At 40.8% G+C, this 136082-nt stretch overlaps 3 protein-coding genes across 3 annotated transcripts; 1 reads left to right on the forward strand and 2 right to left on the reverse strand.

The window, feature by feature from the left end:
- Positions 1-19829: 19829 nt before the first annotated feature.
- DYNC1LI1 (dynein cytoplasmic 1 light intermediate chain 1) lies at positions 19830-65925 on the reverse strand. Its single transcript, XM_061195230.1, has 13 exons — positions 65685-65925; positions 65418-65491; positions 41871-41987; positions 40903-41133; positions 32043-32212; positions 29662-29755; positions 27014-27149; positions 26315-26426; positions 24522-24581; positions 24351-24395; positions 23567-23687; positions 22469-22624; positions 19830-20624 (listed from the first exon to the last, which is right to left on the reverse strand). Exons 1-13 carry the CDS (start codon positions 65828-65830, stop codon positions 20512-20514), a joined length of 1575 nt encoding a protein of 524 aa, XP_061051213.1. The 5' UTR covers positions 65831-65925; the 3' UTR covers positions 19830-20511.
- Positions 65926-113859: 47934 nt separating this feature from the next.
- On the reverse strand, positions 113860-114117 carry LOC133094596 (small ribosomal subunit protein eS27-like). The gene has a single exon (XM_061195231.1). It carries the CDS (start codon positions 114109-114111, stop codon positions 113860-113862), a length of 252 nt encoding a protein of 83 aa, XP_061051214.1. The 5' UTR covers positions 114112-114117.
- Positions 114118-119470: 5353 nt separating this feature from the next.
- On the forward strand, positions 119471-120032 carry LOC133094597 (small ribosomal subunit protein eS10-like). Its single transcript, XM_061195232.1, is given in 1 exon segment — positions 119471-120032. A coding segment is annotated over 1 exon segment (387 nt). The 5' UTR covers positions 119471-119487; the 3' UTR covers positions 119875-120032.
- The last annotated feature ends 16050 nt before the right edge of the window (positions 120033-136082 follow it).

Raw genomic sequence — 136082 nt, forward strand, 5'->3', positions numbered from 1 at the left:
GTGTCAGTAAACTGGCTTTGCTGTGTGCTGGGCAAGAGGACCCAAGTTCGGTTCAGAAACAAGACCAAGATGCTGAGTATCACATCCAAGGTCAAACACCCAGGGATAAGTAGAATGTAGGCCTAGGCAGTCTGACTCATGGCCTTGCTGCTAACCACTAAGCCAGCAACCTCAGCCTGTAACCCATCTCTCCATTAGGGCCTTGAAACCGTGTTAAAGGGAGGGGTTACTGCTGCCCTCTGCTTCCACATTTATCTTCTGTTATCCACAGCCCCAAACCTCCCTTTCTTCTCCCAGTAACAAAACAAAAGCTCCAATTCAAATGAATAGAGACAAATAGATACTATTCTGCTGGAGAGGGTGGGGGTGGGGGGCAGTGAGATAATCTACTGTCAGCCAAAACTATCCTTCTGTCTTTGATTAAACACATTCTTAACGTCTTGCTGAGGTCAAGCAGCCACCAATCCTGGCCAATAAAGCCACTGTGCTTTCACAAGGGCTACAGGAATTCACTGCCTTGTTATTCTCCAAGTCACCATCATCCCAAATTAGACACTACCTGTGTCTGAAATTTACTTTGAAATTCATGAAAAAAAAAAAAGATGAGTTAATGAATACAGAGATGGATGAAAGGAGAGATTTGTGATAAAGCAACTGTGATAACATGTTAATGGTGTAGTACATGGGTGTCCACTGCACAATTATTTCAACTTCTGTGTTTGGATATTTTCAAAATAAAATATTAAGGGAAAGTTACAAAGAGGAAGGACACTTAGAGGAGAAAAAATGGACAACTCTCAACGCTCTTGGTTTGTTTACGGTGCACTTGGGCAAGTCTAAAAAGGTTCTCTGCTTCTCTTTGAACTTAGAATAGAATGTAGCCTGTGATTCACAAACTTCAGGGTGCCGGAGAATCATCTCGGAAGTTAAAAATAAAGCTCCTTGGAGATCCAGCCCCAAAGTGTCTGGATTTGGGTGGGTCTTGGGAATATAATTTTGTAAGAAGCTCTCCAGATACTACCGGTGAGAAATCCATCCACATGTGGAGGAAGAACACTGTTTCATAACATGATGGGAATGAAAGCTATTAGGTAGGAGACAGCAGACGTGCCATAACCTCCTTTGCTCTGATTGATTTGGGGGTGCCTAGCATTTAGACACTAATATCCCTGCCAGTTTAAAAAAATGTGCATTGCTTATTGTTTCTTAATAAATTAAAAGACCAACTGAAGATTTTAGGTCTTCATGAACAAACACTTGTATAGTTGGCCCTCTGTATCCATGGGTTCTGCATCTGCAGACTCAACCAACCACAGATAGAAAATATTTTTTTTAAATTCCAGAAAGTTCCATAAAGCAAAACTTGAATTTGCTGTATGTCAGCAACTACTTACATAGCATTTACATTTTATTAGGTATTATAAGTAACCTAGAGATGATTTAAAATGTATGGGAGGATGTGCATATGTTATATACAAATACATGTTTTTATATAAAGGACTAGAGCATCTGAGGATCTTGGTATCCAGGGAGGGTCCTGGAACCAGTTCCCTCCTGGACACCATAGGATGACTGTACTAGGGAGTCCTTTGGATGGGGGCAGCCACACAGAAAACTTTCGCTTCATTAATGAATAAACAACACTGAATAGTTAAATGCTGGGACTTGCTACATTGAAATGAGAAATCTTATTTATGGAGAAAAAGATACACTAAATAGAAGAAAGGAAGATTCATTTAAGTTTTGGAGAGCATTCAGTTTTCTCCTTTAATATAGTTAATATTTTTTAAATGAAGGAAAGAAAACATTCACAAAAAGAGATAGTTTGGGAAAATATAATTTGAGGAGATTTTCAACATTAAAAAAATAATTTGGTGCTACCTTTTCAGTTGAAATTTTAAGTTTTCAGCAGCTCCTACTGAAAAAACTTCATGGCTCTCTTATCTATGTTAGCACAGTTAGGCAGTAATGTGGATACAAATTTGGACCACAGACACTGTCCTACAGTGAGGCCACAGAAACATACATAACAGACCACCTCACAAAACAAAGTGTATGTGCCATAAAAGAGATACAAAGTAAATATTTTGGGAATTCAGAATAGAGGGAAATGATTTTCAGCTAAAAGGATCAGCCTGGTAGAGCTTCAAGCTGGGGGTTAAAGAATACTGAGCTTTGGACATGCAGAAAGTGGACAGAGGGCACTGTAGGCAGAGGGGCAAGGGGACGGGACAAAGGGTTGTCAAGGAGGATAAACTGAGGGTCAGATTTTGGAGGGCCCTAGAAATCAGGCTAAGGAACTACGGCTTTCCTTTACTGTTGAACAATGAGGAACCACCGAAGTAGGGAAGTGAAATGACCAGAGCTTTTGCTTGAGGATATTTTTCTAGCAGCCTTGTGTAGACTGGGCTGGTTACAAAGAGCCAGGTAGGGGCTGCCGTAAAAGTTCTGGAAGCAGGAAAGAGAGGCTCAAATTCAGACAGTGGTCATGGAAAGAGAGCAGAAGGGATGGCTTGAAAAGACCCTGTGGGAGGGAAAACCAGTGCGATTTGGCGATTGATTTGTTTGAAGAAAAAGAGAGGAACTGGAACAGGTGCTAAACTTTCAAGCCAGGTAACATAGATTGACAGAGACAAGGAACATAGGAGGAATTAACTCCTGTCAGGATCAAAGTATAAACTTCAAAAAGTGAAAAACATGACGGTCCTCCAAGTATGTCAGCATGCTTCAAAGACTTATTTAACTTACTAGCAATCAAAAGAATGATATGAAAGATCGTGGGATGTGTGTATATGTCTGTGAGTGTGTCTACGTATGAAAAAAAGCTGGAATAAGATTACTAGGTTAGATCCGAAACTGGCTAATGTTTAGCCATTAGCTAAATGGCTAATTTGTAATAATCACAAATTATTGCCTTTGTGATTAAGTCTAGCAGAGAAATCATTTTCACTTCTATCAGAAAACAGGGAAGTAAGTCAGAGAAAGACAAACATCATATCATATCATTTATAGGTAGAATCTAAAAATTGATACAAATGAACTAATTTATAAAACAGAAACAGACTCACAGACATAGAAAACAAACTTATGGTTACCAAAGGGGAAAGGTGGGGGGAGGGATAAATTAGGAGATTGGGATTAACATAGACACACTCATATATATATAAAATAATCAACAAGGGCCTACTGGATAACACAGGGAACTCTACTCAACACTCTGTAATAATCTATATGGGAAAAGAATAGACATATGTCTATGTATAACTGAATCAAGTCGCTGAGACTTGAGACTTACACAACACTGTGAATCAACAATACTCCAATATAAAATAAAAATTAAATTTAAATTAAAAAGAAAAAAAAAAGAAACACCTGCTATATTCCCCTCAGGCCTTGGTGACCCAAGCTGGTGTCCCATCCCTGATGGGACAAGCCTGATCAGGCTTGGGTCCCAAGGCTGGACTATCCTGGCATTCAGGGAGTTAGGAAGGATGTGCCATCAAATGAGCCCTCTAGTGCCTGGTCCCCTCTGGATGGGACCACAATCTCCAGATTCAGGCGGGCCCTCTTACAGCTAAACCAAGCCCAGTGCATGCAAAGAAGGGTGGACCCTCTGGGCTGGAAGAGTTTTGAAAAGTCACCTAGTCTCCACGTCTCCTGGTGGTGGGCTTCCCACCTCCAGCTTCCTTCCTTAGAATCGCCCCACCTCCAGACAAAAGCACCCTCAGCGTAGCGGTTTTCTAGGGGTTGGGGTTTGTCTGGGGAAAGGTGAAAAGTAAAGGGGAAGAAGTAATGAGACACAAGTCCTTGGGCCTTTGTTCTGGCACATTCCACTCTAACTGACAACCCAGGAACACCACTTTCGCTAAGGCTCTGGTTGCCTGAGTAACCAGACCTGGGCATGAAGAAATCCTGCCACCTTGTGGCTATTTCCCATAACAACAACTTTAAAACCTCTACTTACGGGCACTTCCATCTTCACAAGGCCTGAGGGGCTGTATATGACACCTGCCCTCAAGAAATATCCTGGGGGAGGTCATCAAAAAACAATTCAAGGGACATCCCTTGTGGTCCAGTGGCTAAGACTCCAAGCCCCCAATGCAGGGGACCCGAGTTCAGGCCCTGGTCAGTGAACTAGACCCCACATGCCACAACTAAGAGTTCGCATGCCGTAACTAAAAGATTCTGCATCCTGAAACTAAAAAAAAAATCCCACATACTGCAACTAAAGATCCCGCACCGGCAACAAAGATCCCACGTGTTGCAACTAAGACCCGGCACAGCCAAATAAATAAATAAATATATATATTTTTTTAAAAAAAGAAAAGAAAAAAATAATTCAAAACAGGGCAGACTTTCAAGAAGCCAATTTCAAGAGGTAAATTTTACTCACACTGTTTAAAAAAAGAAAGCCACACAAAAAGATGCTCAACATCGTTAATTAGAGAAACGCAAATCAAAAATACAACGAGGTATCACCTCGCACCAGTCAGAATGGCCAACCATGAAAAAGTCTACAAACGATAAGTGCAGGAGAGGGCGTGGAGAAAAGGGAACCCTCCTATACTGTTTGGTGGGAATGTAAATTGGTAATGGCCACTATGGAGAACCCTATGGAGGTTCCTTAAAAAACTGAAAATAGAGCTACCATATGATCCAGCAATCCCACTCCTGGGCATATATCAGGAGAAACCATAATTCGAAAAGATACACACACCCCAATGTTCACTGCAGCACTAGTTACAATAGCCAAGACATGGAAGCAACCACAATGTCCATCAACAGATGAATGGATAAAGAAGATGTGGTACATATACACAATGGAATATTACTCAGCCATAAAAAAGAATTAAATAATGCCATTTGCAGCAACACAGATGGACCTAGAGATTATCATACTAAGGGAAGTAAGTCAGAGAAAGACAAATATCATGGTATCACTTATAGGTGGAATCTAAAAACTGATACAAATGAACTAATTTACAAAACAGAAAGAGACTCACAGACTTAGAAAACAAACTTATGGTTGCCAAAGGAGAAAGATAGGGGTGGAGAGATAAATTAACAATTGGGATTAACATGGACACACTAATATATATAAAATAGATCAGGGGTCCCCAACCCCTGGGACACGGACCCGTGCTGGTCCCGGCCTGTTAGGAACTGGGCCGCACAGCAGGAGGTGAGTGGCGGGCGAGCGATTGAAGCTTCATCTGCCGCTCCCCATCGCTCACATTACCACCTGAACCGTACCCCCGCCCACCCCGTGGGTCATTGGCGGTGGGGGGAGGTCAGTGGAAAAACTGTGTTCCATGAAACTGGTCCCTGGTTCCAAAACGGTTGGGGACCACTGAAATAGATAATCAACAAGGGCCTACTGGATAGCACAGGAAATTCAACACTCTGTAATAACCTATATGGGGAAAAGAATCTGAAAAAATTGATATATGTCTCACTGATCAAGTTGCTGTATACCTGAAACTAACACAATGTAAATCAACTATACTTCAATCTTTAAAATTAAAATAAATAAAGACAAACAATTATTTGTAGCTTATATATCTTCTATAATTAACATCTAACGTTATAGACTCTGGGTACAATTCAATCATAAATAGTAAGTAAAATTATCTTTCCCTAGACCACTGATGACCCTTCAGAGGGTGTGGGGGACAATGCTGTAGTTTAGGGGTTTGTAAGCTTTTTTCTGTAAAGGGCCAGATGGTAAATGTCTCAGGCCATGAGGGCAATGCAGTCTCTGTCGTAAGTACTCAATTCTGTTGTTGTACAGTGAAAGCAGCCATAAATGATACATAAGTAAATGCTATATTGCAACCATATCCCCATAGAACTTTATAAAAACAGGCACTGGGCCGGACTGGCCCACAAGCCATAGTCTGACAATCCCACTCTAGTTCAGTAGTTCCCACCTCAGATTCTCAGCAGAATCACCAGGAATGCCTGTTGAATCACAGATTTCTAGGGCTCCACCCCGACAGTTTCTGACCCAGGAGATCTCGAGCGGAACTTGGGAGTTTGTATGTATATCAAGTTCCAACATGTTGCTAGTCCAGGACCACCTTTTGAAAAGCACTGCTCTAGTCTGATATATGGCATTGAAAGGGCACTTGGTAATCCTTCGGCCTTATTTTCAGGTTTTGGATCTCTTGTCTAAACAAAGCCAAGGTGAAGAACTCAGACCAGGACACACCAAGGTTTCCGTGCCAGAAGTAAGTTCAAGTGGAGTTCTTCGTACCTAGTTTCAAATATGGATCTGGAGGAGATAAAACATTTGGGAAACTCATCAAACTGACAGAACTGTACAAATGTTCAAGGCAAGGGAGTTCCCTGCTGGCCTAGTGGTTAGGATTCCGGGCTCTCATTGCCATGGCCTGGGTTCAATCCCTGGTCAGGGAACTGAGATCCCACAAGCTGCGCGGCCAGAAAAAAAAAAAAAAAAAAAAAATTCAAGGGAAGAACCTACAGAGAGAAGAAGGATTTAGGCTAGGACTTTGGCAGGAGTGGGAGAGAAGGTGAACAGGAGTCACAGAAATAAAGGCATGTTTAGAGAGCAGGAGAACACAGAAGTAGTGTCATAGAGGCAAAGAAAAAGGTCTCAAGTTCTCCTCGTCAACGTTTCCAAAAACTTCAGTGTTTGGTGCTGTGTTTTGCCAGGCAAGCAAAGAAAAGTTTGGATCAGAAATCTCCTAGGGATGATAGTTTATCAACAAGACTAGAGGATAAGCAAATAACTTCAATCTCCACATTTTATGTATACCAGCAGAGGGCTGCGATGGCAAAGGAATGCTAGTGATGCCTTTCGTTCTAGGCTTTCTGCACTCCTGTGCGCGGAGTTAATTCCTCAGAGGTATTTGGGGGGAAAAGACTCTAGATAACTTAGCCTCCTTCCCCAATATCAGTTGGGTATTTTAGTTCAGGACAGTCTGATTGCTTGCGTGGGAGATGTGATGGAGCAAGGTGGAATCTTCTGACTGCTTTGGGAAAAGAGGGTGGGGTCCAGTTTGGGATTTAGATTACAGGGTGTCTCTGTCATTACAAGGCCACTCAACACAGGGTGCCTCATACTGAGCATCATTAAAGATTCCAGAAAACAATCTGTTTTCCCCTCATCATCGATTAAGTATTAGTTTTTGAAAATGTGAAGCATTAACAAAAGTTCCAGAAGTAAAAACATACAAAAAGGTACACTTAGGTGTTCAGTCTATCTGTTCTGTCTCATTTTGCTCAATCACCCTCTGCAGGTAACATTTTGTTTGCTTCTGGTTATCTTCCCTGTGTTTCTTTAGTGGAAAGAGACATATACTGTCCTGAAGTTGCTGCATGTCAGTTCATAGAAATCAGCTTCGTTTTTTGGTTTTGTTTTTTTTGAGTAATTACATTGAGTGGCCATACCTCAGTTTATTCACCCAATTTCCTATGAATAGGCATTTAGATTGTTTCCAGTATTTTGCAATTACAAATAATGTCACAATGAATAACTGTGTGAATATTATTTTTGTATTGTCAGATATGTATCTTTGGAGTAAATTCCTAGGTAGGTGATTATTAAGTTCGTGTAGTTGTGTTAAATACTGCGAATTGCCCTTGCGAGAGGTTATACTGTTTTGCACTCCCAGGAATAGTGAACACACCTGTTTCTCCAACATCTCCAAAACTCCCACAAAGTGTATTATCAAGCTTTGAATTTTCTTCATTCAAATGGGGAGAAATATTTTGGTGTAATTTTAATTTGCATTTCTCCCTGAGGAAAACTGAACATACCTACATATGTTCAAGGGCTATTTTTGTTTTACTTGTCTGTTCATATTTTTTGCCTATTTATTTATATTCTATAAGGATTTTAGTTCCCCCACCTCTATTTTAAGAGTTCTTCAAATATTAGGTATATCAGCTCTTTATCTGTGATATAACTACTATCTCTCAAACTTTCTGCTTGCCTTTTGACTCTGCTTATGGTGCTTTTTGCCATCATGCTTTTTTTTCCCAATTATTTTTAGGTAGGTGAACATAAAATTTTTTCTTTCATTGCATGTGGATTGAGTTAAAGTTAGAAAGCCTTTCCCCACTCAGAAACAAAATAATTTTATGTCTTCGTTTAGTAATTCTATGGTTTCATATTTTATATTTAGGTCTGATAACATTTGGAGTTGATTCCTGTGACTGATGTCAGGTATGGATCTAATTTTATCTTTACAAATAGCTAGCAGTTGGTATAATACCATTTTATACATATATGTATAAATATATACACATGTATAAATATATATGTGTGTATATATATAACTATTTTCTTATGGAAACAAGCATACAAGGCAGTAGGCGTTTCAGAAGTGGTCTAATTACGCTAATATATTTAGAGCAGATAGCTAAACATACTTGAATAATCATGGGACTAGTATTTAAGGAATTTATGTAAATTAAAACTCCTTCCCCAGCCGGCGGCTATGAAAATTTAATTTGTGCAACAATTCAGTTTAGAAAGCACCCCCACAGCCTCAATCTCATTTACCCCATTTGTAACTCTACACCTAAGCAGGTTGTCCTTGACACTACGCAGATGATGGAACTACGGCTACAGAACAATAAATGACTTACAGAGTCAAGGGATTAATAAATGGAGTAATCCAGCTCTTCTGCCTCTTTCCACGGTCTTCCACAGCGTCCTGGCACCGCAGTTCTTGCATATGAAGATGCTCGTGGCTTTACAAAGCCCATTTAAGGAGGAGGTGGTGGCTAAGACGCTCATATCTTGCAAGGTAGGGTTGGACTAAGACTATTTTACTTGAAAGTTAATGTTCTTGAAATATTAAGCATCTACTGCAGTTAAAGAGCAGCAAAAGCTTTGGGAGTACAGCAAAAGATGTGGCCATCCCCAGCAATTCCACTCCTGGGTGCATACCCGAAAAAAATAAAAACACTAATTCGGAAAGATACACACACCCAAATGTTCATAGCAGCATTATTTACAATTGCCAGATATGGAAGCAACCTAAGAATCCATCAACAGATGAATGGATAAAGGTGATGTGGTAGGGCTTCCCTGGTGGCGCAGTGGTTGAGAGTCCGCCTGCCAATGCAGGGGACACGGGTTTGAGCCCTGGTCCGGGAGGATCCCACATGCCACAGAGCAGCTGAGCCCGTGCGCCACAACTGCTGAGCCTGTGCTCTAGAGCCTGTGAGTCACAACTGCTGAGCCCGCGAGTCACAACTGCTGAGCCTGCGTGCCGCAACTGCTGAGGCCCACGCACCTAGAGCCCGTGCTCTGCAACGGGAGAGGCCACTGCAGTGAGAGGCCCGCGCACTGCAATGAAGAGTAGCCCCCGCTCATCACAACTGGAGAGGGCCCGCACGCAGCAACGAAGACCCAACACAGCCAAAAATAAATAAATAAAATAAATAAATTTATTAAAAAAAAAAAAAGAAGATGTGGTACATATATACAATGGACTACTACTCAGCCATTAAAAAGAACGAAATTTTGCCCTTTGCAGCAATATGGATGGACTTGGAGGGCATTATGCTAAGTGAAATAAGTCAGACAGAGAAAGACAAATACTAGGGGATTAACCAGCGGGAATTCTAGGAGAGTGGACCAGGGCAGCACACAGACACAGGGAGACAGGAACACAAGGTGCAGGTGGCTGCTCCAGGCTCAGATATGACATCATTTATATGTGGAATCTAAAAAATACAACAAACTAGTGAATATAACAAAAATAGAAGCAGACTCATAGATATAGAGAACAAACTAATGGTTACAGGGGTTGGGGAGTGGGAGGGACAAACTACTGGGTGTAAGATAAGCTCAAGGATATACTGTACAACATGGGGAATAAAGCCAATATTTTGTAATCACTGTTAATGGAAAGTAATCTTTAAAAATTGTGTAAAAAACTTTTTTTAATTAAAAAAAAAAGATTTGGTTATCACCTATCATTTTAATAGTTGTTTCCCATCTGAGTAGACCAGAGTGCACATGCACAAAAAACAGAATAATAGGAGACTAACCCAGGTAACTATTGGCAAAGTTGTAGCATTAAAGACAGAACACACTTTAATAGAAAATGTTTAGAAAAGTCACATCCTACAGGACATCAACCAAAATTTCTGAACCAAAGCCTTGTTTTAAATTCTAAGCAACACAGAACAAAATCAAATGACTGATTTGGCTACTGGGTTATAATGGCAGTTCTGAGTGTGCTCAGAGGACCCCTAGAGGTCTTGAGAACTTTGCTGGGATTCCATAAAGTCAAAACTATTTTCATACTACTACTAAGAGGTCATCTGCCTTTTTCACTGTGTGAACATTTGTTTGCACCGCAGGTGGAGTAAAACTGCTAGCACTCTAGCACAAGGTAAGGCAGTGGCACCAAACTGAACTTGTAGTCATCGTATTCTTCACCACTCTACCACTCTGTGGGAAAATATAAAGCCAAGTTCACTTAAGAATTCCCTTGATGAAGTAAAAATTAATTTCACTAAGTTGCAACCATTTAGTACCAGTTCTTCTAAAATTTTGTGTGAGGAAATGGAAGGACACATGTACCACTTCTGCTGCTTACAGAAGTGTTTTTGTGCTATTGAGTGGTAAGCTGAACTGGCCACTTCTTCCACCAGGCTTACTTGAAAGAACTACTTACAGCCCAACTGGTTTTTCAGATGTATTTGGCAGATATTTTCTCAGAAATGAACGAAGTGAGCCTGTCAGTACAAGGAGTAAAACTGACAGTATCTGTTACACTGATAAAATTTGAACTTTCAAAAAATCAGAATCTTGGAAAATTTGTATCCATCACTCAGCCTGACAGTTTCCCACCACTTAATCTTTTCTAATGAGATCTGATAATAACTAAAAATATGTGATTTGGGGAGACATTTTATAATGGAACATGTCAATATTTGGAAGAACCCTGTAGTTCAGTGAACTGATATTTTCTAAATCCAATGAATTATGTTACAAAATCACATAGGGGTAAAAATCCACTCAAAGGGCAAGAAAGACCAATGGATTCCACGCTGCAATTAACCTTTAAAAAACTAACACTTGTCAAGCTTTAGTATCAGAAAAGAAAATTCACAATTATCTGGAAAAGCTATTAAAATACTCCTACTTTTTCCACCTATGTATTTGTGAGGCTGGATTTTCTTCCTGGAATTCAAATAGCACATCAGATCAGACGGAATACAGAGCAGATGAGAGAACCCAGTTGTCTTCCATTAAGCCAGACATCAGAGTTTGTAAAAATGTAAAACAACAGTACCCTTCTATATACTTTTAGTTTTGTAAAGTTGTTTTCTATAAACAGTTACTTTAACATGTAATGGAATTACTATTGTTATTTATAAATGAGTATTTTAAAAATTTGTTTTTATTTATTATATGGCAAATACAGATAAGTGACCACGTTAACAATAATTCTTTGGGGTTCTTAATAAGTACAAATATAAAGGAGTCTTGGGAATTCCCTGGTGGTCCAGTGGTTGGGACTCAGCACTTTCACTGCTGAGGCCCCAGGTTCAATCCCTGGTTGGGGAACTAAGACCCTCCCAAGCCTCGCGCAGGGGGTAGGGGAAGGAGTCTTGTGACCGAAAGTTTTAAGAATCACCCATATTTGAATTTTATAAAAAAATCTTAACCCAACATAAGACAGAAAAGAATTGTCACCAACTAATTCTAAAAAGATTTTGGTGATACAATGAGATCAAGGTACTACTCTGCCCCAAACGTGTGTGTGTGTGTGTGTGTGTGTGTGTGTGTATTACTCTCCCTCCCTCCCTCTCTCTCTCTATAGTCATATTTTGAGAAACTGGAAGCATCATTATTTTATGATTATTTCTCAAAGTATAACTCTATCCATATATTCTCTAATTATCTGATTGAGAAATACCCTTTTAAAAATCCTTGAATTTCATATACCTCTTCACATTAATTACTTCATGTATTTTTTATTGTATGTATGGACTACAATTTTTCCTATAATTCTCTGAAGTGATCATGATCACAGGATAACTCTTACACATATAGTGAGAAGTCCCTGACATCATTGTCTACAATCCCATTTCAGCATGGGGAACCACTATTTGATAAAGACATTAATAAGGTGCTACATGAAATTCCTGTATTCTGGCATTTTACCAGTTTAAAAAGCAAGTACTTTCTCTAAAACGAAAGCCCATATACGAAAATTGTAATAGATATTACCATTTGGGCTATTGGTAAGTTCCACAACAGGCCTTATAAATTGATATCTGATAGTTTTAAAGAAGCAAAACTAACAAGTATTACACCAATCTTACACAAACCGTTTGTTTGTTTTAATACTTATTTGGCTGAGCCGGGGGTTAGCTGCGGCATGTGGGATCTAGTTCAGTGACCAGGGATCGAACCCGTGCATTAGGAGAGCAGAGTCTTAGCCACTGGACCACCAGGGAAGTCCCACAAACTCTTTACAAAGACTAAAAAGAGGGAATACTTTCCAACTTGATTTATGATGTCAACATAATCTTGCATTAGGAGAGCAGAGTCTTAGCCACTGGACCACCAGGGAAGTCCCACAAACTCTTTACAAAGACTACAAAGAGGGAATACTTTCCAACTTGATTTATGATGTCAACATAATCTTGGTATCAAACACTGACAAAACCATGAAAATTACAGGCCAATTTTTCTCAGGAGCATGATGTAAAATCCTAATAAAATATTAGCAAACCAAATCCAGCAATATAATAAAACAAATACATCAAGTTAAATTTATTTCAGGGATACAAAGTTGGCTTAATATTTCTAAAAGGTAATGTAACTGATACCATTAACAGAAAAATTATCTCAATAAATAAAAAAAAATTTTATAAAATTCAACACCCATTCATGATAAAACTTATAAAGTAACTAGGAAAGAAGAGAACTTTCTGATAAGAGTATCTACAAAAAGCATGCAGCAAAGATACTCAATAGTGAAATATTTAAAGCTTTCATTCTGAGATGGGGAACAAGATAAAGATGCTTCCTCTCATCGGTTCTATAGAATCCTATACTGGAGCATAGGCGTCACAAAGCAAGATAATATTAGAAAAGACTAAAACTCGTTATTTGCAGATGACATAATTATATGTAGAAAAATATAAAATAAATTACAGATGGTGCACCTTTCAATAGCTCAGCTGGGAGAGCAGAGGACTGTAGACAGGACACATGTAAAATAAACTATGGATGAACATTAACAAATGAATCTGAGTAAGGCTGCTGGATGAGATCAATATAAAAAAGTGTATTTCTACATACCAGCAACAAAGAAAATAACATTTTAAAAGGATGCCATTTAAAACAGCATCAAAAAGGGAGTTCCTTGGCGGTCCAGTGGTTAGAACCCTGAGCTTTCACTGCCGAGAGCCTGGGTTTAATCCCTGGTCAGGGAACCAAGATCCCGAAAGCCACACGGCATGGCCAAAAAATAAATAAAAAATAAAATAGCCTAAAAAAATTAGCTGGAAAAAAATCTACCAAAAGAAGGTGCAAGATGATACACTGAAACCTACAAACACTGCGAGGAGAGACTGAAGGCCTATATAAATGGAAGGATATTCCTGTGCATAGCTTGGAAGATACTGTAAATATGATAATTATCCCCAAATTGATCCATAAATTCAATCTCAATCAAAATGCCACTTCTTTGGTGTGGCAACTGACCACCTGATTCTAAAGTTTATATGGAAATGCAAAGGGTCAAGAATAGCAAAAACAATCTTAAGGAAAAACAATAGGGGAGGGCTTAGGCTGCCAGATAAAGGCTTTTTTTTTTAAACTACAGAAATTGAGACTGTAGTACTGGTACAGGATAGAGAAACTGGCAAATGGAAAAGAACAAAAAGTCCAGAAACAGATGCATGCATAAGTGGACAAATTATGACCCAGGTGACACTGCAGTTCAGAAGGATGATACCCCCCACCAGAATTAATTGAACACCACACTAAAAAAAAAAAAAACCTTTATCCCCTACTTCATACCATGCACAGAAATCAATCCTAGATGAATTGATGAATTGTAGAAAAGTAAAACAATAAAGCTTCTAGAAAAAAAAAACTTAGACTATCTTCATGACCTTGAGGGCAAGCAAAGACTTCTTCAAAACAGGTAAAAAAAAAATCCATAACCATAAAGAAAACCTGGCAAGTGGAACATTAAAATCAATTTCTATTCATCAAAAGATAGCAATAAGAGAGTGAAAAGGCCAAACCACAGAATGAGAGAAGATATTTGCAATACGTATCTGACAAGGACTAGTATTCTGAATACGTAAAGAATGAGTTAGTAAGAAAGTCAAATATCTCCCTATTTTTCTGAGGGGGAAAAAAAAAAGAAGATAAGACTCTTAAGATTCTTAAACAGGTACTTTACAAAAGAGGATATCCAAATGGCCGATAAACATGAAACATGCTTAATTTCATTAGTTATTAAGGAAATACAATTAAAACCACAATGAGATCCTATTGTATAAATAAAAAACCTGCCAGAATGATAGACAATAGCAAGTGTATGCAAAGATGTAGAGCAACTGGAACTCATATATTGCTGGTAGTAATGCGAATTCCTTTAAAAAAAAGACTTTAAAAAAAGTCACCCTTTTGAAGTGACGTCAAGTTTTTAGTATATTCACAAGACTGTGCACTGTATAATTCCAGAACATTTTCATCATCCTCAAAAGAAACCCTATACCTATTAGCAGTCACTCCTCATTGCCCTCTCCTCTTGCAACCACTAATTTACTTTATGTCTCAAAGCATTTGCCTATTCTGGACATTCCATATAAATGGAATCATACATTTCTGACTTTTTTGACTGGCTTCTTTCACTTAACATGCTTTCAAAGTACATCCATGTTGTATGTATCAATACTTCATTCCTTTTTCTTTTTGGCCACACCGTGTGGCTTGCAGGATCCTAGTTCCCTTGGCAGTGAAGCACAGAGTCCTAACCACTAGACCACCAGGGAACTCCCATTCCTTTTTATAGCTGAAAAATATTCCATTGTATGGATACGTCACATTCTGTTTACCCATTTGTCTGCTGATGCATGTTTTGTTTGTTTCCACCTTTTAGCTATTATACATAATGCTGCTATAAACATATGTATACAAGTTTCTGTGAAGACATACGTTCTCATTTCTGTTGGGTATATATCCAGGAGTGGAAATGCTAGGTCATGTGGTAACTATATGTTTAACCATACTGTTTTCCAAAGTGGCTGCACCATTTTACATTCCCACCAGCAATGTACAGGAGTTCTAATTTCTTCACATCTTCACCAACACTTTTTTATTTCCGCTGTGAAGTGGTATCTCACTGTGGCTTTGACTTGCATTTCGCCAATTACTAATGATATCAAGCAACTTTTCATGTGCTTGTCATTTGTATATCTTCTCTGAAGAAATATCTATTCAAATACTTTGTCCATTTCAACATTGGGCTGTCTTCCTATTGAGTTTTAAGAGTTTTTATATATTCTGAATACTATACTCTTATCAGATATATAATTTGCAAATATTTTCTCCCAGGAATGGGACCTCTTATAACTTTGGAAAAACTGTTTGGCTAAACATTTAACACCTGCTAATGCTGAATATACACATAGCCTATGAATCCAGCAATCCATGTCTACATATACACCCAACAGAGAGGAGAACATGTTTTCCACAAGACACATTCAAGACTGTTCATAACAACACAATTCATAACAGCAATTGGCAAACTGAAACCACCCAAACATCTTGTGGTAGGTTGACTATTGGCCCCCCAAGGATGTCCACATCCTAATCCCTGGAACCTGTGAATGCTACCTTACTTGGCAAAGGGACTCTGCAGGTGTGACTAGGATTTTGAGAGGGGGAAATTAGACTTTGGGATTCTGGTCCACCAAGTAAGGAGTTTGGAAGTCCATCCTAACAAGTAAAAAGCTGAACAAACTGAAAAATCAACAATTCTTCTTAGATCTGTCAGAGAAGTGAGGTCACAGGGCCAACTGCAGTCCTCCATATTGGAGAGGCAGGCAGGTGGACACAGAGAACCACAACTTACTGAAGCAGAAACTTCCAAGCAGAAACCTCTAAGGGAGACAGTGCTGGGGTAAGAAAGCTGGAGCTGTAACTGACAAATTGCTGGAGGCTCAGAGTGGACAAGTCTGTAAGTTAAAAACCCCCAGTTAGAAGGGGATCCCCACTGTTGTGTGAGTTTTACCTCCTGGAGCCCTACCAGGGTCTCAAAGGGAAAATCAGAGAAAAATCCCCTGGTGCTTCCGGTATGAGAAGGAAGAAAGTAACCGTTTTGAAATAAGTCAGAGTATTTTCTTCTTAACAAGGCCTGCCCTCAAGAAGAGCCATTTTATCAGAGCTTCCCTAATTGGGGTTTATCAGAGCCTAAACAACATGGTAGAAGGGAAATACCCAACTCCAGCTCCCTCTAGCCATCCTGTCCCACCTATGGTGTAAGGGGGCAGGGGGGGATGGAGAAGCACTTATGAAGTTCACAGCCCAGGGACACAGGTTCACTGAGACCTAATCATAGGACTACAGAATGCCTCCCCTGCCCCACACCTCACCACCACAGTGCTAAAAGGTCTATTCACTGGAGTTCCTTTTACCTAGTACATCATGTCCAGCTATCAACAGAAAATTACAAGGCATAAGTAAAAGGCAAAAAAACAGTTTGAAGAGACAGAGCAAGCATCAGATCCAGACACAGCAGAGATGTTGGGATTATCAGACCATGAATTTAAAACAACTCTGATTAATATGTTAAGGGCTTTAACAGAAAAAGTAGACAACACACCAAAACAGATGGCTAATGTAAGCAGAGAGATGGAAATTCTAAGAAAGCTTTTTTTTTTTTTTTTTAAGAAATTCATGTTCTTATTGATTGCTGTGTTGGATCTTCGTTTCTGTGCGAGGGCTTTCTCTAGTTGCAGCGAGCGGGGGCCACTCTTCATCGCGTTGCGCGGGCCTCTCACTATCGCGGCCTCTCTTGTTGCGGAGCACAGGCTCCAGACGCGCAGGCTCAGTAATTGTGGCTCACGGGCCCAGCTGCTCCGTGGCATGTGGGATCTCCCCAGACCAGGGCTCGAACCCGTGTCCCCTGCATTGGCAGGCAGATTCTCAACCACTGCGCCACCAGGGAAGCCCAAGAATTCTTTTTTAAAGGTAGAGATTTAAAAAAAAACTAACAAATGATGAATGCTTTCCATGGGCTCATTAGCTGATTAGACAGGGCTAAGGAAAGCATCTCTGAGCTGGAGGACCTGTCAAAAGAAACTTCCAAAACTAAGAAGCAAAGAGAAAAAAGACTGGGGAAGAAAAAGAGGGAACAGAATACCCAACAACTCTGAGATAACTACAAAAGATGTAACATATACATGAAAATGCCAAGACAGAAAATGACAGAAAAAGTATGTGAAGCAATGATGACCCAGAATTTCCCCCAAGTTAATGTCAGATACTAAACCACAGATCCAGGAAGTTCAGAGAACACTAAGAAGGATAACCACCCCCCCAAAAAAACTACACCTAGGCATATCATATTCAAACTGCATAAAATCAAAGACTTAAAAAATCTTAAAAGAAGCCAAAGGGAAAAAACACCTATGGAGGAGCAAAGGTAAGAATAACATCCAATTTCTTTACAGAAACCATGCAAGCAAGAAGAGTGACGTGCTGAGGGAGCTTATACTGGATTACTCACATGGGCCAAAGTTTAATCCCATGGATCCTGATACGTGGGAAGCAGCAGGGTCAGAGTGAGAAGCAATGTGATGGAAGCAGAGAGTAGAAGATGCTATGCTGTTGGCTTTGAAGATGGAGAGAGGGCCAGGAACCAAGGAATTCAGGCAGCCTCTAGAAGCTGGAAAGGAAGGAAACAGATGCTCCCTGGAGCCTCCAAAAGAAACCAGCCCTGCTGACACTTTAATTTAACCTAGTACAGCTGATTTTGGACTTCTGACCTCAAGAATGGTATGATAAAAAATCTGTATTAAGCCACTAAAATTCGGTAAATTGTTACAGCAGCAATAGCAAACTAATATACACCCATCAATAGCATACTGCAAAAATTACAGTGTATTTGCACAATGAAATACTATGGTGCAATGAGAATGGGTAACAACTGCTATAGGCAACAAAATGGAGGAACCACAGAATACTAAGAAGCCTGACACAAAAGAATATAAATGTAAGATTCCATTTATATAAAGCTTAAAAATAAGTAAAACTTATCTACAGCTTTGGAAGAAAGGGCAGTAGTTACTTGGTGGGTGGGAGGACTGACAAGAGGCACAAGGGAAGCACCTGGGGTGCAAATAACGCTGTCTTTCTTGATCCTGGTGCTGGTTATATGTGGTCACTTTGTGATATTTCAAACCATACACCTGTAACTTGTACACTTTTCTGTACTGTACACTTCAATAAGAAGTGCTTAAAAAACAAACAAAAAAGATTAAGTAGTTTAAAAACAAACTTCCTTGCAAAAATAGGGACAAAAATAGGTTTAAACGCAGTAAACACAAGATTTTTGATTAGTTAAAATTGAATCCCATATAAAGTGAACAATTACAATTACTTCAGGTAACAATGTAATTCTGAGGATTTTCCAGTACATCTCCAATGTCACACAGAAAAAAAACATGAGTTGGTCTAGACATGCAAACACAGCAGACATACCAAAGTATACCATAATGCACAGTCTGCAACTATTTTCATTAGTTTCACTTACTTCATCAAGTACTACTAGTTTAGAAAAACTGGTCTTTACAACACCAGGATTGCAAAACCCCTTCTGGACTGAAGATTTTATCAATGGCATTTTTCATCTCATATTTTATTAAACAAAATGTTTTTGCAAATTAATTTTTCCATGCCCACAAACATCCTAAGTTTTTCCCACATTGAAACAAATTATAACCCTCTCATATATTTTTAGTATTTACATTCAACCATTAGGAGCCAAATACTATGATAAAACCAAACAGATTTTAAAGTTCTAATGAAAGAATTATGTTTGATAGTAGAGGTACTGTCCTCAAGTATTTTGTTGAAAAAAAAATCTTTGGAATATATATTTTAAAGTTATAACAAAGACCAATGTAAAGGGTAGTAACCATCGTCCCCCAATTATCTGAAATTACACAACAGGTCAAATGTACGTGCGTTCTTTAGTTGAACTTCAGTAGGAAAATCAAACTGTTCTCACGAAGGTTCCAAAACAAGCACTGAAATCTGAGTATTGAAAAGGTGGAACTATTACCAGGTGATGTCACCTGTAAGGGAGTAGCTATGTTTCAGTGCACTTGCCAAACTTTTAAAACAGCTTCTGTCCATTAAATAATGATAAAAGGCTCTATTTTTTCTACTAGGAATGCTGATGTAAGATTCTGTAGCTCAAGACATGTTGATGGGGAAGATGTACTGATCAAGGTAAATTCCTTTGACAAGGCAGTGAATCTCATGTACTCCTCTCTTAGAAAGAAGATCAGAAAGCTTAATAATCCTATTAAGTCAAACACTTTAAAATACTAACAAATCTTATTCATTATATGATAAATACAAATTTAAATATAAGAGAATGCAACAAGTTATTTGAACCTGAATGCAGAGAATAAATACTTTATTAACTGATTACAGTTGAAAGTCACAAACAAAAAAGGGGTATATTAAGGCAGAGCCATATATATATATATCAATATATATATAGATATATAGATATATATAGATATATATATATATGTAGATATATATATATAGACAAATCCAAAGACTGTTACCTCTTTACATTTTAACAACCTCTGCATTTTTCTTTTACACATTTAGGCAGTGTGCTTTCTTTTCTTCTCAGTTAAAGAAACAAATCTTGACCAATATTTCTAAATCATATTTTGATGACAACTTACAGGATCATGGATTGAGACAATGACTAGTGTATCAAATGCTATCTGATCGTTTTCTCAGCATATTCCATGTGTGGTGGTATATTTACGTTGGTGTGGAAAATCTGACAACTGATCATCTTCTTTTCCAGCAAAACTAACACATAATTTTTTTAAATGATTTTTTAATAGTCTTAACTAAAATAAGCTTGGACTTCCTTCCAAGTAAGTCGAATGCCCAAAGCATATTATTTTCTGCCCTTCTCAACCCTCCTATATGTTTTAAGTAGCCTTTAGAATATGATCGCATGGCTGTATTTCAGATCTATAAATTTGAGTTTTTCAAAATCCAAAATTACTTCCTTATGCAAAGTGGCAATGCAAATAGCAATCCTACATAGTGTAGAATAATTTTTCTTCTGTATACTTCCCTTTTATAAAATGGGCAACCACATACACAAAAAAGACATGAATTTAGTCCATCTGAAAAAGCACTCCAGCTCCCTAATTCCACTTTTGAAGGAGAAGGCAGAGACAAGTTTACATTATCCCAGAAAACTGAATAAATGGCTTTATTTGGTATCTTCAAGAAGCTTCTCCTTCCGTAGGAGATGTGGGTGCTGTAGGAGAAGCTGTAACTGGTTTTCGTGCAATTCTGTCTAGTTCCGCGTGAACATCTGACAGGACAGGCTTCTGGCCTATTTAAAGGAAAAGAAACCAAGATTTAGACATAAGTCAAAATATCCTTAACACCAATGTGTCCTCATTTAACAACTGCCAACGGTTTCATTAACTTTATCTAAAACACAGTTATATAAACATCCTTAATTCAAAAATAAATTCCCTTTTTTTTTTTTTTTTTTTCCTTTTTTGGCCTCACCACGCAACATGCAGGATCTTATTAGTTCCCTGACCAGGGAGCGAACCTGCACCCTCTGCAGTGGAAGCACAGAGTCTTAACCACTGGACCGCCAGGGAAGCCCCTAAATTCCCTCATTTTAAATTGTGGGGTCTGTTATCAAATAGAAGTAAAACTAGCACCTACGATTTAATCTCATAAAGGTATACTTTTTTAAAGGCATAGAACAATAAGAACAGTAAAAGAGAAAAATAGCAACAAAATTTCAGAATCTGGAAAGATGAGTGAGTGGTAATTAAATCAGCAGTACTGAGAAAGGTAATCTTCTACACTGAGAATGCGAGAAGCCAGAAAATAATTCAATTTATACCCAGAAACCTGTAAAATGTTCAAAAATGGTAGCTGCAGGTACTTGCGAAAAAGGTGGCAAGAAGGTGTGATTAAAAAAGGAGAATGGGTTAAAAAGTCTGCTTGAAGAGCAATTATAAAAACAACAAAAGGAAAAGACTTCATCAAAATTTAAAACTTTTGTGCTTCATAGGACACTCAAGAAAGTGAAGGGATAACCAACACAAGCGGAGAAAACATTTGCAAATTCTATATCTGATAAAGGTCTAGTAAAGAGAATATATAAAAAACACTTAGAACTCAACAATAAGAGAAATAACCCAATTTTAAAATGGGCAAAGGATTTGAATAGACATTTCACCAAAGAAGATATACAAATGGTTATTAAACACATGAAAAGATTCTCAACATAATTAGCTATCAGGGAAATGCAAATCAAAACCACAATGAGATACAACTTCACAGCCAAAATGATGGCTCTAACCAAAAAGATGGACAAGTGGTGATCATTTTGTAATGTATAAAAGTATCAAATCACTATGTTGTACACCTGAAACTAATATAATATTGTAAATCAATTATATTTCAATTAAAACACACACACACACACACACACAAATAGAGAGACATTTTGGACTTGGTTAAGCAAAACCAAAAAAAACAAAACAACTAAAACACAAAGATGAACAATAACTGTTGGAAGGGATGGAGAAAAACTGGGGCCCTCATAAACTGCTGGTGGGAATGTAGAATGGTATAGCATTTTGGAAAACACTTTGGCGGTTCTTTAAAAATTTAAACATAGAGTTACCACATGACCCAGCAATTCCACTCCTAGATATATACCCAAGAGAAATGAAAACATATGTCCATCAGCTGATAAATGGATAAATAAAATATGTATGCATATCCATACAATGGAATTTTTTCAGCAGTAAAAAAACCCAAAATATTGATACATACGCTACAACATGGATGAACCTTGGAAACATTATTTTAAAGAAGGCATATACTATGTGACTCCATTTATATGAAATCTCCAGATAGGCAAATACAACGAGACAGAAAACATTGTTTGCTGCCTAGGAGGACTGCAGGGGAGGGAAGGATAACTGCTAATAGGCTGGACGTTAGGGAAGGATAACTGCTAATAGGTTGGATGTTTCTTTTTAGGGAGAAGAAAATGTTCTAAAATTAGATTATGGTAATGGTTTACGTAAGTCTGTAAATATACTAAAACTTTGAATTGTACACTTTAAATGAGCAAAGTTCATGGTATGTAAACTATATCTCAATAAAGCTGTCTTAAAAAAAAAAAGCTCCAGGTAACTATACCTGACTTTTTGGCAGATGGTGGTAAACCACTGCTTCCACCTCCAGCCCCACCTCCAGGGCTACCACCACCAACACCAGAGCCTCCTGGGGAACCAGTCTTTTTACTCAGCAAACTATTGAAGAAATTTGCCAGGACACCTTCACTTGTAGCTCCAGCTATAAAAAAAAAAAAGATAAGATAAAAAACTTGTACTCAAAGCATTCAACTTTTCTATAAATTATTATTGTAGAATTATATACAGAAAATGTTCCAAATTCAAGTTTAATCTTTTGAGGCTGGGTAACTTCTCTAATCTACTCATATATAAAACAAAATATGAGTGTTAAGAGCGTAAGATAATTATTAAAAAATTAGAGTGTTATTTTTAAAAGGCCAAAGGCATTTAAAACAGATTGTTAGATGCAAATATATCTCTCTTTTGAAAGGCATTCTTCAAAAATATAACTGTTGAGAAATATTTGCTTCAAGTATTACAAAAAGTTACCCAATGCTATATGAAAACCAATAGAAGTTCTAAGATATTAATGGGCAAAGGATAGCAATAAACAATTCACAGAAGAAAAATACAAACAGAAAGGAAATACTAGGGGGAAAAGCTCTTATTAGTTAGCACTTAGAGAATGCTGATTAGGTTGTGGGCAAACTGCAACACTCAATGTTGATGACATGTAAATTGAAGAATCCATTTGAGAAACGTCACCAAAAGGCATAAAAAGGTACAAACTCTCACCTACTAATCCCACTTATGGCAATTATTCCTATAGAAATAACTATAATGCATATAGTTTTTTCCTTTTTGTTAACTGCAGATAACCCATTATAGGAAAAACATGTATTTCTTCAATGACCTACCATAGCAGAATGATTAAATATAACACAAAGCTTTCATAAAGCTCACAGCACAGAGATGATATGTTAAGACTACACCATAAAATGGTTCACAGTCTGATTAACTATGAGATTGTATTGACAGACACAAAGATTAGAAGCTATTGAATAAAAATGAAAATAGCTAAAGCAAAAGGTGGAATGACTCTAGGTAGATTTCTATTGTTAAATGTATTGTGTTGCTTTCTCTAAGAAAGAGAGAAATGTACCTTTCATGTTTGGATCAATTTTTTTTGACCCAGCAGGGATGGGTGACACACTGGCAACATTGGACGACACAGATCTGTTTGGTGTTCGAGGGGAGCCTCCTGGGACTCTTGGCGAGGCATCCTAAGTAAAAATAGGAAAGCCATAATTACAGAACCCTGAAACTTTCAACTTCACAGAAGTTATCACAAAAAGAAACTACTTTGCAACTGTCCCCCATATCTTCTACTGGTCCCTTTACGCTGCAAGCCCTGGGCAGAAGTGTTTAGCAATTGTGTCCTCATTATTAGAATACCAGAGACCCACTGCATTTTAGAATACTAACTTTCCCTTCAATGGAAAAAGAAGAACATATTGAATATGAGGTGTGGTTACGAGTATAAGCTTGGGAGTCAGATCTGGACTCCAATCTGGACTTGCATCCCATCCCACCAGCTGTATAATCTCAGGCAAGCCATGATGTCCTCCAAAGCCTCCATTTCCCCACCAGCAAAATGGGGGACCTGCCTCATCTGGCTGTTGTGAGGATTTATAAAATAGCACATATAAATGGTTTGGCACAGTTAACTCATGTGGGACAAATGTTGCAAAATAGATATTTATGATTTCAATATTCTAAACGGGAGTGAAGTTTTATCTTTTAAAATCTCACAAATTCCAGAAGAATCCTTAATTCAAGTTTATATCAAAGCATACCCATTTAAGACAGGTATATAATTAAGAAAAAAAGAACTAAAACAATATGCACTGCATTTTAATAATTTTGTCAAAATCTGTAATACTGACCACAGGCCTTCCAGCTGCAGTTGGTGGTTGCTTTGCTAAAAGGGACTGAAAAACACACAAAAACTCTAGGTTAGATATTCAGGCATGTATTGCTGTATTCTTAAAGAAAATATGTACAAGAATAGTTTAACCATTAATCATACTAAGTCTGTTTCTGATGTAATTTCATACCTGTAGCTTCATAAGAAACACTTGGTCATCTTCTGCCACAATTTCCTTCTCATGCACAAACTGAAATGAGTAACGCATAAATGAGCAAGTCTCATATATTATGTTAATGTCATTCATAACTTACTCTCTAGATTAATTTTTTTAAAAAACACCAAGAATATGAACATTAACTAAACCATATTTACATGGGTGAGCTGCCCTCCCCAACGCCCTACAGCAGAGTTGTCTGATACCAACTGCAATAATATAAATGTCCTATATTTGTGCTGTGCAATACGTTAGCCTGTGGCTACTGAGCAACTGAAATGTGGCTACTGTAACTGAGAAACTGAATTTTTAATTTTATTTAGTTGTACTTAATTTATATTTAAAAGCTGTATGTGACTAGTAGCTACTGTATTGGACAGCACAACCTGAGAGCCATAGGCATATCAGTCATGCTTATAAAATCTGCTAAGCAACAGTCAGGTGTTTTAAAAGGGCCAATAATATCCCAGCTGAGTGAAAATCAACTTGTCCCTGGTTTCCCTGAAATAAAAACATAATGTCTCTTCTACTTGCTGAATAATTAGAAAAAAAGGAGTTGCAAATGTCTCCTGCTCCTCCTATTTCTGTACAAGGCACGCCATAGTGTATTTTCCACCCAGTAGCCAGAGCAATCCTTTGAAAGGTTAGGTCAGATTATATCACTCCTCTGCTTAAACTCGTCCCCGCACCCCCTGTCACTTTCCATCCCACTCAGCATGAAATCCAAAGTCCTGACTGCGGCCTAATGATGAGGTCTTTCTCTCCTACCACTCTGGCCCTCTGGGGCTCTTTTCCAGCCTCTCTGGCCCCCTCACACACTCCTGCCTCAGGGCATGTGCACTTCCTGTTCCCTGAGCCTTCAACATTCTCCCCTCTCATCAGAGACATGCCCTCATCATTCCTAAAACTGCAGCCCTCCCCACTTCGGTCCTCTCACTCACCCTTCCCACACTCGGCTTCATTTCCATAGCACTGATCACCACTTGAGAGGTGGCATATATACTGATTCACTACTGCATCACCCTCCTATTCAGCACCTAGTGCCTGAACAGTGGCTCAATAAATATTTGCGAAATGAATAAAAGACAACTTAAAGCACAATTTTGCTGGTAAAAGAGAGAATGGGAAAAATTGGGGGTTTTTTTTGATGTGTGCATTTCTTTTAACAGACATCCAAACCAAGTAACACACCAACTGATTTTTCATTTGACGTTACTTTTCTTATTTCTAACTGCTCAATGTAAATATTTGGGTTTTTAATTAAGAACATTATATGTTAAATCAAAATTACTTTTTCCGGAAACATGTTCAAATTAAAAGTCAGTGAGAAGTACTACATGCAAACACTCATTTTTATACAACTTTTCGTAAGTATCTATACTATCTAACCATAAAACACCATATACTGCTTAGCAAAATCAAGATATATAAAAGAAGAATACCTTCTGAAATGAGATTTAACAGTTATAAGAATGACATGTAACAGTAAAGACTAAAATTAAATCTAGGAACGTGGCAGTCCCTGGACAGCTGTGGGCTAGTATGAATAACTAATGACCATGAAGATGCAAGATCTGCCTAGACCGACAGAAGCCAATACAATTATTCTAACAAGGTGTTCTTGACTTTTGGTTGAGCTCTAGGTTGTAAAGTTCACAACTTGATAGCAAAGGACTCCCTTACCTTTCTACCTACAATCTTAAAATTATGGACTTCCCCCTCAGTTTAAAAGCCTAAATATTGAGACTATATACTAAAACTGTTACCTTTCGGACAGGTGGTTTAGTTATGATGTCTTCAAAATTATCTTCTGCTTTTAACATTTGAAAATTTTCATGTAATATTCCTATCTTCTTATCATTATCCCACCCTGCTGGACTGGAAAGAAATGCACATGACAAATTCTCAAGCATTTATATAGTCATTCTTTCATTCAATCCATGATCATATTAAGGGGAATATTTTTATGAAGTTAAATTTGACCAATTATGGAAAATTGATCAGTTTTATTATAATGCTCAAGTTTACTAATTTCCAATTAAAATTATTATCAAACTTCCTGATTTTAAAACTGTCATTACAGGTTTTTTGGGGAGAAGGTGGTAATTATTTTTACCTCCCAATTTATTCAGATAACTTTTCAAAGCATGTCTAGATTATACATTGGGTCCTTTATGTATCATAACCAATTAGAGAGTAGATACACTGATATATGCACCCAATAGATAGTTTAGTTATAATAGCAAGCCTTTCAAAAGGGTTCAGGCCAGCAGTAAAACTAAAAGGCAAAGATAAATAAATCAAGGCAGGTTATAAACAAAACAATCTAAGAACAGATTCTCACCTACTCATCATGGAAAAGTCTACTGGTCTCACTTCAAATGAGAATGAGATGATGATGATGGCGCACCATCGAATTGGAGCAACAACACATGATAAAACGATACATTTAAGAGTATACTTACATAAATACTGCATCTTTTTCCACAACAATAGCAGGAATCTTATAGGGAAATCCATAGAGTTTCTGAACAATGTATTTATATACTAAATCTATATTTTTGTTTTCTTTTACTGAAGTGTAAATAAGTGCTGCACCATCTGAATGAACACCGTTAAAGAAACTTTTGGACAAACTCCATCAACAGGTACCATAAAATTTTGGGTTCTCAGCTTAGCATTTATGCATATTAGTTTCAAAAGTAATTTCCAAAGGCATAATTACATGGTAATCAAGACTTTCAAAACTATAAAATACTTATATACAGTCTAAAAGGCAAATAAAACTATCTCTACATAATTGATTTAACTTAGGAGGGCAAAAATCTCATTAGCCAAGAAAGTAAAGGTAAATTTAATAACTGACACCACTACTACCTCTACACTGAAAGCATATGAAGAGGCAATTTGTTTTTAACCTTCCTAAACTCCACAAAGGAGGGATATTATTTATCAAAAACTGTTTTGCCTTTTTAACAAAAAAGGCTTGCACTAGTGTCTCTTACAGTTTTTACTAGTCTAGGAATTAGGACTTTGGGGAGAAAGCTCAGGAGATCCACTGAACAGAGAAGATGAACCATCAAGAACCATCAGGAAGCTTTCAGGAACGATCCAAGGCAAAAGTAGACTTCATGACCAAAACGCTAGCACTAGCCGTTGGGTCTCAAGAGAGATGGTGACTCAGGCCAAGAGGAAATGCTGAGAATGGTCTAACTTCTGAACTAGGATACTCGTATTTTCTAGGACACGAACCAAGGCTTATGAACCTTAAAATGGTATTGCTAAATACTACTTGTCATAATACTTAATTTGGTAGAGACAAACATCATAATCTTAAGTAAATGCTTAATTGTGTGAACTTTTCATGAATGATCTTTCTCACGAGAGCCAATTTATAATTTGGAAGATTTACACAGCTGGAAAATTTGCAATGCAATTAAAATTTTTTAATTTTTAAAATAAAGATGATTTTGAATTGTTGTCCTCACTGACACACACACACACACCTCTCACTATCTTTTTTTTTTTTTTTTTTTTAATTTATTTTTGGCTGTGTTGGGTCTTCGTTGTTGCATACGGGCTTTCTCTAGTTGCGGTGAGCCGGGGGTTACTCTTCGTTGCAGTGCACAGGCTTCTCATTGCAGTGGCCTCTCTTGTTGCAGAACACGGGCTCTAGGCTCATGGGTTTCAGTAGTTGTGGCTCATGGGCTCTAGAATGCAGGCTCAGTAGTTGTGGCACAGGGGCTTAGTTGCTCCACGGCATGTGGGATCTTCCCGGACCAGGGCTCAAACCCGTGTCCCCTGCATTGGCAGGCGGATTCTTAACCACTGCACCACCAGGGCAGCCCCCCCTCTCACTATCTTGAAGTGATTTCTTGTTTTGTATTCTTTTAAAATCAACCAGCTCTACTAAAGGTCTGTAATTATTGTAGTGGGCAGTCTCCTTCCTGATTACATCTCTATATGTACATTTCCAAGTGTAGCTTTAAATAAATGTTTAAAGAGACTGTTTGTTCTCAAATTTTCTAATCTGCAAAGATAACAAAAAGGCTATCAACACCTACTTCAATTACTTCTACTTTTTGTTTTCTTTTGCAGACAAATGCCCTTTAATTCAATCCAACTAACCATTATGTGACATGAGAAGAGAAAGTGCCATGGAGGACAAAGTACTGAAGGAAAAAAGGAAAAGGGAAACTCCCAGTGTCAAGTGATCTTATTCATTATTCAACGAGGCTCTTGCCAAGTGGTCCTTAAATTAAACGTCCATTAATGACGATGAAAAACTACAGATACTATAAACATGTGTACATTACTTATTCCTGTCTACTCCTACTATCTATCATTTCTTCACTTTTCAGACCCAAAAGCTTTGATTGGGGAATGCAACTGCAAAACATCTGATCCAAGGGGGCAAGTGAGAACACCTCTCTTCGGTGCTCCCAAGCTGTTTGAAGTTTTCAACAGGAAATTCTCTTAAAAGCACTCACTCATTTTATCCTTTGTTTAGTTGTAAATGTTATTCACTGGCTCATATAATCCTTGCAACCTAGACTACACAAGATTCCTTATGCTAGGTTTTCTAACCTTGTGATCATCAGAATTACCCAGAAAGCTTTTTTAAAATTCAGCATAGATTCTCCAGCCTCCCCTTGGAATGTTCCAGTTCAGTAAGTCTTAGATGGGCACAGCCAGATTTAAAAACCATTGCATTAGACTATAGTGGAGATAACATACTAAACAAATTAAAAACAAGAACACACAAACCCAAATATTGATCTTTCCCTACCACCCACCCCCAAGAAATGAATACCAGTTTTCAGCAGGAATGTTTTCAATGCCAACTCATTAGAATTTTCTACATAAGTCTGATCATTATTTTTCTTAATCACAGTACTTTAAAAACAGCAAATCAAAGTTACACATTTCAATATTTGCTTTTATATCTCAAAATACCTGGATATAAATGATTTGGGAATTGAAATTTCCAACCAGAGGCAGGAGGAAAAAAGTTTATGGAATTTCTGAAGTCATCAATTTATTCCTTTACTTAAGCAAACAAACAAGCAAACAGCTAAGGAACACTGCACCAATCAATGTATTAAAAGGATACACTGTAAACAAAACTTCCGGATATGAGACTGAATAAAATCGAAATGCTCATCTCTGTAGTCATGTTCTTTCTCCAACACACTAATGGCATCACACTAATGAGTTAAAATAATTTAAAAAACAATATTAACTTTAAATAATAATATAATGATTTAAACAGTTCAATGTTGGGTGAGGGAATATCACAAAACTACCACTCTGATACAGTGACTGATCAGTAGAACCTAGAATATTAATTACTCCTATATGTCTAGAGACTTTTAGTTGGAGTCTTAAGACTAATGAATACTTTTATTTCTTTAAAAAGCATTGATTTCTATGATATATTGAATGTGATGAGAACACCAAAGAGAAAATTTTAGTACATAAAGGAATGAAGAATAACAGGACAAGCTTATAATGGGCGGTCATACTTGTTAACTCAACGACTTATGTCCTAGAACAAAGTTTTTAAGATCTAAAATCTATTCTAGTTCTATAAAACACTCTGTATATCCAGGGAGTCTGCACCTCTCACTATTTCCCCTTTGTTCCTCTGCTTATTTGATAGTTCTTAATTGACCTTTATTTCTTTTCTGGTGCTTTTATTCACTCTCACTTCAATTGCACCAACAGCAAAAAAGGGGAATTACAGGCTATTTCTGAAATGTCACCTGTACAATCAATGAAACAATTCTGAATTCTGCTTGCCAAAAAAAAAATGTTAGGAAAAAAATTAATGTTCAAACATCATGATATCCAAATAACTTCATCAAAACTTTTGTGAATTGAAGGTTATGAAATCTAAAAATAAACAATGACCATCATACCTAATATTAGTTTGGGGTCAAATTTGATGTCATTTTTTTTGATATGTAATTTTTTGTTATGCATATATACAACATAGAACAGTCTCCTTATATAAACATGATATAGCATACTATCCATGTTATAAAACACTGAGAGTAATTATTTCATATTATTAAAGATACTTACACAATTATTATACTGTTGACTTATGACATTTTTGGTGAAGCATGATAGTTCAGTAAAAACATTTTTAACTGAAATATGAGGATCTGGCAAGAAACCTAGCTGAGTCTCAATTTCAAGCGTCTTTAAACTGAGCTGAACCACCATCTTCATCTATCCTGAGACACACATTCCCCCATCCCCCCACACACTTTAAAAGCTCTTAAATCGAAGCAGAACTGATGGTGTCTTAGATTCTGTGAAATACTGTAGATGATCTCTCTTGGCTTGAAAATTTTATGAATCTATGACTCATTTGATACTGATTTGGGTCCCTTTAAAGCTTGACATTTTTTCTTTGGAAAATAAAGAGCTTTTTATAAGGCAAGTTGTGGTGTAAAAACAGGATAATATCTGCCAATAAACAGCTCTTTGCCAAACAAAATAAAACCCAAACAAACCGCAGACAAAAGGATTCTATTGTAAGAGTTTAAGCACAGTTTTATGCAAAAGATATAAGTAACAATTAACTACACCTGAATCACCATTTGAAAAGCAGACAATAGACTTTGACTTAATTATTTTAAATGCTACCCCCACATTCCTTTGTTATTGATAATTTTTGTAGTGTTTAAAGTAAAACTTAAGCTATATTTAAATTTTTTTATCATTTTTATTCCAAAGGTGAATAAATTCCACACCCTCCTTCATTTAGATGTGCAAATTTTACATTACAAAAAACATAATAATTTTAGATCTCTAAAGCATTTACATGTTCTGTAATTATCTTAACTATTCCATGGCTTACACAGTAAAGACATACTACTTAGGACCAAATGGGGAGAAGATGAACTATAAATTATTTTTTAAAAGGAAATTTGATTGTATTATAAAGTGTATACAGTGACAGAACTAAATTAACAGAATTTTTATAATAGTAATCCTACCAGAATCTCTTAAATAAATAAAAGGCCTTTGATAACTGCATATCAACTTTACATAATGAGTATTGATACATCTTTAAAATTAAGTCTATCTTATTTTGAGTACATTTCCTAATATCAAGATATTAGTATATAAAACTTACTGTGGAAAAATATTTTATTTTATAAAGTTGATAGTTATCATCTTACCTGTAACTATCTCTACTAAACTGACTATACAATTTGAAGTCTAACTGGAGTAAGGAAAATGAAATTTGATCACAAATTTTAGAATATCTGAAGTAACATTTTCTTTCAAAGAAAACTATGATTAAGTTCACAAAACAAACATGTGAATATCAGTCAATATTTTAAACTATCATATCTACTTATTAAGAAAAGTTACCTAGGAAAACTAATGTGTCAACTCCAAAAGGAGCCTAGAAAATAAAACAGTTGTTCATCCTTAGTTAGTATCAGTAGTAGAATCTGTAGGAAGCAAACTAACCTTTGTGCAAACTACTAGTACTGGAATGCCCAAGTTCTGTGTAAGTGTATCCGCACCCAGAGGTAAAACCACACTGTCGTCTTTATCTTCCTGTGATGCGGTATTTCTTCTCTGAGGAGAAGCTGGGAAATCTTCTCCTGGCTCTACATATTCTTGAAAGTCTCTAATCACTGAAAATCAAAGTAAATAATTTAATACATAGTTTAGAAATGGCTTTTTATTTCAGCAGGTAGCTTTTCTGCTGTCTAAATACATATTTTACTAGAGTTCACACTTAGTCTTGTGTAAGAAACAAAAAGGTTTTGAGAAACCCAATTCAAAGACAGTACAGGAACACTGGACCCACATTAATTATCAGGAGGCAGAATAAAACACTGAGGGGCTCCAAAGGGTGGGGTTCAATGCAGGCCTGGTTCAATCTGTGCAAATTACTGTGGGCAAGTCACAATTGAGCTTTGTCCCTCTACCCTCTCTAATTCACAAACAGCACTGAAAGGATAAAAGAAAAAATAAATATGGGGGGGGGAAGGTTTCCACAATCTAAAAGACAGTTCCAGATGGCTTTCTAATATTAACTTTCTTTCTCTAAACCCTTTATTCAGGTCTCCTCCTCTTTACCTAGGTGCAATCTTGAGCCATGTTTATTCTATAACCCCCATAAAAACTAGGGAGATATTACCAATACTAATAAGTTTTTAGAACTCGTTTGCAAAATTGTCAAAACCTTCACTTAAAAAAAGTTAATGCGGGAGAGGAACCAAGATGGCGGAGTAGAAGGATGTGCTCTCACTCCCTCTTGCAATAACACCAGAATCACAACTAGCTGCTGGACAATCATCGACAGGAAGACACTGGAACTCACCAAAAAAGATACCCCACATCCAAAGACAAAGGAGAAGCCACAATGAGATGGTAGGAGGGGCGCAATCACAGTAAAACCAAATCCCATAACTGCTGGGTGGGTGACTCACAGACTGGAGAACACTTATACCACAGAAGTCCACCCACTGGAGTGAAGGTTCTGAGCCCCACGTCAGGCTTCCCAACCTGGGGGTCCGGCAACGGGAGGAGGAATTCATAGAGAATCAGACTTTGAAGCCTAGTGGGAATTGATTGCAGGACTTCAACAGGACTGGGGGAAACAGAGACCCCACTCTTGGAGGACACACACAAAGTAGTGGGCGCATCGTGACCCAGGGGAAGGAGCAGTGACCCCAAGGGAGACTGAACCAGACCTACCTGCTAGTGTTGGAGGGTCCCCTGCAGAGGCGGGGGGTGGCTGTGGCTCACCGTGGGGACAAGGACACTGGCAGCAGAAGTTCTGGGAAGTACTCCTTGTCGTGAGCCCTCCCAGAGTCTGTCATTAGCCCCACTAAAGAGCCCAGGTAGGCTCCAGTGTTGGGTTGCCTCGGGCCAAACAACCAACAGGGAGGGAACCCAGCCCCACCCATCAACAGTCAAGTGGATTAAAGTTTTACTGAGCTCTGCCCACCAGAGCAACAGTCAGCTCTACCCACCACCAGTCCCTCCCATCAAGCCTCTTAGATAGCCTCATCCACCAGAGGGCAGACAGCAGAAGCAAGAAGAACTACAATCCTGCAGCCTGTGGAACAAAAACCACATTCACAGAAAGAGAGACAAGATGAAAAGGCAGAGGGCTATGTACCAGATGAAGGAACAAGATAAAACCCCAGAAAAACAACTAAATGAAGTGGAGATAGGCAACCTTCCAGAAAAAGAATTCAGAATAATGATAGTGAAGATGACCCAGGACCTCGGAAAAAGAATGGAGGCAAAAATCGAGAAGATGCAAGAAATGTTTAACAAAGACCTAGAAGAATTAAAGAACAGAGATTAACAATACAATAACTGAAATGAAAACTACACTAGAAGGAATCAATAGCAGAATAACTGAGGCAGAAGAACGGATAAGTGACCTGGAAGACAGAATGGTGGAATTCACTGCTGAGGAACAGAATAAAGAAAAAAGAATGAAAAGAAATGAAGACAGCCTAAGAGACCTCTGGGACAACATTAAACGCAACAACATTCGCATTATAGAGGTCCCAAAGGAGAAGAGAGAGAGAAAGGACCTGAGAAAATATGTGAAGAGATTATAGTCGAAAACTTCCCTAACATGGGAAAGGAAATAGCCACCCAAGTGCAGGAAGTGTAGCAAGTCCCATACAGGATAAACCCAAGGAGAAACACGCCGAGACACATAGTAATCAAATTGGCAAAAATTAAAGACAAAGAAAAATTATTGAAAGCAGCAAGGGAAAACCCACAAATAACATACAAGGGAACTCCCATAAGGTTAACAGCTGATTTCTCAGCAGAAACTCTACAAGCCAGAAGGGAGTGGCATGATATACTTAAAGTGATGAAAGGGAAGAACCTACAACCAAGATAACTCTACCTGGCAAGGATCTCATTCAGATTCTCTGGAGAAATCAAAAGCTTTACAGACAAGCAAAAGTTAAGAGAATTCAGCACCACCAAACCAGCTCTACAACAAATGCTAAAGAAACTTCTCTAAGTGGGAAACACAAGAGAAGAAAAGGATCTACAAAAACAAACCCAAAATAATCAAGAAAATGGTCATAGGAACATACATATCGATAATTACCTTAAACGTGAATGGATTAAATGCTCCAACCAAAAGACACAGGCTTGCTGAATGGATACAAAAACAAGACCCATATATATGCTGCCTACAAGAGACCCACTTCAGACCTAGAGACACATACAGACTGAAAGTGAGGGGATGGAAAAAGATATTCCATGCAAATGGAAATCAAAAGAAAGCTAGAGTAGCTATACTCATATCAGGTAAAACAGACTTTAAAATAAAGAATGTTACAAGAGACAAGGAAGGACACTACATAATGATCAAGGGATCAATCCAAGAAGAAGATATAACAATTATAAATATATATGCACCCAACATAGGAGCACCTCAATACATAAGGCAACTGTTAACAGCTATAAAAGAGGAAATCTACAGTAATACAATAATAGTGGGGGACTTTAAACCTCACTTACACCAATGGACAGATCATCCAAAATGAAAATAAATAAGGAAACAGAAACTTTAAATGAAACAATAGACCAGATAGATTTAATTGATATTTATAGGACATTCCATCCAAAAACAGCAGATTACACTTTCTTCTCAAGTGCACACGGAACATTCTCCAGGATAGATCACATCTTGGGTCACAAATCAAGCCTCAGTAAATATAAGAGAACTGAAATCATATCAAGCATCTTTTCTGACCACAACACTATGAAATTAGAAATGAATTACAGGGGAAAAAACATAAAAAACACAAACACATGGAGGCTAAACAATACATTATTAAATAACCAAGAGATCACTGAAGAAATCAAATAGGAAATCAAAAACTACCTAGAGACAATGACAATGAAAACACGACGATCCAAAACCTATGGGATGCAGCAAAAGCAGTTCTAAGAGGGAAGTTTATAGCTATACAAGCCTACCTCAAAATACAAGAAAAATCTCAAGTAAACAATCTAATCTTACACCTAAAGGAACTAGAGAAAGAAGAACAAACAAAACCCAAAGTTGGCAGAAGGACAGAAATCATAAAAGATCAGAGCAGAAATAAATGAAATAGAAACAAAGAAAATAGCAAAGATCAATAAAACTAAAAGCTGGTTCTTTGAGAAGATAAACAAAATTGATAAACCATTAGCCAGACTCATCAAGAAAAAGAGGGAGAGGACTCAAATCAATAAATTTAGAAAAGAAAAAGGAGAAGTTACAACAGACACCACAGAAATACAAAGCATCCTAAGAGACTACTATAAGCAATTCTATGCCAATAAAATGGACAACCTGGAAGAAATGGACAAATTCTTAGAAAGGTATAACCTTCCAAGACTGAACCAGGAAGAAACAGAAAATATAAACAGACCAATCACAAGTAATGAAATTGAAACTGTGATTAAAAATCTTCCAACAAACAAAAGTCCAGGACCAGATGGCTTCACAGGTGAATTCTATCAAACATTTAGAGAAGAGCTAACACCCATCCTTCTCAAACTCTTCCAAAAAATTGCAGAGGAAGGAACACTCCCAAACTCATTTTATGAGGCCACCATCACCCTGATACCAAAACCAGACAAAGATACTACAAAAAAAGAAAATTACAGACCAATATCACTCATGAATATAGATGCAAAAATCCTCAGCAAAATACTAGCAAACAGAATCCAACAACACATTAAAAGGATCATATACCATGATCAAGTGGGATTTATCCCAGGGATGCAAGGATTCTTCAATATATGCAAATCAATCAACATGATACACCATATTAACAAATTGAAGAAGAAAAACCATATGATCATCTCAATAGATGCAGAAAAAGCTTTTGACAAAATTCAACACCCATTTATGATAAAAACTCTCCAGAAAGTGGGCATAGAGGGAACCTACCTCAACATAATAAAGGCCATATACGACAAAGCCACAGCAAACATCATTCTCAATGGTGAAAAACTGAAAGCATTTCCTCTAAGATCAGGAACGAGACAAGGATGTCCACTCTCACCACTATTATTCAACATAGTTTTGGAAGTCCTAGCCACGGAAATCAGAGAATAAAAAGAAATAAAAGGAATACAAATTGGAAAGGAAGAAGTAAAACTGTCACTGTTTGCAGATGACATGATACTATACATAGAGAATCCTAAAAATGCCACCAGAAAACTACTAGAGCTAATCAGTGAATTTGGTAAAGTTGAAGGATACAAAATTAATGCACAGAAATCTCTTGCATTCCTATATACTAATGATGAAAAATCTGAAAGAGAAATTATGGGAACACTCCCATTTACCACTGCAACCAAAAGAATAAAGTACCTAGGAATAAACCTACCTAGGGAAACAAAAGACCTGTATGCAGAAAACTATAAGACACTGATGAAAGAAATTAAAGATGATACCAACAGATGGAGAGATATACCATGTGCTTGGATTGGAAGAATCAATATCGTGAAAATGACTATACTACCCAAAGCAATCTACAGATTCAATGCAATCCCTATCAAATTACCAATGGCATTTTTTATGGAACTAGAACAAATCATCTTAAAATTTGTATGGAGACATAAAAGACCCCGAATAGCCAAAGCAGTCATGAGGGAAAAAAAACGGAGCTGGAGGAATCAGACTCCCTGACTTCAGACTACACTACAAAGCTACAGTAATCAAGACAATATGGTACTGGCACAAAAACAGAAACACAGATCAATGGAACAAGATAGAAAGCCCAGAGATAAACCCACACACCTATGGTCAACCAATCTATGACAAAGAAGGCAAAGATATACAATGGAGAAAAGACAGTCTCTTCAATAAGTGGTGCTGGGAAAACTGGACAGCTACATGTAAAAGAATGCAATTAGAACACTCCCTAACACCATACACAAAAATAAACTCAAGATGGATTCGAGACCTAAATGTAAGACCGGACACTATAAAACTCTTAGAGGAAAACATAGGAAGAACACTCTTTGACATAAATCACAGCAAGATCTTTTTTGTTCCACCTCCTAGAGTAATGGAAATAAAAACAAAAATAAACAAATGGGACCTAAAGAAACTTCAAAGCTTTTGCACAGCAAAGGAAACCATAAGCAAGATGAAAAGACAACCCTCAGAATGGGAGAAAATATTTGCAAACGAATCAACGGACAAAGGATTAATCTCCAAAATATATAAACAGCTCATGCAGCTCAATATTAAAGAAACAAACAACCCAATCCAAAAATGGGCAGAAGACCTAAATAGACATTTCTCCAAAGAAGACATACAGATGGGGCTTCCCTGGTGGCGCAGTGGTTGAGAGTCTGCCTGCTAATGCAGGGGACACGGGTTCGAGCCCTGGTCTGGGAGGATCCCACATGCCGCGGAGCAACTACGCCTGTGAACCACAACTACTGAGCCTGCGCGTCTGGAGCTTGTGCTCCGCAACGAGAGAGGCCACGACGGTGAGAGGACTGCGCGCCGCGATGAAGAGTGGCCCCCGCTCGCCGCAACTGGAGAAAGCCCTCGCACAGAAACGAGGACCCAACACAGCCAGAAATAAATTAATTAATTAATTTTAAAAAAGAAAAAGTAAGTGTGAGCTACTAATAATGACTACCATCCTGTAGGAAAATCCAAATGAATTTCTCCATTATTTAAAAAAAAAAAAGAAGACATACAGATGGCCAAGAAGCACATGAAAAGCGGCTCGACATCACTAATTATTAGAGAAATACAAATCAAAACTACAATGAGGTATCACCTCACACCACTTAGAATGGGCATCATCAGAAAATCTACAAACAACAAATGCTGGAGAGGGTGTGGAGAAAAGGGAACCCTCTTGCACTGTTGGTGGGAATGTAAACTGATACAGCCACTATGGAGAATAGTATGGAGGTTCCTTAAAAAACTAAAAATAGAATTACCATATGATCCAGCAATCCCACTACTGGGCATATACCCAGAGAAAACCGTAATTCAAAAAGACACATGCACCCCAATGTTCATTGCAGCACTATTTACAATAGCCAGGTCATGGAAGCAACCTAAATGCCCATCGACAGACGAATGGATAAAGAAGATTTGGTACATATATACAACGGAATATTACTCAGCCATAAAAGAGAACGAAATTGAGTCATCTGTTGAGACGTGGATGGATCTAGAGACTGTCATACAGAGTGAAGTAAGTCAGAAAGAGAAAAACAAATATCGTATATTAACGCATGTATGTGGAACCTAGAAAAATGGTACAGATGAACCGGTTTGCAGGGCAGAAGTTGAGACACAGATGTAGAGAACAAATGCATGGACGCCAAGAGAGGAAAACCGCGGTGGGGTGGGGATGGTGGTGTGCTGAATTGGGCGATTGGGATTGACATGTATACACTGATGTGTATAAAATTGATGACTAATAAGAACCTGTAGTATAAAAAAACAGAAACAAACAAAAAAACAACTAATACTAAACTTTCTTTGGGTTATTTGTATGGAAATATGTTAATATAAATGTTTCAGACATTACATGAAATTTCTAAAAATCTTACATGTTCTGGTATAATGTTATAAGTCACAATTCTAGTTATTACTTTAAAATGTATATCTCAGAAATAACTAAATTTCCTTGTCAGTTGCATTATTATGAACTTTCATCAAATCTTAACCGTGGTCATTTTTAAGTCTTTTGTCATTTACAGAGAGTTCTCGGTGTACTCTGATGCTTTCCCAAAAATGTTCCTATAAAAGGGTTTAATGTTCAAGGAATTCATGGAAAAGACTCTGACAAGTACAAGTTTCTGGTAACTGACTATACTGCTGAACTGAATGAATAAGCATTTTCAGAACTCTAATGGAAAACTGATGAACTCATAAAAGTGCTAACAAAAGATCAAGATGAAAAAAAAAATTAATTACATGGGACTGAGTGAACTGATGAGGATGATTATAATTTTTGTGATTTTCTGTTTGAATTAAAAAAAAAAAAAGTTAATGTGAATATACCAAGAGGCTTAACAATGTATACTTTGATTTAGTAATTACTCTTCAAGGAATTCTTAAGGGACCAGTGACAAATACACACACACACAGGGATTTCCATACAACTGATTTTCATGTTTAAAGGCAAAACAACAAATTTGGAAACATTATCCACAGTGCAGGATTAAAACAGTATATGAGAGAATATTATACAGAGCCACAAAGGAGGAAAACTGTCCTAAACTTACATGGGGTCAGGAAGAGGGAATCTTGAACAGTTGAGCATGGTTCCATCAGGAACAGAGGGGCATGCATATACCTTTAGCAGCTCTGGTAGCTATTACCCTTCAAATCAGAGGCTGAAATCTAATTGGTTCTCAAGTTTTAGCATGCACCAGAAGTTTCTGATTCAGCAGTCTGGGATAGGGCCTGAGAATGTGTATTTCTGACAAGCTCTCAACTGTACTGATACTGATGCTGCTGGTCTTAGGACCACACACTGAAAACCACTGACTGCTATAGCATAAACTTAGAGGGGGGAAAAAAAAGCCCCAGAGGTAATGGCCAACAAGGAAAAAAAGGTATAGATTAAAAGCAGTTAGACACCCTTTTCAATAATTTAGGACAGACATTCTCTTAAGTTTTTACTGTTTCCGTGCATATAAATTCCAGTAAGCTGTCAAATTTCCCCTAAAAGTTATCGGCTAACAATAGCAAAGAACAGCAGCATCCCATCTGTATATTTTCTTAAGCAAAGTGCAACAATGACATATGAAGAGCTCTCAGTGAAATTAAGAACTGTGACAAGTGGCTTACAACTTGTTAGAAATGACCCGTATCATTTTCATAATTTCCATGAAAATTTCCAACTTATGTGGGCACATACAAAATATATTGTGTACTTTGTAAATCATACAACCAGCTTAACATCTTTATATTTTTGTTACTTAACATCTTTATGGACATACTTCATTTTGACAAGGTTAGTAAAGATTGTTCTACTTATCAAGAAACGAGACTACTGAAAATGAGCAGCTGAAGAAAGATTCAAATTTTTTTATCCTGAAAACCCACTTTCCAAAATGAACACATACGGCCTTTTGGCAAAGAAAAGGCGCCTCTACTAAAGAGTCTGCCGTTATGTGTATGTTTCCAATGTAAAACTATATTAAAACAGCACATCATTCAAATTGAATTTCAAAACCAGTACTCTCATTGAGTTTCCTCATTAAACCTTATTTAAAGTCAAAAGTTCCTAACAATTCTGACAGTCAGCTAGGACATTTTGTCTTTGAAATCTATATTTTCTAGATTACTCACACTTTTGTTCCATTTCTTTCATTTCTTCAGGAGGAATTTTCAATTTGTCAATATGTTCTCTAACAACACTTGCCCATTTCTGTAAAGAATCCAAAGCAGTCCAAGGCTTTGACAGATCAACAACCAACGTAACTAGAGTGTCCTTCAGAGAAATGGCATCCAGTGAAAATTTAAGGAGGCCTTTGTGATACGGGTCTCCATCCAAGATCCATACATTACATCTTGTTTGATCTACGACAGACAAAAGAAAGTTACCAAGGCAACAGGATAAAGTCATTACATCATCCAACTAACAATACTACTTGGTATTCTAAGGCATCTCCACAGGAGATGTCTCCTTTGGCAAGGTTCACCTACTTAGGTTACATCTACCAATTCAGTAAAGTCCTAATAAATACTCAAGAAAATGATTTAACTGCCAACACAGAAAATCAGCATCCTCTACTTCATATTTCTCAATCCCAAACCACAGACTGAATAACATGTTTCTATTCTTACCATCAGCAGATAGAGCCATGCATATTCAAGATATTATATACGAAAATGAGAAGGCAAGTGATCTATAGAAGAAAAAATTGGCTGATCAGATGACAAAAGCTGGGGAGTAAATGACACTTTCATGTCAAAAAATGAGACAAGGGTAAAAAGAGGGCAAAACAATCATAGGATACTATTATTTCACTATCGGAGGGAAAATGAACTGAAAAATTGAGATTCTTCAAGGTTAGCAAGAAAGCTAAAGTCTGCACACCAATACCCTAAGACGTTTAAAAATACCACTATATGAATCCCAATCTCAAACCAATAAAAGTATGCCCTAACATAACTATTTACTGACTGGCATGACACAATAGGTCTCCTAGTAAAAAATGACACAGTAAGAAAAGTCAAAGACTAATATTAATACGGACAGCAGTGCAACTTGGAAAGACTTCAGTAAACTTACATTACAAATAAACGACACTCACCATCCCTGTCTTCATCATGAACATTTAAGTACAAATATTCCAATCCTCTTCCTTTCTTGTACTCCTCTATTCCCTGAATTTTTCTTATTAAGCTTGTTTTTCCAGCTCCATCTTCACCTGTAAAAAAGGACAAATCTTTAAAATTATAACATGGATTATTTAAGAACGCTTTCTAGTGTGCCAAGAGAAAACCCAACTGGAACTAGCTTCAACCAAAAGGGTAATTTGATGGAAGATAACTAGGTAATTATACAGGTGAAGATGCAGACTTCACCTCCAGGATTCTCTCTCTTGGTATCTCTGCTCCTCTTGTTAAGTCTCATTTTATCCTATTACAAATGGCTTCCTCCATGGGTATTTTTCAGGAGGCTCAACTCTTACGCCATCCTCATTTAATCTACAAGGAACAAAAGACTCTCTCTGTCAGTTTTCAGTCTGAAGACTCTCAGGTAAAGACTATTAGTTGGCCCAGCTGGGGTTATGTGCACACCCAAGGGCCACTCATGGAGGAAGGATAATACATAAAAACTGACCTGGGCAGGGAACTGTGACTGTAGCCTCACCAAAACCATGAAGCCATAAGAAATATGAGCAAAGGAGAGGGGTGAGGATTGGGGATAGTGAGTTGGGCAAAAACAAGGGCAGAGAATGTAGACTAGACAAAAATAAAATGTAGACTTAAAAATATTAATAGCAAGAAATCATGTGATTTAAACTTGGCACAAATTTTAAAAGTTCAAAACTAGGCTAGCTAGTCAATGTTTTGGTGAGTTTTTTTTATATTGTGAATTTATTTAAATACTACATGTTACTATTTCATGGACTTATTTTGTTATTGGCAATATTGTGTTATTGGTACTTAATAAAGGTGAGTTTCTTGAATCTAAGGACTTATGTCTGGAGACTCATGAGTTCTCTGAGAATTTAAAAGTTATTTTCATTTTCATGTTAAGCACTTAAAAAATTCTATATGTCCTGGATCTTCTGAATAACTATCTTTATATCTAAATGCTGTCAGAAAATTGCAGTACCCACCTCTGCATTGGTGTTTATCATCCTTCTGGTACCAAGCTGAGGCCAAGTGATGCAGACAGAACAGAGGAGAGAGTGGCTACATAGGTATGCCAAACTCAAAAGAAAGTGTCCCAGAGCAGTCAGTACTATTTTCAACTGTACTGGTCAGAATGGTTCTGAACCATTTCCAACATTTCACAGCAATAAGTATAGACTTAACTAGGCAATAAAGAACTTGCCATTAAATGAGTATTTACTTTTCAGTACTATTTTTGCAGTGAACCATTAAAATGGTCCAGCAAAATACAGACTGGGTTGAAAACAGGAATATCTATGATAATGACATGAGTTCCATTATGATCATGCTTAAAATGGACATCATAAGGTTAACCAGTGAAAAATAAAACACATAAATACTTCTGTCTACTATTAAACTCATTTAATTTCAGCAAAACATCATGTGTTATATTGATTACTAATGTGAATTTTATCAGTTCCATAGTTTTTATGGCATTTAATTTATAATTTTTTATAGTTCAAGAGCTATAAAAAAAATTTAAAGAATTTATATCTAGTCACCTCAGTAGGCATGAGCATTAGACGTAATAAAAATAATCTAAATCACCGTGTGAGACCTATGAAAACTTTCTTTTAAAGAGTGTTTAAATAGGAAAGAGCAGAGGGATTTTTTTTTTTTTTTTTTTTGGCTGTGTTGGGTCTTCGTTGCTGCATGCGGGCTTTCTCTAGTTGTGGTGCACAGGCTTCTCATTGCAGTGGCTTCTCTTGTTGCAGAGCATGGGCTCTAGGCACGCAGGCTTCAGTACTTGTGGCTCGACGGCTCCAGAGCGCAGGCTCAGTAGTTGTGGCGCACGGGTTTAGTTGCTCCGCGGCCTGTGAGATCTTCCCGGACCACTGATCGAACCCATGTCCCCTGCATTGGCAGGCAGATTCTTATCCACTGCGCCACCAGGGAAGCCCAGAGCAGAGGATTTTTAAGACAGTGAAACTATACTGTATGGTACTATAATGGTAAATACAAGTCATTAGACATTTGTCAAAACCCATCTGATGTACACCAAAAACAGACCCTCGTGTAAACTATGGACTTTGGGTGATAAGGCTGTGTCAATGTTGGTACACTGACTGTAAAAATGTAACACCATGTGGGATATCAATAGTGGGGGAGGCTGTGCATATATGGGGACAGGTGGTATTTGGAAACTCTCTATACCTCCCACTCGATTTTGCTGTGAACATAAAACCACTCTAAAAAAATTAAGTTTACTAACTTAAAAAAAAAAAAAAAGAGTCTGAGTCTGTTCTATAACTTGAAAGAATCAAGATTTCCCTTAAGACAGGCTACTTTCCTGAAAGGAGTCTTCTAAGTTAAAATGACACCAATTGAAAACTTATTACCCCACAGAAACAGTGTTATGTATTATAAGCAAACACTTAGTACCCAGACTTATCATAGAAGCTTAAATCAACAATACAATGTTCACTAAGAATTTTCGAAGTATAATATATAGAGATCCATAAAAATATGCAGTAATTAGTCAGATAAAATTTCATTTAATATGAGCCAGCATTTATCTTATCTCTTTAATTCCCACTTTAGATGTTAAAAAGTGAAAAAGTATCTTTATTTTTTATTTTATTTTTTTAAATTTATTTATTTATTTATTTTTGGCTGTGCTGGGTCTTCGTTGCTCCGCGTGGACTTTCTCTAGTTGCGGCGAGCAGGGGCTGCTCTTCGTTGTGGTGCGTAGGCTTCTCATTGCGGTGGCTTCTCTCGTTGTGGAACACGGGCTCTAGGTGCGCGGGCTTCAGTAGCTGTGGCGCGTGGGCTCAGCAGCTGTGGTCCACAGGCTTAGTTGCTCCGTGGCACGTGGGATCTTCCTGGACCAGGGATCGAACCCATGTCCCCTGCATTGGCAGGCAGATTCTTAACCACTGCGCCACCAGGGAAGTCCCAACGTATCTTTAAAAGGGTCAAAAATTTGAGTCTGTTTCAACTTCTTTTTAATATTTCAAATATATATTTTATATACAAAAGTTTCTGAAAAATATATATACTCGTAATCTTAAGCATAAGCAAAAAGAATAAAACCATAATAATATCCGTTAGAAATAATCATCGATAATTTGGTTATCTCTGATGGTAAGATTATGAGTGATTCCTTAAGTAATAAGTTCGTGTCTTCCTTTTAGTTTATCTAATTCTAACTTTAAAGGTTTAAGTCAATAAGCTCAGAATAGATTTTGAGCCCAAATTCATGGTACCAAAAATATTGTCAATTGTAGCTGCACACGCTCACCACTCTAAGTTCTTGCACCCATCAGCACAGTGTGATGGCTGACTGCAAGTGGAAGGGGCCACCCCCACTTATCATGAGACCAGAGTTTATTCCTCCCCAGTGAATGCTGACCATCATTCATTTCACTGGACTAATGGTTCTCAAAATGCATCAGGATAACCTGGGGGGCTTGTTAAATTAACACACTGCTGGGCCTCACCTCCTGGCTTTCTCAGTCAGTAAGTCTGGGGTGGGGTCCACGCCTCTGCATTTCTAACAAGTTTCCAGTGTTGCTGATGCTGCTGGTCCAAGGACCACACTTTGAGAACTTAGACATTTAGACGTTACTTAGACGTTTACTACACTAAGCCAAGCACTAGGAATACAAAGATCCACAGGTCAAAGTTGCTGTCCTAGGAGCTCATAAATTGGAGAGGGAAAACAAACAGAAGACAATTTCAAGATATTGTCATTAGGACTGCACTAGAGATGTGCAACAAGCAGGAAACCAGACCAAAGGGAAGATCCTGGATTTGCTTGGAAGTCAAAAAGGGCTTTGCACAGAAAGTAGCACTTCAGCCAGATCTTGTAGTGTTAATGAACCATAGAGAGTTAGTCATTCCAGGAAGTAGGAAAGCATATACAGAGGCCTGGAGACAAAGAAGTGTCCTTCTAGAAAGGACAAATAATTTGAATGCATGAAATTTAGAACGCGAGGGGGAAAAGGAGCCAGAAAGTGACAATAAAAAGGGAATGCCAGATCACGAAGGGTATCTTATGCCAGGCTGAGATGGTTAGGCTTTATCCTGAAGAGTCACTGGCAGTATTTAGGTATTTTAGAAAGACTGCTATCACAAAGGTGTGGAAGAGTGACTGACAAGGGTAGGTTTGGGAGTAAGGAGACTAGATAATAGACAATTACTGGAGTCCCAGCAAGAAATGAGGTAGGCCTGAACTAAAGTATTAGTGGTGTGGTGGGACAGCTGGACTCAAAGGCTGATTTGGCTGGGAGCTGGCAGAGAGGTTAAGGGAAAACACAGAGGGCAGAGAAGTCCCTCCCTTGCCACAGCTATAGTCGCGCCACCCCTCCTGTTCTACCACTTACCTTTCAGTGGTTGGTCCTAAGTCTTCCTTGCAAGCTTCCACGCCCCCCCCCGTCCCAACATTTGTGTTTCCCAGGGTTCCTTCTTCAGACCTCTATTCTTCTCGCTCTACATATAATTCTAGGGGAATCTCCACACAAGACTTCAATACCACCTATAATCTGGTGACTCATAGACTTCCTTCCAGCCTCAGTCTCTCCTGAACTACTTACTGGTCATCATTATTTGGATGTCCCATAAATAACTCACATTTCAATATGCACAGAAGTATTAATATCATTATCTTGCATTTTCCCCCCCAAACATTCACTTACATAATTATTAATAAAAGAGTCCAACATCAAGGCCCTTATCCACTGTTCCCTCTATCTAGAACATACTCTTCTATGTGTTACCTAAGCTTCTTCGTAACTTCCCTCAAATATCACTTCCTCAGGTAGGCTGTTGTCCCTAACCACCTCATTTAAAATCACAACCTCAATCAATCAATCAATCAATCAATAAAATCACAACCTCCCAACACCCCTACTGCTTCTTGTTTTTTCTCCACTGAACTTACTAACATAATACGGCTTTTTCTTTTTTTTGCTTAGTCACTCCCTACCCCCCAAAACTCCAGAGGAACAGGCATTTTTGTGTTTTGATAACTGCTGCATCTCCAGTGTCTATTAACTCTTCATAGTGAAAAGTATATTCTTAATCCTCCTACACAGTAGCCACTGATAGACTGTCTCAAACAACAAAAAAATATGCCAAGATATTAATACAAGTTTCACAAATCCCTGAATGAACGAATGCAAATTCTGTCCCCTTACCCACTTAGGGAGGGTTCTTTTTTTCTTTTTTTTTTTTGGCCGTGCCTTGTGGCATACGGGATCTTAGTTCCCCGATCAGGGGTCAAACCCATGCCCCCTGCAGTGGAAGCATGGAGTCTTTTTTTTTTTTAATTATTTTATTTATTTATTTTTGGCTGTGTTAGTCCTTTGTTGCTGCACGTGGGCTTTCTCTACTTGCGGCGAGCGGGGGCCACTCTTCGTTGCAGCGCACGGGCTTCTCATTGCAGTGGCTTCTCTTGTTGTGGAGCATGGGCTCTGGGCGCGCAGGCTTCAGTAGTTGTGGCATGTGGGCTCAGTAGTTGTGGCTCGTGGGCTCTAGAGTGCAGGCTCAGCAGCTGTGGCACACGGGTTTAGCTGCTCCGTGGCATGTGGGATCTTTCCAGACCAGGGCTCGAACCCGTGTCCCCTGCACTGGCAGGCGGATTCTTAACCACTGTGCTACCAGGGAAGTCCCAGCACGAAGTCTTAAGCACTGGACTGCTAGGGAAGTCCCGGGAGGGTTTTTAAACTTTAGTGTGCATTAATGCAAAAGCCTCAGAAGTCAGGACAGAAAACAGATGAAATTTCAAGTCCATCAATGTGCTTCTATATAAGAAAAATTAAAGGACTGTAATTTACCTCCCTTCGCCCACAGCCTAGTCAAACAGAACCATCAGTGGCTTCTGCTTCCATCTCTATGGAAGCAGCAGTAGCAGCAAACACACAGTGCCTACCGTATGCATTTAACCAGCAGTAATTCCAACACAACCACAACTCTAGCGGAACGATGATTACCTCCCATTTGAGGATACCTGGGGCTCAGAATTGTTAAAGTATCTTATCCAAAGTCTCAAACAGGTAGGAAATGACAAGGCCAGGATCTGAATTCATATGAATTGAACTCCAAAGCACCCTCTTTCCAATATACAATAAACAATAATTAAATCTTTAGAAGACTATTAAACATACTGCTTATTATTTTTGTATTATGACAAAAGAATAAGACATTCCTGCTTCCAGGGGTCACTTATTTTCAGAAGAAAAAGGAAAATGATTTAATGCATTCCTCTCTGTGGGCAGCCTCTGAGTGATGGATGGTTATGTTCCCATTCTCCTGATTCTACCTCTAAGGATTGGGAATGAAGTTTGTTTTACTATACTAGTAATTTCTTCTCTCCTGGAATTTTAAACCTTGGGGACCCATTTTAAGAAAAATTTTACAACATTAAATTTGGAAAAAAAGAGTATACAGTCAAATAAATGGAAAACGGTAAATATGGTAGTTAGAGATTTTTATATGGTAAATATGGTAGCTAGAGATTTTTTCCTCCCATTCTGTGATTTGAAATTTCTCATTTCTGGTAACAAATTACAAGTGTTCACAATGAGAATAAAGAACATTTCATAAACACACACGGGCTATAAGGAACTCTAACGACATCCTCTCTACTTAGAGATGAGGAAACTGAGGCCAGGCCACTGTCACAAAGACTGTGGGAGCATGGTGACAGTAATCCAAACCTCCCAAGAGAATCCAAGTCAACCTTCTCAAGAGTGCAACTCCCCTCTGTCCTCAGAAGAAAATATAATGAGGAAGAAAAACAGAAGAATATCTTATTCTCAAGAATATTCTAAACCTAACTAACAGAGAAGATTCTCAAGATGTTTGAAGACGCACTTTGCTTGCCAAAACAAAATCTTTCTGGGAACAAAATTTCTCCCCTCTTCAACTTTAATGACATTTGGAAATTATAGTTGGTTGAAAATTAAACATTCATATTTAACACATTTTAAAATAAGTCTTAGGCCTCAATTATAATGACCATTTTCTGCTGCTGTCACTTTTTTTTTTTTAACATCTAAATGAACTCTGACATGATTTGTCTTGATGGCAAATGTAAACATCTGAAAATAGATTTCCTAAAACGTCTAAGAAGGCCAATGAAGACATACTCTGTAAACAAAATCTCATTTGTTACCTACTTTTTCTAGAAATCTCATCTGAGGTATTTGCAAAGATATAGTCTTGTTCTAGGGTTATACACATCTTCCAACCACATTATTTGTTAGACTGCTTTTTCTCTCTGTCTTAACCCATCGGCCTCCCAGTTCTCTTCTCTCACTACATAAACATACCACTCAAAAGTGAACATTCACCAAGTTCATACCACACTCTAATCCATTCTGCACCCTGCAGCTGAGTGATCTTCCTGAAACAATCATGCCACTCTCCCTCTTAAGACCCTGAAAGGGATTCTAGTTAATGATATTCATGCTGAAGTATTTAAAGGGAAATATACCAACATCTGCAATTTACTTTGAAATGCATTTTTTTTCATAGTTGCATGGTGGGACACATATGATAAGGCAAAAATAGTTAAATGTTAATGGAAGAATCTGGGTTTGGGTATATGAATATTCACTGTAAAATTCCTTCAACTTTTCCGTATGTTTGGAATTTTCATAAAATGTCAGAAAAAAAACCCTAAGGGTCTTCCTGCTGTTCTCGCAGTAAAGGGCAAACTGTAAAGGCCAATGTCCCTTGCAAAGGCCCCCTCACCTTTCCTGCCCATCTCTCACCATGTCCCACTACCTGCACGCTAGGCTCCAGCCATTCACAACTTCTTCCAGTGCAGCAGAGAGGCCTCGCTCTCTCAACTCTAAATCTTCGCACACACTTTCACTTCTTTCTGGAACATTCTTCCCCTCCCCTCACTGCACCTGGGAGAACTCTACCTTATCCTTCCTGTCTCAGTTTAGTCTCCTCTAAGAAGCTTTCTCTGACTCCAGAAGTCCGGTTAAGCACCCTCCTTTGTACTTCCACAACATACCACACACTTCATATACTTCACTGTAGTGTGTCAGCTTATTTGTGTTTCCTTCAGTGTGTCACGTCTGTCCCCTTCTTTCAACAAATACTCTCTGGGCAAGTTCTCTTAACAGTAAGCAAGATATAAAGTCCTTGCTTTTAAGATGCTTACAGGAAAGAAATTATCCCATTTTTAACGGGCACTTGCTTGCTTGCTCACCAAAACCAGAAACCATATCTTAGTCTCTTTGGGCTGCTATAACAAAAACACCATAGGCTGGGTGGCTTTAAACAATAGACATGTATTTCTCTAACAGTTCTGGAGACTGGGAAGTCCAAGATCAAAGTGCTGGCAGGTTTGATGTCTAGTAAGGGCTGGCTTCCTGGGTCAGGGACAGTTTTCTCACTGTGTCCTCACATGGCAGAACGGGTGAGAGAGCTCTCTGGCATCTCTTTTGTAAGGGTCCTAACCCCATTCATGAGGGCTCCACCTTCATGACCTAATCATCTGCCAAAGACCCCACCTCCTAATGCCATCATATTGGGGGTTAGAATTTCAACATGAATTTGAGGGGACTCATTCACTCTATAGCACCTGTCCTATACAGAGAAGATCCTTTAGCAACATTCTTATTTCTTAATCACAACCACATGGAGTCTCTGTTTTCATAACTATACCTCATGTGTCATTGCTTATCCTGGACCTTTACCACAATCTACTATAATAATTCATCACTCATATCTATAGAATTCAAGCGGCTCCCTCTCATCAATAACAGATCATAAAACATACCTCCTTCACTAAACTTAGGAAAACTTTCTAGTCACTGTACCGAGCTGCCTTGCCACAGCCAAGCTGAACTAAGTTTGAAGATACTAAAAAGTCTGTCATGAACCTCCTCTTTATTCTATTATACAATTAGAATGATCAAAAAATGTTAAAATTCAGGATGCCTATGTTTGGAATTGATGGACATTTAAAAATCATCTTTAACGGCCTAACCATTCAATAAACAAAAGCCATTAAATTCCAAGTCATTTTTGGAAAACAAAACACAGAGCCTAATAGTATGAGTAAAATATAGTAAGAATTACATACATACTTCATTCTACCCAATTAATATACCTTTAGGGTGGCAAGTAGGGCAATGGGGCCTGTGTGGCTTCAAACAATGCTGAAAGAATGCACCTACGTAACATCTATGAACTTTAAGAAAGTTTTATCTTCAGTTCCTCAGCCTTCAGCTGGCAGTGAAACAGACACACCAGCATTAAGTGTGCCAGCCAAATAGTTAATGATCTGTAAACATATACTTGTACAAGTAGAGAGTTCCTGTTTAAACAGACTAAGATGAAAACCCTTCTACAAAGCACTCTTTAGTGAGGATGTTAAAATTATTCTCTAAATAGTTCATCTAAATTTGCATTTCTATATTAGGTTTTCTTAAAGAGGGCATATTTTAAAGGTGTTTTTAAAACAAATCAGGGAATTCCCTGGTGGTGCAGCAGTTAGCATCCCATGCTTTCACTGCTGATGGCCAAGGTTCAATCCCTGGTCAGGGAACTAGGATCCCACAAGCCATGGGGCACAGCAAAAACAAAAACAAAAACAAAAAAAACCAAAAAACAAAAACCATAACTAGAGCTTCCAAGACAAGATGGCAGAGTAGAAGAATGTGAGCCCACCTTTTCTTACAAAAACACCAAAATCACAACTAACTGCTGAACAATCATCAACAAAAAAACGCTGGAACCTACCAAAAAAGATATCCTACATCCAAAGACAAAGAATAAGTCACAATAAGACAGTAAGAGGAGGCACAATCACGATAAAATCAAATCCCATACCCACTGGATGGGCGACCCACAAACTGAAAAATAATTATACCACAGAAGTTCTCCCACAGGAGTGAAAGTTCTGAGCCCCACGTCAGGCTCCCCAGCCTGCAGGTCTGGCAATGGGAGGAAAAGCTCCCAGAGAATCTGGCTTTGAAGGCCATCAGCGTTTGACTGCAGCAATTCCACAGGACTGGGGGAAACAGAAACTCCACTCTTGGAGGGCGCACACAAGGTTTCATGCACATCAGGACCCAGGGAAAAAAGCAGTGGCCTCATAAGAACCTGGACCAGACCCACCTGCTAGTATTAGAGGGTCTCTTGCAGAGGTGGGGGGCAGCTGTGGCTCACTGCGGGGACAAAGACACCGGCAGCAGTAGTTCTGGAGAGTACTCAGGGGCGTGAGCCCTCCTGGAGGTGGCCATTTTCTCACCAAGACCTGGCCCCTCCCAACAGCCTGTAGGCTCCAGTGCTGGGACGCTTCAGGCCAAACAACCAACAGGGTGGGAACACAGCCCCACCCATCAGCAGACAGACTAATACTTAAAGTCTTCCTGAGCACACAGCTCCCCACTAAACACACTCCATGACACAACCCTGCACACCAGAGGGAAAACACCCACCTTCACCCACCAGGGCAAGGGCCAGTTCCTCTGACCAGGAAGCCTCCACAAACCTCTTAGACAGCTTCATCCACCAGGGGGCAGACAGCAGAAGCAAGAAGAACTACAACCCTGCAGGCTGCAGAATGGAAACCACAATCACAGTAAGTTAGAGAAAATGAGATGGCAGAGAAAAATGTCCCAGATGAAGGAACAAGATAACACCCCAAAAGAACTAAGTGAAGTGGAGATAGGCAATCTACCTGAAAAAGAATTCAGAGTAATAATAGTAAAGATGAGCCAAGATCTTGGAAAAAGAATGGAGGGACAGATCGAGAAGATACAAGAAATGTTTAACAAAGACCTAGAAGAACTAACGAACGAACAGAAATGAACAATAAATAACTGAAATAAAAAATACACTAGAAAGAAACAATAGTAGAATAAATGAGACAGAAGAACGGATAAGAAGACAGCATGGTGGAAATCACTGCCACGGAACAGAATAAAGAAAAAAAGAATAAAAAAATGAAGACAGTCTAAGAGACCTCTGGGACAACACTAAGCACACCAACATTCGCATTAGAGGGTTCCCAGAAGGAGAAGAGAGAGAGAAAGGACCTGAGAAAACATTTGAAGAGATAATAGCTGAAAATTTTCCTAACATGGGAAAGGAAACAGTCACCCAAGTCCAGGAAGCACAGAGAGTCCCAGGCAGGATAAACCCAAGGTGGAACATGCTGAGACACATAGCAATCAAACTGACAAAAATTAAAGACAAAGAAAAAATATTAAAAGTAATAAATAATATACAAGGCAATTCCCATAAGGTTATCAGCTGATTTCTCAGCAGAAACTCCACAGGCCAGAAGGGAGCAGCATAATATATTGAAAGTGATGAAAGGGAAGAACCTACAACCAAGAATACTCTACTCAGCAAGGTTCTCATTCAGATTTGACAAGCAAAAGCTAAGAAAATTCAGCATTTCCTCTAAGATCAGGAACAAGACAAGGATGTCCACTCTCGCCACTTTTATACAACATAGTTTTGTAAGTCCTAGCCACAACAATCAGAGAAGAAAAAGAAATAAAAGGAATCCAAATTGGAACAGAAGTGAAACTGTCACTGTTTGCAGATGACGTAATACTATACATATAAAATCCTAAAGATACTACCAGAAAACTACTACAGCTCATCAATGAATTCGGTAAATTTGCAGGATACAAAATAAGTACACAGAAATCTACTACATTTCTATACACTAACAACGAAAGACCAGAAAGAGAAATTAAAGAAACAATCCTATTTACCACTGCATCAAAAAGAATAAAACACCTAGGAATAAACCTACGTAAGGAGGCAAAAGACCTGTACTCGGAAAACTAAGACACTGATGAAAGAAATTGAAGATGACACAAACAGATGCAAAGATATGATATACCATGTTCTTGTATTGAAAGAATCAATATTGTCAAAATGACTATACTACCCAAGGCAATCTACAGATTTAGTGCAATCCCCATCAAATTACCAATGGCATTTTTCACAGAACTAGAACAAAAAAATTTTTAATTTGTATGGAGACACAAAAGACCCCAAATAGCCAAAGCAATCTTGATAAAGAAAAACGGAGCTGGAGGAATCAGGCTCCCTGACTTAGACTATACTCCAAAGCTACAGTCATCAAAACAGTTTGATACTGGCACAAAAACAGAAATATAGATCAATGGAACAGGACAGACAGCCCAGAAATAAACCCACACACCTATGGTCAATTAATCTACAACAAAGGAGGCAAGACTACACAGTGGAGAAAAGACAGTCTCTTGAATAAGTGGTGCTGAGAAAACTGGACAGCTACCTGTAAAAGAATGAAATTAGAATATCCTTTAACACCATACACACAAAAAAACTCAAAATGGATTAAAGACCTAAATGTAAGACCTGACACTATAAAACTCTTAGAGGAAAACATAGGAAAAACACTCTGACATAAATCGCAACAATATCTTTTTTGATCCATTTCCTAGAGTAATAGAAATAAAAACAAAAATAAACAAATGGGACCTAATTAAACTCAAAAGCTTTTGCACAGCAAAGGAAACTATAAACAAAATGAAAAGACAACCCAAGAATGGGAGAAAATATTTGCAAATGATGCAAGGGATTAAACTCCAAAATCTACAAACAGCTCATTCAGCTCAATATCAAAGAAGCAACCCAATCAAAAAATGGGCAGAAGACCTAAATAGACATTTCTCCAAAGAAGACATACAGATAGCCAAGAGACACATAGAAAGATGTTCAACATAGCTAATTATTAGAGAAACGCAAGTCGAAACTACAACGAGGGACTTCCCTGGTAGCGCAGTGGTTAAGAATCCGCCTGCCAATACAGGGGACATGGGTTCGAGCCCTGGTCCAGGAAGATCCCACATGCCGTGGAGCAACTAAGCCTGCGTGCCAAAACTACTGAGCCTGCGCTCTGGAGCCTGTGAGCCACAACTACTGAGCCCGTGTGACGCAACTACTGAAGCCCGCGCACCTAGAACCTGTGCTCTGCAATAAGAGAAGCCACCACAATGAGAAGTCCGTGCACTGCAACGAAGCGTAGCCCCCGCTCGCCACAACTAGAGAAAAGCCCACGCGCAGCAACGAAGACCCAATGCAGCCAAAGGGAAAAAAAAATGCAATGAGGTATCACTTTACACCACTCAGAATGGCCATTATCAAAAAGTCTACAAACAATAAATGCTGGAGAGGGTGTGGAGAAAAGGGAACCCTCCTATGTTGGTGGGAATGTAAATTGGCACAGTCACTATGGACAACAGTACGGAGGTTCCTTAAAAAACTAAGAACAGAGCTACCATATGATCCAGCAATCTCACTCCTGGGTATATATCCAGAGAAGACCAAGGTTCAAAAGGATACACGCACCCCAATGTTCATTGCAGTGCTGTTTACAATACCCAGGACATGGAAGCAACCTAAATGCCCATCGACAGAGGAATGGATAAAAAGGATGCAGTACATATATACAATGGAATATTACTCAGCCATTAAAAAGAATGAAATACAATGGAATATTACTCAGCCATTAAAAAGAATGAAATAATGCCATTTGCAGCAACATGGATGGACCTGGAGATGATCATACTAACTGAAGTAAGTCAAACAGATAAAGACAAATATCATATGATATCACTTATATGTGGAATCTATAAAAATGATACAGTGGGGCTTCCCTGGTGGCGCAGTGGTTAAGAATCTGCCTGCCAATGCAGGGGACACGGGTTTGAGCCCTGGTCCGGGAAGATCCCACATGCCACGGAGCAACTAAGCCCACGCGCTACAACTACTGAGCCTGTGCTCTAGAGCCCACAAGCCACAACTACTGATGCCCGCACACCTACAGCCCGTGCTCCACAACAAGAGAAGCCACTACAATGAGAAGCCTGCGCACCGCAAAGAGTGGCCCCTGCTCGCCACAACTAGAGAGAGCCTGCGTGCAGCAACTAAGACCCAATGCAGCCATAAATAAATAAATTAATTAATTTTAAAAATGATACAAATGAACTTATATACAAAACAGAAACAGACTCATAGAATGAAACAAACTTATGGTTACCAAAGGGGAAAGGCGGGCGGGTTGGGGGTGGGGGGTGGTGATGGAGATAAATTGGGAGTTTGGGATTGACATGTACACACAACTATTTTTAAAATAGATAACCAACAAGGACCTACTGTATAGCACAGGAAACTCTGCTCAATATTCTATAATAACCTAAAGGGGAAAAGTATTTGGAAAAGAATAGATACATGTATATGCATAACTGATTCATTTTGCTGTACATCTGAAACTAACACAACATTGTTAATCAACTATACCCCAACATAAAATAAAAATTTTTAAAAAACTGTAACTTTTCATTAGATCAAATTCTATTATAATAAAGTTATTTTCATGTCCTCATCCACGCACTGGGCAACTTTTTCTGTAAGGGACTAGACAGCAATATTGTAGGCTTTGCAGGTCACATAAGGTCTCTGTCACATATTTATCTTTAGTTCCCCCCCCAACTCTTTAAAAATGTAAAAAACGAACAAACCCCATTCTTAGCTTGCTGGCCATACTAAAACAGTCTATAGGCCAAACCCTGTCCTAGTGGATGGACCAAAAGGAGGAAAGATTTGTTGATCCAATTACAGTGAAATTCTCCATAGCAAATAAGCTTGTATTTCAAATTATTTGTCTGAACCCTATTCAAATAAGTCACTCTCTGTGAGTGAACCAAGTACAGGGTCCAAGCACTTAAAAGAACTTCGGTTTTACCATAAAGCAGTAACAGCCATCAACTCTCACTTCTCAGCTCAAATTTGAAAACCAAATTGATTACAAAAGAAAAACTCCTCACAAAGTCACCAAAACAGTATAGAGGTAAAGGTGTGCTCATGATATTGTTTTATGTCCTCAAAAGATCTAATTCAACAATACGATGTACTGTCCATAAACTTAATAATGATAATTTAATTAATGAATTAAATACGTGAAGATCTAGGAGATGTGATTTCCAACTATAACATCATCACCATTAGATGTGTGAACCCGGACAAGTCAGGTATTTCCATTTGCTCCCTGTCTTCTAAACAGAGGGGGAGGTAAATCCAGGCAATCTCTAAAGTGATGGATTTAAAATTCTTTGACTATTACAATTCATACCTCCTTGATCAGTGATACACTAGAAAAAAATTTTTTTATAAGACATCAACAGTGTTTTAAAAAGATAACATAAAAACATGAATCATGAAAATGAGCAGTCAGAACACTAAGTACACACAATACGTTAGCAACAGCTATCTTGAACACTTCCCATGTATGCCACTGTTTGAAGTGTTTTACAAACATTACCTCATACAATCCTCATGATAATCCTAAAAGGCAAACAGTATAATCTGAAAGATTAAGCAATTTGCTAAAGAAGGGTCAGGATTTAAATCCAGCAATGCTCCTCCACACTATTATCACTGTCATTGATCGGGAGCAGCTTCCAGTCTTCTCCCCCCAGCTCAAGACAGACAGGGATGACAAAAGGTAAAATTAAGCAGCACTCTGCCTCCCTTTCCTCCCAGTTTCCTTTCCTGCTATTGTGGAAAGCTGAAGCACTGTACTCTTCTTGCTCAGCACAGGTTTGTGTGCCTGATGCCTGCTTTCTATGCAGACCTTTGATTCACACTTCCACGCTTCTGTAGGAAACTTTATGGTCCACAGCATCATGACAGAGAGAATTCTAACCTGCCATATTCCTTCTATATCCAAGTAAGATACCAACATTGTAAAATTAACATTTTTGATTTGGCTTTGTATGATATAAAATAAATCATCCTATTTTACCTGAAAGCTCTGGTGACAAGAGCCATGAGGAGTCATCACTGGAGGTACTTTTGGGCTTGGACCTTCTTCATGGCCTTCCATAAATTATCTGATGACCCAGATAGGGTGGGGGGTTTTGATCTGCTGTCCATCTCACAAAGAGCATCTCCTCCCTTGCCTCAGCCGGCAAGAGCAGGGAGAAACTTAACCAGCTGTAGCATCTGCACCCGGTGATTCAAGACTACCTCCCTCCAATACGTCAAGGAGTGCACAGACAGTGGAAAGTTAGACAAACCCAACCCTGAATCCTAGCTCAGCTGTGTAACCTGGGGTTCAAAGCCCTCTTCTCCAAAACAGTGAACATGCTACATAGTAAAGCACCTAGCAGAACACTCAAGTAACAAGCATAATATATGATACTCCCACCCCATCAGTTGGCCAAAGCCCTACCTTTGAATATCATCATTCAGCAATCCACATCACATTAAAAAATAGAACTTATTCCTTTATCATTTCTCTCACTCTTGCAGCCTGACTAGACATGAACTGAAAACCACTGAGTTTAATTCAATAAACATTCACCAAGGCCAACAAGTTCTGATCCCAATGGTTATTAACAGTTCCTATGCTCCAGAAGGTCAAAGTCACACTAATGCAATAGTTCTTAATTAACAAACATGAAATATATTTTACAATAAAATTGCCTTTAAATTAACATGCGAATTTTTAACCTACCTACCAGATAGGCAAAGATTAAAATGAATAATCCTTGATGTCAGCAATAGTGCTAGACAAACAAGTACTTTCACATACTGATGGTGGGAATGTAGAATGGTACAGCTTTCCAAAAATACTGTTTAGTAATATACAAAAAGACTTAAAATATATATACTTTTGACCCAGCAATTCAACTTACAAGAATTTATCCCAAAGATAGTATTTGGCAAGTGGAAAATGGGGTATAGCAATAATAATCTGTTTACCAATCTTATAATTATGATAGAGCCATATATTTTATTCAGTCATTAAAAGGGAAGAAATCCATATCTACTGCCACGCAAAAAAAACCCTCTGATACATAAAGAAAAAACATCTGACTTCAAAATACAAGGTATGAGCCTATTTTGTTTAAAAAACAAATATACACATAGAAAAAATGAACATTCCTATCCTCATAAATTTTTTTTCCTCTCTCTCTGGCAAGAAACATGTATTACTTTTATAATTTAAAATAGTGAATACTAATTTTAAGAGGAAGGTATGTTACACATAATTTCTTTCAGCTCTTTTAATCCCAGGAACTATGAAAGAATCTCAGTTAGGAGGCTGTAATTTGCCCACAATCCCACAGCTTCGAATGGTAGGAAGGGCTGACTCCCACACCTGGGGGGCCTCTAGTTAAGGACTCTTCCACACCTGAGCGCCCTGGGCCTTTTCACCAGGTTTTTAGCTACAGCAACACGTTCCCTTAGTCCTGCAGTGTCCTCCTCCCCACCCTACTTAGCAAAATTTTACTCAGATACCACCTTTTCCATAAAAACTTATGTAAGCTATTTAGCAATTATTTCAGACTGACATTTGATTTTTTTACTATATACTTTTGAGTCTTTTCCCACAGAAGGTTATAAGCTCCTGGAGGGCACGGACCTAGTGAGCCCCGTTTCCTCCAGATGACCCAGCAGAGCATTTTATGCACAGCACGTTCTAATAAATGCTTGATGAACAAATAAATAAAGAGGTTACCTGTGAAGTCTAACAGCCACTGCCCTGACTTTACAAATAAGGCCCCAAAATGTTAGTCCATGGTCACTCAATAGTAACAGTCCCATGCTGAACTTGGGTCTTTTCTTTTTCCCAACTCAAAGCTCCTGTGTGTTTTGCATTTTCAAAGTACTTTTGTTGACCTCTCACATGGACTTCACACCAGCTGAATTACCACTGTACTGGTCGACATCTGTAGTTCTTCCAGCTCTGTTTTCTGTTTTTGACAGCAGCACTAAGGGGAAATATATGAACCACTCTTGACATTTCTTAAACCTGCATTGAAACTATACCTCTAGCTGTAATAAAGTAAAAGCTGGTCATCAATCATCCAACGTTTATTTACTGAGCACCTATTAGGGGCCAAACATCATATTCCATTAACCAGAAACCTCTATTAACTGGCACCTGTGCTTACTGATAAAATTGATGCCCGTAATAGCCTAAAGCAGGGGTCTACAAATGAGCCCACAGGCCAAATCTGGTCTGCTGCCTGTTTTATTTATTTTTTTTAATTAATTTATTTATTTATTTTTGGGTGTGTTGGGTCTTCGTTTCTGTGCGAGGGCTTTCTCTAGTTGTGGCAAGTGGGGGCCACTCTTCATCGTGGTGCGCGGGCCTCTCACTGTCGCGGCCTCTTGTTGTGGAGCACAGGCTCCAGACGTGCAGGCTCAGTAGTTGTGGCTCACAATCCCATTTGCTCCGCGGCATGTGGGATCTTCCCAGACCAGGGCTCGAACCCGTGTCCCCTGCATTGGGAGGTGCTGCCTGTTTTTGTAAATAAAATTTTACTAAATACTGCCACACCCATCCACTTATGCATTATCTATGGCTCTTTGGGTGCTACAAGGGCAGAGTTGAGTAGTTACAACAGAGACCATTATGGCTCACAGAGCCTGGATTATTTACTATGTGGCCTTAATAAATTGCTGAGCATCATAAAATATCAATATGCCATTGGACTCTCAAAAACATTTTATATTTTTTAGCAGTAGTAACACATAACAGGCAATAGTTTCGTTAATCCTTTGAAAATTACCAGTCCAGTATCATATATGTGGTAACACTATTCCTTGCCTCACATTCCCATAACCAATCATGCCAGAAAACAGCACCTACTGATAAAAATCTGTGTTTCCCACAAGTCATATAACCTTGGGGATCTTTAATCCCAGCTTCTCCCAAAATTAAGTTTCTGACTGAACAATCTCATTATTTTTAGAGTAAGTCCTCACACAGAAAACCATTTACTTCCTTGACAAGTCACTTCTCTGAACAGATCTCTAGTCCAGTGTATATCCTGAGGTTTCCTACTTGCAATAATTCAAACATAATAGAAACCAGTTTTACTCCTGATGATGCTCAGTATTTTGTGGGGTTTTTGGCTGCACACTATCCTGAATTAGCACCTTCGGGGAAAAATGCAGACTCGAGATTTCTTCCCTGAGTGGAATCAAACAGCCCACGTATACAAAGAAATACTTTATTAATTTAAACGCAATTGCAATATGTTCTCAAAACATTTCTTTAAAAATATACAACTCACAAGCTTTACAATTAGAAATAATTACAGAATGTCAGAAGAGATAAGACTTGAGATGACTAAATCCAAATATCTTAATTTACAGATGAGAAAGATGAGGCTTACATGATTTACCGAAGGGCCAACTAGTTTTCATTAATTCATGCTGGCCTTAAATCAGGAAGTTATACTGATGTCTTATCTATAAGCCAGGCACTGTGCTGGGGTCCAGGGCTACACATGTATCTTCACAGACAATGAATTCAATTAATCTTTATCAGTGAGATTTTTTTGCAGTGAGACAGATTACATCACGAGAATCAGATAAAATTCCTTAATAACTGCTAAACATCTTTTTGCTTTTCCTACAAAGAAAGCTCTCTTCCTGTAGAGAGACAGTCCAGTGGAGCCAGGCTGCACAATTGAGAATCCTGATTTTGCCCCTTTCTGGCTATGTAACCTCACAGCAATTTACTTAACAGCTCTGTGTTTGTTTCCTGATCTTTAAGGGGATAATCACGGTATGTAAACAATCCTTATGTGGCTGGTACAGGTAAGTGCTCTATAAATTTTAGGTATCATTGTTGTTGTTATTTTTCCTTAGGTAGTTTTCTTATCAAAACATGGTTAAGTAACCAAGGTATGGAGAAAGTGCCCTCAAAAACAGCTATTGAAATACATATCATTACAATCATTGTAATAAAGTTTGATTAAATATAAAGGATAAAGAGGAAAAAACAGTTCTTAAAAGGACCATTTATAAGTTAAATCCTACTTAAAATACATGCACAAGAAATTTTGCCTTTTAGGGACTTTCCTGGTGGCCCACTGGTTACGAATCCACCTTCCAATGCAGGGGACGCAGGTTCGATCCCTGGTCGGAACTAAGATCCCACATGCAGTGGGGCAACTAAGCCAGCGCGCCACAACTACTGAGCCCGTGCGCTCCAGAGCCCACAAGCCCTCACGCCACAGCGAAAGACCCTACGTGCCACAACTAAGACCCAACGCAGTCAAATGAATAAATAAATATTTTTTTAAAAAAGTTTTTCCTTTTAATACTAAGAACAAACAAGTTCATTCTCAAAATCTTTCATGAAACAATGGTTAAATGCTAATGCCATAGTGTTTCTGGGTTTCACTAGGGGTCAGGCCCGGGTAGAGTAAATGACTGCTTCAGCACAAATGCCATGGCAACAGACGTGTCCCTCATTAAGCTACATCCTAGAATGCAACAAATATTTGGATTTTACTTTAAAATAATCATTAGTATTTTTACTCAAAGATGGCCTTTTAAAAAAGTTATGCAGTAGGAAGAGTACGTGGCACTTCCTCCCTTCAAGGAACTTCTATCAAGTTGGAAAACCAGGCCAGAGCCACAGAAGGCACGGTCTTTAAAAGCTGTGTGACCTCGGAAAACTCACTGAACAGGTCTCTAAGATTCAGTACCTCATCTATAATTGGTGTTAACATCTATCTCCCAGGTTTTGGGGGGAATGGGAAAAGGGGGACAGAGGAGGCAAACTAAGATTCGTATGAAAATGCTTTGAGGATGGCTCACACACATGCACACATTGCTAGTTCTGACCCCTTTCACCCACAGGCAGTGGGAGGGGAGGCCGTGTAGCAAGGTAAAGTTAAACTGCAATTTGTGTTTGGGGTACTTAAGCCTTGATCAATGTTCCTATTCTATACAGTTGCTGGAAATGTAAAACCTTGTTATAGTCTTAGATTTGGTTTTTTAAATACAAGACTCCAGAGATTACCATAATTCATGAAAGACACACTAGGGCCAAGCATCCTCCTGCCTAGCACCTTCAAACTCGTAACAAAGAAAACCACAATCCCTATTTCTCTATTTCTCCCCTCTACCAGCATAAACTGAATGCGGCCATAATATGTGATGGTAAAATGTCTTTAAGAAATCTTTAGAGGTATTCTAGAAAATTAACCCTATTTATGTAATCAGTATAAAAATCTGTTATCAGCTTTTTCCAAAGCTGAAAAGGACTTTGATGAAAGTCCCAATAGTAACAGTACTCAAAAAATTTTTTTAATTTTAAGCTTATATAACTTGATACTAGATGGAGCTTTATGAACTATTAATCTCATATAAGGGACTTCCCTGGTGGTCCAGTGGTTAAGACTCTGCACTTCCACTGCAAGGGGCACAGGTCTGATCCCCAGTTGGGGAATTAAGATCCTGTGTGCCGCATGGTGTGGGCAAAAAATAAAATAAATTAAAAAAAAAAAAGCTTATATAAAAGGAAATTTAATCTATTCTAAGTTTGGAAGGATGGAGGTCTAGAGCCTCTAAATATATTCAGCCATATGCACTGACCCAGTGTCAAAAGCAGATTAAAAAAAGGGTTTAAAAAAAAAAGCATGGTGCAACCTCAGTGCAAAGTAGGAACGTTAATAAATGAACAAAACTGTCACTTTTGTTTCACTAAAAACAGAACCATGTAACTAACATCTAATGCACAGGAATAATTGGGAGGAACTTATAAAATGAAAACAAAATTCAGGAATCTTATCTTCACAATGGCAGTATTTGAAAAGAAGTCTTATTTAACTTAGAGTATTTGAAACATAACCCACTTCAATGAGGTCACTTTGTGTTAGGTCCATTTTAGTTTAGCACTTAATAGTAATTTGTTTAAACTAGTAACCTGAAAACATTTTCTGCATTTTTTTTTGCTCTTGGATCCTAATCTATCTCTGCCCTATAATTATCAGTTACGTAGGCACTAACTCAATTTTTAAAAAGAGTTCTGACAAAATATTTTCTAATCCAGTTAAGAGACTCATCACAAAAAGTCACTGTGCTGTTATCACTTCACAAACATTATCTCATTCAGTTCTTCCCATAACACTAGGAAGTAGGCATTATTATTTCTATAACATCCATTTTAAGGAAGAAGAAATTGAGGGTCATAGAAGTCAAAGAACTTGCTTAAGATCATAGGACTAATATGTAATACGGTCATGAATGAACCCAGGTGAATCCGCAGTAGGTACTTTCAATCACATTGAAAACAAAGGTAGGGACTTCCCTGGTGGTACAATGGTAAAGAATCCGCCTGCCAATGCAGGGAACCCGGGTTCGAGCCCTGGTCCGGGAAGATCCCACATGCCGTGGAGCAACTAAGCCCGTGTGCCACAACTACTGAGCACGCGTGCCACAACTACTGAGGCCCGCGCGCCTAGAGCCTGTGCTCCACAAGAGAAGCCACCGCAATGAGAAGCCCACGCACCGCAACAAAGAGTAACCCCCGCTCGCCGGAACTAGAGAAAGCCGGAGCACAGCACCGAAGACCCAACACGGCCAAAAATAAAAATAAATAAATAAAGTGATATATATCAAAAAAAATAAAAGGTAACACTAATTTTTCAACTAGCTCCAGTAACTTAAAATAAATAACTCCAAGAATCATATATTGTAGATTGTCAAGAGTTCATGAAAAATAATTTGTTTCTATCTAAACATTCCCATTAAAAGCGGACCCTGACAAGTATCATTTGACTTCTTTGTTTCCCTTCCTGTTTTTAAATGAACATTAAAAAGTCTTGAGACATCAGTACCAAAGTTTTAAAATTCAGCGATCCTCCTATAAGCCAACTTCAAATTTTCACATCTAAAGAATATGAAAGAATCTCTATGTTACTTTGGAGCTAAGTCTGCAAAAATGTGAACCTGTGAATTGTTCTCCACGTCCACCCCCACAGTCAGTAAAGAAACAAAATACGTAACTTCCAGAGAGCATAGGGAATATAGAACAATCAGGAGATTTGAGACATTAGACCATTTCTCTTTATTACACCCATCAGGCCGAAGGGACTGAACGAGAAAGGTAAACGTTTACTGCACTGTACAAATTTCAGAATTACAAGTGACAGCGAAAAAGACAGCTGCAACACGAGCCCACTGTACCCGTAAAAGATGAATCAAATAATTACATTTATCACGACTACACCAGGTCTCATTTCTAGCTTCTGTAAATTATACAAAGAGCCGGCTATTAAATATTGATGGCATGCCATTTGCACTGGAGCTATCGCGAAGAGCCTCCTGCTACCAATTTTTGTCATGAAAGAAAAACCGTCCTTATTTTCTAGGTAAACCCCAAGCCACTAGAATCTCTCAGATGGGCTATCGCATTGTCCTTCCCGGAGGAAGCTGTCAGGGCCAACCCCACACACCCAGGGGAGGAGAAACTTTCAGGGGAGGGCGGGTCCCTGCAGGTCCCGGGGCAGGGGTCCCTGTTCTCCTCCCCCAGCTGTCAGCCACAGGTCGGGCGGCGGAGCGGGGCCAGCCCCGGCTGTCCGCACAAAGCGAGCCAGAGAGCGGCGGGCGGACCCAGACCCAGGCCACGCTGGGGGACCGCGCAGGGCGGAGCAAGTGGGGGCACTTACCCAGCAGCAGCACGTTCTTCCCCGCGGGGAGCTTGGAGCGCGAACGGGTGGAGACCTCGCTGAGGATGCAGGACCTGGCGGGGAGCAAGGCGCACGCTCAGGCTGGAGCCCCGCGCGGGAGGAACGGCACCGGCCTCGCGCGCCCGGGCGGGGGCGGCCGAGAACGCGGCGGCCTGGGCCGGGCGCCGAGCTCCGGCGGGCACGCGACCCCGGGGCGTCCCCGGCCCGGGGGTACCGGCGGGGACCGGGTAAGAGTGCGGTCCTTACCAAAGGTTCTGCCCGTCCTCGTCGTCCCCTGCCGCGGCGCCGCCGTTGCCCGAGGTTAGCTCGTTGGCCAAGGGGCCGCCCGTGTAAGTCGAGGTTAATCCCGCCGGAGAGGAACCGAAAGAGCCGACTCGCCCCACAGCCGCCATCTTGGTCGGGAATCTCACCGGTCCCGGCAAAGCTGAATGAGCCAGGCGGCGGCGGCGGCGGACGCGAGAACCCGGATATGCAGCGTTCGGCGCACGGCGGCGGGGCGGGGCCTGCGGGGGTGGGGCCCAGGCCCTGCAGGGACTGACGGAGCGAGCGACGGCGAACTGCGCGTGCGCAGCAGGCCGCCGGCCGGCGAGGGGGAAATGCGCGTGCGCAGGTGGCCCGGCGGGCTACCGTGCTGCAGACCCAGTCTTCCTGAGCTCAGCGGGCTGAAGTGTTTCCCGCCACCCACTCCGCAGCCCTAGGCTGCAGCTGGGCGCGGTGGGGTGTGTCAGGTGAACAGTGCTCCCTCCCACTCTTCAGTCGGGTCCACAAACCCCGCAGCGGGTGTGGAATTGCTGCACTGTCATTGCCATCCCTTCTGCTGCAGTTGGAATTGGTTGTTCTTTGTACGTAATACAAAAGCGATTCCTAATTTCATCCTGGAATCTCCTTTCACCATTGTTCTGCAGATTCTCTGCCTCATTCCTGTGTCGTCTTCTTTCTTATCTTAGTGGAGAACTTTCTCCATTAGTTTTATGAGAAAAAAGTGTATGGCTACATTTTTGGAGACCTGTGTATTCAATCAAGGCCCAGATGAAAGCTTAATGAAGGAACTATTTACAAAGGTGTGACTGATCCGAAGGGATGCGGCTAGCAACAGCAGGAAGATTTAGGGCTGAAGGGGAAAAAGGAAGGGATGTTTGCTAGAATCCAGAGAGCTGCAGCTATAGGAAAAGTGTTGATCAGCAAGATTTGTGGCTTTGAGTAAAGGAACACAGCACTAACCGCTCTTTCTGCCCTGCGGTATCCTGCCAGTGTCTCACATTTGCAACCCTACCAGAAGCCAGAGGGCAAAAAACTCAAGCAAAGCAATCCATGCAGGTTTACCTACCTGAGCACAAAGAAGGATAGAGAAGGGTGCAGAGTGGATCTGGAGGGGCAAACAGAAGATATCGAGCTCACCTTGTCTGTTTGAAAATGCATGTAGTCTATACTCAGTGATAGTTTGGCTGGGTATAGAATTCTTAGGTGGCAAATTATCTTCCCTTAGGTTTTTCAAGGCCTTGACCCCTTGTCTGCTAGATTTTAGTGTTGTCCCTGAGATATCCAAAGTCATTCTGACTCCTAATCCTTTGTTACGTGTTCTTTTTTTTTTCCCCTACTTGGAGACTTTTAGAACTTCCACAGATTTCCACTAACACATATACCCCCTTCCAGTGCCTGCACTGTCATAATAATTATCCTGCCAGTTATCATAGACAAATAATCCATACCCTTACACTAAAGCAATCTCGCCACTTGTGCACTAGATTTCATTTCCTCTCCTCCACTCGAGGACATTGCTCCAACAATTCTCCCTCCTTTCTCTATATAATCATTTATTGATTTCAACTGGATCATTTTCTCTTAACCCTGCTCCTTCACCAGCTACTGCTATATTTCTTTCCTCCCTTTTACAGCAAAACTCTTTAAAATATTTGTCTTTATATGCTGTCTTTGATTCCTCTTCCCCTTAGCCCTTAGAACCCACTTCAATCAGACTTTTACCCCATGACTCCACAGAAACTGCTCTTATTCTTCTTATCAATGATCTCCTTGTTGCTAAATCCAATGGTAAATTCGCCTTCCTCATCTTTCTTGACCTTTCAGCAGCATATGGTACCGCTGATCACCCCTTCTAAATATCCTTCTTCACATAGCTTCCGGGCCACAATGTTCTCTTGGGTTTTTTTCTGCCTCACTAGCTCAGTCTCCTCCACCATTTCCTCATTTTCCTGACCACTTAATATTACAGGACTCCTAGGCTCAGGCTTTGTTCCTCTTATCTATACTCACTCCTTTGGTGATCTCATGCAGTCTTGTTGCTTTAAATTCCATCTGTATGATAAAAACTCCCAGGTTTCTCTCTCCAGCCCAGAGCTCCATCTAGAGCTCCAGATTAATACATCCAACTGCTTTTTTTTTTTTTTTTTAATTTTTGGCTGCATTGGGTCTTCGTTGCTGTACACGGGCTTTCTCTAGTTACTCTTCGTTGAGCAGGGGCCACTCTTTGTTGCGTTGCATGGGCTTCTCATCGTGGTGGCTTCTCTTGTTGCGAAGCACAGGCTCTAGGTGCGCAGGCTTCAGTAGTTGTGGCACGCGGGCTCAGTAGTTGTGGTGCATGGGCTTAGTTGCTCCGCGGCATGTGGGATCTTCCCAGACCGGGGATCAAACCCATGTCCCCTGCACTGGCAGGCGGATTCTTAACCACTGAGCCACCAGGGAAGTCACCCAACTGCTTCTTCCACATCTCCACTTGGATGTCTAACAGCACGTTTCAAACTCAACATGCTCCACATTGAGCTGCTGACCTCTCCGCTCAAATCCCGCTTCACCCATCACCTTCCCCACTAGGTAGCGGCTCCTTGTTGCCTGAGCTATTCTTGACTCCTCCATTCCTTTCACACTCCACAATTGAATCCATTAGGAATCCTGGAGTCTCTACCTTCAAAATATACCCACAATCCAACTTCTTATCACTCGTTCTCTGATACCACTTTGAGCTATCATCTCTTGCCTGAATTGCTGTGAAAGGCTCTTCAACATGGTAGCTGGAGAGATCCTTTAAAAAGGAGTTCCCTGGTGGACCAGAAGGAGTTCACTGGTGGTTCAGTGTTTAGGATTTGGTGCTTTCACTGCCGAGGCCTGGGTTCAATGCCTAGTTGGAGATCTAAGATCCTGTAAGCCAGCGTCACCCCCCCACACCTGAAAAAAAAATCAGATCATGTTACTCCTCTACTCAAAACCCCACAGTCGCTCCTCATTTCAATCAGAGTAAATGCCAAAGTCCTTACAATGACCCACAAGGCTCTACAGAATCTGGCCCCCACTGCCTCTCTGGACTTTTCTGCTCCACCGTGTCCCTCAGTTTCTCCCATCGAGCCACACTGGCTCCACTGCTGTTCCTTAAACATATTGTGTATCCTTTTGATTTAGCTGTTCCCTCTGCCTTGAAGGAGATAAGGAGCTGCCCAAACCAATATCTTCCCCCAGATAGCTACTTGGCTAACTCCCTCTCCTCCTCCAATGTCTTTGCTCAGTTCTCAGCCTCTCAATGAGGTCTACCCTGACCACTTCATTCAACGCTGCAACTTAAATCTTCACCCCTGCAATTCCAGGTTCTTCTTACCTTGCTTGCCTTTTTGTTTTCCATAACACTTACTACCTTCTAACATAGTATAAAATGTACTGATTATTACCTCCTAACATAGTACAGTCATCCCTCGATATCTGCAGGGGATTGGTTCAGGACCTACCCACAGATACCAAAATCCATGGATGCTCAACTATATATAATGGGGTAGTATTTGCATTTAACCTATGCACATCCTCTCATATACTTTAAATCATCTCTAGATTTCTTATAATACCTAATACAATGTAAATGCTGAGAAAATAGTTGTAAATACAACGTAAATGCTATATAAATAGTTGCCTGCACATGGCAAATTCAAGTTTTGCTTTTTGGAACTTTCTGGAATTTTTTTCAAATATTTTTAATATGAGGATGGTTGAATCTGTGGGCATGGAACCTGCAGATACAGAGGGCTGACTGTAGAATTTACTTATTTATTGGAACTTAAGCTCTTGAGAGCTTCACTAATGTACCCCAAGCACTTTGTGCCTAGAACATAGCAGACGTTCAGTGAAGATTTGTTGAAGGTATGAATAAAGGAACAGATTTACTGCTTGTCACCAGGTTTCTAAAATTTCAGGATGATGATGATGATGATGATGATGATGTGTGTGTGTGTTTCAAGAGGAGAAGGGGATACAAAAAAATTCTTCAACACCGGAAAGCAGGAGCTCTCTTTTACAATATTTTAACCACTTTTTGATATAACAGTATTTCACGTCCTCTTGCTACTTTAACAGGTTGCCTGAATACTGATTTACCTATTCTTGAAGGCTCTGGGCCTCTTTAGGTTTCTCAATAATATTCAGTAGTATCCTGCTGTTGTATGGGGAAGTCTTAGATCCTGCTGAGATACCCCAGGGTGTACCCCAGATATCCTTTTTGGTTTTGTTTCTAATTCAGCTGAGCCCGGGCGCCTGGAAGTAGGAAATGGAACACTAGTCAGAGAAGGGACATCTCCTCTCTCCAGCTTTCCATCTCTCGGGAGCTACGTCTCTCCTCTCTCTCTGTCAGCCATCATCCTCTGCTTACTCATCAGTTTCCTCAAGGCCACAGTTAGGTATTTCTGTATCTCAAGAAAAGCAATCAGGGCTTCCCTGGTGGCGCAGTGGTTAAGAATCTGCCTGCCAATGCAAGGGACACGGGTTCGAGCCCTGGCCCGGGAAGATCCCACATGCCGCAGAGCAACTAAGCCCGTGTGCCACAACTACTGAGCCTGAGCTCTAGAGCCTGCAAGCCACAACTACTGAGCCCACGTGCCACAACTACTGAAGCCTGCGTGCCTAGAGCCCGTGCTCTGCAACAAGAGAAGCCACGACAATGAGAAGCCCGCGTACCGCAACAAAGAGTAGCCCCCGCTCACCACAACTAGAGAAAGCCCACGAGCAGCAACAAAGACCCAACACAGCCAAAACTAAATAAATAAATAAATAAATTTATTTTAAAAAGAAAAAAAAAGAAAAGCAATCATTTGTCAGGCACAAGAGCTCTGCAGAAAACTGCTTAGGGAGGGGAACCTTCTGGAGGGCTGAGGTGGGGGATGCAGGCCACTTCCTCTTTCTGCCAGGGATGCCTCCCTCTGAGTTTGAGAACTGAGACAAAGCAGCCACCCCTCAAGCTGCTTCCTGTTGTACCAGCTTCCACAGGCTGCCTCTGGCAGATTTTCAAACAAGACTTGCTTCACCCACTGCACCAAATGCTGGCAATCACAGTTGATACTAATGCCAGCTGAAAAGCCAAAACCAAAAGAAAAAGGAAATAAGCAAGGCGATGAGTGGCCCCTTAAAATTTGACTTGATGAACAACTTGAAAAATAAAAGTGTCAGAACGAACTTCAGAGGTTAAAGAGTGCCCTCCCCTACGTGATGTATGAATTTTTTTTTTTGGTAACATCCCTGACATTTGAGACAAAACGGTAATGCTAGAATTGGCAGAGTCCTTGCTTACAAGTAAGAGTAAGTCCTTTCTTACTCTCCAGCAGGAGATCCAGGGATCCAATTAGAGGGAAAAGAAACACCAAATCTTGGTTTTTTTGCTTTCCTTTGAGTCATTTTTATCTCACTCTAAGTACCTCCTTAGAATGAATACAATGATGGGTATTTAATTCACTTTTCAGTCACTAGTCCCTCTAAATTACAGATCTAACCTCTCTCCTACCACTCACCTAGGATTTTTATCAGGTGAGCCCTGACAGAACTTCATACCTTAGACAAAGAAAGAGATGGGGAAATACCTGACAGGAGAAGATGGAAATAGACATTTTTAGGGGCTTTTTTTTTTCCCCCTTCATAGGAAACAGCAGAAGAGAATCTCCTCTACTTCTGGGTCTAAAATGAAATCCGTGCCCCTCTTTTTTAAAAAATAAATGCTTGTGTATGCATTTGTGTGTGTTTGTGTACAAGCATACTTGAGGATTACAGTTCACAAAGAAAAAATGTTTCATTTGCTTATAAATGTATCACTGAAAAATAATATGCCCTGAATAGTTTTTTAAATTCCAGAATAAGACAATAATTAGAATTGTCTTTTCATTTTGGACTGAGCTCCTCACCACAATATCCATGTTCATTCCTGGAAAATGGGTGATGAATGAAAGGGTAACAACCTGTAAATCAATCCACATTCACATGGAGTAGATGCTCTGTGAGACACAGGGAAAACAAAGAGACTTATCTTTTAGGCTAGAAGAATGTTTCTTCATCTAAACATTTTAATTATTTATACATTTTTAATACAGAACAATTAGGATTTTTAGAATGCTTAGTTGTCATTGTTGTTTTAATCTGTTCTTTCCCACTAAAAAGAAGAAAGAAAAAGGTTCACTGATTAATATATTGTTAGCTGGATAGTTCTTACATATGTTTTTGGAGGATCTCATTTCCTTGTAATCAGATACTCTGAAGTTCAAGTCCATTACCTTTTCAAAAGAATAGTGATTTTAATGCCGCTTACTTCTTAGATTTCCAGAATTACACTCTGCCAGCCTCTTTACTTCCTAAAGGAGAAGATATCTAATAACTGACTTTATAGATTGAGATCTGCCAACACTAGATCATCAAGGTCATTAAGTTTTTCTACTCTGGGGGCTCTACATGAGGCAAAAAATATGAAATTCCATGGCATTTTTAGAAATGCACTGTCTTTTGGAGCTGCAGGTGATTTCATGTTCATAACAATTTAGTCTACTTTAGTCTAGAGCTAATTATGGTTTCTTATTGCTTTTACTAAAAGTAAGCCTAGAATATAACCTATTATATTCTGCACCAACAAAAACATTACATATGTTTCTTTTTTCCCCACATGGGAAAGAGGATGAATGAGTTGCCCAGTGGGAAGTTTCTTATAAGCAAAATGAATCAGTTATTTTACACCATGTAAGATTAAAGGGTTGTTTATTCGAAGATGTTTAAGGAGATTCTAATGATCTTCAACTTTTTACTATTAGAAAACAGAAAGTTAGAGTTGCCAAGTACTGTAAAGGTGAAATCGGGAAGCAGAATGTCCTATCCGATTCTTCCTCAGAAAATCTCAGGATTGTGTTGAAGAATCAACCTCATTTTTATTTCAGTCCATTGGTAAATGATGACAGGTAACCTAATAGAATTTTCACCCTAGTACATATATATTTTTTAATACACCGGCTCTAGCCTAAGGAGTATATTGCCATATGACCTCATGGTTTACAATTTTGCTTTTAAATAGCAGCAATATTATATTGAGTCTGACATTTTAGACTCTGTCCACACCATCAAACCTAAGTATTGGATTAAACAATGTTAATGATAAATCAAGTGATAAAACAGCTGATTTGCAGGGACTTCCCTGGTGGCACAGAGGTTAAGAATCTGCCTGCTAATGCAGGGGACACGGGTTTGATCCCTGGTCCAGGAAGATTCCACATGCTGTGGAGCTACTGAGCCCACACTCAGCAACTACTGAAGCCCTCTAGCTCTAGGGCCCACGTGCTGCAACTACTGAAGCCCACATGCCTAGAGCCCATGCTCCGCAACAAGAGAGAAGCCACCACAATGAGAAGCCCGCACACCACAACAAAGAGTAGCCCCCCCTCGCCACAACTAGGGAAAGCCCGCGCAGCATTGAAGACCCAATGCAGCCAAAAAAAAAGAAAGAAAGAAAGAAAGAAAAAGATAGCTGATTTGCATCATTTAGATGAAATAAAGTGTTTGGATTCAGCGTTTGCAGTGAGGTGCATGGGGTCATGGCTCCAGAATCAGACCAATTGGAGTTCAAATCTAGACTCTGCCACTTATTATGTGACCTTGGAGTTGTCTAAACTGTAAAGCCTGTTTCCTCACCTCTAATAGAGTTGTGAGGTAAACAAATGGAATCTGACATATAGTGAGGACTCAGCAGAAATACTTACTGTTATTCTTATTTGAAATAAATTTATTAGGTGTTTTGTAGAGCAGGGTTTCTCAATGTTGAAATGGTTTAAATGTGCACACGAATTCCTTAGAACCTTGTTAAAATGCAGATTCTGATTTAGTAGGACTGGGATGGGGCCTGAGAGTGCATCTCTAACAAGCTTCCAAGTGGGTATCTATACTGCTGGACCACAAAGCAAGGGTATGCGGCAGAAAGAACTCAGGCTTTGGATTTATCCACCTGCAGACTGGGATCCTGGCTCCAAACATATTAGCAGTATGACCTGGGCAAGGTCAAGCTTTCTCATCTCTAAGATGGAGATAATAATATGTATTTCTAATTAAATCAATCTTCTTTAAATAAAAAATAGTGAACTCAAACAATACCTGACATATTGTAAGTACTTAACAAATCTGAGTTCAGTTTTTCTATAAGAAATGCTTTACTGGTCCATCCAGTATGGGAGACTTATGGTAGTTTTGAGACTATAGTAGTTTTCCTTCGTGGAAAAGCTGAAAATTTCAATCTTTGAAAATTTCTTAGAATTCGATCATTATGAAATCCACTTCAACATTGATTTAAAAGTTTGTCATTGCATGGCAAGCAAATGTTGTGGGAACAGATTGGGAAAATGCCCAGGCAAGTGGTGGCGCCTAAAGTCAGAGTGGGTAGAATTTCTACAAGTAACTGAGATAACTGAGGAAAGAAGCTACCTTGTGAAGCATTTTATTTGACCGACAGTATTTTTACCTTTTATAGTATGGAAAATGTCAAACATATATCACAGTAGAGAGGAGGTATAATGAACCCATCACTCAGCTTCAGCAGTTACCAGCACATGGCCAGTCTTATTTTAGTTTGACCCTCACCCTCTTCTTCCATCTCTTAATTATGTTAAATCAAATCCAAGACATAGTATTATTTCACCCATAAATATTTCAATACATATTTTTAAAAACCAAGGACTCTTTCTTTAAAAACATAACCATTATTGGGGACTTCCCTGACCATCCAGTGGTTAAGACTCCACGCTTCCAAGTGCACGGGGCGCGGGTTCGATCCCTGGTCAGGGAACTAAGATCTGGCATGCTGCACGGCACGGCCAAAAAAACAAACAAAAACCATAACCATTATACCGTTATAATAATCATTTCAAACATACTGCAACTATTGAATTTATAGCATATATTTAAATTACCATCCAATTTTTACTATAGTTAATGAGATGCATGTATACATGTTAAAGTAGAATTCAAAATAGCCCCACACTTAAGAACAAAGTAAATAATGCTTGTTTCCTAAACATTGCTGTTGTCAAAGAGGGCAGGGCAGTCATCGTCTTACCTGCAGGACTGACATCCTCAGCATCCTTCCCCTCACTGCCGGTTCTTAATTGATCTGCCAAGTCTAGGTGTTGATTTCCTCTCCACATTGTCCTCTGTATTCTGAGCCTTCCCTGTTTGATTCTCTCCAGCTGACAGAAAAGAGACTGCTTTTAACTTTTGCCAGGAGCAGGCCCTTCCAGGCAAGCTGATCTGAGTTCGAAGCTCACATGAAGAGCGTAGGGTTCTAGGATCTCATAAAATGTTAGACCTGGATGGGACTTCTTAGATCAGCCACTAGATCTGAAAACTGAGGTGCAGGATTGTTAAGTGACCTGCCCTGTTTCAGGATTACCTAAAAACCTCTCAAAATAAGGGCAAGTTATTGCACATCTGATCTGATCTTTCCATAATGGTAAAATTTCAATCAAGGAGTTTGATCTCTTATTTTACAACATTTGGTTAGTCTCTCTAGCTTCCTGCTAAGGACCAAATTTTCATTTTCCTTTTTTTGTCTTGGACATTTAGAAATATACATGATTAGAGCAAAATAAAGTCATTAAAGAAGAGGAAAGGTTTTTCAGTGTTATCTCATTGAAATCCTTTTTTGAACCCATATAAAATTTCCATTTCAATTTCTAATTATAAAATATTTCATACGTATAAATACCAAAAAGTAATATATATCTATTGTTATATTAATATGCATTAATCATATGCACATTATATGAAAGTAACATAATATCACCATAGAACGTCTTTCCCTCTTAGAATTTTTTTTATCGAATATATTTGACATATAACACTGTATAAATTTGAGGTATACAATCCTCTTAGAATTTTTTAAAGGAAGTCCACTTTTCCAATCCTTTCTTTCTTAGAGGTAGCCTCGTCTTGAAAATAGGTGAATTTTGGGGCTTCCCTGGCAGTCCAGTGGTTGAGACTTCTCCTTCCAATGCTCCTGGTCGGGGAGCTAAGAATCCACATGCCTCGTGGCCAAAAAACCAAAACATAAAAAACAGAAGCAATATTGTAACAAATTCAATAAAGACTTAAAAAAAAGGTCCACATCAAAAAAAATCTTAAAAAAAATAATAGGTGAATTTCATTCTCATGCAGATGTATATTTGTATATTCAATTGTAGGTTTTAAATTTTTACATAAATTTTATTTTATTTTAATAAATTTATTTATTTTATTTATTTTTGGCTGCATTGGGTCTTCATTGCTGCACGCGGGCTTTCTCTAGTTGCGGTGAGCTGGGGTGGGTGGGCTACTCTTCATTGCGGTCGGTGCGCCTGCTTCTCATTGTGGTGGCTTCTCTTGTTGTGGAGCACGGGATCCAGGCACGTGGGCTTCAGTAGTTGTGGCTCACTGGCTCTACAGCTCAGGCTCAGTAGTTGCGGTGCACGGGCTTAGTTGCTCCACGGCATGTGGGATCTTCCCGGACCAGGGATTGAACCCATGTCCCCTGCATTGGCAGGCGGATTCTTAACCACTGTGCCACCAGGTAAGTCCCTACAGGAATTTTATACTATGTGTACATTTTACAAATTGCTTTTTTCACTCAATATTATATTTTCAAGATTGAGCTATGTAGATATATAGGAGAGTCTTGGATCATTCATTTTAGTTGCTATACAGAATTCTGCTGTATGAATAATCCAGTTTATTTAATCCACTCTCCTTCAAAGGAAGAGTTAAATTGTTCTATTAGATATCTTCTGTTAGACTTATCACTAGGTACCCTATAGTTCTGGTAAATAGGCTAAATGGCATTGATTCATTTGTTATTTATTAATGGAATAATAATAAATTAAGGTTATGTAATTGTTGGTTTCTGGTATATCAGCATGCTATTGCTGTTTGTATATTGATCTTTTACCCACCAATTTTGCTGAACTGTTTTATTCATTTCGAGTAGATTTTCTTGTGGGAGGATGGTATCATAGCCCACCACTTTCCTTAGTACTTCTTACTGTAACAAGATAGAGAAATTTGGATTTATCAGAATTTTAGGGGAAAGGGTAGCTAAAAGCTAGAGAAACAGATGGCTTGGTGGGCCTGGTCCTCTTGAGAGAAGCAGCCAAAGCTTGGGGACTGCCCACCCAATGCTCTGTGTACAGAGAGTGTCGTGGTTTTGGAAAGGGGGGGGTGACCCGAGGTGCTGGATGGGGTCTCGTGAGATGGCAGAGACTGTGTGATCTGCGATGTGATCCCCTCCTCTGTGTCTTAACATGTTTTCAGTAAAAATAGAAAACAATCATATGCTTAGTCTCATTGATATTCTTGCAGGAACCACCGAGGAGATGGAGTTTTGTATCCAGACACGATGCAGGAACAATAGAACCGAAGCTGCCAGGATCCAGACAAGCATGAGGAGGTGCGTCTGAAATCCTGGGGAGGCACCTGGTAGGAGGGCCCCCCCCTCCGCAACACTCAGGTGTGCATTGACAGTCATGTGATTTGCATGTGGAGAATGCACTGTCCAAAGACAAGAGTCACTTCCTTTTTTTTGCCAAAATTTCTTCTTTCAAAGTCTGAGTTTGCTAATTCTTTGGCCCTCTTGAAATTAGAGTGTGATTCGAGGGGCATGGGAAGAAATATCTCCTTCAAATTATCTCCTTAGTGGCATGTCACAGGGCGAAATTCCATCATTAGATTCATTTCTTCAGGGCGCCCTCTACACACGTAATGAGTTATGGCCTTATGGTTTTGGGGGGTTTATTCGGCCCCGCAGCACGTGGTTCCCCAACCAGGGATTGAACCCGCGCCGCCTGCACTGCCAGCGTGGAGTCTTGACCACTGGACCACCAGGGAAGTCCCTGACCTTATGGTATCTGAGGAAATAATAAACCAATACTGGATAACTAATTAATGTTAACGTAGATTAGCTGATTCATTTAACCCACCACTAAAAAGGAAAAGACAACGGCAAAGAGCTTGGAGTGGAGGGTCAACTTACCCGGCTTGAATCCTCACTTCTCCACTTACTAACCCTGTGCTATTTGGAGCCATTACTTAATTTCTGTTGCCTTAGTTCTTCATCTACAGAATGGAAATTAATAAATAGTACTTACCACATAGATGGCTGTGAAAATTAAATGAGTTAAACTTTGTCAAGCACTTAGAACATTCCCTACCTCGTAGAAAGCACTATTTATTATTAGTTTTAATTACTATCATCATCATTGGAGAGGAAGTAAAACTCTGAGGAATGGCCCAAAGGACAGCTCATTTTGAGGAAATAAGGAGATGGGGAAAATCTACCCACAGTGTATGACTGAAACCAAACAATCGGGGGCAACGGAGGGAGGGGACATCGAGAGTGAGAATGGAGGCTTTAAAGAAGAGGGACCAGATAGAAATGGTTTCTCTTTTGAAGTTTCACACAGAACAATGTCTAGATGCCTGGTCCTTGCATTTAGGGAATTATAAAAGTTTTTCACCAGATATACCGGGTGGTCAGCTTTTGCTGCAATAATGCTGCATAAAAGGGCACCCCGCAACTCAGCAGCATACCACACTAAGCATGTATTTATGGCTGTGGGTCTGCAGGTCAGCTGGAATTGGTTCCAGCCTGTGGGTCTGCTCCACAGGGCTCCTTCTGTGGTCCAGGATGAGGGCTAGTGGCTACCCGGGTCACGTTCTTCTCCTGGTGGAGGTCAGAATCTTCCAGAGGCCCAGGTGCAGAGCTCACAAACACACACACAGAATTGACAGTGTGTCGGCTCTGCCCACATTCCATTGGCCAAAACAAACCACATGGCCAAGCCCAGCATCCATGGGATGTGGAGGTACTGTTTTCCCATGCAGGTGGGCCAGAGAAGGAAGGAATATATCCTGAACAAAATTCTCACTTTTCACACCTTCTGTCTAAGATTTTATAGTTTTGGGGTTTTTTTAACTTATTTATTTATTTATTGTCTGCGTTGGGTCTTCGTTGCTGCGCGCGGGCTTTCTCTAGTTGCGGCGAGCAGGGGCTACTCTTCGTTGCGGTGCGCGGGCTTCTCATTGCGGTGGCTTCTCTTGTTGCGGAGCACAGGCTCTAGGCGCGCGGGCTTCAGTAGCTGTGGCTCAAAGGCTCTAGAGCACAGGCTCAGCAGTTGTGGCGCACGGGCTTAGTTGCTCCGCGGCATGTGGGATCTTCCTGGACCAGGGCTCGAACCCGTGTCCCCTGCATTGGCAGGCGGATTCTTAACCACTGTGCCACCAGGGAAGTCCAAGATTTTATAGTTTTGATTGTGTCTCCTCTCAGCCTTTATTTTCTTAGACTGAAGAATTTCAGTCTCTTTCTTCTCTCCTGATTTGATTTCATTTTTTGGTCTCCTCACCGTGTTAGATGTGACCCATTTTGTTGGCCTTCTCAATTATATCCCTTCTCGATTATATGTACACATTGAACAACTGAGCGTCAGGGTAAAGTTGGAAACCCAACGTCCTTTTCTGGGATCAAGATGAATAAACAGAGTGAAAGGAAACTAACATTTTTGGAATCAACTGCACGCCAGGCACCAAGCTAGATATTCTTCATTCCATGTTAGGGGTTCTTCATACACTGTCTCTTTCGATCCTCACAGATCAAACACCTGTAGGGGTGAGGCAGGCACATGAGTGAAGTGAGTGGGATGTTCTCAACCTTGAGTGAGGATGAGAATCAGCTGGAGAGCCTGTTCAGACACGGAGTGCTGAGCCCCATCCCAGAGTTTCTGATTCAGGAGGTGGGAGTGGGGGGCTACGTAAGAATTTGCATTTATAGTGAGTTCCCACATAATGCCGTTGCTTCTGGTCTGGGGGACACACATTAAGAACCGCTGGACTAGAATTGGGTCCTGGCTCCTAGAAGCAGCCCAGACAACAAATTGACAGCTTTGGGAGAGTCACTTGGCCTCTAAGTTTCCATTGCCTCATCAGTACAATAAGCATTTTGGATGAATTCTACCATTTTATGAGCCAATGATTAAGAATTATCTTTAGAAAAACAACAACAAACATTAAAATAACTGGGGCAGGGAATTCCCTGGCGGTCCAGTGGTTAGGACTTGGCTCTCTCACTGCCAGGGGCCCGGTTTCAATCCCTGGTCCGGGAACTAAGATCGCATAAGCCGTGCAGTGCAGACAAAAATAATAATAATAATAATAAAATAAAATACCTGGGACAGGTGGCCAGGGCGGCGGGGCCGGGGGGCACATATTGACTGGGAAGGAGCATAAGGAAGACTTCTGGGATGCTGGAAATGTTCTAGGTCTTGATCTGGATGTTAGTCGTGTGTGTGTACCTAGGTAAAAATTCCTTAAGCTGTACATTTAAGATTAATGTACATCATACACTTTAATATATGCATGTTGACCTTAATAAAAAGGTCAAGAATATGATTCTTGCCAAAAAAAATTTTAATGCTTTTACACTAATTCTAATTTTTATTTTTAGTGGGATACAGCTAATGTACTTTCTTTTTATTACCTTGCATAAATAATATCCACCAACATAACAAAAAGTGATGGAAAATAAAGTTTCAACGTCCACACATCTGTGCAGGTAGGGGATATTAAAGTTGCTGCCAGCATGAAGCTGGCTCCTCATTCTGTTCGCCTGGAGAGACCAAGGCAGAAAGGAATCTGGGGGTATTGCTGAGACTGAGGTGGAGGTGGGAGAACACATTCTTCGGTGTTTCGTAAATTCAGCCTGGCCATCAAAGTGACCTTTGGTTCCCAAGTGACCACAGTGAGTATCATCTAAGTGATCCACTTTATCTGAGCATGAAAGATTTTATCTGTTTCTCAACTAAAAACGAGACAGACATCAGGGGTACAATTCATTTGCATTGACTCAATTAGATGCATTTGACCAAAAAAACAAAACACAGAAAAGAACAAAAATATTCAATCATGCAGCTAATTATGTCTGATATTCAGGACGTATGCTCTGGAATTCTGAAATGAGAGGAAAGTGGGAGATAGAATCCACTGATCTCTGAGTCAGGCAAGTCAGCCCTCGGCTCTCAGTCAGGTACTGGAGCAAATGTGCACACCTCTTCCCAACTCTGTGTTCAGTGACATCATGTTGGTAGCTTGAAATTGGCTATGGTGGGAGTATTCACCCCATAGATGTCACAAATGCTACAAATCAGGATGCTTTATTTCAGAGAGCCAGCTAACTGGCACATCACTGCTCACCTGCCTCTCGTAGGGTGCTGTCTGGCCACACTGAATGTGCTTCTAGCAAAGGTACGGGTTTTTTCATACAACATGAAGCCTAACTGCAAGTCAGCTACTTCATCTGGTGCTCAGTGGAAGAAACAGCTCCTGCATTGCAAAAAAAGCTGGCTGCTTGGGGCTTACATATAAAACTGGTTTTGTGTCTACATCCCTGTAGAGTAATACTTACGTCTAAACCTATGTAGTGATTGATTTCAGGCTTTTTTCAAATATCAATTCAGGGTAGTTCAAAGGTAATCACGTGCTGATTTAAGAGAGTAGCTGCTGTGCAAGCTCTGGCTTCTAGGTGGACTCATTTCTGTACTAATATGCGGGTCCCAGAGCAGCCAGTGATACATTTTGGTGTTAATCAGTGGAAGTCTGGGCCAGATCTAACTAGCAACCAGTGTTGCATCTTGATACATAAACCAAGGATACTTTATCTTTGTCAAGACATTACTGTGATAACATGATCTGCTCAGAACTTACTGAGAATCATGGTGATGTTTTAGGAGCGTTCACTCTGCCAGAGGTAAGGGGTTTGGGGGTTTAGTCTAGGACTTGTATCTAACTAACTGAGATCTTGGATTAAATTGTTTCACTTCTTTGGGCTTTGGAGACTTTATCTGAGGGATGGGGGTACGTAATAGTGGATAACCTCATGTCCTTTCTACCTCTGAAAGAAAGGAAAAATTTAAACCAGCTTGCAGCCTGTGTGTAACCTGCAGCTGTAAAAAGACAGTTGCACTAAGAGTCTATCGACAGATGAATGGATAAAGATGTGGCACATATATACAATGGAATATTACTCAGCAATAAAAAGAAACGAAATTGAGTTATTTGTAGTGAGGTGGATGGACCTAGAGTCTGTCATACAGAGTGAAGTAAGTCAGAAGGAGAAAAACAAATACTGTATGCTAACACATATATATGGAATCTAAAAAAAAAAAAAGGTTATGAAGAACCTAGGGGCAGGACAGGAATAAAGACGCAGATGTAGAGAATGGACTTGAGGACATGGGGAGGGGGAAGGGTAAACTGGGACGAAGTGAGAGAGTGGAATGGACTAATATATACTACCAAATGTAAAATAGATAGCTAGTGGGAAGCAGCCGCATAGCACAGGGAAATCAGCTCGGTGCTTTGTGACCACCTAGAGGGGTGGGATAGGGAGGGTGGGAGGGAGATGCAAGAGGGAGAAGATATGGGGATATATGTATATGTATAGCTGATTCACTTTGTTATAAAGCAGAAACTAACACACCATTGTAAAGCAATTATGCTCCAATAAAGATGTTTTAAAAAATAATAATAATAAAAAATAAAAACATAAAAGACAGTTGCACACATAAATATGCAAAGGCTATATGACGTGATGGAAGAGGACGCTATGTGACACTTCCCCAGTATATCCTCTCTGGCCCCATTAAGTGAGTCCCTGCAAAGGATTAGAGCAGTGTGGCACTGTGGCCAGGAGCCTGGTGAAATTACTACTACTTTCTGACTGTGTGACTTTGGGCACATTACTTAACCTCTCTGAATCTTAGTTCCCTTATCTATAAGTTGATGGGTTGAATACCTACTCACAGGGCTGTAGAGGATTAAATAAAACTAAGTATGTGAAGGGGCTTTGTAAGGTAGAAAGCATACAACAAATATTATCATTAGTAACTGTAGTTTGGAAAATAATTTAAGATGTCAGAATTACAGTGAAATTCTCCACGCTTAATAATAAGAATAGAACAATAGTCTTCAAAAGAGATGTTCTGTCTAGAATACTGATGTGTTTATAAAGACCAATTAACTCTTCATAACTCAGAAAATAGTTTATAAATAAGTTGATTAGAGATTGAACAATGGATTATTCTGTCTGGAATTATTAGGCTTTTTATTTCTCCTTCTTCTTGCTAATAGTATGTACTAAGATTAGAAGAAAATGAAAGGCAATAGAGAGGGGTGCTGCCTGGAAAGGGACCAGCTGGCCACCTGGTGGTCCTCCCGGCTGGCACCCTTATTGCCCTTCCCCCAACACTTAGTCTCCAGGTCATTTCTCAGGGACAGATTCACATTACCAGAGTTCAGAGAGACTGATGTATAAACCAGAACCTCAATCTCATTAATGTACAAGGAGAGATTTAACTGCTAAGGGGCTGAATATTTGCTCTTTTTTTTTGCCAATAAGTTCTAGACACTTACCCAAATAACAACTACATATAACAGAAAACCCAAAATTACAGTGGCTTAAACAAGATAGAAGTTTCCCATAAAAGAAGTCTGGACATACACCACATATGATATAATATATGATACTATATCAGCATATCCAGACTGATACAGTAATTTCACTGTGTCTTCTGGGACATAAGCTTTCATCTTTCTATTCTGCCATTCTCAGCCTGTGACTTCTGTTCCCAAGGTCACCTCATGTCCCAAGATGACTTCTAAAGGCCAGCCGTGATGTCCATATCACAGGCAGCAGTTAGGAGGAAAGAAGAAAGAAGGCTATACCACCTGGTTTTCAGAGACTTTCCATTAGTCCCATAAACACTTCCACCTATATGTCATTGGTGAGAATCTCACAGCCTCATCTAGCTGCAAGGGTACTTGGGAAATGTGGTCATTCAGGCAGGCATATTGCTTGCCCAAATAAAATTGAAGTCTGTTATTAAGAAGGCAAGGCGGGGCTTCCCTGGTGGTGCAGTGGTTAAGAATCCGCCTGCCAATGCAGGAGTCACGGGTTCCAGCCCTGGTCCGGGAAGATCCCACATGCTGCAGAGCAACTAAGCCCATGCGTCACAACTACTGAGCCTGCGCTCTAGAGGCTTTGAGCCACAGCTACTGAAGCCGGCGCGCCTAGAGCCTGTGCTCCGCAACAAAGAGAAGCCACCGCAGTGAGAAGCCCGCGCACCGCAACAAAGAGTAGCCCCCGCTCGCCGCAACTAGAGAAAGCCCGCGCACAGCAACGAAGACCCAACGCAGCCAAAAATAAATAAATAAATTTTAAAATAAAATAAATAAATAAATAAAAAGAAGGCAAGGAGGGGACTTCCCTGGTGGTCCAGTGGCTCAGACTCTGCAGCCCCAATGCAGGGGGCCTGGGTTCGATCCCTGGTCAGGGAACTAGATCCCACATGCCGCAACTAAGAGCCTGCATGTCACAACTAAAGATTCTGCATGCCGCAATGAAGATCCCATATGCCACAACTAAGACCCGACGCAGGCAAATAAATAAATATTAAAAAAAAAAAAAGAAGGCAAAGAAAAAGACGTTGAGTCGGGCATTTCTGCTGCAGCAGTCAAATTATAATCATTAGGTGGCTCAATGAATGAGCAAAGACAGCTAGATTTATGATTCATGATTTAAGGTGCTAACATTTAAGGCTGAGCTTCCAAACTTCAGTATGCATTTGAATCACCAGCGATCTTGTTAAAATGAAGATTCTTATTCAGAATATCAGAGGTAAGGATGGAAATTCTGCATTTCCAACAAGCTCCCAGATGATGTGGGTCTGTGGACCACACTTTGAGTAGAAGGGTCTAAAGCATCATTCTTAATATTATTGGTGTTTTCTCCAACAATTGGAGGAAAACAGCTGATGCAGCTGGAGGAGTACACGGGAACCCAAAGGCTAGGCGTGCTTTGGTGTCTGAATTTGGAGTGAGTAGAAACTGGCTAAAGTGGAACGCAGGGTTTGCTTCAACTGAACCTAATACAGCAACTTTTCCCTTAGAGCATCTGCCCTGTCTGCCGACAGACTGAAATTCCTCACAGGAGAGAGCTAAGAAAGAGGGGGGACAGGGAGTAGTTCGGGGAAAGCGGGTGTCCTGGATGTCACGGTCTTGACTCAGAACTCTTGTCTATTGTCCTGCCTAAGAGAACAGACCTTGGCTATACTGAGGCAGGAGTTTAATTTTGCACTGCCTTGGGAAGTGTCTATGGAAGCCCCTTGGGTAGGGTCAAGACCATCAAAAGGCCTATGGCCCTAAGATATCCACCTTCTACCACCCATGGGTAAAACCAAAATTACAGCATCACACATCTCTTGCTTTGCTTTGCTCCCGCCTAGCCCGCAGACTTCCCTGGATCACAGAGAGCTTTTGTTGTATGTGAGGGCCCATATGTCCATCCACTGCCCATCATTACTAGTTAAGTCATTGCAACAGAGCCAGAAAATGAGAGAGACCTGGGATATATTTTAAACTCCTGGGAAAATTTTTTAGTGAAGAAAAGTCAAAAGAGAATTGTGGGGGAAAAATGTACTATATATCTCAAATATTTATTTATTTATTTTTATTTTTATTTTTTAAAAAAGATTAAAAAAAAAATTTTTGGCCGCACCGCACGGCGTGCGGGATCTTAGTTCCCCAACCAGGGATCAAACCTGCGCCCCCTGCACTGGAAGGGCAGAGTCTTAACTACTGGACCACCAGGGAAGTCCCCTCAAATATTTATTTTTAATAAATTTATAATTTAACATATACACAAAATGCAATGATTGAACATATATAAGATCAAAGGACAAAATCTGAGGCCCTTTGTGACGTTGAGGCCAAAGCCAGTGGCCCTGTCTGCTCCCTGCGATAAGCCTTGGGAAGCTTGGGGCCAGACGCCTGCTCCACCTCCCCATTCCCAATGTGCTTAGGTGGGCTCAATGGCGTGAGCTAACAATTGTTTATCCAGTGTTTACTCTTGTCTTCTTCCTCACTAACAAAACTGCAATTTTGTCTCGGGGCAATGTGCCAGTTAAAATATGTCGTCTTCCAGTCTCCCATACAGGTTAGGGCAGACCAGGTGACACATTCCTAGCCAATGGGATTTGGTAAACAGTCTATTGGATGGGGCTTCCGCAAAATTATTATTTCAATGATAGAGAAGGAAAGACTCAGCTGACATATGGATTTTGCCCTTCTGGCTTCCTTCTTTGAATACAGATGTGATACCTGAAGGTAGAGTAGTATTTTGTAGTCAAGAGAATGAAAGTCAAATGCTAAGGATGGAAGAGCAGAAAAGTGCAAGAGATCTGGGTTCCTAAGGGCATTGTGAATTTGCTATATTAGGCTTGAACAACCTACCTCTGGACTTCTCGATATATGAGAAAAATAATTCTTTATTTGGGACTTACTGTCACTTCCCAAGGAGGTGTTGGGCTGGTCTGGTGCTCCAGTCATGATAAACACCAGTGACATCTGTATAATCTTCACTGAAAAAGCTCTCTGTGTAAATTGAGTTGTAATCAAGTGTGGCCTCAGTGGCCTCTTCCAGGAAGCTGGGAGTGTCTGACTCCATTGGAAAGCCTGTGTGTTCTCCAAGGACCTGTCAGGAGTGGAGTTTAGGTCAGTAGTGAATTCTAGACCAGTGGTCAAGTCCAGGGGTGGTGTGGGGAAAGTCACAGCCAGGGCGAATAAGGCAGAGAGGATCAGGGCTTTCCTGGGCGAGGTGCAGAGGGCGAGTGCAGGGTGCTCTCCAAGGTAAGCAGGAAGGCAGGCAGGCCCTGCGTGTGACCCCCTTTCTAATCCTCTCTTTGTTCTCCCCACTCTTCACCCCTTTCCTTCCCTCCTTGCATGGATCCTCACATGTCCTATTGCATTACCTTGAAAGCCCATCACAGAGAAGTGATTTACTTTGCCAAGCGGAAGACAGTGCCAAGTCATTGCATAATCCCCTCCGACGTTCAGAGTTCCTGAGCAGCTGCTCTGGAGGTGGATGAAAATAACCCACCGTTTCAGTTTTTATAACGCATTCAGGAGTGAGAATGTTATTTTTAGGGCACGATCATTTCAAAGCTCTTGCTGGCCTGGGAGGAAATGTCTCCAGCGCTTTAGGGAAATGACCTAGGTTCTCTTTTCTTTTCCAGCCACTGTCCAGAATGAGTTCTTTCTTTGTAGTAACAGGAAACGATTCATTGCTCATATCCAACTGAGAGAGTTTCAAACCATTGGAATTTAGGGTACTTTCCTGCTTTATGGCCTATGCAGTAAGCGAACTTGATATCCCTAATTCCACCTTGGTTTGGGGAGGATAAAGGTGATGTCTTTTATTCCAAATGGCCCAGAGCGTTGTCAGGTATGCATGGAGTGAGGCAAGGATTTTGGTGCACGAGGTTTACTGAGGACCACAGTGAGGGAGAGGAGAAAGGAGGGTGGAGAAACAATGAAGCAGATGCTCATCAACAGGTCTCTGTCATGGCCCCTGTGGCTTCATCCTCTGAGGACTCTGAAGGTCCTGGAACATGCCTCAGAATCATCCCACTGAGGGCGGAGAGGTGGAGTGTGTATACACCCACTCCCATCCCTCAGGGACTAAGGGCTGAGTGTGGGGCATTAATTATGTGACGCCTCTGGTCTGCCCTAGAGTGGACTGAGCAGCCCCACTTCCCAGGGTCAGAGACTGTCTTGGACCGAGAGACTAGGAAGTTCTCCATGAAGCCAAAGGACATATGGGTGGGACACTGACAGCATCTGTGACAAGGGTCAGGGTCCGATTCATAAATGAGCCATGTGACCCACATTTAAAATATACAGTATGGGGACTTCCCTGAAGGTCCAGTGGTTGGGACTCTGTGCTTTCACTGCTGAGGGCCCGGGTTCGATCCCTGGCTGGTGAACTAAGATCCCACAAGCCTCTCAGCCAAATATATATACATACACACACACACACAGACACACACACAGTATGGACTTCTGAACAACCATTTTTGCCTTGCAAGGTCTATTTGCTTTTCTTTTTTTTTTTTTTTTTAATTTTTGGCTGCACTGGGTCTCCGTTGCTGCATGTGGGCTTTCTCTAGCTGTGGTGAGCGGGGACTACTCTTCACTGCGGTGCACAGGCTTCTCATTGCGGTGGCTTCTCTTGTTGCGGAGCACGGGCTCTAGGCACGCGGGCTTCAGTAGTTGTGGCATGTGGGCTCAGTAGTTGTGGCTCGCAGGCTCTAGAGCACAGGCTCAGTGGTTGTGGTGCACAGGCTTAGCTGCTCCGCAGCATGTGGGATCTTCCTGGACCAGGGCTCAAACCCGTGTCCCCTGCACTGACAGGCGGATTCTTAACCACTGTGCCACCAGGGAAGCCCTGGTCTATTTGCTTTTAAGTAAAGAAGCAGAGAATCCAGCTGTAGGTATTGGCTGTGGAGCAAAAGCAAATTGGAATTGAAGCCTTTACCATCTGCAGTTCCCATCCCCCTTCTCCAGCTCCACCCAAAGTAAATGAGGTCACTCTCCCCCTGTAGAGTCAGCACAAGTCTGGGCAGAAGATGACACCGTTGATTCTCAGCTGAAAACTGAGACAGCAGCATTTGCAAGAGCCAAGAAAGAACAGGGCTCAGACTCTATCATCTGTATCTAGAGAATGCAGGGAAAAATGCTAAATACCTGTGATGGCCATGACGATGAAGCCCACCGAATCAAAGATGTCCAGCGGATACTTGGTGCCTACACTAGAGCTCCTGCAGACAAATAAGAAGTCCCAAATATGTACTGTTTTAAATACTTTTGTTTTCTTTTTGTTCATAAAAATAATACATACTTCCGGTAATTTTACAAAACTTCGAAAATACAGAATAAGGTAAAGAAGGGAAAAAATCAACTGTAATTCATGTTCTGATCTTGTATAAATACATAAACAAAATAGATAAATCTATATATAAAGAAAATGCAGATCTTTTATAATATAATCATATATTAGAGCCAGTTGGGATCCTTTTACATACATGGTTCTATATCCTGTTTTTCATAAAGTATATCATGGGTTGTGTGAATCTGTATGCTGTTGACAAATTCACAGTGTCTCTGTCATCTGAATCCTATTCCATCACCTGGATATGCCATAAACCATCTGGCCATTCTTCTATGAATTTGTGGTGAACACCTTTGTGCTGACAATCTGACCTCTGGGTATTTTGTTGCGATGTACTCTCAGGTGTGGGATTACAGAGTCAAAGGGAATGAGGCCAAGAGTCTGGGGACCGAGTGAAGGGGCGGCCTCCACTCAGCAGTCCCTAGAGAGAATCTGTGACGGAGATGACTCTCTTGGCTAAGGAGTTGCAGGCCAGGCAGGGTCCTCAAGTTTGAGGGAACCCTGGAGATAGCCTCCTCCCACACCCTCTTTGTTGTTTTTCAGATAGGAAACTGAGTTCCCAAGAGGTTAAGTCGCTTGCAATTTTTGGGCATTGTCTACCACTTCTGGCATATGTGTAAGCCCTCAACAAGCCGCTCTAAGAGCAGCCCAGATGGACCAGACTTGGCCAGGCCATCAGGCTCCAGACTTGGGTTGTTTTTAGAAATTAAATTACATCATGACACAGAAGGTGGAATGGCCAGGCGGCTGGCTGCCCAGCTAGAAGGAAGGCTATGTTCTTCTGGTGCTTGAGAGCCTGAAAGGGTACCTCCTTCCCCATCAGCTGACTACATATAATAGGATAAAATATCTCTTCCTTCATTTGGAAAAACCACGAGGCTTGGTGAAGTGCCTAGGAGCAAAAATAAATCAGAAGGAACACCATGCATAGGGTCAGAGTGAGTCAATGAAACCCACACTGGGAAAGGCAAAGACTTTCATGAAGGCAGCTCATTCTTTGCTTGTTTGTTGAATGAAGATTTGGACTCCAGGTATGGTGTGTATTGCAGACACTGTCAGAGTCCTGCTCATATTCCCTCAGCACACACCGTTCCCAGATATAGCAACCACTTCCTACTACAAGCACCTGAGAAGCGTTACTTGAGGGCTTTCTCTGGCTGCAGGAGTCTTGCTCAGGCCCATCTGAACAGGCAGGCTAGAAGGGCAGGAAGCCATCTCCTGGAGCAACCATCAACCAATGACCAAAGGGAGTTGGTGTTTAAAAATCCCTGTTTCCTTGCCTTGTGGGTAGGACATCTTTGTTCTCTACCATCTCACACAGGTCCCAGTGTGAGTGGGTCACAGACGCCTGGAGCAGTAACCTGCTCATTAACATACCCTGCATTGGTTGGTTTTCCTTCTGTCTTACTTTCCTACTCCCCTACCAGTTCTCCTGGCATCACCCCCAACTCAAATGCTTGTGTCCATGTCTCCTTCTAGGGGAACCCAACCTAAGAGAATGTAGTCCCTTGAGAATTAACTGTAGGAAACCTTGATATGAGAAACTTCGATCAGCGGAGTAGACACAAACTCATACAGATGTTAAAATTGGCAGACAAGGACATTAAAATCATTATTATAATTATGTTCTGTATTTTCAAAAAGTTAGAGCATAATAAGATGAGATATGGAAAATATTCTAAAGTCCAATGGAACTGCTAGAGATGAAATAGAGAGAGGAAAGCAACCAAGATAAACATCGACAGTAGATGAAGATCCCAGGCTGACAGGCAGAGGTCAAATTATAAAAGCTAGGATTAGGTTCGGTTACATAAAACAGGGTAGGGGGTGGTAATTAGCAGTACCTTAAACAAGAGAGAAGCTTATTCCTCTCTCATGTAAAAGAAATCTGGAGGTAGGCACTGCATAACTAAAAGGGCAGCTGCACTCTGCCATCAGATTCAGTCTGGTCTTTCAACCCTACTATCTTTTGTGTATAGCTTTCATCCTCTCATGGCCCAAGGTGGCAACTAGAGCTCCAGCCATTACATCCACATTCTAGGCAGCAGAAAGAAGGAAGAGCAGAAGAGCAAAAGGAACCCTTCTTAGCAGGTCAATTCCATTTAAGCAGTCTGCCTGGAAACCTCGTAGAACTCTTCCACTTAGATCCCATTGTCTAGAACTTCATGTGGCAGCCTCAAGCTGCAAAGGAGCCTTAGAATTATACAGTCTTAGCTGCTAAAATCAGAGTGGTGCTATTAAGTAGGGAACAAAAGAATGGGCTGTTGGGTCAGATAACTACCCCTCTCTGCCTTACCAAGAAAGATCCAAGGCTTAGAGATGTTTGGTGCAGAGGGCTGCAAGGTGAAGGACAGAAAACAGGGGTTAGTTGAATGTTTGTTTTCAGAATAACTGAACCATTTAGATCTCCACTTTGCATCTACCTCGCACATGTGGAACACAGGCAATCCAGACAAAAAAAAAATTTTAAAGCTCTGTATCAGTTCTCACGGCTGTATAACAAACCACTCCAGATTTTAGTGGCATAAAATAACATTCATTTATTATTTCTCACAATTTTATGGGTTGCCTGCGGTCAATCGGCAGCTCCACCAGGTCTGGGGGGTCTAAGATGGCCTGGGGCCTTGGTTCTGGCTGTCATTTGGCCCCCTCTCTGCATGGTCTCTCATCACTTCAGTAGTCTAGCTCATGCTTCCAAGAGAGAGAAGCTGGAGGCTGCAAGGCCTTTTGAGACTGAGGCCCCAGAACATGCATAGTGTTACTTCTGCTGCATTCAGTTAGCCAAAGCAAGTCACAAGGCCAGACCAGGTTTAACAGGTAAGAAATAGACTTCATCTTTTGATGGAGGAGCTGCAAAGCCATTGTTAAAGAGGCATGGACACAGGGAGGTTTGATTCATTGGGAACCATCCTGTTAACAATCTGGCAGAGACTCTAAAGAAACTGAATAAACTGCCTGGAGGGCTCCCAGAATGAAGCTGTCCCCATTCTGGAATCTTGAGATCTTATCATCTCAAGGCCTACTCCCTTCTTGTTCATTCTAGAGCAAAGTCTGCCAATAAATAAGCCCTGCCCACTTCACCTCTCAGTTGAGGACCAAAAGAAAGAGCATGACATATACACCAGCAGAAGGATTCAGTACCAAATACCTTGAAAAATCTATCCAGTCTCTTACTCTTGGGTATGTACAGTTAACAAAGGGCTACCAAAAACATGAAGAAAATTTGAAACATGAAAAAGAAAGACCAAGTCAAAGGTACAATTAACCCCAGAGGAAATGGAGATAAACTAGAGAACAGAAGGAAGCATAATTTAAAAACAAAAAAACTTAAGTGACTTCAAAGAGATTTGAGAAGCTATTATATTTATAAAACAAGAACAGAATACTGGGGCGGGGGGGGGGGGGAAACAGTCAACAGCACAAGAAAAATCTTTGGAAGTATAATGGCAGATATAAAAAATTCAACAGAGTTTGAAAGAAAAGGAACTCTTCCAGGAAATGGAACAAAATCAAAGAAATGTAAAATAGAAGAGGTAATGAAGATAGAAGACCACCCTAGGAAGTTCAACATCTAAATAGTAGGAAGTCAGTAAACAGAGAAAGTGGAAACCAAAGGAAGGAAATTATTAAAGAACTATGGAACAAAATTTCCTACAAAGATATATGCCCTTACTTTGAAAGAGCCTTCTGAGTTCCTGGTCTAATAAGTTGGTTTTTTTTTTAAACCCAAGTCTAGGTACCAAAGGGAAACTTCAGAACATCATGGATTAAGAGAAGACCCTCAGTCTTCCTAGGAAGGTAAGAAACAACAGATCACAAATAAAGGAAAAGATTAAAGCATCCAGGGACTTCCCTGGTGGTCCAGTGGTTAAGAATCCGCCTTCCAATGCAGGGGACTCAGGTTTGATCCCTGGTTGGGGAACTAAGATCCCACATGCTGCGGGGCAACTAAGCCTGTGCGCCACAACAAAGAAGAACCCACGCACCACAACGAAGACCTAGCGCAGCCAAAAAAAAAAAAAAAAAAGGATTAAGGCATCCAACTTATTATCAGACATGAAAGAGCTTAGAAATTTTGCCTCTCAAGTATCCTTTCTGTCAAAGGAAGATGTGGTATATAGGACACAGTGGAACTCCCCAAGGAGTGCTATGAAAAGAAACTCCAGCTTCGCAGCTGTTCAAGCAGCCTGAACACAACCAGTTCACCCTAGATCAAAGACTCAGTGAGCTCTCACAAGAATATTTTTAAGAAACATGGAATACATTTCAAACAATAGGAAAAAGGAAGAAGAAGCTAAATGATATTAGTCATGTAGTAAAGAAAGCATATATTTCTTCTTTCAACAGCAAAAGAGAACCAATTAGAAACATTAGAAAACAAATGTACAAGATGTAGGAAGCAACGAAAAATCGCAGCATGATTTTGAGGAACTGGGAATGTAAGTGTAGTAAACTGATTGCATTAATGACCCAATGGTACTCCATTGTATGATTAATACCAGTTTATTCATTTTTCTGTTGATGGACTTTTGGGTTGTTTCCAGTTTGGGGCTATTGTGAATAAAGTTATTGTGAAAATTCTTGTCTTTGTCTTTTGGTGTGAATCTCATTCTTAACTCAGGTCTTTTTCACTTGCTCTTTCCTCTGCCTGGACCACTTCACCTCTAGATCTTTCCAAGGCTGGCTCTCTCTCACGGTTCAGGCTAGCTATCAGATGGTGGCTGGAAGGGACAGGCTGGGGGCTGGAACACTTGGGGGCTGGCTGGGCACCTCTTTCTCTTACAGTTTCAGGGCCTCCCCATGTGGTTTCTCTTTGTGTGTTGGTTTGAGCTTCCTCATAGTGTGGCAGCTTCAGGGCAGTTGAACTGCTCCCATGGCAGCTGACAGTCTCAAGAAAGTATTCCAGCAAACAGGGGAAACTTCATTGCCTTTTACAACCTAGCCTTGGAAATTACTTGGCATTGCTTCTGCTGTGTTCTGTTGGTTACAGGTAAATCACCAATCCACCTCAATTCAAGGGTAAGGAAAATACACTCTACCTCTTGATAAGTGAGTGATAAGAATCTAGATGAGTCACGTAGAATGGAAGATATTATTGCAGCCAATTTTTGGAAGATACACTCAGCCATACTGTCCATACCCTATGTGGTTTTTTCCATAGTACTTCTTATTATTGGATATTATTTTATTTCTTTCTTTGTTTTTGATCAGCCATCGCCCTTTACTAGAATATGTGCTCTAAAAAGGGCAGGAACCCTCTCTTTATTATTCTCTGTCCTCTTACCAGTACTTGAATGGTGCCTGTGAAACCGAGTCCCCCTAAAACCAAGTTCTCCTGAGTTTATGATTAATCTCTCTATCCAAAACCCTGTTCCTTTAGGATTGAGGAATAGCAAAGAAAATGGAGGATTGAAACCAAGCAGGACCCTGTGGGGCCTTCCCAGGTAAAAAAGTCCTTCCATGTCCCCCATTTCTTGTTCATAGGAAAAAAGGCTTTAGTCTCCTAGGCCTTCCCCAAGTTCCAAAGAGCAAGCTCAAGCAGTTAATGATCAGGACAACAGAGTCATAGGACTCCTAGCTCCTCCTAAAGGGATATACTTAACAACCTGGTGCATATCTTGGAGTTCTTCTGCAGAAACTAAGACCCCTATGCAACTGGAGGATGGTGACACTACACACTGACCACAAGCACACAGACACTAGACTGGTTGGAACCAGAAGGCTTAGATTCCTGAAACATCACCCTGTTACTTCACCACCAACCAATCAGAAGAAACTCCACGAGCTGATCATGCATCCTCCCACCCTCTCCCTTAACACTGTCTTTAAAAACCCTTGCCTGGAAGCCATTGGGGAATTTGGGTCTTTTGAGCATGAGCTGCCCTTTCTCCTTGCTTGGCACCTGCAATAAACCCTTACTTTGCTGAAAACACCCGCTGTCAGAGTTTGGCTTTCTGCACTGCAGGCACAAGAGCCCTTGCTTGGTAACACCTGCACATCATATTCAACATGTTTGTTGAATAAAATAATAAGACTTTTGAGACAGGGAACCAATAGATGCCTCATGTTAATAAACCAAGTAACAGAAGCACAAGCACATTATTTAGGGATGTGGACTTAACCACTCAAAGAAGTAAACTAGAAATAGTTAAAGGAGTTGCCTGTAGGGTTCAAGATGGGAAAGAAAGGATGGGACAGAGGGCAAATACTTTACTGCAGCACTGGTGTATATGGAAATTTTTTAAATGCATGTACTTTTTTTTCCATTTTATTATTATTTTTTAACATCTTTTTTGGAGTATAATTGCTTTACAATGTTGTGCTAGTTTCTGCTGTAAAGTGAATCAGCTATATGTATACATGTATCCCCATATCCCCTCCCTCTTGTGTCTCCCTCCCACCCTCCCTATCCTACTCCTCTAGGTAGTCACAAAGCACTGAGCTGATCTCCCTGTGCTATGCAGCTGCTTCCCACTAGCTATCTATTTTACATTTGGTAGTGTATATATGTCAATGCTACTCTCTCACTCCATCCCAGCTTACCCTTCCCCCTCCCTGTGTCCTCAAGTCCATTCTCTATATACAAGCAGCTCACGAAGCTCAATATCAAAAAAACAAACAACCCAATCCAAAAATGGGCAGAAGACCTAAATAGACATTCCTCCAAAGAAGATATACAGATTGCCAATACACACGTGAAAGGATGCTGAACATCACTAATCATTAGAGAAATGCAAATCAAAACTACAATGAGGTATCACTTCACACCGGTCAGAATGGCCAGCATCAAAAAATCTACAAACAGTAAATGCTGGAGAGGGTGTGGAGAAAAGAGAACCCTCTTGCACTGTTGATGGGAATGTAAACTGATACAGCCACTATGGAGAACAGTATGGAGGTTCCTTAAAAAACTAAACATAGAACTACCATATGACCCAGCAATCCCATTACTGGGCATATACCCTGGAAAACCATAATTCAAAAAGAGACATGTACCACAATGTTCATTGCAGCACTATTTATAATAGCCAGGACATGGAAGCAACCTAAGTGTCCATTGACAGATGAATGGATAAAGAAGATGTGGCACATATATGCAACGGAATATTACTCAGCTATAAAAATAAATTAAATTGAACTATTTGTAGTGAGGTGGATGGACCTAGAGTCTGTCATACAGAGTGAAGTAAGTCAGAAAGAGAAAAACAAATACTGTATGCTAACACATATATATGGAATCTGAAAAAAAAAAAAAAGGTTCTAATGAACCTAGGGGCAGGACAGAAATAAATGCATGTACTTTTGCTTGTTTGATATTAAAATTTTTAAGTTAAATTTTAAGCAGTTATTGTAGAAAATATGGAAAAATTGGAAAATATGCAAGACTAACAAAGCATTATTTGCAATCCCACCACCCAGAGACAGCCACTCTAAACACTTTGTTCTATTACCTTCCTGTTGAAAATAGTTTGTATCTTGCCTTTTTATTTTCTTTGCATGAATTCTATTGTGAGGATTTGCTCTAGAGCAGAAATGCTGGCTGGTAAATGTAACCTAAGGATTCCTTTACTTCTTGTTTCCCCTACTTAAAGGTCTGCATAATTATGCCCTTTTTTTCCCTCTCTCCACCCTGACAATTGTGTTTAACCCACTCGTTCCCCGCCTCTCCTTCCCTCTTATTCAAACACCTCGTGAGTTCATCACTGTCTCTTTCTCCTCAGTCACAGGACAGCAGCATGTGTCTTGGTGACTTATTGCTACACAACAAACTACCCAAAACTCACTGACTTAAGACAACCATTTTTAGCATTTTTCAACAGTTCTGTGGGTCAGGGATTTGAGCAGGCTCAGCCCCATCATCTCTGCTCCACCTGATGTCTGTTGAAGCATAATGTCCACCACGTCCAATGCCTCAGCTCAGACCACTGGCAAGGCTGGTGGCGAACAGGAATGGTTACATTGGGATCACATGTCTGGGGCTTTAGCTTACTCTGGCTGCCAGGTACCTGGCTTCTCTTCCATGTGGTCTCAGAGCTTTTCCCTCTCCACATGGTCTCTCCAGCAGGGTGGTCAGTCTTCCTGCATGACTGCAGGACTCCCAGGAGCTTGTGTCTGGAACTCTGCCTGCATCCTGTTGGCTACAGCAAGTCACAGGCCCAGCCCAGACGCAAGGGGAAGGGAACACACAGGGCATGAACACCAGGAGGCATGGGTTACTGGCGGCCACCAGTGAGTCACATGGATATGAATTCAAATCCTGGCTCCTCAGCTTGCTAGCTGTATTTCTTTGGCCTAATTTCTATACTTCTCTGAGCCACCATTACCTTCTTTATCCATAAAATAATCAGGATATAATTCCTTCTGGGCAGAATCATTCTATGCATTGAATAAGAAAAACATGTATTATGCTGCACATAATCACTGCATGGGGTTTCGTAGGAGGGACTCAAGCATTAGAAAGATGTGCAAACCATAAACTTGATAGAATCATAAGAAAATAAGCTCCTGGTAATCTGAAGAAATCTTTGGGAGGGCTTTAGACTTCCAAGGAACCAGAAGTTGGAATCTCAAAAAAATCGCAAAATACAGTGATTCCAGTATGGTTCCATGGGTGAAGAATTTCTTCTCTCTCTTCTGTCTTGAATTACTACTTTCTTCTATTTGCCAACCTCTTGGCTGTATTTTAAGTTTAGTCCTTCTCTTCTTTCTTATCTCTCTTGTTGACTAATTTCCTTTGCCTTGTAACCCCTTGTTCTATCCAAAAACCTGGAGCCACAAGAAGCCCTTCCCATGGTCATCCACCTTCCCCTCTAGAAGAGAAATCCCTTTAAGCCTCGTCCCCATAACTGTGCCCTTTCTCCTGGCCTCCTGCCTTGTCACTTCCACTGTGAGGCTCCTCCCCAGCAAGAGATTTGAGAGCAAATGACCTTTAACCCAATGAGAGTCCCCCTCCTGCAATCTCCACTAATCTTCTTAGGTGTTAATATTTAGCCTTACCTGGTAATACCCAGGTGCTGGTAAATGCAGCTGCCCACAGTCTCATCAGAGAACCTTTTGGAATGCTTCCCTTGCTTCTTTCCCCTGTTTGTTTGATGGAGATTTCTGTTCTGGCAAGAGATCAGCAGAAGTGATACCCCCTTTTCAGTTGAAGGAACACACTTTGAAAGTCAAAGATTTGATGAAGCACATAGAAACTGTTTCTCAGAGTTGCTCTGAGGTAACTCACAGGATAATTAGCACATTATCAAAGGCCTGAAATGAATGTACAGTGAGGAAGGTGATCAGTTCTCCTCCCACTTTGGAGGGCAGGTCTGGGGTTGGGGGGAAGCCTTAGTTTCTGCATGTCTAAGATGCCTCCAGAAGATACTGATGCTGCTGGTCTGGGGACCACACTTAGCCAGGAAATGCTACTAAGTAGCAAAGAAGATGAGAGAGAAGCGATGGACATCTTCCTGCAACTCTGAGAGGCAGCAAGCAACCCTCAATTTTCCCAGGCATTTCCTTGCAGCAGAGACCGTGGGCTTTGGGGACAGATAGAGCTCTCCACCCACTGGGTGGTCCTGGGCAAGTCACTTTACCTCTCTGAGACTCAGTTCCCTCATTTGTAAAGAAGGGGGTGGGGTTCATACCTGCCCCACTGAATTGTCCGGGAGATTTTGAGACACAGTGTGTAGGATGGCCCAGCTGAGTGCCCAGCACATCTAAGCCCTCAGTAACCGGTACCTGGTCTCACTATTGCAAGGCTGGAATCAAGAGACCTAAGCAAGAGCCCGATGTCTTCAGCTTTTCCACGTTCCAAGTGAGGACGTGGCTTTGTCTTCACAGGTCCCAAGTTAATAAACAGCAGTGTTCGTGGGCGTGCTCCCAGCGTTCAGATGGCTGCTCTGCTTTGATGGGTACACTTGAGCCACCCCAGGGCAAAATGAGGTAATGCTCTGTAGTCATGAAGAGAAGGCTTCTTTCTCATGAGCTGTCACACTCTCTGATGTGAAGATGTCTTTCATAGACTGTTTTCTATTATTAAGTTCATGTGACACCTTTGCCACACACAGATCCTTCTCCAATGGCAGAAAATGAAAACATTTCACAGTTCTTACTGGTTCAAGTCCATTTTCTGCTCCTACAGACACAAAAGCATTTTCTTTGAGTCTACCTGCCCCATTTCTAAGCCTCTGGTTTTCCCAGACATCCTCATTAAGCAGCAATACCTGCAAGTCCTTCAAAGGACTTACTCTGTTTGCTCAAACCTTCAAATTGCTTTGCAATAACTAGAGACTGCTCTGCTGACAGGCAGGAGAGAGAACAACCCAGATTTCTTTCTCTGGGTTTCTGCTTGTTTTGACTGTTGCAGTTTACACCCACATGTTGTCTAACTTTTACTGATGATTCAACAGAAGCCACCACCAGCAAAACCAGTTGTTTTGTGTCAGAGAACAGCCTTCGACTGAGGTGATTTTCTATGATGATGGCGACAACCTGATTTCTGGAAATGAAATTTCTAGAATTCACTCTCAAGATGCCTGGGAAGAACATACAACTGTATGGTTCATTCATTACCTTATATCCCCAAATTTATTTCTCCTTACTTATAGAGCTAGTTTGTTTTACCAGTGTAAAAAAAAACTTTATCATGAGCACACTTTCTCTTCATTTAAGCAAAATTCCTAAACTGCAGTTGCTACCCTTTCTAACTTAAGAGATCAAAACTGGACAGTGGGAGGTGTAGAGTTTAGAGCTGTTAAAGAAAGGCAATCAATGGAGTCAGTAATAGTGACATAGGGACATCAAAGATGGTGCCCAAATGGTTTACTTCACTAGCTGGGAATATGTATTCACCAACATGATATGTATTTCAGAAACCTCCTAAATTCATGTTGAATTAAGATTTTTACCTTAGGGACTTCCCTGGTAGTCCAGTGATTAAGAATCCGCCTTCCAATGCACGGGACGTGGGTTCGATCCCTGGTCGGGGAACTAAGATCCCACATGCCGCGGGGCAACTAAGCCCATGTGCCACAACTACTGAGCATGCAAGCCACAACTAGAGAGAAGCCCGTGCACTGCAACGAAGATCCTGCATGCCGCAACTAAGACCCGACGCAGCCAAAAAATAAAAATTAAAATTATAAAAAGATTTTTACCTTAAAGCTATGTGACACTAATTAGCATATCAAATGTTTTCCATTTAAGAAATAAAGATAGACCATGAGATAAGCTAATTAGTTAGGAGGAAACTTTAATGAAGAAAAAAATACGAGCAAAAGCAAGAGGCATGTAAATTTGTTTTTCCTCCAGAGACCATACATACTCAAGCAATGTGGATGAAATTTCCCCATTTTCAACCCTATATATTTATCCAAATCAGATAGATAGATAGATAGATAGATAGATAGGTAGATAGATAGATAGATAGATTCAAGGTGCTCTTCTCCTTCCTACAGAGAGCTGTTTATTGAGGCAGCAAATATTTCTTGAGTGTCTAATCCATGCTGGGCACTATGCTAGGTGCTGGAGGCTGTGAACAAGACAAACGAGTAGTAGTCATTCCACATGCTAATATAGAATATTAGTTAAGAGTCTTCTGGTTACAAGAAACAGCTACTCCAGCAAATGTAAGCAAAAATGGGAACTTATTGGAAAGCTATTACTGGAAGAGTTAAACATCCAAACCCTGGGTAGGGCAGAACCAGGAATTCATGGACCTTCCCCTTTGGGCAATGATGTCATTATGGTGACTCAGCCCCAACAAGTCCCAACTGCTGTGTCTTTCAGGTCAACTTTCTGAAGAGAGAAACTCATTGGCTCAGCTTGGGTGCAGTGTCTATCCCTGGTCCAATCAGCCATGGCCAGAATGGCCAGCTCATGTGGCTTGAACCTGCCCTGACATATTTGAGTCTTCCCAGAAACTGAAAGATTTTGTGAGTAGAGCAGACACTCATTAGTTTCTATATTTTGTAGCCCTAACATTTCAATAGGTTCAGGGTTATATTCAAAATATTTAACAACTGCTATGACCCAGGCAGTGACTAGTCCAACCAATGCTGGTTGTAGGCTAGAAATAAGGTCCAGGAGGGTCCTTGCTGGGTCAGGCATTAACCCTGTAGTTACTAGGTCATGGGGAGGTATGGGGCATACTATGGAAGGGGCCAGGTTGGCCCTGGAGAGGTGGGGCTTTGGGGAATTTTCCTAGAAGTTCAGGTGCCCTGGAAGTAGATTCTGAGATGCAGATTTACATGGAAGTGATTTATTAAGGAAACGTTCCCAGGGAAGGCCACTAAGAAAGTGGATGAAGCAAGATAGGGGAGGAGAGGAAGCCAAGCAAGCCAGGGGAGGAGAGGAAGCCAAGCAAGGGTGCTATATTGGGGTTCTCCAGAGAAACAGAACCAATGGAATACACATGTACAGCTGACCCTTGAACAGCATGGGTTTGAACGGCATGGGTCCACTTATACGCAGATTTTTTTTCAATAAATATGTATAGTACTACACAATCGGGTTGGGTGAATCCACAGATGCAGAAACACAGGGCTGTCTATGGGACTTGAGAATCTGCAGATTTTGGTATATGCGAGGGCTCCTGGATACTGAGGGAGGAATGAATATATATACACATATATGATTCCATATATATAGATATGGAATTGGCTAACATGATTATGGAAACTGAGAAGTCCCACCATCTGCTGCCTGCAAGCTGGAGACCCAGAAAATACAGTTGCAGTCAATCTGAAGACCTGAGATTCAGGAGAATGGGTGATATAACTTCTAGTCAAAATCTGGAGGCCTGGAAACAAAGACCACTGGTGGTGTAAGGCCCAGTCCTTGACAGGAGAAGACTGATGTCCTAGCTCCAGCAAGCAGACAGAGATCGAATTCTCCCTTCCTCTGTCTCTTTGTTCTCCCTTCCTTTGTTCTATTCAGGTCCTCAGCAGATTGTGTGAGGCCCACTCACATTGGGGAGGGCCATCTGCTTTGCTCAGTCTACCTATTCAAATCCTAATCTCATCTGGACACACACAGGATAAGGTTCAACCAAATATCTGGGCACCCTGTGTCTCAGTCAAGTTGACGCTTAAAATTAACCATCACAGACACCCTCAGGGATGCCTCATCCCAGACGCCACAGCCTGGGAATGTGGACTGTTTCACTGGAATAGACTCATGTCTAGCAGACACCCTTGCACAGTTTAGGCTTTCACTAACAAACAAATGAAGTTCTGGATTGAAGCTATGCTGCAGATTTCTCCCAACCAGAGGCAAGGGAGCCAGCCGCTTGTTATCTCAGCACTTCTTGGTCACTGTTTCACGGCCACGTCGGGCAGGGATCTCCTCCCCAAGCATGTCTGGCTCTCTGTGCCTTGGCTGAGCAGCTGCTGCAGAGTAACAGGTGCTGGAGGTGAAACCACCCAGAGAGTCAGGTGGAGGATGGAGCCCTGACATTGTCTGTACCAGTGGGATCAGGGCAGTGGCTGCTTACCAACTTGTTCAGAAGTATTTCAACATTTTGACAATCAGTACAGCCAATCAAGTGTGTGCCAGCTGGATGTCAGCCCTAAAAACAATGCAGGGTATGGCAACCAGAGAGTGAGACAGTGAATAGCAATCCAGTCTCTTCAACTGGCTCGATGTCAGTAGGCCACATTCATCTAAGGCATCAGTTCCCTTAACTCTAAAATAAAAGGGTTGGGGTAGATGATTTTACTTCCAATCTTCTATAGATGATTTCTCCCCTAATAACATTAAGAATTGTTTTCACTGTGTCTAGACTCTGCCTAGATTTTGAGATTCAAAGATAAATAATGCATGCAGTGGACGCTTGCCTCTTTCCCTTTGTTTCTAGACTCTAACCTCACCTTCCTAGTTGCTGCTCTCTGTTTGGGGGATGCCCCACATGTGTGGCCTTAGTGGAAAGTCTCGGCAGCTTCCTAAAAGGAAGGTCCTCCCTGATTAGCCCAACACAGACAGAGGGCTTTGACCTCTGGATCAGCTGGGTGCTTTCTCCTAGAATTTGGAATTTGGAGTGAATGACACCTGGAGGAGGGGACAGTTTGGAGGTCACTCCTTGCAGGCAGCAGGGACTTGCTGACTACACTCTTCTAAAGTGTGGCCTCTGCTGGGGTTCCCGATGCATGGCCTCCTGGAGCCCCTTAGGCTGCACCTTTTCAAGCCTAGCTGTACACACTTGGTTCCCCTGACATCCTTCTCCTACATTCCCTTTCTGTTTTGTTAGTTTCCATTCTGTATCATTGCTCAAGAGTTGTTGGCCTGTCTCTTCGCATTTCTAGACAGTAGATGCCTTGAAGCCTAGGACTGTGGACTCTTCCACTGGAGTCGACTCATGTCCAGCAGAGACCTTTGCACAATTTAGGCTTTCACTAAGAAACAAATGAATAAAAAGTAACAAATCATGGTACAGACAAAAAGACACTGGAAAATTAGCCATGGAATTTTTTAGAAAACTCTATTCTGAGATTAATACACAAGTACCTGAACAAACAACTGTGTTTCTGCAAGGATTTCTTTTTTCAAATACTGATGAAAAGACTCATCTATGTGTCTGTTTCTTTGTCCAGCTCTTTATCCAATAATAGTTTGTTTACCTGTGTGCAGTGACCTTGCTTCTAGGCCTAAGGCTGAGCTTCCCAGGACTATTGTTTTAGGCGATGTTTACACGCAATTTTTTCTTTTGTTCCTTGTGGATAAAACAACTTAGTAACCATAAGATGAGAATCTGAAGCAGCTAAAAATCAACATCTTGAGTGGTCTTCCATCCATGTCCACTCTCAGCAGGACCCAACAAAAACATCCCAAACAGACTAGCAGATACAAAATATTATATACAGAATGGATAAACAACATCCTACTGTATAGCACAGGGAACTATATTCAACATCCCATGATAAACCATAATGGAAAGGAATATGAAAAAGAATGTGTGTGTATATATATATATGTATATATATATACACATACATGAGTCACTTTGCTGTACAGCAGAAATTAACACAACATTGTAAATCAACTATACTTAAATAAAATAAATTTTTTAAAAATCCCAAACAGATGAAAACCTGTTTGCTTTGAAGACACACAACAAAGAAACTGAAAGAAAAAAGAGTGAAACGTGTGCCAAGCAAGAGAGAGATTTCTCCTTATACTTTTTTTAAATAATAAAAGATGAACTCATTATTATCCCAAAATCTCTTGAGGCAGAAATTCAGGCACCCTATTATTCTATAAAATCAAAATGACAGCATCCTTGGAGAAACAGTTGCCTGGTAACTCAGAACAGAGGGTTGTCTTTAGATTCCTCTGGAATCAAGTGTATCTATTTTGGTTTTTCTGTCGAGCTCATTTCCTTCCCTACAATCCCAGAACTGAACAATTTAGGGGGAAGAATTCCACTCATAAGAAAGTCTCTTTTCCTACAGAAGATATTTTTAAGAAGTACAGCTCTCTTCACGCAGTTGAATTGCTCTGTTTTTAGGACTGTTACATGAACATATAAGAAAAGAAAAGGAAAAATGCCAACTGAGAGGAGGTTTCAGACAGAGATGTATGTTTTGCGGCTGAAAGCCAGACACCAGTTTTTTTCTTTTTTTTTTTTTTGGCTGCGTTGGGTCTTCGTTGGTGCGCGCAGGCTTTCTCTAGTTGTGGTGAGCGGGGGCTACACTTCGTTGTGGTGCGCGGGCTTCTCATTGTAGTAGCTTCTCTTTTTGAGGAGCACGGGCTCTAGGCGCACGGGTTTCAGTAGTTGTGGCACGTGGGCTCAGTAGTTGTGGCTCGCGGGCTCTAGAGCACAGGCTCAGTAGTTGTGGCGCATGGGCTTAGCTGCTCCACGGCACGTGGGATCTTTCCGGACTAGGGCTCAAACCCGTGTCCCCTGCATTGGCAGGCGTATTCTTAACCACTGTGCCACCAGGGAAGTCCCCAGACACCAGCTTTCTAAGAGAAGAAATTAATTCAGAATCTCACCTAAGATCAAAGTATAATTTACTCAGTTGAAAGATGCTTTGCAAACTCCTACCTCTTCGCTGGAGCAAGAAGAGCTGTCCAGGTAGGCTCTTACTCACCAAGCTCAGAAGCCCTAAGTCTCCCCTCTTCTGAATTAGTGATGTGGTCCCAGATCCTTTTCCTCTCTGCACTTAGATAAAAGAGACTAAGGTAACTGCATCACTAATGATTCTTTTCTTATAAGCAAGAGAACCTGAGTGAGAGACCTTACACAAAAGGGAAACTACTGGAAGGATTGGGATAACTCACAAAAGGATAACCAAATAGCTTGGGAGTGGGCAGGAATCAAGGTGCTGGAAGTTAAGAGGCCGGAACCACAGAAAGGTCGAGAAGGAGAAACAGGCTAGCAGGAGCCCATGATGAGAAAAATGAACTTCAAATATCTTTGTATTGCTCACTCAAGATTCATAATCCCTGGAGAGAATGTCACATTGGCGGAGTTTAGGTCAAAAGCCTGAGCTTGCTGTCCCAAGGCAGTGAGAGGAAGAATCTACTGGAAGGACCCTCTACAAACCCCTTCAGTTTCCAAGATGGAAGGGCAGGTACCTAGCTTTAGTCACATCAAGACTGTCCACAATAGGGTGATGGGAAAGTCATTTCCCAAGAAGAAACTCTGGTGCTATTAAGAAGGGAGGATGAATGCTAAGAAGCCAAAAAACGTTCACCATTGTCTTAGGTTGGGTTCCCAGAAGCAGAGACCGAGGCAGAGATTCTTATACAAGTGACACCCTGAAGTCGTGCTTTCAGGAGAAACTTGTAAAAAGGTAAGGGAAGCAGGGGAAGAGGCTAAACAAAGATGAGGTTTCAGCTGAGGTCTAATTTCAGCCTAATCCCAGTTCTGGAGTGTGACTGTCACCACAGAGTTGTCCCCTTTGAGGCAAGGGGACAGTTTTTGTATCCTCGTATTAGTCAGTCATTGGCTGCCTGATGCCCTGAGGGGAAATAGCACTTCCCAGGCATTTCCCAATAAGGTGGCTCCCCCTGGCCAAGGATAAATCTCCAGAGACGGGTATAAGCTTGAGCCATTATCAGCAACACTTAGAATAGCTGGGAAGAGGGGCGCTAGCACAGTAAATGGGATCAGGGCAGGACACCAGCCCTGTCTACTACAACCATAAAAATAAAGGCAAGGTAGTTGGATTTGATTCACTAAATCCAGGGTTTCCCATCTGTAGACTGATGTAATAATCCTGGGACTGCTATTAATTCTGAAACAGATCAGATGAAAGGGATCAATTATTGTGTGACTGTCTCATTGGGGAAAATAATGTAATGAACAGAGAGACACCAACAGACAGAGTAAGAAGAGGTAAAAATTTCTTTAAAAGAAATAGATAATGACAACCGAATCAAAAAATGGGCAGAAGATCTAAACAGACATTTCTCCAAAGACATACAGATGGCCCAAAAGCACATGAAAAGATGCTCAACATTACTAATTATCAGAGAAATGCAAATCAAAACTACAATGAGGGGACTTCCCTGGTGGTCGAGTGGCTGAGACTACGCACTTCCATTGCAGGGGGCACGGATTCGATCCCTGATCGGGGAACTAAGATCCCGCATGCCACATGGTGCAGCCAAAAATAAATAAATAAATAAATAAATAATAAAGATCTTAACACTCTTAAAAAAAAGTTATTAAAAAAAAAACTACAATGGGGTGTCACCTCACACTGGTCAGATTGGCCATCATCAAAATGTCTACAAACAATAAATGCTGGAGAGGGTGTAGAGAAAAGGGAATCCTCCTACATTGCTGGTGGGAATGTAAATTGGTAACAGTCACTATGGAGAACAGTGTGGAGGTCCCTTAAAAAACGAAAAGTAGAGCTACCGTATGATCCGTCAATCCCACTCCTGGGCGTATATCCAGAGAAAACCATAATTCGAAAAGACACATGCACCCCAATGTTCAGTGCAGCACTATTTATAATAGCCGAGTCCTGGAAGCAACCAAAGTGTCCATCGACAGAGGAATGGATAAAGAAGATGTGATACATATACACAGGGGAATATGACTTAGCCATAAAAAAGAATGAAATAATGCCACTGGCAGCATCATCATGGATAGACCTAGAGATGATCATACTAAGTGAAGTAAGTCAGACAGAGAAAGACAAATATATGATGAACTCACATGTGGAATCTGATTTTTAAAAAAATGATATAAATGAACTTATTTACAAAACAGAAACAGATTCATAGATTTCAAAAAAAGCTTATGGTTACCAAAGGGGAAACATGGGGGGGAGGGATAAATTAGGAGCTTGGGATTAACCTACACACACTATTATATATAAAATAGATAATTAACAAGTACCTACTGGATAGCACAGGGAACTCAACACTCTGTAATAACCTATATGGGAAAAGAATCTGGAAAAAAATGAATATATGTATATGTATAACTGAATCACTTTGCTGTACACCTGAAACTAACACATTGTAAATGAACATTGTAAATCAACTATACTCCAATAAAATTAAAAAATAAATAAAGTATCAGCCTTCACCAGGTGAATGATGCAGCTTGCCCCAAGATCCAGCACATGAATTATCAGCATGAAACAGAAATGTACCTCAAGTTTCTTATACGCTTTCCTACAAAAACATAACTCTTTGTCAATATAACTAGCAGTTCTTAATTATGAGATAAAACAAGGCAGAACAATATAGAACAATATTAAGAGAAATAAAAATGTCTTCAAATTAAGTACCTTTTCATCTCATCCTCTTAGGCCATTAATTACCACTTTAACTTCATCTTGGCCTCCCTACTCAACTACAAGGAGAATACTTAACTTTCTTTTGGTGGTTCAAGTGTCAAAAATGTCCTTAGCCTGGTATAGAATTTTTTTCAGAAAATCACTTCTAACTCTTCTCCTGCTGAGCCATCTAATAACCCTACTTAGGTTTTATTGGAGGAGGCAAAGTGTTAAGTGTTTCATCACTTCTCTGATTAGTTCTAGAGGATAATAGCAGCTCCTTTACAAAAGTAAACCATTTTTCAAAAAGAAAAAGATAATGAAACTTACGGATATAGTCAAAGGACTGACACTAAAGGAGAAAGATTTACAGGAAGGAGATCACTAAAAAAAAAAAAAAGAAACTAATAGACTTTCTAATGCACTTGAAGGAATGCATCAAAAAAAACTTATATCAAAGAAGTCTTATAGACCTAATGGGGAATTTGAGAATAATTAGTGATAAATGCACAGAAAACTAAGCAAACAAAAAAAGAGGCTACTGTTAATTCCAAGAAAGAACAAAAAGTTGTACAAGAAAAGAAACATAACTATGATTAACATTTACAACGTGAATAAACAACATTGCTCATTAAATTATGATTGACAGCATTAATGAGTAAAGATATCTAGTCTCAGGGACCTAAATATAAATGTAACTAAAATCTGGGAGACACCTCTCTCTATATATAACATTATATATATATATTTATATATAATGTATAATTTATATATGATATATTATATTATATATCTATATATTATATATACAAGAATATTATATATAATATTCTTATGAGAATAAGTATTTTGAGCCTCTCTCTTGATTATACCTGGTAATAGAATGGCCAAATACATATATATATGTATATATATATATATATATACCCACATACATATACCCATTAGATACCAGTAGCCTCCACACAGTTTTGGGGTTTATTTATTTATTTATTTGTTTGTTTATTTATTTATTTATGGCTGTGTTGGGTCTTCGTTTCTGTGCGAGGGGTTTCTCTAGTTGTGGCAAGCGGGGGCCACTCTTCATCGCAGTGCGCGGGCCTGTCACTATCGCGGCCTCTCGTTGCGGAGCACAGGCTCCAGACGCGCAGGCTCAGTAATTGTGGCTCACGGGCCCAGTTGCTCCGCGGCATGTGGGATCTTCCCAGACCAGGGCTCGAACCCGTGTCCCCTGCATTGGCAGGCAGATTCTCAACCACTGCGCCACCAGGGAAGCCCCCCTTCACACAGTTGTGACAACAAAAATGTCTCAGACATTGTCAGAACATTGTCAGATGTTCCCTGGCGAGCAAAATCACCCCCAGTTGAGAACTACTGTTCCAACCTTTTTATTACATTTTCTCTACTAAATGGTGAGGGTTTTATTCCTCTGACTTAAAACTGACTGATTCAGAAAGCCATAAATTATGTCAAAATTTGATAAATAAAATATTAATGTAATTATTTAGAAACCTGCACCAATAAAAGAATAAACAAATTAAAGTATTAAATGCAGTTGCTCCTAGAGAATAGGACGGAAGGACAAGGAACGGTGATTTTGAACTTTTTAATATGATTTTATTTTTTTGATGTGTATATATATAGCTGAACAGGCCAGGTAGAAAGTTCCAGAGAGAGGCTCGAAATTCTTATTCTCATAAGAGATTAAAGAAGTGCTTATTCTGATCTTTTGTTTCTAATCTCATCTAAGCCATATTCTCTTATATTTTGCCCAGAGGCAAGTATGGCTCTCATCTAGCTTGAATCATATATTTATTTCTTTTCCAAGATGACTCGAGGCTGCCTCGTCCCTAATGGTTCTGGGTGGAGAACTGGCTTACCCGGTTATACTTATGTAGTAGTCAGAGAAGACAGGAAAAAAACACTCTGGTAAAGATTATATGAACATTGGGACTTCCCTGGCGGTCCAGTGGTAAAGAATCCACCTTACAATGCAGGGGATGTGGGTTCGATTCCTGGTCAGGGAACTAAGATCCCACATGCCGTGGGGCAACTAAGCCCACGTGCCACAACTACTGAGCTTGCACGCCTCAACTAGAGAGCCTGTGTGCTGCAAACTACAGAGTCCACACACTCTGGAACCCGCACGTCACAACCACAGAGCCCACGTGCCCTGGAGCCCGCGTGCCACAACTAGAGAGAAGCCTGCGCGTCGCAATGAAAGATCCCACATGCCACAACTAAGACCTGACACAGCCAAAAATAAATAAAATAAACACATTTTTAAGAAAAGGTTATATGAACATTAAAATAACATTAGAGTCCCTGGATCTGCATGGGTTGTCTCCCTCCAAAAATGAGGCGGAGGAGGGAGTGGGGGCGGTTGAGACCTTGCTTTGCTGATGTGTGTCAATGCTCCTTATTTTATTAGGCTGTCTTTCCTCAATCTCCATCCATCCATATCTCCCTCATCCTGTAATCTGCAGCACTACCTCTAACTCATCTTTGCTCCCCCAACCATAGCAATTGAAACAAAGTCTTAGGACTGAATTTCTTGATTTGCTTGATTGACTAGTTGTGATTGTGCTCCAATTGTTTTGGAAATGCATTCATCTGACATATAAACAAATAACAGAAGACAGTTTTCAACCCTCCAAAACATAAAGAGATGGAAATGTGTATTTATACATTTTTTTTTGATTTGCATTTCCCAGATTACTAATAAGCATCATTTCATGTGCTTGTGGGCCGTTTGTACATCTTCTTTGGAGGAATGTCTACCCAAGTCCTTTGCCCATTTTAAAATTGGATAGTCTTCTTATTGTTGAACTGTAAGAGTTCTTTATATATTCTGGATACTAACCCCTTATCACAAAATATTTTCTCCCGGGACTTCCCTGGTGGTGCAGTGGTTAAGAATCCACCTGCCAATGCAGGAGACATGGGTTCAAGCCCTGGTCCAGGAAGATCCCACATGCTGTGGAGCAACTAAGCCCATGCACCACAACTACCAAGTCTGCGCTCTAGAGCCCATGAGCCACAACTTATGAGCCCACATGCCACAACTACTGAAGCCCATGCGCCACAACTACTGAAGCCCATGCGCCACAACTACTGAAGCCCATGTGCCTAGAGCCCGTGCTCCGCAACAAAAGAAGCCTTTCAATGAGAAGCCCCCACTCACCACAACTAGAGAAAGCCCACGTGCAGCAACAAAGACCCAATGCAGCCAAAAATAAATAAATAAATAAATAAATAAATAATTTCTCCCATTCTCTAGGTTGTCTTTTCATTTTCTTGATAATGTCCTTTGACGCACAGTGTTTTTAATTTTGATGAATCCAATTTATCTGTTTTGTTGTTGTTGCTCATGTTTTTGATGTCATATTTAAGAATCCATTACCAGGGACTTCCCTGGCAGCGCAGTGGTTAATTAAGAATCCGCCTGCCAGTGCAGGGGACACAGGTTCGATCCCTGGTTCAGGAAGATTCCACATGCTGTGGAACAACTAAGCCCATGAGCCACAACTACTGAGCCCACGTGCCACAACTACTGAAGCCCTCAAGCTCTAGGGTCTGTGTACCGCAACTACTGAAGCCTGTGTGCCTAGAGCCCATGCTCCGCAACAAGAGAAGCCACCACAATGAGAAGCCTGCACACTGCAACGAAGAGTAGCCCCCACTCGCCGCAAATAGAGAAAGCCCACGCACGGCAACGAGGACCCAATGCAGCCAAAAAAAAAAAAAAAATCCATTGCCAAATCCAAGGTCATGAAAACTTAGCCTACGTTTTCTTTTAAGGGTCTTAAAGTTTAGCTCTTATATTTAGATTGTGGATTCATTTTGAGATAATTTTGCATACGGTGTGAGGTAGGGACCCAGAGTCATTCTTTTGCATGTGGATATCCAGTTGTCCCAGCACCCTTTGTTTTATTTTTTAGTTTTTGTTTTGTTTTGTTTTGGCCATGTCTCATCTTGCAGGATCTTAGTTCCCTGATCAGGGATTGAACCCAGGCCCCAGCAGTGAAAGCACCGAGACCTAACCACTGGACCGCCAGGGAACTCCCCCCAGCACCCTTTGTTGAAGAGACTATTCTTTCCTCCATTGAATGGTCTTTAAACATTTGTCAAAAATCAGTTGGCCATAAATATGTAGGTTTATTTCTGGACTTCTATTCCATTGGTCTATCGTCTATCCTTATACCAATACCACACTACTTTGGTTACTGTAGCTTTGTAGTTTGTTTTGAAATCAGGAAGTTTGAATCCTTCAACTTTGTTTTTCTTTTTCAAGATGATTCTGGCTCTTCAGGGCAAGTATTTCCTTTTAGCTCTAAAGCCAATTTCTGCTTTTAGCTAGGTTTGTGACTGTTTCCGGACCATTATGGGTGCCTCCAGCCATGATGACATTATTTGGAATAATGCCATTTCTCCAAACAAGGCATTATTCCTCTAAACAGAAAGAGACGTATCTGGGTCTTTGTGGAACCACATTTAGTTCATGAGAAAAAAATTAAGTCAAACAAGATTCTAGTTTTAGTTTTTTGGTATCATACAAGTGAAAACAATACATTTATGGGCTGAAATATTTGTCTAAATAGAAGACACAGAAATCCATTTTCTATAGTTTAGACATAATTCTAGACACTATGGCGAGTCTAACATGGTGGACACAAAGTCAAGGTTTGAATGATATTTTTGCTGTGTGAGGGCTGTAAGGCAGGTCCATTTGAACAAAAACCTTGTGGGTACACTTTTCTTCTTTTGCCCCTCCCTTTCCATTGCCCATCTTGCCTTTTCTTCTTCCTAACTTCCTTCCTGGTCTTATTCTCACACCTCCTTCTCTGAAGATCTTTCTACCCTCCCTCTCTTTTCCTTGCCCGCCTTCTCCTCCTTGCCCTTTAAAACTCCCACCCCCTGACTGAATCCCAACTCAACTTTAGGAAAACAAGTTGGTCAAACTGATCCTCAGAAAGTGGTGTAAACGGCTAACTCACTAACACTCAGCCTTCAGTGTTCATTTGTTAGCCCAAGAAGCAGCCAGCAGGTAGAATAATTGCAGATTGTCTAGGAAAGCCATTTGAGTCCCTCCGGGTCTTTCATAAAATCACTCCAGCGAGCCTATGGTGCATATATTTTGAGACAACCTAGTACTCTGTCTCAGTTTTCTGTTTTTCTTTAGAGTGGAACCTGGACCATCACATGTGGCGGGGAGTGTTGTAGAGGGAGATCTAGGGCTGGTTCCTTCCGGTCCCACCTTAGTCAAGTCCTGAGTCCTTCCTTTTACTCCATCAGTGGATCCCTCTGGACATCCAAGTTTTCTCTTTCTGCTCTGGGCTATTGTGCCATGTGTTGTTCACACAGGGTCATTCTTCTTGAATGACCAGCATGTTTTGTGTTGCCTGCTGCCTATGACTGGCCTTCACTGACTCCCATAAGAGGGACTCTGACCTTGATGTAGATTCCCCTTTCTTGTGGTTTCCCAGTGGTAAGGAGGGCTGCCTGCAGTTGGAGGTTCTATTCTTGGAACTTCCTCTCCCCAAAGCACTGTGGTTCATAGCCAGCTGCCTGGGCTGGTATTAGACCACCTCTCCTTTTCACTTCACAGGGACAGGACCCCTCACACAACTTCTTGGATTCCATTTTATTTGTTTGTTTTGTTTTGTTTTTTTAGTTCATGTATATTTCTAATAGGTATATTGGATCCTGTGTCCCAGTCAGCATAACTCTCCCCAGTTTTGAAACAGTTCAGATAATTATCTGACCTCACCTTCTAAACATCACTTAACTCTAATACGAGAGAAAAGTCTTCAGTTTGTCAGGAGCAGAACTTGACTGGAGAAGAGGAAAACAAAGCCCATAATTATAATAAATATGCAATAGCACAACAGCAGCATTTAGGATCTTTAAAATTATATTCAGGTCCTTTTGTGTCTCACTTATTTCACTTAGCATAATGTCCTCAAAGTTCATCTGCAGCATGTGTCAGAACTTCCTTTCTTTTTAAGGCTGAATAATATTCTATGGTATGTACATACCACATTTTGTTTATCCATTCATCTGTAGATGGATATTGGGTTGTTTCCACCTTTTGGCTATCGTGAACAACACTGCTATGAACTTTGGTGTGCAAATATTTGTTCAAGTCCTAATTTTTGATTATTTGGGGTATATACCATAGAAATAGATCATATGCTTTATCATACCTCCCTATTCTATTCCATTTAGCTGCCTATTCTTTCATCAGAAGGATACCTTTCTTTTTTATCCTGCATGGTTTTTTTGTTTGTTTTGTTTTTTAACATCTTTATTGGAGTATAATTGCTTTACAATGTTGTGTTAGTTTCTGCTTTATAACAAAGTGAATCAGTTATATATATACATATGTTCCCGTATCTCTTACCTCTTGCGTCTCCCTCCCTCCCACCCTCCCTATCCCACCCCTCTAGGTGGTCACAAAGCACGGAGCTGATCTCCCTGTGCTATGCGGCTGCTTTCCACTAGCTATCTATTTTACGTTTGGTTATCCTGAATGTTTTAATAATTTTTTTTTTTTTGTATCCAAAATGTGTTTATTGGGATGGTTTCCCATTCATCTTGATTCAGGGTGATTTTAGTGCTGCTTCTGTCTGAAGTAGCAACCTTCTGTAAGCCTTGCTTTTCCTCTTGTAGGCTGGCAGAGGACAGTAGAGCAGCCAACACACAAAACTACTGTTTGTGCATGGCTAAAGACGGTGGTGATTTTATAGCATCCCGGGCATTTCACATCCATGAAATAGGAACTGGGGCTCTGCACCAAGCACTTCTTCTTGTGTTTCATCTTCTCTTCTGGAGAGGGATGAAGGAAATCCTTTGCAAGAGGCATGTTCTCGTGGGAAGGTCGTCACTGCTGGAAAGGCTGTATGTTTTAATATCTGATAGGACTGGTCTCTGAACTCCACCCTCCCTCCATTTCCTTTACTTTTTCTGAATTACATTGAGTATTTTCTCTTATTAATTTATTGGGAAGAACTTTAGAAACTGATACATTACCACGCTAACAAAAGAGACACCTTTGTTTACAACCATTTTTTTTTTATTTTTTGGCCATACTGTGCAGCTTGCGGTATCTTAGTTCCCCGACCAGGGATTGAACCTGGGCCTATGGCAGTGAAAGTGCCAAGTTCGAACCACTGGACTGCCAGGGAATTCCCTGTTTACAACCATTCTTTATATATTCCTTACTGTATTCTGATGCAGTTCATATGTGCTCCAAACATCCATGGTGATTTATACTGGAAGTGGTGTGCATGCAATTTGTGATTTTGTTGAAATATTATTGCAATAGCTTTAGAAAAGCAGTTGACACACATGAAAGTGTTAATTTGAGTCAACTGATACCAAGGGATAATGCTTGATTTGTGGTAAGAGGTTTCATCGAAATATTTCTCCTAGTTGTCACTTAGCAAAGGTAATTGCTTACTAAGCTAGTCTCTTTGCATAAATTTCAATTTTCCAGCATTTGATTAAACTTGACAATTGGGATTCTCCATGGTAACAGTGGAGCAAGATGCTACACCTTCCAAAAAACATAAAAATAGTGCTCTCTCATTTGTTGCCTGGCAGCAATACTCCTTGTTTTTACTCACAGGAAAATTTATTTTTGCTGATTGGCGTAACTTTGGCAGGGAAAGGGAAAGGACAAAATAGTTCTTTCAGCAATCAAAAATTGATAGGGCAGTTTAACCTTTTCCTTTTTTTAAAGACCCAGGTGAGGTCTTCATAACTTTAAATAGCATAAAAAGCATATACTATACAAAAGCATAAAGCATATAAAATATAAAGGCAGAGTGAGTACGATCAGAGAAGAGCCTTCAGTAAGAGTCTTTGAGGAAAAAGGTTCTTTGATTAAGGGACACACTAGATGAAGCAGTTGCGGTTCTCAAGCAGTGTGGGTTCAAACTGCATTTATAAGGCTTAACAATAGGTCTTAGTCTAAATTTCATTTTATCTCCCATCCTGGTTGGTCCCTGTGGTAGATAGTATTTTTGTTCATGACTCTTTCTTCCCTCCCCATCCTCGCCATGGCTTACTACAGACAGAGCACGCTTCTCTAACTCACTCACTTTGGGTTTGGTCTAGAGAATGTGGGTGAATGTAACAAACGTCATGTCTGACCAGAGGCTCTACATGAATTTGTGAAATTTGGCTTGACCTCCTGCACATTTGCTATGAGGAGAGAATGCCCTGCATAGCCATTGCCCCTTCAGCCTGGGTCCTGGAATGAGAAACACATGGAGCAGACCCAAATCTAAGGTCAGGGGAAGCCTGGCCACCCACATGCTGTGCGCAGACCAGCGAGAGAAAAATAAACGTTTGTAGTTATAAATCACTGACATTTGGGAGCTGATTACTATGTAATATTATTACAGCAAAAACCTGACTAATACGGTCATCAAAAAAAAAAAAGAAATGGTTCTGAAGAACCTAGCGGCAGAACAGGAATAAAGATGCAGATGTAGAGAATGGACTTGAGGACACGGGGAGGGGGAAGGGTACGCTGGGATGAAGTGAGAGAGTGGCATGGACATATATACACTACCAAATGTAAAATAAATTGCTAGTGGGAAGCAGCCACATGGCACAGGGCGATCAGCTCCGTGCTTTGTGTCCACCTAGAGGGGTGGGATTGGGAGGATGGGAGGGAGATGCAAGAGGGAGGAGAAATGGGGATAAATGTATATGTATAGCTGATTCACTCTGTTATACAGCAGAAACTAACACACCATTGTAAAGCAAATAAAGATGTAAAAAAACTCCAATAAAGATGTTAAAAAAAAAAAAAGATTGTTCCTATTAGCGCCTACTGTGAGCAATCATACAGACTTTAGAATGTGCACGCTGGGTTCTGATTAGCTGGTCCCCATCTTCCCAGTCATCAGTCAGATGGAGCAAAGTCTGATTAAATGACTGGTTTGTCCTGATGACGCTGAGGGTGTTCTTCTTTTTTTTTTTTAATTAATTAATTAATTTTATTTTTATTTTTGGCTGCATTGGGTCTTCATTGCTGCTCACCGGCTTTCTCTAGTTGCGGCGAGCGGGGCCTACTCTTTGTTGAGGTGCGCGGGCTTCTCATTGCGGTGGCTTCTCTTGTTGTGGAGCACGGGCTCTAGGCGTGAGGGCTTCAGTAGTTGGGGCTCACAGACTCTAGAGCACAGGCTCAGTAGTTGTGGTGCATGGGCTTAGTTGCTCCGCAGCATGTGGGATCTTCCTGGACCAGGGCTTGAACCCGTGTATCCTGCATTGGCAGGCGGATTCTTAACCACTGCGCCACCAGGGAAGTCCGCTCAGGGTGTTCTTGAAGGTGAGATTTATTTATTCATTTCTTTTTTTTTTTACCCAGATTTTTTTTTTTTTTAATAAATTTGTCTATTTTTTAAATTTTATTTTTGGCTGCATACGGTATTTGTTTTTCTCTTTTTGGCTGCGTTTGGTCTTCGTTGCTGCTCGCCGGCTTTCTTTAGTTGCAGCAAGCGGGGGCTACTCTTCATGGCAGTGCATGGGCCTCTCATTGCGGTGGCTTCTCTTGTTGCGGAGCACGGGCTCTAGGCATGCAGGCTCAGTAGTTGTGGCTCGCAGGCTCCAGAGCGCAGGCTCAGTAGTTGTGGTGCACGGGCTTCGTTGCTCCGCGACACGTGGGATCCTCCCGGACCAGGGCTGGAACCCGTGTCTCCTGCATTGGCAGGTGGATTCTTAACCACTGCGCCACCAGGGAAGCCCTATTTATTCATTTCTAAAGTCTGTATTTATAAACTAGGGACAGATATTCTAGGAATTCTATTGGTGGAAAAATCAGTTTACAAAACAACTTGTATGTTCTCATTTAGGGAAATTTGAAACATGCACTGGCAGCTCCAGAATTTCTGTATAGAATTTCTATACAGGTGGGCTGGATAGCAATCTGATTGGAAGAGAGTTGGGGGTGAGCATAAAGTTTTGACATTTCATTTTTATACCACTTTAATATAATTGAAAAAACTCCCAATGGGCCATATCAAAGAATTACTTGGAGGGAAGCTGATGAAGATGGTGTGGGAACTTTAAGGCCCCATACTCCCAGATACTCCTTGGCCCAGACAGTGCCTATATTAAGTGTATCTATAAATACACAGAGAGAGGGCTGGAAGCATAGACACCAAAATGGGAGTTATAAATGGAAAGTGGAATTTGGGGAAATCTTTACCCTCTTCTTTGTATCTTTCTGTATTGTTTGAATCTTTTGCACTAAACATATATTATTTCCCCCAAAACCAATGAAGTTATTTTCCACAAAGAAAAGAAAAAGAATCCTACTGACCTCTACTTTTTCCCACATCTTATTTTTTTAATTAATTGATTCATTAATTTATTTTGGCTGCGTTGGGTCTTCGTTGCTGTATGCGGGCTTTCTCTAGTTGCGGTGAGCGAGGGCTACTCTTCTTCGTTGTCGTGCGCGGGCTTGTCATCGCGGTGGCTTCTCTTGTTGCGGAGCACGGGCTCTAGGTGCGTGGGCTTCAGTAGTTGTGGCTCAGCGGGCTCTAGAGCGCAGGCTCAGTAGTTGTGGCGCACGGGCCCAGTTGCTCCGCGGCATGTGGGATCTTCCCGGACCAGGGCTCGAACCCGTGTCCCCTGCATTGGCAGGCAGATTCTTAACCACGGCGCCACCGGGGAATTCCCCCCACACCTTATTTTAATCATCTAACTGGTGCCCCTAAATTCCCAAATTTCAGTTCTTCCACAATGTCTTACCCACTTTTTAGCTTCAGTCAGTCTCTCAAAACAACCAAGTGTAAAAGAAACAACATGGGTATAAAAAAGAGCCCTGGGGACTTCCCTGGCGGTCCAGTGGTTAGGACTCCATGCTTTCACTGCTGGGCCCGGGTTCAAGCCCTGGTTAGGGAACTAAGATCACACAAGCCTTGAGGGACAGCCAAAAAGGAAAAAAAAAAAAAGAGCCCTGGTCTGTCGGGTAAGATTCCAGTTCCAGCCCTTCCCTTCTCTGTAGGACCTCAGCCTCCAATATGCAAAGGGAAGGATTGGGATAATTAGGGGTTAGAAACTCAAATGCCTAGAGGAGCCAGGGAGGGACAAATGACAGGAACAAATGGGGCTGTGCGGGACTGGAGGAGCCCACCCACCCTCAAGGAAGCACCGCTGCAGGTCCCAGGTTGCCAGGCTTTCCTATTTATCCGGGCACTGGAAGTCGGGTTTTTATATGGAATCTCCTGATTTCTGAATATTAGCAGATGCACTTTAAAACGTTTTGTGAATTCCTTGCAGGCCAAATTAACCTCACCTATGAATCCGTCTGGCACATGGTGAGCTGACCCTGGCTCAGATGCTGTTTAAGGCAGGGGTCCCCAACCCCCGGGCCGCGGACCGGTACCTGTTAGGAACCCGGCCACACAGCAGGAGGTGAGAGGCGGGGGAGCGAGTAAAGCTTCATCTGCCGCTCCCCGTTGCTCCCCATCTGTCTTACTGCCTGAACCATCGCTCGTATTACCGTCAGAACCATCCCCCCCACCCCCCCGGGACTGTGGAAAAACTGTCTTCCACGAAACCGCTCCCTGGTGCCAAAAAGCTGGGGACTGCTGCTTTAAGGCCCATTGTTTCACGCTCCCGGAATCCACTCAGGCGCCACCTAGTGACGGCGACTGTCACAGTTCCCAAGAAGGCAGTGGAGGAAAAGGACTTTCTTTTTTTTGGCCTCGCTTGGTGTGGCATGCGGGATCCCAGTTCCCCCAGCCCAAACCCCAACCAGGGATCACACGCACGCCCCCTGCAGCGGAAGTGCGGAACCTTAACCACTGGATCATCAGGGACTTCCTGAAAAGGACTTTTTATAAATAGATCGATTAGGAGGTAATTTATTTGTATGCCAAAAAAATTAATTTTCTAAATGACTTCCTAAATGGCCTCCCAGGTGTAATTAGAACATAACCAGATAGATCAAAATCATACAAGATTTACTCACAGCTAATTGGGAACATAGGATTATGCAAGTGAATAACATTTATTATTTACTACATTCCAGGCGCTGTTCTGTTTTAAAGTATTATTTCATCTAATCCTCACCATAATCCTATGAATTAAGTACTATTACTACCCTGATTTTATCAGATGGAGAAACTGAAGCCCAGAAAGATCGTGTAACTTATAACAAAGTCTCACAGCCAATACCCCTTCCTTTCCAGCTCCGACCCCGGACCCAGCAGCCGTCGCGATGTTGATGCCCAAGAAGAACCGGATTGCCATTTATGAACTCCTTTTTAAGGAGGGAGTGATGGTAGCCAAGAAGGACATCCACATGCCTAAGCACCCCGAGCTGGCAGACAAGAATGTGCCCAATCTTCACATCATGAAGGCCATGCAGTCTCTCAAATCATGAGGCTACATGAAGGAACAGTTTGCCTGGAGACATTTCTACTGGTACCTAACCAACGAGGGTATCCATTATCTCCGGGATTACCTCCACCTGCCCCCTGAGATCGTGCCTGCTAACCTGCGCCGCAGTCGTCCTGAGACTGGCAGGCCACGGCCCAAAGGTTTGGAGGGAGAGCGACCTGCAAGACTCACAAGAGGGGAAGCCGACAGAGACACCTACAGATGAAGCGCTGTGCCCTCTGGTGCCGACAAGAAAGCCGAGGCCGGGGCTGGGTCAGTAACCAAATACCAGTTTAGAGGCAGATTTGGTCGTGGACGTGGTCAGCCACCTCAGTAAAGTTTGGAAGAGATTGTTTTGTGTTGAATTAACGTGTAGCCAGAAAAGATGACAAAAAAAAAAAAAAAAAATTCACACAGCCACTTAGTAGTGGAGCTGGGATTGGAACCCGGGCAGCCTTAGTCAAGAGGGTATGCTCTCCTAGATAGAAGCTAGATTAAGGCGTCATGGTTGTAATAGTCACTTCAGTTGCAAATGACAAAAACTAAAGCAAAAATAAGGCAGGGTGGGGGTGGGAGGATTTCTGGATGTAGAAATATCTGGAGTCCAAACAGCGGCATCTCTCCCCTCTGTACCCCACTAGGTTCTGCCTTCTTCTAGTTTGTCTAATCTCAAGAAGGCACAGGACAAACATGGTACCTTCTGGCACCACAAAGCAATGGGAAAAGAGCGGTTGTTTAGTGAAAGGTCCTGAAAAAAAAAGGCTCACGTTTTAGAGAAAAAAAAACTGGATCCCTACCTAACACCACACACAAAAGTGAGCTCCAGACAGATTAAAGACCTAAATGGAAAGATAAACATATAAATTTAAAATGAGAAAATGTGAGAGACTGTCTATGTTGAGAAGGACTTCAATGAAACTCAAAAGTACACGCCATAGGAAAAAATTGATAAAGCTGATGACCTATTTGTGTTCAATGAAGAACAGTACGGAAAAAGTTAACAAATAACAAAGATAGGGGAAGACAGTTATAATGTCTAAAACTGATAGGTGACTAATATCTAGGATGTACAAGAGACTCTTGCAAATCAACAAAAAGGAACCCCATGGGAAAATGAGCAATTAATAGGAGACAAAGCAAAAAGGCCTATGCTGGGATGCTCAAACTCACTAGTAACTAGAGAAATACAAAAGGAAACAGCATTGAGAGTTCACTTTACACTTTTTAGACCAGCAAAAATTAGAAAGATGGATAATGCCACGTGTTGGTTGGGATTAGGGGCATAGGGTCCTGCAGGCCCCGCTGGCAGAAGTGGTGCAGATGTTCTGAAGAGCAATCGGGCATTTCTTAGTGACATAAGAATATACACACCCTGGGCCACAGAATATATCCCTGGTTATATGTCCCAAAGGATTTTTCATCCTGGCCCATATGGGAACCAGGATGAGAGCGTTTATCATAGTATAGTTTGTGCTGACAGATAATTGGACACAATCTAAGTATTCACGCTGTGGGAGTGGAAACACAAAACACAGCGGAGCCCCACACAGCTGCCCCCGGAGCAGAAAGAAAGAGAGACTCAGGGCAGTCGAGGCAAGGTGCAGTCAGGCTACACTTGCTCTCAGCAAGTGCCTGCAGCAACCTCTGGAAGGAAAGATGGGTGGGAAGGGGGAAACCGGGGCAGCCACTGCTTGGGGTTGCCAGACTTAGCAAATTGAGGTGAACTTGTTTTCACCCCGAGAATGTACTCAGAGTTATGGATCTTCAAGGCTTTTATTTTTTATAAAAAGCACCAAGGAGCTTTTTTCCCCTGCATGTACAAACCCCTGCAGAGAGAGCAATGATGTGTTATATCTGCACAGAGGCTCCCGCTTGGACAAACTCCCTGAGGCAGCGGTGAATTCCCAGGATGCAAGGCCCCTGGAGCGAGGTCCTGGCTCCGTAAACCAAGACATAAGTGTCTGATGACTGTCTGTGATGATCTCGCTCTTTAGTGACATTGGGTTCTACCCTCCTTGTGTTTCTGGATATTTTGATGAAAAGCATGAACTTGCCTGAGTTTGAATCGGCCCCACCCCTTACTAGCTGTGACCTCTCTGTGCCTGAGACTTCAAGTCTCTAAGACAGAGATCAAAACACAACCTACATCATAGGTTTTTGATAAAGAGTCATGAGTTGGTTCTGTAAAGTATTTAAACTGCCTGGCACAGGGTAAGGGGTATAAAAAAAATACTGGCCATTATTATCAAGGCCACTTGGGATTTCTGATTCTTGGTCCAGATTAAACCAGATCTGTTTTATATCCACCAACACCACCTACCTCTGGTAATAATCTAGTTCCATGTTGTGCACATACACAATCCAGTCCAACCACCCTCCTTGGATGGGAGAGAAAACTGTGTGCGTCCAGCTCCTGGGGATTTAACAAAGCCAGAACCTGTTGCCTTTTTCAAATATCCCACAGGGCAACATATAATAAATACTATTATTAATATTATTCCTTTTTTTACAAATGGGGAAACTGATGAACCAAAGAATGATATAAATAATGAAACTCAAAGCATTCTCTGACATAAATTGTACCAATGTTTTCTTAGGTCAGTCTCCCAAGGCAATAGAAATAAAAACAAAAATAAACAAATGGGACCTAATCAAACTTACAAGCTTTTGCACAGCAAAGGAAACCATAAACAAAGCGAAAAGACAACCTACAGAATGGGAGAAAATATTTGCGAACAATGCGAACGACAAGGGCTTAATTTCCAAAATATACAAATAGCTCATACAACTCAACACCAAAATCAAACAACCCAATCAAAAAAATGAGCAGAACAGTGCCGACCAGAGGCCTCTGGCTGGCCGTCTGTCCTCACAGCACTGGCTATTGTGGACAGAAATGTGGGAGAGCTTTCCCTGGCTCTCTGCGTTTGATTCTTCCTGGACTTGGAGCCCTTGGGTGTTCTGTACAGTAAGTTGTGCTGTGGGCTGCCTGGCGCTCTGGACTGTGGTGTGAGGCCAGAGAGAATGGGGTTCAAGAGCCACCTGGTTTTTCTTCTGTGATGCCGACCTCGTCTTACTCCCTGGCCGTCATCCCTTGGGGCTCCCATGTGCTGGGGGTTCAGGGAAGGTCCCCAAGGGGTGCAGAGCTCCATGGAGATGCCCGGTGGGGGCAGAGGCTACGCCTCATCAAAGGGCATCAGGCGAAGTTTGCCTTTTCCTGAAATGCTGCTGTGAATAAAGAGATTGATCCCTGACCAAAAAAAAAAAAAAATGGGCAGAAGACCTAAACAGACATTTCTCCAAAGAAGACATATAGGCAGTGTCATGTGTCAATAGGCACATGAAAATATGCTCCATGTCACTAATTATTAGAGAAATGCAAATCAAAACTACAATGATGTATCATCTCACACCAGTCAGAATGGCCATCATTAAAAAGTCTACAGGGACTTCCCCGCTGGCGCAGTGGTTAAGAATCCACCTGCCAATGCAGGGGACATGGGTTCAAGCCTTGGTCCGGGAAGATCCCACATGCTGTGGAGCAACTAAGCCCATGCACCACAACTACTGAGCCTGTGCTCTAGAGCCCGCAAGCCACAGCTACTGAGCCCACGTGCCACAACTACTGAAGCCTGCACGCCTAGAGCCTGTGCTCCGCAACAAGAGAAGCCACCGTAATGAGAAGCACGCGCACCACAACAAAGCCTGCTGAAGCTGAAGCCCGCTTGCTGCAACTAGAGAAAGCCCTCATGCAGCAACAAAGACCCAACGCAGCCAAAAATAAATAAATAAATAAATTTATTTTTTTTTTAAAGTCTACAAATAATAAATGCTGGAGAGGATGTGGAGAGAAGGGAACCCTCCTACACTGTTGGTGGGAATGTAAGTTGGTGCAGCCACTATGGAGAACAGTATGGAGGTTCCTCAGAAAACTAGAGTTACCATATGACCCAGCAATCCCAGGATATACATAATCTTGGGCATTTATCCAGACAAAACTATAATTCAAGAAGATACATGCGGGCTTCCCTGGTGGCACAGTGGTTGAGAGTCTGCCTGCCAATGCAGGGGACATGGGTTCGAGCCCTGGTCTGGGAAGATCCCACATGCCGCAGAGCAACTAGGCCCGTGAGCCACAATTGCTGAGCCTGCACGTCTGGAGCCTGTGATCCGCAACAAGAGAGGCCGCGACAGTGAGAGGCCCACGTACCGCGATGAGGAGTGGCCCCCACTTGCCACAACTGGAGAAAGCCCTCGCACAGAAACGAAGACCCAACACAGCCATAAATGAATAAATAAATAAATAATTTTTTAAAATAAATAAATAAAATGATACCCATTCTCACAATTTAAAAAAAAAAAAAGATACATGCACCCCTATGTTCATAGCAGCACTATTCGCAATAGCCAACACATGGAAACAGCCTAAATGTCCATCGACAGATGAATGGATAAAGAAGATGTGGTACATATATACAATGGAATACTACTCAGCCATAAAAAAGAACAAAGTAATGCCATTTGCAGCAACATGGATGCAAGTAGAGATTATCATACTAAGTTAAGTAAGTCAGAAAGAGAAAGACAAATGCCATATGATATCACTTATAGGTGGAATCTAAAATATGACACGAGTGAACCTATCTACGAAGCAGAAACAGACTCAGAGACAGAGAGAACAGACTTGTGGTTGCCAAGGAGGAGGAGGGTAAGGGAAGGATGGACTGGGAGTTTGGGGTTAGCAGATGCAAACTATTACATATAGAATTGATAAACAACAAGGTCTTACTGTATTGCACAGGGAACTATATTCAATGTCCTGGGATAAACCATATGGAAAAGAATATGAAAACGTACACACACACATATGGCCATGAATGTCTCCTGAGCCACTAGCTTCCCCATATATATATATAACTGAGTCACTGTGCTGTGCAGCAGAAATTAACACAACATTGTAAATCAACTATACTCCAGTAAAAAGAATAAACAGTAATGAAACTCACACCACTCATTCCTGGGAGGTGAGATTTAAACCCAGATATTTTGATGCTACAGACACTCCCTTACCATCCTTCTAGAGCTGGAGCTCTCCTGCCTGCATTTCTGTCCTTCCCAGGGCTCTGCTCTCTAAGGCAGCACGGGAGGTGAACATGTCCTCAGGCCTTTGCCTTTTAATTGGCAACACCTGGAGCTACAAAGCCCTTCAAAGCCCAAACAGGCTGAGGCTACACTGATGAAATTAGTAGTCAGTGGTATTAGGATTTTAGGATTGAGCATCCAGCCTGGCAACTTAGTCTTCCTCCTAAAGCAGTCACTGCAATAACCCCTGCCCAGTTAAGACCACTGAATAATGATAATAATAACAAACATTACAGAGTACTTAATAAGGTGCCAACCCCATACCGAGTGCTTCACATGTATTATCTCATTTAATCAGCTAAACAATTAGTTGGGTACTATTATTATCCCCTCCCACTTTTCAGATAAGGAAACTGAGGCTTAGAAAACTGAAGTTAAGGTTGTCTGTAGCCAGGAAGCAGTGTGCTGAGATACGCATCAATGGAGTCTGATCACTTGTTCCTGTAGCATTTTATTTCCAGAATGTCTCCTGAGCCACTGGCTTCCCCAATATCTGCACCCACCATCACCAGGACTACCAAAAAAGGAAATCAAATGATGGGCTTAATAAGACATCGAAAACATTATTTTACATTTCCAAAGCTGTACTTGTTCCAATGGGCCCTGAGTGGGAAGGAAAAAATAGTGTTAACCTCTTCATTAGCGAGTCTGCCCCACCAGCCTGATTCAGCCCCCTAAACAATAGATATAATTACACTGAACAACTGTGTGTTTATTTCCATGTCTAGACACAGAGGTTGCATTTGAAAACAAAAGAGAAGAGAAAAAGGAAAGCACCCTGCTGTTTTTTTAATTCTTTGTGTCAAAATTTTTCTCTGCCTGGATGCCTTTCTTGTGATCAGGAGAGTATCAAGACTTTCAAAAACAAACAAACAACCAAACAAAAAAACCCTTTTGTAGAGGAATTGGTATTAATTTAGGAGTAAAACAACAATTATTTAAACAGCCTCTAGTCTGAGTAGAAACAAGTCATTTTAAACCTTAGAGGATTCACCACCTGCCAATGCAGGGGTCACGGGTTCAATCCCTGGTCCGGGAAGATCCCACATGCCGCAGAGTAACTAAGCCCGTGCGCCACAACTACTGAGCCCGCACACCACAACTACTGAAGCCTCCGCACCCTAGAGCCCATGCTCTGCAACAAGAGAAGCCACCACAAAGAGAAGCCCGTGCACCGCAACAGAGTCGCCCCCACTCGCTGAGAAAGCCCACATGCAGCAACAAAGACCCAACACAGCCAAAAATAAATTAAATTAAATTAAAAAACAAAACAAAACAAAAATACCTTAGAGGATTCAGAAAATCGTGAATGGATGCTAAAGCTAGTGATAGAGTTTCACGAGGAATAGGTTTTTTACATAGTGTCAGAGTACCTCCCCACAAATTACATATTGATTGTAAAGAGGCAAATAGTAACTTGACAGTGGCAAGACCTGCCAGACAGCAGCTTTATCACGCTATCCAAGTTCACATCACCAGTATTGAGACAAAGTGACACCAGGAAAACTGACAGCAGGTGCCTCCTGAAATAAGGCACTGAGAAAGACAACATCATTTCTGCCCCAAAATGCATGACCTGAATCTAAACATGAAGGAACTGCAGACAAGCTCAAATGGAACGACAGTTTACAAAATAACTGCCCTATATTCTTCAAAGGCATCAATGTCATGGAAGACAAAGACAGATTGAAGAACTGTTTTCAGATTAAAGAAGAATGAAGTACAATTGAGTGGATTTTAGTTTATTCTCAGAGGTTTGCAATCCTCATTACTCTCTGATTCCAGGACATTTTCATCATCCCCCAAAGAAACTCTCAAACTCATTAGCAGTCACTCCCCATCCCCCTCCTCCCAGCCCTGAAACCACTGATCTACTCTCTGTATCTATGGATTTGCCTATTCTGGACATTTCGTATGAACAGAATCATAGAGTATGTGGTCTTTTGCGACTGGCTTCTTTCACTTAGCATGTTTTCATGTTGTAGCATGTGTCAGTACTTTTCTCCTTTTTATGGCCAAATGACGTTACATTGTATAAGATATACCACATTTTGTTTATCCATGCATCAGTTGACAGGCTGTTTGCTTTTTTTTTTTTTGGATATTATGAATAATGCTGCTATGAACATTTATGTATAAGTATTTGTGGGAACATTTGTTTTCACTTCTCTTGGGTGATCTATCTAGGAGCGGAACTACTGGGTTTTAAGTTTTTGAACTGCTTTTGGAAGTGGCTACACTATTTTACATTTCCAACAACAATGTATGTTCCAATTTCTCCACATCCTCACCAACATTTTCTATCGCCCATCTTTTTTATTATAGCCATCCTAGTGGGTGTGAAATGGTATCTCGTTATGGTTTGACTTGCATCTCTAATGACTGATGATGTTGAGCATCTTTTCATGTGCTTATTGGCCATTTGGATATCTTTGGAGGAACTTCTGTTCAGATCCTTTGTCCATTTTTTTTTTTAATTAATTAATTAATTTATTTTTGGCTGTGTTGGGTCTTCGTTTCTGTGTGAGGGCTTTCTCTAGTTGCGGCAAGCGGGAGCCACTCTTCATCGCGGTGCGCGGGCCTCTCACTATCGCGGCCTCTCTTGTTGCGGAGCACAGGCTCCAGACGCGCAGGCTCAGTAGTTGTGGCGCACGGGCCTAGTTGCTCCGCGGCATGTGGGATCTTCCCAGACCAGGGCTCGAACCCGTGTCCCCTGCATTGGCAGGCAGATTCTCAACCACTGCGCCACCAGGGAAGCCCCCTTTGTCCATTTTTAAATTGGGTTGTCTTTTTATGGTTGACTTGTAAGCGTTCTTTTTATATTCTGGATACTGGACTTTTACCAGATATGTAATTGCAAATATTTCCTCCCACTCTGTGAGTGATTTTTTAATTTTCTTGATAGTGTCTTTTGATGCACAAAAGTTTTTAATTTTGATGAAGTCCAATGTATCTGTTTTTTCTTTGGTTGCTGTGCTTGAAGTGTCATATCTTAAACCACATATCTATGTAAGAAACCATTGCCTAATCCAAGGTCACAAAGATTTATACCCATGTTTTCTCCTAAGAGTTTTATAGTTTTAGCTTCTTTGGATTTTGAAGGCAAAATTATACCACCTTTGAATGTGCTGCTCCAGCCCACTTGCCTTAAAGAAGCCAGTTTTAAGTGGGGTCCCAGAGCAATAAAACTCTGCAGTGAATCCAGGCTGCGGTACAAGCCACCCTGCCACTTGGGCCTTTTGACACAGCATAGCACTTGAATGTTTTTGGTAAATAAAAGTACCAGACAAATCCCCAATAGGAAAATCATAGTCTACATAGATACAATTTTGGAGCAAAGCCATTCCCTCTTCTGCTATTAACTATTCTACTTTTGAGAAAAAGTTTCTGGTTTGTTACTAAGCCCTGATAGGACCAGATGCTTGGCTGTGAGAAATCTGGTAACTCTATAGACTGGGTGCTCTCTGATCTGCCAAGCCATGAGGTCAGGCGTGTGCAGCAGCATTGCATCCTCAGATGGTGGTGGTACACGTACACACGAGAGCAGATTGGAGCAGGTCTAAAAGGCATATGCAAGGTGTATAAGCATATGGCTAGGACTTATTCAACACCTACTTCTCCTTTGACACCCACTCCTGTTGCATTGCCGCCCCTCCATCAAGCCACACCATGACCTCGTGGAGAGTTTCCTAGGACCAGGTTTGGATAAAGAAAAAGCTCATACCTGGTTTACAGATAGGTCTGTACAAGTGTTGACTGATTTGTGAAGATCCCCTCCAGAATTCCTTCTCCCATATGTACATTTCCTCTCAAGGCTGCCCACCCCAAATCTTACTCCACTATCATTTCTTGCACAATGGTCTTGCTTGAAATCACCCCAGTGTAGTAAGCTGTAGCTGCTTCTGTCAACAGAAAGCCCCAAGTGGACACAGATGGCACATGACAAAGGCATATTTACCAAAGTATAGCCGAGGCAAAGGCTGGAAGAGCCTCTACTCTGAATGATCTCAGGTACAAGCCTGGCCAATACAATTTCTGTTCAGAAAACACCTTGAACCAATTAGCTTCTACATGACTCAGGCATACACCTGGGCTATTTGGTAAATCCACTGCTCTCTAGCATTTGATCTTTTTTTAAAAATTGAAGTATAGTTGATTTACAATGTTGTGTTAGTTTCAGGTGTATAGCAAGCATTTGATCTTTTTAATCTATATCTTTCTGGTGTATAACCACAGGCTAAATTAAGCAATTTTGGAAGCAATTCATCTCTTTCACCACAGTATCCTCCTAAAAAAACTATGGTTTTCTACCAAATAGTTTTGTGATCATTGGATTTTTGAGCAATTGTTGTTAAAGGATAGTTTTTTAAACACGGTAAAACCGTGACACTCATAAAAATATAAAATAATAATAGGTCAAAGATTTTATTTAACTCGTTAACAAATTAGAGGACTAATAAGATATTATAATTGGGTCAAAGGATAATACAAAGAACCACATATATAAGCAATCGGTAATAATGAACTTACAAATTGATACACAATTGTAAGAACGCAGGGAGAGAAAGAATTCAATTGCATTTCCACCTATCAAACTTTACTTGCATGTCTATGGACAAGAATCATTTGCATTGTCATCAGTTATCTACAATTTATGAATTTACAAAAGAGCTCAAAGACAAGGAAAGGCGCAGACACTCCATAGAATTAGATGACCCAGCAGGGTGTGTTCAGATAATGTCTGCCTATTTTTCCACTGAAGACACCCAGTAATCATTTTGCTCCATTTCAATGATTTTCACGGTTTACCCTACATTGTCTAGTTTAACCTCCTTATTTCACAGATAAAGAAAAGGAGGCCCAGACAGACTTGCAGATATGGAGAACGAAATAGTGGTTACCAGTGGAGAGAAGGGAGGGGGGAGGGGCAAGATACGGGTATGGAGATTAAGAGATACAAACTACTGTGTTTAAAATAAATAAGCTTCAAGGATATATCGTACAGCACAGGGAACATAGCCAATATTTTATAATAACTATAAATGGAGCGTAACCTGTAAAAATTGTGAATCACTATGTTGTACACCTGAAACTTATTTAATATCGTAAATCAACTATGCCTCAGTGGAGTTCCCTGGTGGTCCAGTGGTTAGGACCTGGCGCTTTCACTGCCGTGGCCCAGGTTCAATCCCTGGTCGGGGAACTAAGATCCTACAAGCTGTGCCGTGCAGCCAAAAATTTAAAAAAATTTTTTTAATTAAAAAAAAAATTATGCCTCAATAAAAAATAAATAAATGATTTTTAAAAAGAAAAAGAAAAGGAGGCCTAGAGGAAAATAGCAGTCATTATAATATATTTGCCACAAAGAAGGGCAATCATGTTGGAAGCACTGGCTTCTCCAGGCAGGGCTGGACCTGTGCTTCTGACCTTCTCATAGCCTCCTTCTGTCATTGTGTTCCTTTATTTCTACATGGACCCTAACCCCTCCCATTGACCTGTTCCTTTTCATTTCCTAATATCATCAATTAACCAGCCTCCATCTTACCCTGGGTCAGGGTGACAGTCTAGTTTGCCTGGTGACTTCACATAGCTAAGCTCAACCACTGTCATTTTATTTGCCAACTCTGGATAAAGCCAAAGCCTTATATCGTTGCTGCATTGTGTATATGAATTACATCTACAGATAAACCTGAGGTTTATGATCAGAAAACAAGAATTGTTTTTAATCCCACAAACCAAAAGCAGGTTAGCCCTCAGTATCTTTTCACACCTTGCTGGTTTCTCACTTTCTGTTTTCTCTCAAAATAGTTAAACAGAATACAAACCAGCAGGGGTTGCCCACAGTTGTTAGCAGGACTGCTATCTCTCACTGAAACTGACCTGTCAATCCTTCCCTCCCCTTTCCCTACTTTAAAGTCCTCTGCCTCCTATAATACCCTGCTGGGGGCAAAGTCTTTCACAGAGTGGCCAGTGTACAGTACAAACAGAGCCTTGACACATACTTCGGGCTGAAATCAAGAATGGTAGGGACATGAAATGCAAATCAAAACCACAATGAGATATCACCTCATACCTATCAGAACAGCTATCATCAAAAAGACCATAAATAACAAATGTTGGCAAGGATGTAGAGTAAACTTGAAAATCTTGTACACTGTTGGTGGGAATGTAAATTGGTGCAGCCACTGCGGAAAACAGCATGGAGGTTCCTCAAAAGCTAAAAATATAACTACCAGGGACTTCCCTGGCAGTCCAGTGGTTAAGACTCTGAGCTTCCACTGCAGGGGACATGGGTTCGATCCCTGGTCAGGGAACTAAGATCCTGCATGCCCACAGTGCGGCCTAAATAAATAAGAACTACCATACGATCCAGCAATTCTACTCCTGAGTATTTATCCAAAAAAAATGAAAACACTAATTCGAAAAGATACATGCACCCCAATGTTCATAGCAGCATTATAGCCAAGATATAGAAGCAAAACAAGTGTCTATAAACAGATGAATGGATAAAGAAGATCTGGTATATATATATACAATAGAGTACTACTCAGCCATAAAAAAGAATGAAATTCTGCCATTTGCAACAATATGAATGGATCTGGAGGACATTATGCTCAGTGAAATAAGTCAGACAGAGAATGACAAATACTGTATGTCATCATGTATATGTGAAATCTAAAAAATAAAACAAACTCATCAATATAACTAAACAGAAGCAGACTCACAGATACAGAGAACAAACTAGTGGTTTACCAGTGGGGAGAGGTGAGAGGGAGGGAGGCAAGAAGGGGTAGGAGATTAAGAGATACAAACTACTATGTATAAAATACATAAGCCACAAGGATATATTGTATAGCACAGGGAATATAGCCAGTATTTTATAATAACTTTAAATAGAGTATAAGCTATAAAAATTTTAAATCACTATATCATACACCTGAAACTAATATAATATTGTAAATCAACTATACTTCAATTTAAAAAAAAATTTTTTAATGGTAGGGACATGAAATAAAGCAAAATTGTCAGGACAGGAAATCAGAGAGCAAGCCTTGTCGGTTTGCAAGTGCACAGGACAAGGTATATATAGAGAGAGCTGGGTCTGATTTCCCAGCATTTGCTGCAATTGAGCGAGGTCCAGCTGCTGGAAGGGTTTATAAAATATGGCTACAATCACCAAAGGAAGTTAAACAGTAGCCAGGAGCCAGAACAATCAAAGTTACCCACAGGAGAAAATATCTTGATTTATTTCCATTTGCATTACTTGCTATAAATAGCATGGCCTTGGCCTCCTTGTACTGCCTAAGGAAAGGGATTTGTAGCCCTATTGTTCTTCCTCCTGTTTTATTGATAAATGAAAGGGCAAAGGTGGAAGACATACTGCCAGTTGGCAAAGCTGTGAGACTAAACCAGCTGGGCTGAGGAGGAGAGACTTGAGATTGGCATGCACCAGGGTCTCCGGTACTCCAGAGAGAAACAAGTCATAGAGGAGACGTTTCTATATAAAGACAGTGGCTAATCCATGCAACAAATACATCCTTTCAACAGATACAGACTGAACGGAGGAGCAGAGTGAGAGATCACAACCAGTCTCTCTATATGGTTACTTGTGTATATCGTTCAGTCAAGCTCTTGAAATTCACATTGGAACTGGACCCACCATGTTTAAACTTGACAGTACAAAGGGAGGTATTATCTTGGTCAGATCACATATTCTCAAAGCAAGCAGTCTTAAAATGCTGAGCCTAAATGTATAACTTGTAATGGGGTGTCACCTAGTGGATGTGGGAAATTTACGTTTTCAAGTTAGGGGTGTAGGTATGTACACCAATCCCAAAGGTCTAAACTCACGCTAATACACGTGTAATGAGAGCCACATATGTGGGAGGTGGGTGGAGAGCCGGGGACCACGAAGGCCATGTCCAAGGCCAATTCTGAGGCTTAGTATGATGAGGTCTTGGAAAAGGTGCAGCAGTGGCTATGGAAATGGGCAAAGGTTGTAAGAGGCATTTCCCAAGAATGGACGGTGAAAGATGCTTCTAGGTTTTGACCCTGTATGCCTGCAGCCAGGCTGTTCATCTGGTCTAAGGATCTGCTGGATGATCCCAGAGACTCCAACACACTGAGCCATGTCCTGTGTCCACAGCTCTGAGTTCAGGAACATTGCAGACCAGGCGGCTTACCTGAGGTCGGGCAGGGTGATATCAGTCATGCTGAGGGTATGTAAATGGTGCCCCACAGTGAAACCCCATAGTGTTTAGCCCCAGGATTGGTGAGAGTCACCTGGCCCAGCACATATCAGGTTGACACATACACACAGCAGTCTGGGCCCAGGAGGGGGCAGTGGAGCTTCCTACAGGCTGAATGTGACCCTGGAGACCCAGACGTTCCCATCTGCACCTCACCCCACCACCAGCACACACACATTTATGGTGAGATTGTTTAGGTTCTGAAGCTTGCACTTCTGTCCATCCCAAAGATTGCTGCTGATTGATTTGTTTCTGACTGCTCGCTTCCTTATGGATCCTCTAGGTATGTAAAACCTGTTTGATTTACCCAAGGGGGTGACTGGGCTTGGCTTTCCTTCCCTCGGAGCCAGCTACTGACATTCATCAATACAGCTGACAAACCCGGGTGAGGAAGTGAGGCTCTAGAAACTCCTACGTACTGTGGTCAGAATGGCCTCCTCTTCATCATAGAAGGTTCAGGGACATTTAAAACAGTTGCCTAGGGACTTCCCTGGTGGTCCAGCGGTTAGGGTTCTGCCTTCCAATGCAGGGGGTGCGGGTCCGATCCCTGGTTTGGGAATTAAGATTCCCAAAGTTTCCACATGCCTCGTGATGTGGCCAAAATTTTAAAAATAAAATAAAATAAAAATAAATAAAACAGTTGCCTAACTCTACCTCTTAACTGGCAATGGCCGAGCAGTCCTACACACAAAGAAGGAACTTGAAACAATTCATAACAGGGGTTTACAGGTACCAACCTACCTAGTAAACTGGGCTTTCCCGAAGGCGGCTGGCCTGGAGTGAGAGACAGCAGGTTCTGGAAAGAAAAATGACCATAAGAGAGAAGTCTTGTTTAATTTACTTAAAGGGTGTCTGCATTTGACTTTTCTTCCATCAGCGCCTTCTATTGACAAATTGTGTCTGCACAGCTATCATGCAATGGAAGAGAAGGTACATGTGTAAAGATGTTGGTTGTAACACTTTGAAACAGCAAAAAATTAGAAAATATCTCAGTGATCACCGTGGAGGATTGGTTGTATAAATCAAGACACATCTATACCATGAAATACTAAGTAACCATTAGAGGAAAAGGTAGAGAAAATATATTTCAAAAACATATGAAAAATATGGGCTTCCCTGGTGGTGCAGTGGTTGGGAGTCTGCCTGCCAATGCAGGGAACACGGGTTCGAGCCCTGGTCTGGGAGGATCCCGCATGCCGCGGAGCAACTGAGCCCGTGAGCCACAAGTACTGAGCCTGCGCATCTGGAGCCTGTGCTCCGCAACGGGAGAGGCCACGACAGCGAGAGGCCCGCGCACAGCGATGAAGAGTGGCCCCCGCTCGCCGCAACTGGAGAGGGCCCTCGCACAGAAACGAAGACCCAACACAGCCAAAAATAAATTAATTAATTAATTAATTAATTTAAAAAAAAAACATATGAAAAATAATGGTTTTCAAAACATTGGACATCACGTGATAAAAAACAGTGATACTTGTGGGACAAGAAACAAACAGGACTCTTTAACATGGCCTGTGTGACCAGGAACAGTCTGGCTCCTCCCTGCCCCAGGGACCTCCCCTTGCCCCTCGTTCTCTCTGCTCAAGCCACACTGAACATATGTTCATCCTTCACACTCAGCAGGATCCCTCTCACCACAGGGCCTTTGTACCTGCTCTTCCCTTTACCTTGTTAATTTCTACCTTCAGATCTAGCTTCTTCAGGCTTTCTCTGAGCCTCCTGACTCCTGGGCTAGGTCACATCCCACAAAAAGCACTCTCAGAATCGCATCTTTCTGCTCCTTCTACCTCTCATTTGTCATAACATATTATATAACATAATAACAAATATACACAATCAAATGTATATACATACCTATGACTCTTTGTTAATATCTAGAGCCTCATTGGTTTGTAAATAGACAGGGTCTGTGTTCATTTTCATTCTCCATTGAATTGACACTTTAGCAGAGTACATTCCATAACTATTTGTTAAATGTGCAAATCAGTGAATGCAATTCTTATTTGGGGTGATTTTTGAAATATTTAGTAGGAAATATGGCATAGGCACTTTTCATTCAGTACTGGAATCATCTGTAAACAGCCAGCATAACCATACGCATGAACACTAACCATATATCAATATTAGCCCTGATGACATCACAATACCAAAATTTCTAATGCAAACTTATGGTTTTCATTCTGAGTTATTACAGGATTTACGTGGGACCGTAAATAATGAAATAATAAATTTAAATGACACAAGCAAAAATAAAATCAGATCTATTTGCTTAGTTTCATTTAGAAACTGAAGCAGTTAAAATTAGTTTCAGGGACTTCCCTGGTGGCGCAGTGGTTAAGACTCTGCGCTCTGAATGCAGGGGGCCCGGGTTCAATCCCTGGTCAGGGAACTAGATCCCACATGCATGCTGCAACTAAGAATTCGCATGCCACAACTAAGGAGCCCGCATGCCGCAACTAAGGAGCCCTCGAGCTGCAACTAAGGAGCCCAAGAGCTGCAACTAAGGAGCCCGCTTGCCACAACTAAGACCCGGCGCAAGCAAATAAATAAATTAATTAAAAAAAAAGATTAGTTTCAGCTTCATGTGATAGAACACCCAAATTAACAATGAATAGGGGCTTCCCTGGTGGTGCAGTGGTTAAGAATCCGCCTGCCAATGCAGGGGACAAGGGTTCAAGCCCTTGCCGGGAAGATCCCACATGACATGGAACAACTAAGCCTGTGCGCCACCACTACTGAGCCTGCACTCTAGAGCCCGTGAGCCACAACTACTGAGCCCACTTGCCACAAGTACCGAAGCCCGCATGCCTAGAGCCCGTGCTCCGCAACAAGAGAAGCCACCACAATGAGAAACCCGTGCACCGCAACGAAGAGTAGCCCCCCCGTTCGCCCCAACTAGAGAAAAGCCTGCGCACAGCAACGAAGACCCAACACAGCAAAAAAAAAAAAAAAAAAAAATCAGACTGTCACTCTCTGAACCCAAGGATCAATCTTAATGTCACCAAAAATGAGACAGAAAGTATAACATGCCTCCAGACAGTGATGC

The sequence above is a fragment of the Eubalaena glacialis genome, chromosome 7 (genome assembly GCF_028564815.1).
Source record: "Eubalaena glacialis isolate mEubGla1 chromosome 7, mEubGla1.1.hap2.+ XY, whole genome shotgun sequence".
Lineage (NCBI taxonomy): Eukaryota > Metazoa > Chordata > Mammalia > Artiodactyla > Balaenidae > Eubalaena > Eubalaena glacialis.

Coding starts and splice junctions, on each gene's coding strand:
- DYNC1LI1 (XM_061195230.1), bottom strand. CDS start 65,830: ATGGCGGCTGTGGGGCGAGTCGGCTCTTTCGGTTCCTCTCCGGCGGGA. Junction 41,134..41,870: donor TCATGATGAAGACAGGGATG/GTGAGTGTCGTT, acceptor TGTCTGTCGTAG/ATCAAACAAGATGTAATGTA. Junction 26,427..27,013: donor GAAAAAGATGCAGTATTTAT/GTAAGTATACTC, acceptor ATTTCTTTCCAG/TCCAGCAGGGTGGGATAATG.
- LOC133094596 (XM_061195231.1), bottom strand. CDS start 114,111: ATGCCTCTTGCAAAGGATTTCCTTCATCCCTCTCCAGAAGAGAAGATG.